The 128,434-nt window shown below is 35.4% G+C and overlaps 6 protein-coding genes and 1 pseudogene across 14 annotated transcripts; 5 read left to right on the forward strand and 2 right to left on the reverse strand.

The window, feature by feature from the left end:
- Positions 1-2,129, reverse strand: part of LOC114399100 — a 4,553-nt pseudogene extending 2,424 nt beyond the window's left edge.
- Positions 2,130-51,380: 49,251 nt separating this feature from the next.
- Positions 51,381-54,156, forward strand: LOC114399257 (ATPase family AAA domain-containing protein 1-A-like). 4 transcript variants are annotated; one of them, XR_003663693.1, is made up of 5 exons: positions 51,381-51,831; positions 52,025-52,112; positions 53,012-53,150; positions 53,269-53,337; positions 54,046-54,155. XR_003663693.1 is itself a non-coding variant. In XM_028361408.1 (4 exons), exons 2-4 carry the CDS (start codon positions 53,016-53,018, stop codon positions 54,074-54,076), a joined length of 243 nt encoding a protein of 80 aa, XP_028217209.1. In that variant the 5' UTR covers positions 51,384-52,112; positions 53,012-53,015; the 3' UTR covers positions 54,077-54,156. The 4 variants fall into 4 exon arrangements, 2 of the variants coding, with proteins under 2 accessions (XP_028217209.1, XP_028217211.1); XR_003663692.1 differs by having other exon boundaries at positions 51,382-51,831; positions 54,022-54,156; XM_028361408.1 differs by having other exon boundaries at positions 51,384-52,112; positions 54,038-54,156.
- Positions 54,157-55,775: 1,619 nt separating this feature from the next.
- On the forward strand, positions 55,776-64,719 carry LOC114399256. Of its 3 annotated transcripts, XR_003663690.1 has the most exons (9): positions 55,776-56,037; positions 56,192-56,381; positions 56,832-56,904; positions 58,124-58,288; positions 58,565-58,635; positions 60,054-60,181; positions 60,292-60,455; positions 61,953-62,776; positions 64,523-64,719. XR_003663690.1 is itself a non-coding variant. In XM_028361407.1 (4 exons), exons 1-4 carry the CDS (start codon positions 58,546-58,548, stop codon positions 60,687-60,689), a joined length of 405 nt encoding a protein of 134 aa, XP_028217208.1. In that variant the 5' UTR covers positions 58,297-58,545; the 3' UTR covers positions 60,690-60,857. The 3 variants fall into 3 exon arrangements, 1 of the variants encoding a protein (XP_028217208.1); XR_003663691.1 differs by lacking the exons at positions 55,776-56,037; positions 56,192-56,381; positions 56,832-56,904 and adding an exon at positions 56,911-57,666; XM_028361407.1 differs by lacking the exons at positions 55,776-56,037; positions 56,192-56,381; positions 56,832-56,904; ... (1 more) ...; positions 61,953-62,776; positions 64,523-64,719 and adding an exon at positions 60,667-60,857 and having other exon boundaries at positions 58,297-58,635.
- Positions 64,720-68,350: 3,631 nt separating this feature from the next.
- On the forward strand, positions 68,351-72,340 carry LOC114398008 (cystinosin homolog). 2 transcript variants are annotated; one of them, XM_028360113.1, is made up of 8 exons: positions 68,351-68,539; positions 68,642-68,774; positions 69,305-69,394; positions 69,502-69,626; positions 70,655-70,697; positions 71,021-71,138; positions 71,233-71,282; positions 71,915-72,340. In XM_028360113.1, exons 1-8 carry the CDS (start codon positions 68,421-68,423, stop codon positions 72,095-72,097), a joined length of 861 nt encoding a protein of 286 aa, XP_028215914.1. In that variant the 5' UTR covers positions 68,351-68,420; the 3' UTR covers positions 72,098-72,340. The 2 variants fall into 2 exon arrangements, with proteins under 2 accessions (XP_028215914.1, XP_028215915.1); XM_028360114.1 differs by having other exon boundaries at positions 68,351-68,491.
- A 3,301-nt stretch (positions 72,341-75,641) lies between these two features.
- LOC114398582 (cystinosin homolog) lies at positions 75,642-80,240 on the forward strand. Its single transcript, XM_028360762.1, has 8 exons — positions 75,642-75,664; positions 76,151-76,298; positions 77,069-77,158; positions 77,270-77,394; positions 78,429-78,471; positions 79,164-79,281; positions 79,376-79,424; positions 79,831-80,240. Exons 1-7 carry the CDS (start codon positions 75,642-75,644, stop codon positions 79,384-79,386), a joined length of 558 nt encoding a protein of 185 aa, XP_028216563.1. The 3' UTR covers positions 79,387-79,424; positions 79,831-80,240.
- Positions 80,241-85,463: 5,223 nt separating this feature from the next.
- On the forward strand, positions 85,464-87,230 carry LOC114398583. The gene has a single exon (XM_028360763.1). It carries the CDS (start codon positions 85,464-85,466, stop codon positions 87,228-87,230), a length of 1,767 nt encoding a protein of 588 aa, XP_028216564.1.
- Positions 87,231-97,819: 10,589 nt separating this feature from the next.
- LOC114398938 (mucin-17-like) lies at positions 97,820-102,849 on the reverse strand. 3 transcript variants are annotated; one of them, XM_028361023.1, is made up of 10 exons: positions 102,664-102,849; positions 101,317-101,931; positions 100,584-101,221; positions 100,271-100,484; positions 100,083-100,138; positions 99,894-99,971; positions 99,267-99,342; positions 99,093-99,155; positions 98,889-99,002; positions 97,820-98,346 (listed from the first exon to the last, which is right to left on the reverse strand). In XM_028361023.1, the coding sequence occupies exons 1-10, from the start codon at positions 102,733-102,735 to the stop codon at positions 98,098-98,100; spliced, it is 2,175 nt and encodes a 724-aa protein (XP_028216824.1). In that variant the 5' UTR covers positions 102,736-102,849; the 3' UTR covers positions 97,820-98,097. The 3 variants fall into 3 exon arrangements, with proteins under 3 accessions (XP_028216824.1, XP_028216823.1, XP_028216825.1); XM_028361022.1 differs by having other exon boundaries at positions 100,271-101,221; positions 102,664-102,847; XM_028361024.1 differs by having other exon boundaries at positions 100,271-101,221; positions 101,317-101,969; positions 102,664-102,765.
- Positions 102,850-128,434: the final 25,585 nt, after the last annotated feature.

Raw genomic sequence — 128,434 nt, forward strand, 5'->3', positions numbered from 1 at the left:
TCATGTAGTGTAATGTAGCCATCACTAATTTTTATAAGAGATTTTTCAAGCAACACTCTAATATGATGTTCCATGCAATGACCATAATGGGCACGAAGTATATCTTGGACCTCTTTCAAATCATATTCTTTTAAGCAACAAGAAATATCAAGAAAAACACTTTGCTCATCTTCTTCCAAAGCATCATAACTCACTTTAAGTATCTCTTGGATCTCTTTATTAGGGATTCTTTTGTATCGATCTAAAGTAGATCTCCATTGTTCTATATTTCTTCCTGATAAGTTGGAACCTATTACTTCTAAAGCCAACGGAAGGCCCGCAGAATAAGTTACTGCTCGATTCAAAACATCCTTGTAACATGGATTGACTTTCTCCAACTTGAAAGCTTTCCAACTTAGTAATTGAAGAGCATATTCTTCATTCAGTTCATTCACCTCATATGTTCTTTTAACACCGTGACATGCTAGCAATTGTTTGTCCCGAGTTGTGATGATGACTCTACTGCCAGGACAAAACAAATCAGGTCTTCCAACAAGCGCCTGTAGTTGTTCCCTTTTGTCAACATCATCTAGAATCAAAAGAACCTTCTTTTGTTGGAGCCTATGTTGTATTATCGAAATACCTTGTTTGACACCTATTAACTCATCCTCTCCAACTGTTTCAGAAAGAAGGTTTCTTTGGAGATACTGTAACCCATGTGTTTTTGAAGTTTCTCTCACGTTTTCAAGGAAACACAAAGCTTCAAAATGGTCAGCAATGGAATTATAAATTGCGGCAGCAAGTGTCGTTTTGCCTATTCCACCAAGCCCATGGATCCCCACCATGTGGACGACATCATCAGATCCAACATCCAGAAGCATTTTTACTTCTTGTATTCGTGACTCTAGTCCAACTGGATAATCCGCAACATGCAAAGGAGCACGATTAATCCTCTTAGAGACCAACTCAACAATCCTCTGAATAAATTGATATTCGTATTCTTCCCTATTCAATCAGAGAAATTTGTGAGAAGTCAAACAAAACATACAAAACATGTCATCTCCATATCTTGATATGTATGCATGTTGTTGAAGATAATAAAGTGTTTTCATCCCTTTAAATTTCGACATCATGCTTAATTATTATTCTTGTCTCTATATTTGTCTACAGTTTCCTGCTTTGACCCTATACTCAAGAAAATGTATGTGTTAGTTCCTAGACAAGCAATTTTAATACTCCCTCCAGTCCTTCTTATAAAAAGGACCGGATGATATATATTTTGGTCCCTGCCGGATAGTTGTTTTGGCCGCTGTAAAACTACTACAAAATTTTTCCGGCGGTGTAAAATAATCAGATTGCTGTGGCAGTCATCACAAGAATACTGTCAGCCACGCACGTTAGTTACTGTCTTAATCGCAATACCAAAATGCAAAAAATTTGCTCATTTAGAAACTAAAAGTTGCAATTTTGATGTATAGGGTCAAAACAGTAAAGTGCGGATAAGTATAGGAATCCAATTAATATTAAACCTAAACATAAAATACAATTAGACAAGTGAAAATTAATGAATAAGGATAAAATAAGTTAAAAGATTGGCAAGGAAGGGTACCCATGTTTGAAATGATGGTAACCAGATAAATTAGCCACTTGGTTCAGAGCCATCTTCCATGTTTCCAGCTTCTCCATGTTATTAGTACTTTTGAACTTCTTTTCATGATAAGCCAATGACTCTCCAAAACTACCTGTGTGGTTTCTCACATCAGAAGGATCAACCTTATAAAAAACTGGCAAAACCAATAGGCCCTTCCCCTTAATAAACTTAAGGATGTAATCAAGTTCGTTTAAGCAGAAGGAGGACCATGCATAGTTTTCAGAGAGCACGATGATGAATATTCTGGACTCTTCAATTGCCTTCTCAAGTGCTGACGTGATTTCGTCCCCTCTAGGGAGCTTCTTGTCATCGATGAAGGTGTTAATTCCTCTTTCAGAGAGTGCTTTATAGAGATTGCCGGTAAAACTGTGACGAGTATCTTTCCCTCGGAAGCTGAGGAACACATCGTTGGTGAATCTGTAACTAAAGGAAGATGAGGATGATTGCCTAGCCATGAGAACTAAGAAGAAAGGTTAATATGATTCTATGATTGTGAATGTTCATTGTGCTTACTTTTTTGACTCATGAAAAACTATAAATGTTGCTCTGCAAGTGTGAACGTGGAAAATGATGAAAGCTACTTTTAACGCACACCACTCCAAAACATCCACTCTTAAAATGAAATAAGGCAAAAAGAACAGTCAACTATAACAAGACATTATTTTTTTTTAATGAAGGAAGAGATTAATTTTTTAAGCGCTGTAAATCACATCTATTTTTTTGCCGACATTTTTTTTTTCTGAGTAATCATATATCTATTATTCTATCTTGATTTTTTTTGTCACTCTATTTTATTCGGTATTACGTTCCCACCTCTTTACATTTGTATATATTTTGATTTTTGATTTTTTTAATTAATATAAAGTTATTTAATGTAAAATAAGAGAAAAGAAAACAATATAAAATATCAAACTTTATTTTTTTAGTAAGAAATAATAAAAAGTATCTGTCTTTTTTTTCCCACCAGTATTTTATAACATTAAAACATTTTGCCCAACCACTCAAATGATGTCCGGTTGGACTGAGGTGGGAGTATTCCTGTTTTGGATACAATGGCAATTTTTTATTGGAGGAAATTTACAAAACAAATAACTTGTATGGTTTTATAAAATCTGGACAGTTATTTTAATCCCCCCAATTTTTCCAAACTACCCCACCCATGTGTTTGCTTGGTCCACCTCTCTAGTTTTGCAGAACTTGTTAATCAGGCTATTAAAGTGACAAACTAGACTCCAACCCTCTTTCCTCCATTATTTCGGTTGTTTGTCAATATAGGTAATTTTAATACTACTAAAAAATAAGGTTTTTACATTGGTTATTTAAGACTTTCAACATCAGTTATTAATTGATGTTGAAAGTACCGATGCTGAAAGTATTATCGTTAAGATCGGTTTTTTAAAAAATCGATATTGATATGTAGATATATAACTTTCTTTTTTGATAATTCTTATCATATAACATTTGTCATTTAAACAATCGATGTTGTTAGTGTCAGTTAACATCGGTTTTTTAAAAACCCAATGTTGTTAGTGTTAGTTAACATTGGTTTTTTAAAAAATCGATGTTATTTTTAGGATTTTTTTAATATGTTGTCTGTTTTTTCAATAAATCCAAAATTAACTTGCAAATTTTAAAACCAGACCACACAACATATAATTTTCATTCTGTTTTAAAACAACTTTTACCAAGAATTCTGTGAGAAATTTACTAATTACAATGAATTAAAAACATATTTAATGTTGAGACATGAATTGTAAAAAATGTAAAGTAAGTAAATATAAACTACAATTACAAAATTGCCTAAACATCCTAAGTTTCATTTTTAACTTTCAAATAGTACTTTGCCCACTAGATGTGAAGTGCCTTCAATCTCTCTGGTTCCAATGGTCTAGCATCAATGAAATATTGCATGATATAATAAAACATAAGTTAATAATGTAATAGCAATCATAACAAAATGAAATTTAGTGAATTAAAAATTACCATTTCCCAATTATTCTTAAAATTTCCTAAGATTATAGTTGACATCCAGTGCATGACATAATATCCACACTCAGTGCTTCCTTTTTATCTATTACACTAAATACATTATGAAGTTTGTATATTCAACGTTAAGTACAAATTAGTCTACACAGTACTAAAATATAAGTAGAAGCATTGTTTAAATGACTTACTTTAACAACAATCCACCTAATAGAAAGCTTGGATTTACTTTGTTGAGTATCGTTAAGTCCTTTCAAAGCACTGTTGAATACAAACATAGATACTTATTGTACAATTAAAATTTTGATGTACCTAGGTAATGCTAATGCAAATGTATTGAAAAACAACACTAACATGTTAATTATGCCTTTGAGGTAGTTGTCTAGCCTATTATGCAACGAACAAAACCAAATGACAACATTTTCCTTAGGCAAAATGGCGACCATTTTCCTATGTGCACTGCAGTGGAGACCAACATAGGTTATTATACTATTATACATTAATTAAATTCATTTGTTCAGTTTAACTTACCCATTCAGGTAGGCTCCTAGGTGCACATCCCATTTTGAATTTTGCATCCAGTTCTTAATGTAACTTTTCGATTCAAATTGTGATTGGCCAAATCTTTGGATGAACTGTGGCTCAAGGAATCCATACACATCGGTATTCCCCATTCGCATACTTGTCTCAGTCATATACCTATTGTTGTTAACACAAAGTAAATTATGTATGAAGGTAAAACAATAAGTTAGGTAATTAACAATAATCTAAATTGACTTACAGAATCCACAACTGTATAACAGAGATGCTGAGACATTGACCCCCGTGTGCTATTTCAAACAAATCTTCATGCTTTATGTATAAGGGGAAGTCTTCATTAAATAGGCCAAACAAGGTAGCATCCCACTTAACCTGCAATGGCTTCAGAAAAAGCTGTGGGATGATCAATGTCATTAGACATAGGGGATCATCGACCTCATGATCCGGCCTATCTACAGGTTTCACGAGTCCCACAGCTCCCTGTTTATCCAACATAGTTAATTAACATAATTTAATCACAGTGAACACTTTAATGGAAAAAAATAAGCATTTAATGATACTGGAATACCTATTCTGATAAACGCTTGACAAGATGTGTCGACCAAGCAAGGAAGGTGTTAAGTGTCTGTCCTACAACCTTAACCTCTTCAGTGGGTACAGGAATGGGAGTATCTGCATCTCTAACCTCCTCAACACCAACCTTGACTTGATCATGCAACAAAGGAATGTTGTAAACGATTGTGGATCCCTCATAAACTCTTCCTAGGGCAACCAGGCGGGGAGGGTTTTCTTTGATGTACAACCCGCATTTGCCTGAGTAACCCGTGTCTGGATTGTTCCCTGAAGGATCAACACAACTCTTCTTTGTGCTGACACGATCAACTGAAGGACCAACCTCAAGTTCAGAAGGCAATGCGAGTCCTTGTGACTGCATCTACGGCTGAAATTGGGACTGCATTAGGTTGAAGGATAACATTAGCTGTCGAGTCACTTTTTTTGTAATCGAGTCCTCCAGTTGGTCCCTGATTTGTTGCGTCAGGTGTTGTAGGTCTTCGGGAGCCATGGAGGAAGACGTGCAGGAGGTCCTTGGAGCCGATCCAAAGTATTGCTTGATGGTTATACCAGCTCCTGCAGCACGCACACGACCAGGGTGTTCTAGTCGCCCAATGACAGCATTCAGTACATCGTGATGTCCATGGGCGACAAAGGAACCCTGTGAGGCCTACTCCTCCAACGAATCCTGTGAAGAACATATTTATTGGTTTAATCAATCACACATTAAAAATAAATAATTACAATTATGAATTGAAAGTGACTTACAATCTTGTCAGCAATTTCCTTTGCTGCCTCAGACGCAATGTGGCCAGTTTTCTTGGTGCAGGCCAGCTTCCACTTCACGTGTTGTCTGATGAGAGATGGAGGATCAATGACGGTGTCAGTGCTTCCGAATTGAGCAGCTTCCTCTAGTTTTTTCTTTCTCTTCTCATCTATCAACTTCTTTTCTAAATATTCATAACCCCTACGAGACAATAGGCGAGGGGCAGTGTTTTGCTTCTAGATGGCTTGTGCTTTCTTTCGCACATCCTACAAAAATGCAACATGAATGAAACTCATGATTACAATGTATTATAATAAGTGAATTTAAAGTTGAAAAAATGAAAATCACAAATTAGTTACCTCCCATGAAGGGTCTCTGCAGCTCTGACAAAATTGGGCCTATTTCTCGTTGCTAATGTCATACTTTTCATATACAGTATCATCAACACTGTCCTTGCCGACTGCAAGTGCCCATTTCAATGTCAAATCAAACTTAAACTATCTCCACCACTCCCTCACAGTCTGAAGTATTTTCTTTTTTGTCCTTACATCAGATGGTTCAGGGATATCAAATTCAGTCTGACAAAGAGTAAATTAGGTTTTATTATTACTAAATTCAAATATTTGGCTAACAAACAATATGTAACATGAAATACTACATGATACCTGAATATCCTCCCGTATTAAATCCTTCTGAGCAGTAGGGACGTGCTTCCAATTCTCGTATGTGACATCCATCTTATCACGAGCGATGATCCCCTAATATGTTCTTAACTTCTTGATGTGGGGACTGTCCGCTTTGTCAGTAGCAAGATCCATATGGACCAAGGATCTCTTTTCCCCAATTGGTCTAGTTGCCAATGATCTTAGGCGTGAGGCCTTTCTAGTCTGCTTCAACATAGACGACGAATGCGATGCTGCACCAATAGGAGGAGGAGGCGAAGGAGAGCTGAGCAGTATAGCCATTTGGCTGTAAAAAAAAACATTAATTTAGGATGTTATCAACAAGAAATGCGTATCAATGTAATTCAATGGACAAAAATTAAGTACAAAATGAAAAATTACATTAGTAAATGTTAGTTAATTCTCCTTCATCATGATCATTACGATTAGCATGAATGTTGTCAGCTTCTTCTTCTCCGACGACATTAGGCGGCATTTGTGTGGACAAAGGACTAACATAAGTATTAATGTATGAATCATCATCTTCAACATTGACACCTATTGTTTTCCCATGTAGAACCACTAACCACCTTTGATCATAAGGGTCTTCGACATAAAATACCTATTTCGCTTGTTCTGCCATGATGAAAGGATCATTCTGGTAAGTGAGTTTGTTAAGATCCACCAACGTAAATCCTACATCATCGGTCCGCACGTCGGTATTACTGTCAACCCACTTACATTTGAAAACATAGACAGTGAATTTGACATAGTTAAGCTCCCAAATTTCTTGAATGAAACCAAAGTAAGGGATGAAAGCTACATGGGGATTGTCATCATGTACACTAGCGAAGTGTTGAGATTCAACCCTTAGGGTAACCCCACTCTTTTGCATTGTACTTTTTTGGTCTTGTGCGTTTGTATAGAAGGAATACTTGTTTATATCGTATCCTTGCCAAGTTATAACATTTCTTTTAGGCCCATCTGCTAGCTTTCTCAACATTTCAGAAGCATTATCATCAGCCAAGATTGTGTCTTTAAACCAATCTAGGAAAGTCTTGTTATGCTTTTTCAACACCCAGTTCTTTGACATTATTGGATTACTTTGTTTGACTAAACCTTCATGGCGAACTATGTATGGTAAAACTTCATTACTGTTATTCAACACATACAAATGAGCTTGTTGCAAATCTTCTACACTTGGAGTAATGACATGCAATCCTCTTGAATCCTTACCTCTCACTCTTTCATCATGCCGAGACTCGGGAAGCCCAACAGGTTTAGCTTTTTCAATGTACTCTGAACAAAATTCAATGGCTTCTTCTGCAATGTACCTTTCAACAATAGATGCTTCCGGACGATGCAAATTCTTGGTGTACCCTTTTAAGATCTTCATGTATCGCTCAATCGAGTACATCCACCGCAAATAAATAGGATCACAACATTTGATTTCTTTGACCAGATAAACAATTAAGTGAACCATGATGTCACAGAAAGCAGGCGGAAAATACATCTCCAACTCACACAATATAATAGCAGCCTCGTTTTCTAGCTCGTCTAACTTCACAGGATCGAGGACTTTCCTACATATGGCATTGAAGAAAAAGCACAACCAAGTTATGGCAAGCCTGACTTTGTTAAGCAAAATGTCTCGTATGGCCATGGATAACAATTGTTGTATTAAGACGTGACAATCGTGAGACTTTAAGCCTACCAACTTAAGATCCTTCAAGCGCACAAGGCTCTTAATATTTAAAGAGTATCCTTGTGGGACTTTGACCCGGCGTAGACACTAACAAAAATTGATCTTCTCCTTTTTGGGAAAAGTATGACAAGTTGGAGGCAAATATATATTTTTACCATCAGACCTTGGATGTAATGACGCTCGTATACCCACCTCAACTAGATCTTGACGAGTATTCAAACCATCTTTCGTCTTGCCTTGAATGTTAAGGAGCGTCCCAATGACACTACCACTTACATTTTTCTCCACATGCATAACATCAATACAATGTCTAACATCTAGATCAGTCCAATATGGAAGATCAAACAAAATTGACCTTTTCTTCCATATGCAAGTCTTACTTTTGTCCTTCTTTTGGGTCATTCCAAATATTGTATTCAGGTGTTGAACCCACTGGAAGACCTAGTCACCAGTCAACGATACTGGTGCATTTTCATGCTCTTGACTTCCATTAAATGCTTTTTTCAATCGTCGGTAAGGGTGATAAGATTTTAGAAATGTCGATGCCTAGTGTACACTGTTTTTCTACCATGTTTCAGTTGTATGTAGCTCGTGTCTTCTTCACAGATGGGGCATGCACGATGACCCTTAACATTGTAACCGCTCAAATTCCCATATTCCGGAAAATCATTAATGGTACAAAAAAGCATTGCACGCAAATGAAAAGTCTCATTTCGAAACCCATCAAACACTAAAACCCCCTCGTCCCACAACTTTGTCAAGTTTTCAATCAAGGGACTGAGATAAAAATCAATGTCATTTCCTGGCTGTCTTGGGCCCGTTATCATCATAGACAACATCAAGTATTTTCGTTTCATGCATAACCGAGGAGGCAAATTGTAAGTTACTAGCAAAACTGGCCACGAACTGTGTTGAGTGCTGAAACTACCATATGGATTCATTCCATCAGTGGCTAGTCCAAGCCTAAGATTTCTTGCCTCTTTGCCGAAATTCGGATACAAACGATCTATCTTCTTCCACTACGAGGAATCAGCCGGATGACGAAGCATTCCATTGCAGTTTCTCCCATTTGCATACCATGTAAGGTCTTTTGTTTCATCTCCATTAGCAAACAAACGCTTAAACCTTGGAATGATCGGAAGATAGCACAACATCTTCGCTGGGGGGCTCTTTTTTGAGTTTTCATCACTACTACACTCCTTATCATCCTTGACTTTGTACCGCGATACCCCACACCTAGGGCATTTCGACATTTCTTGAAATTGATGTCTGTACCATATGCAGTCATTTGGGCAAGCATGAATCTTCTGTTACTCCATACCCATCGGACACAGTATTTTCTTTGCCTGATAGTAACTTTTAGGCAACGTGTTTTCCTCTGGAAGCATATTGTGTACTACTTGAAGCAGCGAACTAAAACTTTTGTTACTCCACCCATATTTGACCTTCACATTAACCAGACTTAACACCACTGACAACAACGTCAAAGAATTCTTGCACCCCGGATACAAAAGTTTCTTTGAATCAGTTTACAATGTATCATACATAGGGGCATGTCCTTGTTGAAAAGACTCTTGTCCAAGGTCACGAATCATATCCTCCAAGCGATCTCCCATTTCTACATCAAACGGTTCAGATTGGGACCCACTCTGAATGCTTGTCAATTCACCATGTCATATCCACATCGTATAATTCTTCTTAATTCCATCACACAACAGATGCTCCCGTATGTCATCAACTTTTTGTTGTCTCACATTCAAACAATTTATGCATGGACAAAAAAATTTCCCATTTTCATTCGGTCGACTTCTTTCCGAAGCAAATTGTAAGAACTCTTCCACACCTTCCTCATACGCAGCACTCCCACAACTTTCATTCATCCAACTTTGATCCATCTAAATAATAACTAGGTCATACTCCGAAACTCATTGAATGCATGAAATCTCACTTTTTCATTTAAGGTGTGGCCCTATCCTATTCAAGAAGACATTTTTTATGGTAGATTCATGCGTCAAGATTAATCTTATTTTGTTAAATATGACGAAATTTTGTCAGCATTTCGCATTGGTCTCCAAGTACACGACATGAAATCAGTGACATTAATTCCCCGATAATCAAGTATGCACTCACAGAACAACTAGAAATGTATTGTACCGAAATTTCATCAAATTAAACAAAATAATGTTAATCTTAACGCATGGATCTACCATAAATATATGAGTCTCCTCAAACTGTCCAAACGAACAATTCAAGATTCAATACAATAATTAATGCAAACTGTCTGCAAGAATCTTTGTATTCAATCTCAAACGAGAATCTAAGGTTCACTCTTTATGAACAAAACTTGTATCTAATTAAAGAAAAATACATTAATGACATAAAACAACATACAAAAACAATCGTAACAAAATTAAGTATAAAAAGTTTGTGAAAAAGTTTGATACATATGATGATGACTAGAACAGCGTGCAGCAGCGAATGTCGTGATCATAATGCAAAAAACTAGATAAATAATGTCTACAAAAGGAGGTCCAGAGTTTTGAATGCCCTATATATTGATATCTTCTTACAAAAGATTGTAGTTAAAACATTGTTGTAGTTAAAGCATTGTTGAATAACCAATGCAATATACCTACAGTCAAGGGATTTAAGTTTCCTAGTAAAAATAGTAAATTAATATACGTTTATACAAGGAACTGTGATTGTCTTGTCTAATACAATAAAAGTAAAGAATTACTAAAATATTATCTTAGTATATTGAGGTCAATTTAATTTGCAATATCGATAATGAAATTTGACCTTTCAATTTATGTATTAATTGGTATACATAAAACAATTTTTTGGAAGTTTTTAATGTTTTTGGTAAAAAAAAATTATGCAGATTATTCACACACACACACACACATATATATATATATATATATTAACATAGAATTATTAGAAAGTGAATATTCTGAAATTAATAGTGGGCCTAGGTTTCGGCAATCTCAACTGAACGGGCTAGCCTGGTAATATTTCGGCAAATATTTCATTAATAATATACTTTTAAAATTTATTAATTTTAAATTAAAAAGGTTTGCGTTTATTTTATGAACGGGCTACCTAATTAACAGTACCATATTGACAATTTGGTGAGCAAAATTCAATTTTCTCGTACAATTCAATTTTCTGTGTCCATAAATATGGTGCTGTATGTCCTTTTCAATTTTCCATTCTTCCCTACTATTTTGCTTTCATTCTTAATTATATTTTTTAACTGATTCATATTATTTAAGAAAAAAAAAATAATTTAATTCATCACATTAAATTAATACATTATTTATATTAATAGTGGGCCTCGGTTTCGGCAATCTCAACTGAAGGGGCTAGCCTGGTAATATTTCAGCAAATATTTCATTAATAATATACTTTTAAAATTTATTAATTTTAAATTAAAAAAGTTTGCATTTTTTTTAGAGAAACTAGTATGAATATTTGGAGATCACGCAGCAGCCAGCAGATTTGGAGGATTAAATCTCAACCGAAAGGTATAGCTTCCTGATTGAATCATAGTTAAGTGATAAAATGTGTAATTACTAATTAAGAAAAAAAAGAAAATATTACTATGATGCAAAACTATACAACTCTAATTCTTTCTAAATATTTACTAGATGTAATTCCTACAACTTAGCCTATCAAATTTTTTTAACTAAACTAACGCAACTTATTAGAATTTCTCTATGTAAAATTATACAAAGCCATTTATATATAAATATTAATATAAAATAATTCATAAACCATTCAATAAGTAAACTCGAAAGAAGTAAAGAATGGGTCAACTAGTACAACAGAACTATTGTTCTGTGGGATGTTGGTTAACTTTTTCCAAATGTATATGTCTATAAAAGGCACAGAATAGTAGTAGTTCACTAATGCACTATATGGGACAGAATATATCAGCATCAATAGTGTTCACTAGACAACTTTAAGCTTTTTTCTGCTGTGGCAGTATCAGTATAGTTCCAGGCAAATGCACACTAACATGAGAACTTTTAAAACTTTAATCATGGATGTTGATGACACAATCACAAGGAGAATTTGAATATTCTTTATTGTAGCATTACAGTTGCTAGGGAAGTATAATATTTCTAGCAGCAGAAATGAGTTCAGAGAACAATTTCAAGGCAATACAATTATAAATAAGCAACTACTAGATCAAAGTTGTACACAACTACACAAAATAAAATAATCAAGGGACTTGTGTTCCTGAAACAGTGAAACTTGACCTCAATGCCATAACCAATTTATAAACATGTTGACCTAGTTTCTTTGATTCACTTGTGACTATTGCTTGTCCCTGTTATCCATGATTGGAAGAAAAATCATATTTATATACTTCACATTTTCCTTTTTTAGGAAAATGATGAATCTGATATATTATAAGAATGTAATGGTTGAGATTTGAGAAGAAAAGAAAATAAAGTAAGAAAACTCGAAAGGAACAGAACCAGCTTAACAACTGAATGGGAAAAAAATATGCAAGCTTCCTAGTGAATATGTTGCCTTATGAACATCTTTGATAGACATAATTATGACGCTAACTTTGCTTTGGACTCATCTAAATTCTAAACCAAAAAACACTAACTTCGCCAAAGCCTGAAATGGGTCTTACTCTACAACATCATGTCTACATTTGATTGTGAAAGTAATTAGAAAAACAAAACATAATGTGTGTGTGAGAGAGAGAGTTGAGGTTAAATTTATATATCCTATTCCTGTTTGAAAACAAACCAACTCTAGCTGTGATACCAGGCTTTGAGGCTAAGCCATCCATATTTATAAATCCTATTCTTGATTGGAACCACTGCAAATTTATCAGTGTCGCATCTACTACCGAACTGAAGGTTTAATCCATTTCAGATATATAATATTATAATCAGAATAGTATATAACATTTCATATCAAACAAATTGGGGGGAAGAGGAGATTAAAAAAAAGAGGTCACAATTTTGCTTCAGAGGTGATCTTATAAAGTAAACGAAGGGAGTTTTCTGAATTGGGTGGGGGGGTCACAATTGTGCTTCAAGGGTGATCTTATAACGTAAATTCAACTAATGGAAACAGAGAAAATATATTTTGGAGCAAGAAGCTTGATTTGATCTGTAAAACAAAAACATCATAGCAGTAATAAATATAGTAGTTTAGATCAATACAACAACAACAAAGCCTTATCCCACTAGGTGAGGTCGGCTATATAAATCACACGATGTCATTGATGATTAAATATTAAATATACACTAGTTGTCACCTGTCAAGCAAAATAAAAAGAAAAAGAGACAAAAAAAGGGTCCAAAAGAGGAAGCTCTTTACATAAGGGTCACTACTTGGGCTAATACAACAAGTAATTAGTGGTATATTAAAAGGTAAAAAAAAATAAAGATACATTTGCTGACCAAGTTCGTACCCCTCCCCCAACCACCACACTTAATTTTCCTTTCGAGTATTAAAAATTGAAAGAAAAGATCATTCGGATTCAAAATTGAAGCCTGCCATATAGTGTGTATGCATAGTCCCAACACAAATACTGCCTAATGAAGGGCAACCTGCATCCAATGCACCCTAACTTCATAGGCATGGTGAAGGAGGAAGGAAGAAATCACTCAAAACAGCATGTAAAGAAATGGTAGTCACTTATTATGCTAAAAATTAAGAAACGGTTATACTGTGGTTTCAATTAAGAAAATTGAAGTAATAAAACAGAAGCAACGGGAAGGAACTTTAGGAGCACATGGATTAAAATTTAAAACTAGAAACAAAATGTAACTAACTGCAGAAAATTTTACCCGATATCCAACAATAAAAAATTGATCGAGGTGATGAAACAAAAACATATATACAGTAGTAGCAGGACTATAGCTAATGCAATTGCAAGGAATATGAAAAATTGTAACATAATAAATGAATTAAAAAGGTGAATGAAAGTAATAGCGAATACTGGGAAAGCACCGAACTAAGGACCAACAAAAGCAAACAAGAACACGTTGTTCATGTCATAGAGATTAGAGACACAAACAAGGAAAGCACTGAACTAAGGATTTCAGTCTATACCAATAGTACATATATATATTTATAAATTGCAATCATCAATGAATCAGTCATTTAAACAAACACCTTGAGTGCATACAACTCTTACAACATCAATGAAGTTAATCGAAGCATACCAAAACTCTACCAGCCTCACATTGCATGTTATTTATTAAAGTGGGTAGAGATAATAGCAAATTAAATTACGTACCCTACTGAGCCTTTGTCTTCCGCGAGAGAGCAAGCAAGGTGGCACGACATTTTCCGACACTTTTTTTGCTTTTCCGGTCGTTTCCAGCTCACATGTGTACGCGTCTTCCGTTTCCTATACGGCAGCGCACGCGAACGATAGCGGCCCCTTTGTCTCCGGCGAGAGACCCACACAAGGTGCCCCTTTGTCTCCGGCGCACTTGTAGTTCAAGGGTAGAGAGAGAGTTGAGAAACAAAGAATGACTTTCATGGCCGAGAAAGGGTTTTTCGCGAGAAGTTATTTAAAAACATCAACATCGGTTATTTGAAAACCGATGTTGTAAGGGCTTAGACGACATCGGTTTTCAAATAACCGATGTTAAAATCACGCTAAATCGTGTTGTTAACATCGGTTATTTGAAAATCGATGTTGTCTAAGCACTTATAACATCGGTTTTCAAATAACCAATGTTAATAAAGATATTTTATTTTAAAAAATGCCACCACGTATTACGTAGCATCGGTTTTTATCATAACTGATGTTAATAGGATGATGTTAAAACTTATTTTTTTAGTATTGTATGTCACTCTCTTGGAGATTAGTGGTGGAGCAAAAATTATTTGGTTATTACTATTTTCATTAACACAAAAATGACAAGACAACCATTCAATTAGATGCAATCAGAGATATAATCACAAGGACGCGCACTGTCTCCTGAGCCTGAGGTTGGTGCTTTTGTTGCTCATGTCAACACAAATGAAAGTTGTGTCAATCCCTCGGGACAAGAACCAAACATGGGTGAATCAAAGAAATGTGGGTTGTATGTTGATGACAATCCTCCCTGCCTGGTTGCCTTGGAAGAGTTTATGAGGGGTCGACAATCGTCCACAGCGTCCCTTTGGGCAATGATCAAGTGAAGTTCTATGGTGAGGAAGTTCAAGATGGCAATCCTCATGTCCCTATACCGACTGAAGAGGTTCACTTAGTGGGACAAACCTTTAACACCTGCCTTGCTTGGTCGACACATATTGTACAACCTTTTTTAGAACATGTATTTCCTTTTGTTGTGTTTGTTATTATTAAAAAAAAGATTCGTTAAAAATAAAGTGTTGATTGCCATTGACTTATGTTTATTATCTATTTAGCATAAATAGGGAGTTGAGGGACCGACAAAACTTGATGATGATCCCCTATACCAAATGACATTGACGATCTCACAGCTTTTCCTCAAGCCTTTGTAAGTGTTGTGGGATGCAACTATGTTTAGGGTGTATAATGATAACTTCCCCTTGTACATAAAGCATGAAGATTTTTCTAAAATAGCACACGGTGATCAATGTCTCAGCATTTCAATTATACAAATATGGATTTTGTAAGTCACTTTACATTATTGTCCATCACCTAACTGATTGTTTTAAATTGATGCATAATTTACTTTACTTTAACAAAATAGGAATATGAATGAGACTAGTATGCGAGCGGGAAATGTCTCTATGTATGGATTCCTTGAGCCACAGTCTATACAAAGATCTAGGCAATTGCAATTTGAATCAGAGGATTATATTAAGAAATGAATGTAGAATTCACAAAGAGATGTCTACCTAGGAGGCCACTTGAATGGGTAAGTAAAATTGAACAAATCAATTTAAATAATGTATGTACTATAATAACTTAATGTTCTCCAATGCAATGCACATAGGCAAATGTTCGTTATATGTCCTTAGGACAATGTTGTCATCTGGTTATATTCATTGTACAATAATTGTTGGACAAGTGGCCTCAATAACTTAACAGGGAGGGTGAATTAAGTTTTAAAATTTTCCCACTAACAAATTTTAACTCCCTTTTAAAAGATATATGATAGACTCAGAATGTAGAAGAAGAAGAAGCAATCAATTTAATAATGTTCTTTTAAATGCGCAAACAAAGAAAACTGCAATAAAATAACTGAGATAAGGGAAGAGAGAAATGCAAACTCAATTTATACTGGTTCGGCCACTTCCTGTGGCTATGTCCAGTCCTCAAGCAACCCACTTGAGATTTTTCACTATCTTTGTAAATCCTTTACAGACTTTGAACACACCTTGGGATCCCTCACCTTTGTGTTCAATATTCACACAATCCAAGAGACAAATAATTTGTTGATTACAACTGAGTTTATGAGATGAATAGAAAGATTTCTCTCCTTTAGAGTAGATGATACAAATTGAAGATCCTAGAAGAATTCTCAATAGATTTACAAGTGTTTGACCAATAGTTGTTTAGAGAGCATTTTACAATTAAGTTCTCTTAGAACATCTCTCTCTTTCTTTTTGAAGTCAGACACACATATATAGGCCCATTGTGCCTTTTCAAAATGGTTTGAAAAGATGTGTCTTTCCAAAAAGCTTTTCTGAAGTTTTCTCACTGGTAATCGATTACACAGTTATATTTTGAAGGGTCATGAATTTACAAAGTGTTTTATTAAGTCTCGTTACTGGTAATCGATTACCGACATTTGGTAATCGTTTACAAGATTTAAAATTCAAATTCCAAAACCCTTTTAAAAAGCCCATTTGCAATCTTATCCCTGGTAATTGATTACAATGTCTGGTAATCGATTACCAGTACCTTAAGTTGTTGAAAATAATTTGTTTGAGGCCATAACTGATAATTCAGTGAGATTTTTTTAACAAATAAACTAAGGCCTTATCTTTTTCTTGATCTTGTTTGCTTGACCTTGAATTAATCTTGAAGCAATCTTTGTTTTCTTTACCTTGAATGTTTCTTGAAGCAATCTTGTTTGATTATACTTTGGCATCATCAAAAACATGTATTCATACATTCACATTCTCCCCCTTTTTGATGATGTCTACCATTATCAAGTAAATTCTTTTTTGGCATCATCAAAACTTGCATGAATCACATTCTGCCCTTTTGACTGTTGGATCAAGTGGCCTCAGAATAATTAAGAAGGGGGGTTGAATTAATTATTCCTAAACCTTTACTAATTAAAAATTTACTCTTCTAAAGATTTTACTATGTTGTTCAGTGAATAAAGGATAGAAAAGAAACTTAACCAAAAGTAAAAGCGGGAATTAAAGTGCACAACGGAAATTAAAAGAGTATGGAAGAAGAAGACAAACACACAAGAGTTTTTATACTGGTTCGGCAACAACCCGTGCCTACATCCAGTCCCCAAGCGACCTGCGGTCCTTGAGATTTCTTTTCAGCCTTATAAAATTCCTTTACAAGCAAAGATCCACAAGGGATGTACCCTCCCTTGTTCTCTTTGAACAACCTAGTGGATGTACCCTCCACTAGAACTAATCCACAAGAGATGTACCCTCTCTTGCTCTCAGTCAACAACCCAAGTAGATGTACCCTCTACTTGTACCACAAAGGATGTACCCTCCAATGTGTTAAGACAAAGTTCTCAAGCGGTTAGTCCTTCGAAACTTTGTGAAGGGGGAAACAAAAGAATTCTCAGGCGATTAGTCCTTTGAAATATTTTGTTTTAGGGAAAGGGAAGATTCAAAAGAATTCTCAGACTGTGTCATTTTGAATTCTTCGACAAGGGAGAAGGGAGACACAAAAGAATTCAGGCGGTTAGTCCTTTGTTCTTTTGGAAAAGGGAGAAGAGAGACACAAAAAGAATTCAGGTGGTTAGTCCTTGGTGAATTCTTTTTGGCAAAGGGAGAAGAGAATGAAAAGGATGAATAGCACAAGTTTTCAAGGTTTGGAAAAACAGAAAACTTTGGAAAGTTTTTGGCACAAGGAAGAAGAAGAAGAAGTTCAAAGAGACTCAGAAATCAATGTGGAAAAATTGCTTGTGTAAAGAATGAATTGGAAAGATAGATTGCAAAGATGGATTGAATGGTTGATTTGAAATGCAAAACAAAGCCTGGCTTTTATAGACTCTTCATGTCTGGTCAAGAGAACCATTAGAAGAGTTATGACTTTTAGAAAAACTTAAAACCAATTTGATAAAGTCAAAAACTATTTGAAGAGTTACATCTTTTGATTTGTTCAGAAACTATCACTGGTAATCGATTACCAAATCAGTGTAATCGATTACACAAATCTTTTTTGTGAAAGAATGTGACTCTTCACATTTGAATTTGAATTTCAACGTTCAAGCATACTGGTAATCGATTACCAAAACATTGTAATCGATTACAACTTTTTGAAATCAATTGGAATGTTGTAAATTCAGTTGAAAAGTTTTTCAAATCCATTTTGCTACTGGTAATCGATTACAACAATCTGGTAATCAATTACCAGAGAGTAAAAACTCTTTGGTAAACATGTTTTGAGAAAAATCCATGTGCTACTCAGTTTTTGAAAAACTTTTTCATACTTATCTTGATTAATTCTTCACTTGATTCTTGAATCTTGAGTCTTGCATCTTGATCTTGATTCTTTGAAGCTTGAACCTTGAATCTTGATTCTTGATTCTTGAAATTGAATTTCCTCTTGAACCTTGAAATGTTCTTGATTCAATCTTGAACATCTTGAACTCATTCTTTGATTCTTGAGATCATCATCTTTGTTATCATGAAGTTGTTCTTGATCTTTGAGCTTTTTGTCATCACCTTTGTTATCATCAAAACTTCTTTGAATCAATCTTGATTCATCATGAAGCTTGCTTCTACATTGACTTGATTCAATCCCTGCTCGTCAAGTAATCTTTTTGGCATCATCAAAACCTGCATGATATACATTCACATTCTCCCCATTTTTGATAATGAGAACCATCTATAGGTAATACTTTGGCATCATCAAAACCTGCATGATATACATTCACATTCTCCCCCTTTTTGATTATGACAATCATGTTTAGGTAAGGAGTAAAAAGAATATCTATTTGTGTCGTTCACCCCCCTTTTTGAAGATTGCATAGATTTCATATATAAAAACATATCTCAAAAAATAGATAATTCCCCTTACTGTCTTATATTTTATCTATCTCTCCCCTTTGTTAACATAAAAAACAAATCATAAGTAGAGAGAAAAAAAAATATTCAGCAATTTATAATGAATAAATATAGCAATACCATTTCTTGGCCTAAAAGAGTTAGTCTCATCAAAAGCAATTATGAGAATCAAATGATACCAAAAAGCCTTTATCACATAATTGACAAACACTTAATAAACTATGCTTAAGACCATCCACAAGTAAAACATTTTCTATGGAGGTAGAGGGATTCGTACCTATTTTTCCAACTACAAGAATTTTACCTTTGTTGTTGTGTCCATAGGTCACATGTTCACTATTTTTTAGAGAAATATGAATAAAATTTGATGCATCTCCCATCATGTGTTTGGAGAAACCGCTATCAATGTACCAACTTTACTTCAAGGAGTCCTTCATTCATATAATCATATTTTGATTTTGGTACCCAAATTTTCTTGGGTCCTTGAATGTTAGTTTTGACTAAGGATCCTTTTGGAACCCATACCATTTTTCAATGCTACTACCATTCTTTCTAATATAACATGTTGAAGCACTATGACCTTTCTTACCACAGTAAAAGCATGTTAAGAAGGGAGAACTAGTCTTTTGAGTGGATGCAAAGAAATTTTTATACATCTTTTGTTGATTTTTAGGATTATATCCTAATTCAATTTTATCAAAAACACATCTTTGTTTTCCTAATATAATATCTAAATTATTTTTACCAAGAGTAAATTTGGCAAGAGCAATTTTTAAATCTACAATTTCTTCTTTAAAAAATTTATCACAACATTCACATGAATGAAATGCTTTATTGGTTTCTTGTATTAAGCATTTTGTAGAAGATTGGGTTTTATCTACTAATTTTAATGTTTTAACTTCAGTTTTGAGATCTTCTAACTCTATATTTAATTTCAAAATTTCATTTTCTAAACTTGAAATGGTTTTCTTAGAAAATGAAACTAATTTGGAAAGTTTGACAAATTCTTTATGCAAATCATTGAATTCATCTTGGAGTTCATAAAAAGAAATAGATAAGTCATAGTTAGAAGACGTTACCTCTTCTCCACTTTCATAGTCTTTGGCCATGAGGCCTAGATTTATGATTTCATTTTCTGAATCACTTGATGAATCCATGACATTATCTTCCCAAGTGATGTATGTTTTCTTCTCTTTCTTATCTTTGAAATTTTTCTTGTCGAATTTTTGCATTCTGTTAGTGCTTAGCTTTACTGAGTTTTAAAAGATTGGCTAAAAATTTGTTAAAACATAAGCACTTAGACAATGAAGGAAAGCTGGAGTTGCTGCACATGATGTCCAACGTTATGTCAAGGAATCAGATTGGGCTGCACAATGCACAAGGCAAGATAAAATGTCAAATGAAGAATTGAAGCTGCAGGATCCACGATGTCGGATACGATGTCCAGGACATCCTGCCCGAAAATACTGGACACATAAATCTGTTATATCTTTAACAGATTAATGTGCAGTTAGCAACAGATTTGGCGATCTATCTTTAGGAACAAATTAAAAGATAATTAAAGTTCGAATTACAAACTTGAATAGTTCGTTCAGGGATTAAAGATTAAAGATAAAAACTAAAAGATCAAACTTTATCTTTTAGATCTTTAAGTGCAGATTTTTCAGGAGAATGATAGATCTTATCCAGCGCAAGTTGTTGCAGCCCAGATACGCACACTGCTATATAAACATGAAGGCTGCACGAGTTTTCTACCAAGTCCGAGATTGAAGAGTTATTTTGTGAGTTTTGGGACTTGAGTGTTTTGTGAGCCACCTTGATGTTACCCTAACATCAAGTGTTGGACCTGAGTGTGTAGAGTTGATCTCTATATTGTTCAGAGAGCAATCTCTGTTGTGTCTTTGATTTATTTGTAAACACGGGAGAGTGATTGAGAGGGAGTGAGAGGGGTTCTCATATCTAAGAGTGGCTCTTAGGTAGAGGTTGCATGGGTAGTGGTTAGGTGAGAAGGTTGTAAACAGTGGCTGTTAGATCTTCGAACTAACACTATTTTAGTGGATTTCCTCCCTGGCTTGGTAGCCCCCAGATGTAGGTGACGTTGCACCGAACTGGGTTAACAATTCTCTTGTGTTATTTACTTGTTTAATCTGTTCATACTGTCAAATATAATCTGCATGTTCTGAAGCGTGATGTCGTGACATCCGGTACGACATCTGTCATTGGTATCAGAATTTCAATTGGTATCAGAGCGGGCACTCTAAATCACTGAGTGAGATCTAGGGAGATAAATTCTGATGAACATGGAGAGAGAAGGAGGACCAGTGAACAGACCACCAATTCTGGATGGAACCAACTATGAATACTGGAAAGCAAGGATGGTGGCCTTCCTCAAATCACTGGATAGCAGAACCTGGAAAGCTGTCATCAAAGGCTGGGAACATCCCAAGATGCTGAACACAGAAGGAAAGCTCACTGATGAATTAAAGCCAGAAGAAGACTGGACAAAAGAAGAAGACGAATTGGCACTTGGAAACTCCAAAGCCTTGAATGCCCTATTCAATGGAGTTGACAAGAATATCTTCAGATTGATCAACACATGCACAGTTGCCAAGGATGCATGGGAGATTCTGAAAACCACTCATGAAGGAACCTCCAAAGTGAAGATGTCCAGATTGCAACTATTGGCTACAAAATTCGAAAATCTGAAGATGAAGGAGGAAGAATGCATTCATGACTTCCACATGAACATTCTTGAAATTGCCAATGCTTGCACTGCCTTGGGAGAAAGGATGACAGATGAAAAGCTGGTGAGAAAGATCCTCAGATCTTTGCCTAAGAGATTTGACATGAAAGTCACTGCAATAGAGGAGGCCCAAGACATTTGCAACATGAGAGTAGATGAACTCATTGGTTCCCTTCAAACCTTTGAGCTAGGACTCTCGGATAGGATTGAAAAGAAGAGCAAGAGCCTGGCGTTCGTGTCCAATGATGAAGGAGAAGAAGATGAGTATGACCTGGATACTGATGAAGGTCTGACTAGCGCAGTTGTGCTCCTTGGAAAACAGTTCAACAAAATGCTGAACAGAATGGACAGGAGGCAGAAACCACATGTCCGGAACATCCCTTTCGACATCAGGAAAGGTAGTGAATACCACAAAAAGTCAGATGAAAAGCCCAGTCACAGCAAAGGAATTCAATGCCATGGGTGTGAAGGCTATGGGCACATCAAAGCTGAATGTCCCACCCATCTCAAGAAGCAGAGGAAAGGACTTTCTGTATGTCGGTCTGATGATACAGAGAGTGAACAAGAAAGTGATTCTGACAGAGATGTGAATGCACTCACTGGGAGATTTGAATCTGATGAAGATTCAAGTGATATTGAAATCACTTTTGATGAGCTTGCTATATCCTATAGAAAACTATGCATCAAAAGTGAGAAGATTCTTCAGCAAGAAGCACAACTGAAGAAGGTCATTGCAAATCTGGAGGCTGAGAAGGAGGCACATGAAGAGGAGATCTCTGAGCTTAAAGGAGAAGTTGGTTTTCTGAACTCTAAACTGGAAAACATGACAAAATCAATAAAGATGCTGAATAAAGGCTCAGATATGCTTGATGAGGTGCTACAGCTTGGGAAGAATGTTGGAAACCAGAGAGGACTTGGGTTTAATCATAAATCTGCTGGCAGAATAACCATGACAGAATTTGTTCCTGCCAAAAACAGCACTGGAGCCACGATGTCACAACATCGGTCTCGACATCATGGAACGCAGCAGAAAAAGAGCAAAAGAAAGAAGTGGAGGTGTTACTACTGTGGCAAGTATGGTCACATAAAGCCCTTTTGTTATCATCTACATGGCCATCCACATCATGGAACTCAAAGTAGCAGCAGCGGAAGGAAGATGATGTGGGTTCCAAAACACAAGATTGTTAGTCTTGTTGTTCATACTTCACTTAGAGCATCAGCTAAGGAAGATTGGTACCTAGATAGCGGCTGTTCCAGACACATGACAGGAGTTAAAGAATTCCTGGTGAACATTGAACCTTGCTCCACTAGCTATGTGACATTTGGAGATGGCTCTAAAGGAAAGATCACTGGAATGGGAAAGCTAGTCCATGATGGACTTCCTAGTCTAAACAAAGTACTGCTGGTGAAGGGACTGACTGCGAACTTGATCAGCATCAGTCAGTTGTGTGATGAAGGATTCAATGTAAACTTCACAAAGTCAGAATGCTTGGTGACAAATGAGAAGAGTGAAGTTCTAATGAAGGGCAACAGATCAAAGGACAACTGTTACCTATGGACACCTCAAGAAACCAGTTACTCCTCCACATGTCTATTCTCCAAAGAAGATGAAGTCAAAATATGGCATCAAAGATTTGGACATCTGCACTTAAGAGGCATGAAGAAAATCATTGACAAAGGTGCTGTTAGAGGCATTCCCAATCTGAAAATAGAAGAAGGCAGAATCTGTGGTGAATGTCAGATTGGAAAGCAAGTCAAGATGTCCCACCAGAAGCTTCAACATCAGACCACTTCCAGGGTGCTGGAACTACTTCACATGGACTTGATGGGGCCTATGCAAGTTGAAAGCCTTGGAGGAAAGAGGTATGCCTATGTTGTTGTGGATGATTTCTCCAGATTTACCTGGGTCAACTTTATCAGAGAGAAATCAGACACCTTTGAAGTATTCAAGGAGTTGAGTCTAAGACTTCAAAGAGAAAAAGACTGTGTCATCAAGAGAATCAGGAGTGACCATGGCAGAGAGTTTGAAAACAGCAAGTTTACTGAATTCTGCACATCTGAAGGCATCACTCATGAGTTCTCTGCAGCCATTACACCACAACAAAATGGCATAGTTGAAAGGAAAAACAGGACTTTGCAAGAAGCTGCTAGGGTCATGCTTCATGCCAAAGAACTTCCCTATAATCTCTGGGCTGAAGCCATGAACACAGCGTGCTACATCCACAACAGAGTCACACTTAGAAGAGGGACTCCAACCACACTGTATGAAATCTGGAAAGGGAGGAAGCCAACTGTCAAGCACTTCCACATCTTTGGAAGTCCATGTTACATTTTGGCAGATAGAGAGCAAAGGAGAAAGATGGATCCCAAGAGTGATGCAGGAATATTCTTGGGATACTCTACAAACAGCAGAGCATATAGAGTATTCAATTCCAGAACCAGAACTGTGATGGAATCCATCAATGTGGTTGTTGATGATCTAACTCCAGCAAGAAAGAAGGATGTCGAAGAAGATGTCAGAACATCGGGAGACAATGTAGCAGATACAGCTAAAAGTGCAGAAAATGCAGAAAATGCAGAAAACTCTGATTCTGCTGCAGATGAACCAAACATCAAACAACCTGACAAGAGTCCCTCCATTAGAATCCAAAAGATGCACCCCAAGGAGCTGATTATAGGAGATCCAAACAGAGGAGTCACTACAAGATCAAGGGAGATTGAGATTGTCTCCAATTCATGCTTTGTCTCCAAAACTGAGCCAAAGAATGTGAAAGAGGCACTGACTGATGAGTTCTGGATCAATGCTATGCAAGAAGAATTGGGGCAATTCAAAAGGAATGAAGTTTGGGAGCTAGTTCCTAGACCCGAGGGAACTAATGTGATTGGCACCAAGTGGATCTTCAAGAACAAAACCAATGAAGAAGGTGTTATAACCAGAAACAAGGCCAGACTTGTTGCTCAAGGCTACACTCAGATTGAAGGTGTAGACTTTGATGAAACTTTCGCTCCTGTTGCTAGACTTGATTCCATCAGATTGTTACTTGGTGTAGCTTGCATCCTCAAATTCAAGCTGTACCAGATGGATGTGAAGAGCGCGTTTCTGAATGGATACTTGAATGAAGAAGTCTATGTGGAGCAGCCAAAGGGATTTGTAGATCCAACTCATCCAGATCATGTATACAGGCTCAAGAAGGCTCTCTATGGATTGAAGCAAGCTCCAAGAGCTTGGTATGAAAGGCTAACAGAGTTCCTTACTCAGCAAGGGTATAGGAAGGGAGGAATTGACAAGACTCTCTTTGTCAAACAAGATGCTGAAAACTTGATGATAGCACAGATATATGTTGATGACATTGTGTTTGGAGGGATGTCGAATGAGATGCTTCGACATTTTGTCCAACAGATGCAATCTGAATTTGAGATGAGTCTTGTTGGAGAGCTGACTTATTTTCTGGGACTCCAAGTGAAGCAGATGGAAGACTCCATATTCCTCTCACAAAGCAAGTTCGCAAAGAACATTGTCAAGAAGTTTGGGATGGAAAATGCCAGCCACAAAAGAACACCTGCACCTACTCACTTGAAGCTGTCAAAGGATGAAGCTGGCACCAGTGTTGATCAAAGTCTGTACAGAAGCATGATTGGAAGTTTACTATATTTAACAGCAAGCAGACCTGACATCACCTTTGCAGTAGGTGTTTGTGCAAGATATCAAGCCAATCCCAAGATAAGTCACTTGAATCAAGTAAAGAGAATTCTGAAATATGTAAATGGCACCAGTGACTATGGGATTATGTACTGTCATTGTTCAGATTCAATGCTGGTTGGATATTGTGATGCTGATTGGGCTGGAAGTGCAGATGACAGAAAAAGCACTTCTGGTGGATGTTTCTATTTGGGAAACAATCTTATTTCATGGTTCAGCAAGAAGCAGAACTGTGTGTCCCTATCTACTGCAGAAGCAGAGTATATTGCAGCAGGAAGCAGTTGTTCACAACTAGTTTGGATGAAGCAGATGCTTAAGGAGTACAATGTCGAACAAGATGTCATGACATTGTACTGTGACAACTTGAGTGCTATTAATATTTCTAAAAATCCTGTTCAACACAGCAGAACCAAGCACATTGACATTAGACATCACTATATTAGAGATCTTGTTGATGATAAAGTTATCACACTGGAGCATGTTGACACTGAGGAACAAATAGCAGATATTTTCACAAAGGCATTGGATGCAAATCAGTTTGAAAAACTGAGGGGCAAGCTGGGCATTTGTCTGCTAGAGGATTTATAGCAATTACTTTTATCTGAACGTGCTCAAACGTTAATAGCGCGTTCACTACTGGGCCAAAACAAATTCGACCGTTGCTTCACACGTCCCTCTACATTCCTCATTCAAACTCATATTTTCGTGGTAATCTCGTTTTCATCAGCATTCCCCAACACCTCTCAGAGATTCACGAAACCACTCCAAAGGCTCTGCTTCTCCATGGCTACCTCACCAAAAGAAACTTCATCTCCTGGTTCACCCTCTGTACCATCATCTCCATCATCCACCAAAGCACCATCAAACCAGGAACAACCTGAATTCAATATCCAACCCATACAAATGATTCCTGGTCAAGCCCCTGTTCCTGAGAAACTGGTCCCCAAAAGACAACAGGGAGTGAAGATTTCTGAAAACCCTAGCTTTGCAACAAGTCCTAGGGAAGTAGACACGGAGATGGATAAGAAGATCCGCAGTATTGTGAGTAGCATTCTGAAAAATGCTTCTGTCCCTGATGCTGATAAAGATGTTCCAACATCTTCCACCCCAAATGCTGAAGTCCTCTCTTCATCCAGTAAAGAGGAATCAACAGAGGAAGAGGATCAAGCCACAGAGGAGACCCCTGCACCAAGGGCACCAGAACCTGCTCCAGGTGACCTCATTGACCTAGAAGAAGTAGAATCTGATGAGGAACCCATTGCCAACAAGTTGGCACCTGGCATTGCAGAAAGATTACAAAGCAGAAAGGGAAAAACCCCCCATTACTAGGTCTGGACGAATCAAAACTATGGCACAGAAGAAGAGCACACCAATCACTCCTACCACATCCAGATGGAGCAAAGTTGCAATCCCTTCCAAGAAGAGGAAAGAAATTTCCTCATCTGATTCTGATGATGATGTCGAACTAGATGTTCCCGACATCAAGAGGGCCAAGAAATCAGGGAAAAAGGTGCCTGGAAATGTCCCTGATGCACCATTGGACAACATTTCATTCCACTCCATTGGCAATGTTGAAAGGTGGAAATTTGTATATCAACGCAGACTTGCCTTAGAAAGAGAACTGGGAAGAGATGCCTTGGATTGCAAGGAGATCATGGACCTCATCAAGGCTGCTGGACTGCTGAAAACTGTCACCAAGTTGGGAGATTGCTATGAAAGTCTAGTCAGGGAATTCATTGTCAACATTCCCTCTGACATAACAAACAGAAAGAGTGATGAGTATCAGAAAGTGTTTGTCAGAGGAAAATGTGTTAGATTCTCCCCTGCTGTAATCAACAAATACCTGGGCAGACCAACTGAAGGAGTGGTGGATATTGCTGTTTCTGAGCATCAAATTGCCAAGGAAATCACTGCCAAACAAGTCCAGCATTGGCCAAAGAAAGGGAAGCTTTCTGCAGGGAAGCTAAGTGTGAAGTATGCAATCCTGCATAGGATTGGCACTGCAAACTGGGTACCCACCAATCATACTTCCACTGTTGCCACAGGTTTGGGTAAATTTCTGTATGCTGTTGGAACCAAGTCCAAATTTAATTTTGGAAACTATATTTTTGATCAAACTGTTAAGCATTCAGAATCTTTTGCTGTCAAATTACCCATTGCCTTCCCAACTGTATTGTGTGGCATTATGTTGAGTCAACATCCCAATATTTTAAACAACATTGACTCTGTGAAGAAGAGAGAATCTGCTCTGTCCCTGCATTACAAACTGTTTGAGGGGACACATGTCCCAGACATTGTCTCGACATCAGGGAAAGCTGCTGCTTCAGGTGCTGTGTCCAAGGATGCTTTGATTGCTGAACTCAAGGACACATGCAAGGTGCTGGAAGCAACCATCAAAGCCACCACAGAGAAGAAAATGGAGCTGGAACGCCTGATCAAAAGACTCTCAGACAGTGGCATTGATGATGGAGAAGCAGCTGAGGAAGAAGAAGAAGCAGCTGAGGAAGAAGAAGATGCAGCAGAGGATACAGAATCAGATGATGATGATTCTGATGCCACCCCATGACCATCAGACCTTTATTTTTGCTTTTACTTTTACTAGTTATTGGTCTGTAATATTTGCACATTAATCTCATGCATTCTACTTTTGCCAAATTCTGTCTAAAAAGGGGGAGTAGTAGGATATTATGCATGATTTATGATTTTGAGGGGGAGTAGTATTTATATGATTTTGAGGGGGAGTAGTATTTATACTGCTGATGATGATTGTTGTAAGCTACTAAAACTAGTAGCTGATAGAAGATGCCGCAGTGAACTGCTTCACAGCAGTAGGAGCATGGAGACAGGGGGAGCAGAAAGCTGATGTCACGTGAGATGTCTTGACATCCTGGAAACGACTTGCAACTTGCAGAATTTTGCTGTTGTCACTACAGATACCGCTGTGCTTGATTACTCTGATAATGAAAGTTGCTGATCCCACTTGCATAACTGCTCGTACCTGCTCAGGAAGTGTCTAAGTATGTTTTAGACAAAATTTTCCAAAGGGGGAGATTGTTAGTGCTTAGCTTTACTGAGTTTTAAAAGATTGGCTAAAATTTTGTTAAAACATAAGCACTTAGACAATGAAGGAAAGCTGGAGTTGCTGCACATGATGTCCAACGTTATGTCAAGGAATCAGATTGGGCTGCACAATGCACAAGGCAAGATAAAATGTCAAATGAAGAATTGAAGCTGCAGGATCCACGATGTCGGATACGATGTCCAGGACATCCTGCCCGAAAATACTGGACACATAAATCTGTTATATCTTTAACAGATTAATGTGCAGTTAGCAACAGATTTGGCGATCTATCTTTAGGAACGAATTAAAAGATAATTAAAGTTCGAATTACAAACTTGAATAGTTCGTTCAGGGATTAAAGATTAAAGATAAAAACTAAAAGATCAAACTTTATCTTTTAGATCTTTAAGTGCAGATTTTTCAGGAGAATGATAGATCTTATCCAGCGCAAGTTGTTGCAGCCCAGATACGCACACTGCTATATAAACATGAAGGCTGCACGAGTTTTCTACCAAGTCCGAGATTGAAGAGTTATTTTGTGAGTTTTGGGACTTGAGTGTTTTGTGAGCCACCTTGATGTTACCCTAACATCAAGTGTTGGACCTGAGTGTGTAGAGTTGATCTCTATATTGTTCAGAGAGCAATCTCTGTTGTGTCTTTGATTTATTTGTAAACACGGGAGAGTGATTGAGAGGGAGTGAGAGGGGTTCTCATATCTAAGAGTGGCTCTTAGGTAGAGGTTGCATGGGTAGTGGTTAGGTGAGAAGGTTGTAAACAGTGGCTGTTAGATCTTCGAACTAACACTATTTTAGTGGATTTCCTCCCTGGCTTGGTAGCCCCCAGATGTAGGTGACGTTGCACCGAACTGGGTTAACAATTCTCTTGTGTTATTTACTTGTTTAATCTGTTCATACTGTCAAATATAATCTGCATGTTCTGAAGCGTGATGTCGTGACATCCGGTACGACATCTGTCATTGGTATCAGAATTTCACATTCATCTTTTAAAGACAGGACAATCAAATCTCAAGTGCTCAGGTTGATCGCATTCATAAAATTTTGGAACTAAGGAAGAATATTCTCCTTTCTTCTTTGGATTGAAGTTTGATCTCCTTTGATTTCCTTCGTTTCTCAAAAATTTATTGAATTTCTTCACAAAGAGACTGAAATCATCATCTTCTTCTAAGTTCTTTTCATTTGAGTCTTCTTTGTTATTTTCCTCATGAATACAAGAAGATGAGGCTTTGAGTGCAATTCCTTTCTTCTTTTTGTCATTCTCTTCATGTTGATAGAGTCTCATAAGTTCCATTTCATGTTCTTGAAGTTTCCCAAAGAGAGTGGCAAGAGACATGTTGGTGAGATCTTTTGATTATGCAATTGCTGTTACTTTTGGTTGATATTATCTGCTTAAACATCTCAACACTTTGTTAATGAGATTTTCATTAGGAAATATTTTCCCTAATGATACAAGATGATTAACTATATGTGTAAATCTCTTTTGCATATATTGTATGGTCTCATTTTGATTCATTCTAAATAGTTCATATTCATGTGTGAGAGTGTTTATTCTAGATCTCTTAACATCAATTGTGCCTTCATGTGTAACTTGTAATGTATCCCACATTTCTTTTGCATTTTTACAATTTGAAACTCTAAATTACTCATCCATGCCCAATGCAGAAGTAATTATATTCTTGGCTTTTAAATTATATTGAACCCTTCTTCTTTCATTTTCATCCCACTGTTCTCGAGGTTTTTCAATAGTTGCATTTCTCATTACCACTGTAGGAATGAAGGGACCAATTTCAATGGCTTCCTATATATTTAAATGTATGGCTTCTATAAAGATCTGCATTCGGGTTTTCCAATAGTGATCATGAGCATACATATTTATCCCCAACAACATCAAGTGCCATTTTACCTACTCCATCGATTCCATGGATCCCCACCAAGTGGACAACGTCATCAAATCCAACATCTAGAAGCAACTTTACTTTTAGCACTTCTGACTAAAGTCCGACTAGGTAACATATAAAAGAGCACAATTAATCTTGTTAGAGACCAACTCAACAATCTGAATAAACTCATATTCATATCCTTCCCTATTCAGAGAAACATGTAAGTCAAACCAAACTCTTCATATTCATGTCTTGAAATGTTTGAATGTTAATCAAAGTTAGTATGTATTTTCATGATGCACGGTGTCATACCCTAATTTCATCCGGGGATCATCTGTTTGTTGGGATGCGACCCTCACTTTACCACTTCGAGGTACTTGACGCCCATCGTTAGGCAATCCGTGAAGTTCCGCGACATGTCGGGAGTTGAAAGGAACTGTTAATGTGCAATCCGTAAAGTTCTGTAACATTCTGGAAGCCAAAGAAGGGATGATTGCATAATCCGTAAGGTTTCATGAAATTACGAAAAGAAAACAAGTATCGTTATGTAATTCGTAAAGTTCTGTAACGTTACGGAAAAAGAATCAGCAAAAAAGGGTAGAAAGGGTGTATTTAGTAAACAGGGGTGTACAAATAGCAATCAGGACCACTTGGGCCTTCCAGGATCTTCCAACAGAAGGTGGTGCCTTTTGGTGGAAGCAACCCAGCTCGCCTGGGCGAGCTGGGCGGCAACCACCTCCCTCTTTTCCCCTATAAATAGGGGGAGGAGGGCAGAACAAAAATGTTCAACCCTCCTGATATCTGAGAATCACTTAAAATTAGTGAGAAAAATTGTTTCCATGAAGAAAATCCAAGCTGAGGCACTTCCGTAACGCTTCCGTGGGCGATTTCGTGAAGATTTTCCACCGTTCTTCATCGTTCTTCGTTCGTTCTTCGTCGTTCTTCGGTCTTCAATTGGTAAGTTCCCGAAATCGAACCTTTCAATTCATTCTATGTACCCTTAGTGGTTCCCACTTGTTTCGCATGCTTTTACTTTTATTTCAATTACTTTTCGTACCCCCTTTTTGATGTGATTTAGTCATTTATTTAAGTCATTTTCTTGCCTAATCAAAAAATAAAATAAATTTCTGCCGATCATTTGAGTTGTAATATCTTTTAATTTCCGTTAGAATAAAATCCGACCGATCTTTCATGCCGTAACCACGTTTAAAACCAAAAAGAGGCAAAATAATAATATAATAATAAAAAAAATATCTTTTAATAAAATAATCAAAAAAATCAATCGGACGTTTTTTTTCTTTGGGATTTTCTTTCTTAATTGAATTGACTAATAACTAAAGTAAAACTAAGGCTAAAATCAATTCATAAACCATGTTTTTTTCATCACCTAAAAACCATTTTTAAAGGTCCAACGCCTTGAAATGGTCTTTTCCTCTTTTATTGGTTAGACGAGGATTTAAAAAGCCTAAAAGCAACACATAGCTTTGTCACCTCTTTCAAAAAAACAAGAGATCATTAATGGTCCAATGCCTTAATGTTTTCTCTCCTTTCAAAAGAATCGAAAGGTCGTTTAATGGTCCAACGCCTTAAATGACCCTTCCGTTCAAATAAAAATATATCTTGCAAAAAAATGATAAAAACAATTTAACCAACGTTTAGTTCTCAAAGAACTGCGTAGGTCTGATTTCCTTATTAGAATTGAGGAATACGTAGGAGCAAGGGAAACACCCTTGTCGACCACAAAAAGATAAAAATACAAAAAAACATAAAAAGACATAAGAACGTAAGAAAGGAAAGATAAAACAAATTGAAGTCATGTTTGCACACTTGATTAAAAAGGTTGTCGTCCCTTGTGACGGACGCATGGGGTACTAATACCTTCCCCGTGCGTAAATACAACTCCCGAACCTTTCACTTAAAGTTCGTAGACTACGTCTTTTCCGGTTTTTCCGACGTTTTCCTCAAATAAACGTTGGTGGCGACTCCGCGCATTTTCCTTTCTTGGAAGACGCACCCGTGAGTCTCGCGTCACCCTCCCTTCGAAGGGTAGGTTGCGACGGTTGGTGACTCCACTGGGGATAATTGTTAGAGAGTTAGGCCAATCAATCAGTGTGCTTTCCTTGCTATGACTTCCCTTTTGTTCTTTTTCTTTTTCTTTTTTTTTTTCTTTTTTCTTATTTTCTTGTCTATATAAACTCTTTTGATGCTTTTAGTGTGTTTTAAAATGTATGCATGAGGTAAATATTTATTCATTTGATGCACACAAACACCAACACTATTTGCACACACGGTGAGTTGAAATGGGGCCCTATACCCGGGTCCATGGGAACATAAGGAGTGAAGGTGAATCTGTGGTCATTCTAGGTCTCCGACTTGCTTGATTACAGTGAACCCTCATCTAGAGTTTTTCTCTTTGATAACATATTGTTGATAGTGGTCCCTACTGCCGCAATATGTTCTTCAAAGGGGATGATACCTCTAGAGACCATCAAGAGAGATATGACCACCTTGGGAATTATCACTAAAAGCCCTTTTAGCTCCCTCCTATGTAGGTCCCTAAAATAGGGGCACGGAGCAAACACGTTGCATGCCACTTTTTACACTACCATGCATGTAGTCCTAAGTGTCATGTACCCCTTTGCTTATATTTGTTTGTGGATATTGCCATACTTTGTACATCCACGTGTTGTGCCTTTCGCATATGCATCATGCGCAGGTCTTTGTCTTGATCCCCTCACTTTGGCAAACCAACGGAGGGTCCGTGTCACCTTCTTAAATACATACATCGGGCGCTGTGCCACCCCAAACGTTGTATCTAAGAAGGGGACAATTTTCCGGGCTCCCGTATTCATAAATTGCATCTGTGTCATGAGCATTTCTTCATGCATTCATCCATTCCACCCATGATAGATGTCGGAGTTTTGATTCGCATTGGGTTTGTTTCACTTTAGTAAAACATGGGAACAAATCAAACTGGAAAAAGGTTCTATCAAGTTAAGATTAAGGGCCTAGATGTCACCAGCCTTAAGGAGTTGGGGTGGTTGATGGGACCTCTCCAAATGCAAGCCTTCCGCAAGGCGTACGGAAAGATTTTAGATTTGACCATAACAGAGATATTCACGGAATTCGTTGTATCACTCACCCAATACTATGACCAGCCTTTGAGATGCTTCACGTTTGGAGACTTCCAAATAGTACCGACTATTGAAGAATTTGAGGAGATTCTAGGATGTCCTTTTGGGGGAAGAAAACCATATCTTTTCTCCGGGTTTCTTCCCTCCTTGAGCAAGATTGCAATTGTGGTCAGGGATTCAGCAAGAGAGTTGGATCGTGTAAAGCAAACTCAAAACGGCGTAGTGGGCCTACCACGGAAGTATTTAGAAGGCAAGGCAAGGGATATGGCGAATCAAGAGGAGTGGGTCCCGTTTATGGACGTATTAGCATTGCTAATCTTTGGGGTTGTCCTCTTTCCAAACATGGACGGTTTGGTGGACCTAGCCGCAATTGATGCTTTCCTTGTATATCACCATAGCAAAGAGAGCCCGGTGGTAGCTATCTTGGCGGACTTATTTGATACATTTGATCGAAGGTGCGAGAAGAGTAGTGCACGGATCATCTGCTGCTTACCCTCTCTTTGTGTATGGTTGGTTTTGCACCTATTCCAACAAGACATAAGACACCCATGTCCGCTCCGAAGCCATCGCTCGTGTGTCGAAAAGAGAAGAGTAGATTGGGACCAACACTTGGCTGGGATAGGAGGTAGAACAATTAGCTGGTTTCCTCGATGGAAGGAAGGAAAGGAGGGAGTTCACTTCTCATGTGGGGACTACCCAAACATCCCGTTGATAGGAACAAGGGGTTGCATTAACTACAATCCCGCACTTGCTATAAGACAGTTAGGGTACCCTATGAGGGGAGCACCGGCGAAAGAAAGCCTCTCTCCTTTCCTTGTGAGAGATTTCGGTGCGCAAAGTTTCAAGGTTATACAAAGAGTCCATAAGGCGTGGGAAAGCCCGTTGAGGAAAGATAAAGAACTTAGGGGCATCCGTAATGGCATCACCGGTGGTTATCATGAATGGCTGAAAGTTTGTACGCGAGGGTTAGATTGGCTTTCCAAGTTGAAAATTATCAACGAAGAGAACTTCGAAGCTCCGGAAGAGGATGAAGAAGTCCGAGCTCTAAAAACCGAACTAGGAAAAGCAAGACTTGCCAAAGAAAAATTCAAGTTAGTCGCTACAGACATCCGGAAAGAGTGTGCTGAGTTATGAGAAGAAAATGCGGCTACCGCAAGAGCCCTTGAACAAGAAACCAAGAGGGCTCGCAAGGAAGAACATGGCCGAGCAAATTCCGTGGAGCTTTGTGGGGCAGCAACAGTGAGCTCAAGCTTCGAAGGGAAGAGAGAGACCAATCACAAGCACATAGCATAGTCTTAAAGGAGGAGTTAGCTGCTTGCTCAAGGTCCAAGAGAAGCTTGTCTCAGCGTTTATGCGAGACAGAGACCAACATGTTAGCCATCGTCAGCAAGTACAAAGAAGAATTAAATCTAGCCACGGCCCACGAGCATAAAGTGGCAGACGAGTATGCCCGAGTGTATGCGGAAAAGGAGGCTAGAGGAAGGGTGATCGACTCGTTACATCAAGAGGCAACAATGTAGATGGACCGATTTGCTCTTACCTTGAACGGGAGTCAAGAACTTCCCCGATTGCTAGCCAAGGCCAAAACGATGGCGGACACCTACTCCGCCCCCGAGGAGATCCACGGACTTCTCAGCTATTGTCAGCATATGATAGACTTAATGGCCCATATAATTAGAAACCGCTAGGAAGTTTGTATTGTCACTCAGATTTTGACTAGTTATAACGTTCTGAATAAAATGAGTTTATCCCATGTTTTTACTCCCAAGATCAGTACGAATCAAATCACTCCCGCATTTTATCTCTAGCATGCATTCATTTTTCTTTACCTACTCCTCACATTTGGTTTTTAAGGAAAAACGCCATAACTAAACGCGCCCCAAGGCATCCCTATCGCACCAGACCCAAATCTAGGACGATGGGTGACCAAGAGGAGACACAGGAACAGATGAAAGCCGACATGTCGGCTTAGAAAGAGCAAATGGCTTCCATGATGGAGGCCATGTTAGGAATGAGACAACTCATGGAGAATAACGTGGCCACCGCTGCCGCTGTTAGTTCGGCTGCCAAAGTAGACCTAACTCTCCCAGCTATCGCACACCATCCTCTCCCAAACGCGGTAGGACGAGAAAGGAGCACACTGGGGCACACCAGCAACCCCCATTTGGGATACAACCGGGTGGCTTACCCTTATGGATTACCACCTAATTACATGCCACCAGTCATGCGTGATGACGCAGGTCATGTCCCTTCCCCCGTCCTTGAAGGGGAGCCTCCTCGACAGTCGGACGAGGTTCACGAGGATCATAGAGAGTATGCCCAAGGAGACGTCGATTTCTACCCCCGGTCCCCGTCGAGGGTTCGGTACCCAACATACTGCCTCAGCCCAACCTCCCAGCACAACCAATATTCTTGTCCACAAAAGGACCACCCCCAGCGGCGGAAGAAAGAAGCAAACTCGATCTCATCGAAGAGAGATTGAGAGCTGTTGAAGGCTTTGGCGACTATCCATTCACGGACATGGCAGATCTTTGCTTGGTATCGGACATTGTCGTCCCCCCAAAATTCAAGGTACCTGATTTCGACAAGTACAAAGGGACGACTTGTCCTAAGAACCATCTCAAGATGTATTGTCGCAAGATGGGGGCACATTCTTGGGATGAAAAGTTGTTGATGCCCTTTTTCCAAGATAGCTTGGCTAGAGCCGTGGTCATTTGGTACACTAATCTGGAAGCTTCCCGCATCCATACTTGGAAGGATCTGATTACTGCCTTCCTTAGGCAATATCAATACAATTTCGATATGGCTCCCGATCGCACTCAGTTGAAAAACATGGTTAAAAAGGAAAGTGAGACCTTTAAAGAGTACGCTCAGCAGTGGAGGGACCTGGCAGCACAAGTGGCCCCTCCCATGGTCGAAAGGGAGATGATTACCGTGATGGTAGACACCTTACCGGTGTTTTACCATGAGAAGTTAGTGGGCTACATGCCCTCCCGCTTCGCGGACTTGGTATTCACCGGGGAGAGAATCGAAGTTGGTTTGAAGAGAGGGAAGTTCGATTACGTCTCCTCCACAAGTACCAATGCTAGGAGGATCGGAGCAACTGGGGCAAAAAAGAAGGAAGGAGATACCCATAGCGTCACTTCAGCGCCCGCATGGGTCAAGCCACCATAGACCTCTCATGGTACCCATCAGTACGCACAACATCACCCGTGCTTCTCAGCTCGCGCCGGGGACTCTTCTAATTCAGCACCCGTACAGCCTAGAGCGCCCGCACCCATCCAGAGGGAGGCCCCCCAAGCTCCGGCTCCAACCCCGACTCGCCCGGCCGGCAACGCCCACTTTGGCGCCGGTTCCAACGCGATGAGGAACTTTCCCCCAAGGCCAACTCCAGAATTCACCCCGATCCCAATGACGTACGAAGACCTCTTGCCGTCCCTCATCGCCAACCAAATGGTTGTGATATCTCCCGGGAAGATCTACCAACCTCCTTTCCCAAAGTGGTATAACCCTGACGCAACTTGTGCATATCATGGGAAAACCCTGGGCCACTCCACCGAAAAATGCCTGGCCCTTAAATACAAGATCCAACATTTGATAGACGTTGGATGGCTGAGGTTTCAAGAGGATCGGCCCAACGTGAAAACAAACCCGCTCACCAATCATGGAGGGGGAGCAGTTAATGCCGTCGAGTCAGGTAGGCCGTGCAAGTCTAAGCCTTTGAAGGACCTAACGACCCCCAAGAGGTTTATCTACGAGGCCCTACAAGAGGGGGGCGTAATTCCCCACGGTGGGCACAGAGAGGATTCCTATTTGATGCATCCCGGTGAGCTACATAACATGGAAACATGTTTAGCCGTGGAGGACCTGTTGCAACAGATGATAGATCGAGGCCGACTGGAAGTCGGCGATGAGGGGAGTGAGGAGTTGCATATATGTATGCAGTCCGCAGATGAGAGAAGTTTTGGAAGGCCTAAGCCTTTGGTGGTATATTTCACCAGAGACGCAGCTCCCCAAACGCCCCGATACCCCTTGGAAATTAAACCTGTTTCGTTTCCATACCGAAACAGCCGCGCAGTTCCGTGGAGGTATGCGCCTCCAAGAAAAAGGAAGGAAGAAGCCACCGACATCATCTCGTTGTCGGCCAAGGTAACCAATATCACGGGGTTGAGCGGCGTGATCCGCAGCGATCGCGTGTTTGCACCCCCTAACCTGCCAACACAACCCACAAATGTTAAAGGGAAAGCGAAGATAGTGGAAGAACAAAATGACAAAACGATCCTCACTCCGAACGAGGATATTCCAGTGAAAGGTCTTCCGGAGAAAAGGGATGGTTGTGGCAAGAAAGAAGTATCACTAGAGAAGGTAGGCGAGTTCCTTTGCATTATTCAGCAAAGCGAGTTAAGGTCATTGAGCAGCTCAACAAAACCCCGCCCATAGTCTCTCTTTTGGAACTGCTCATGAGCTCTGAGCCTCATCGGGCTTTGCTAGTAAAGGTCTTGAATGAAGCTCATGTAGCCCAAGACATCTCCGTAGAAGGCTTTGGAGGACTCGTCAATAACATCACCGCCAATAACTATCTCGCCTTCGCTGAAGAAGAAATCCCTGCTGAGGGGAGAGGGCATAACAGGGCTTTACATGTGTCAGTCAAATGCATGGACCACGTCGTGGCCAAGATACTCATCGATAATGGTTCCAGTTTAAATGTAATGCCCAAAAGCACGTTGGAGAAATTGTCGTTTAATGCTTCCCATCTAAAACCAAGTTCCATGGTGGTTCGTGCCTTCGACGGCACCCGCCGAGAAGTGAGGGGAGAGATCGACCTCTTTGTACAGATAGGCCTCCATACTTGTCAGATTACCTTCCAAGTAATGGATATTAACCCGACTTACAGCTGTCTTTTAGGACACCCGTGGATCCACTCGGTGGGAGTCGTTCCCTCTACACTCCACCAAAAACTGAAATTCATAGTAGAGGGGCATTTGGTTATTGTATCGGGCGAGGAAGACATCTTGGTAAGTTGCTCGTCCTCTATGCCATATGTGGAAGCCGCGAAGGAGTCATTAGAAACGGCCTTCCAATCTTTTGAGGTAGTAAGCATTGCCTCCGTAGATTCCTTCTCCGGGCAACCTTGCCTGTCCGATACGGCAATGATGATGGCCCGGATGATGTTGGGGAATGGTTACGAGCCCGGAATGGGTTTAGGCAAGAACAACGGCGGCAGAACCAGCTTGATAAGCACCAGAGGAAATCATGGGAAGTTTGGTTTAGGCTATAAACCCACACAAGCAGACATAAGGAAAAGTGTTGCGGCAAGGAAGAACGGAAGTCAAGGCTTGCAATTGGGACGAAAAATCGAAGGGGGGCCTGCCCTGCCACATCAGTAGGAGGTTTATAAGCGCGGGTCTAGGGCACGATGGCCAAGTCATTGCGATATGCGAGGATGACTCTCCGAATGGGTCAGATCTGGTATAACCATGCCCTCCTGGTTTCCGACTAGGAAATTGACGAGTGAAGGAGCGCCCAGACATTTACGCGACAAGCATAATGTAACCCTTTGTGGCTCTTAAACTCTACGATTGGGCCTAGGCTTTAGAGATTCCTTTTGTTAAGGCTTTATGTCTTTTGTTCCTGAATGTATAATATAAAGATATTTCTTCATCTGTTCCTGCGTCTCTACCCATTCTCATTCATTTGCATGTTTATTTCTTAACGCTTAAAACGCCAGATCCGATGACGAGTCCCTCGAATGTACTAATACCTGGGACCCGACCATCGATTTCAAGCAAGAAACGGATCAGACGGAGAGTGAAGAGGATGAAGATGTGGGACTTCCCCTGGAGTTGGAGAAGATAGTCGCGCATGAGGACCAAGAGATAGGGTCTCATCAAGAAGAGACAGAACTAGTGGACTTAGGAACAGGCAGTGGGAAAAAGGAAGTAAAGATAGACACGGGTATGACCGCACCCATCCATGAAGAATTGATGGCCCTGCTAAAAAACTACCAAGACATCTTTGCTTGGTCATACCAAGATATGCCCGGTTTGAGTTCGGACATCATGCAACACAGATTAACTCTAAATCCTGAGTGTTCCCCGGTAAAACAAAAGTTGAGGAGGATGAAACCCGAGACATCCTTGAAAATAAAAGAAGAGGTAAAGAAACAATTTGACGCTGGTTTTTTGGCTATCGTTCGGTACCCAGAATGGGTTGCCAACATTGTACCAGTCCCTAAGAAGGATGGGAAGGTACGAATATCCGTAGATTATCGGGACCTGAATCGGGCCAGTCCCAAGGACAATTTTCCTTTGCCACACATCGATATCCTCGTGGACAATACGGCCAATTTTGCTTTGTTTTCCTTCATGGATGGGTTCTCCGGTTACAATCAGATAAAAATGGCACCGGAGGATATGGAAAAGACTACCTTCGTCACCCTGTGGGGGATGTTCTGTTATAAAGTGATGTCCTTTGGACTCAAGAACGTCGGGGCAACTTATCAACGGGCTATGGTGGCTTTGTTCCATGATATGATGCACCGAGAAATCGAGGTCTATGTGGACGACATAATTGCCAAGTCTAAGACCGAGGAGGAACACCTTGTCAACCTTCGGAAGTTGTTCGAAAGGCTAAGGAAATATCAATTGAGGTTAAACCCCGCTAAGTGCACCTTCGAGGTCAAGTCAGGGAAATTTCTAGGTTTCATCGTAAGCCAGAAAGGGATAGAGGTGGACCCTGAAAAGGTGAAAGCCATCCTTGAGATGCCAGAACCCCGTACCGAGAGGCAGGTCCAAGGTTTCCTGCGACGTTTGAATTACATTGCCAGATTCATATCACAGCTCACCGCTATCTGTGAGCCGTTGTTCAAACTCTTACACAAAAACCAATCCGTCCGCTGGAACAAGGATTGTCAAGAGGCATTTGGAAGGATCAAAAAGTGTCTCATGAACCCTCCCGTGCTTATGCCACTGGTACCCGAAAGGCCTCTCATCTTGTATATGACGATTTCGGAAGAGTCGATGGGATGTATGCTGGGACAACATGATGAGTTCGAGAAGAGAGAGCGTGTTGTCTACTACTTGAGTAAGAAGTTCACGGCTTATGAAATGAACTACTCCCTACTCGAAAGAGCATGTTGTGCTTTAGTTTGGACGTCCCACTGTCTAAGACAATACATGCTGAGCCTTACCACCTGGTTGATATCCAAGATGGACCCGGTTAAGTACATCTTTGAGAAGCCTGCTCTCACAGGGCGGATCGCCCGGTGGCAGGTTTTGCTATCCGAGTTCGATATAGTCTACGTCACCCAAAAGGCGATAAAAGAAAGCGCCTTGGCAGATTATTTGGCTCAGCAGCCTCTCAACGACTATTAACCCATGCATCCCGAATTCCCGTATGAGGACATCATGGCCTTGTTTGAGGAAAAGCTGGACGAGGACCGGGACAAGTGGATCGTGTGGTTTGATGAAGCGTTAAACGTTCTAGGCCATGGCGTTGGGGCAGTATTGGTTTCTCTAGACAATCAATGTATACCTTTCACAGCTAGGCTGGGGTTCGACTGAGTATGAAGCGTGTGCCCTGGCCGTCCAGGCGGGGATTGACTCCAATGTCAAGCTACTTAAGGTGTACGGGGACTCAGCACTGGTGATTCACCAGCTGAGAGAAGAATGGGAAACTAGAGACTCCAAGCTGATACACTACCAAGCCTATATCAAGGAATTGGCTGGTTCCTTTGATGAGATCTCCTTCCATCGTGTTCCTCGAGAGGAAAATCAAATGGCAGATGCGCTTGCCACTTTAGCGTCCATGTTCCAGCTAACACCGCACGGGGACCTGCCATACATTGAGTTCTGGTGTCATGGCAAACCCGCACATTGTTGTCAGGTGGAAGAGGAACGAGACGGTACGCCTTGGTATTTTGATATCAAGCGATACGTTGAAAGCAAAGAGTACCCACCGGAGGCTTCCAACAACGACAAATGGACATTGAGGAGATTGGCGGCCGGCTTCTTCATGAGCGGAAGCATACTGTACAAGAGAAACCATGACATGGTTCTGCTACGCTTCGTGAACACTAAAGAAGCAGAAAGCATGCTGGGGGAGGTCAATGAGGGCTCTTTTGGTACGCATGCTAATGGGCACGCCATGGCTAGAAAAATCTTAATGGCAAGTTACTATTGGCTCACCATGGAGAGCGATTGCTGTCTCCATGTGAGGAAATGTCACAAATGCCAGACATTCGCAGACAATGTCAACGCTCCGCCCCTGCCTCTAAATGTCTTGGCCGCGTCGTGGCCGTTTTCCATGTGGGGGATAGATGTGATTAGGGCCATAGAACCCAAAGCTGTAAATGGACATCGTTTCATCCTAGTGGCAATTGATTACTTCACTAAGTGGGTCGAAGCCGCGTCATACGCTAGCGTCACCAGGAGTGTGGTGGTCAGGTTCATTAAGAGGGAAATCATCTGCCGATATGGTTTGTCGAGGAAGATTATCACGGACAACGACACCAACTTGAATAACAAGATGATGGGGGAAATGTGCGAGGAGTTTAAAATCCAACATCACAATTCCACGCCCTACCAACCAAAGATGAACGGAGCCGTGGAAGCAGCCAATAAGAATATTAAGAAAATTATTCAGAAGAAGACAGTGTCGTACAAAGATTGGCATGAGATGTTGCCTTTTGCCCTGCATGGAACCTCGGTACGAACTTCTACTGGGGCAACACCGTACTCCTTGGTTTATGGGATGGAAGCGGTACTCCCGTTTGAGGTAGAGGTCTCTTCCCAGAGGATACTCGCGGAATCAGGCCTAGAAGAATCAGAGGGGGCTCAAACGCACTACGACCAACGCAACCTTATTGAAGGTAAGCGCTTGATGGCCATGAGCCATAGGCGCCTGTATCAACAAAGGATGAAGAACGCATTCGACAAGAAGGTGCGCTCGCGCAAGTTCCATTAAGGGAACCTTGTGCTAAAAAAGGTGTCCCACGCTGTTAAAGATAATCGAGGGAAATGGGCCCCGAACTACGAAGGGCCTTTCGTTGTAAAAAGGGCTTTTTCTGGAGGGTCTCTGGTGCTCACCAATATGGATGGTGAGGAGCTACCTTCACCCGTGAACTCCGATGTTGTCAAGCAATACTACGCTTAGGATCTAGGGCAATTGAGGAAGTCACTGCATGTTCTTTTATTTTTGTGCATGTCCTTCTTGGTTTCCTCCAGGGATTCCTGTCTGCTGTAATTTCTCATCACAGTCTTTTAAAAGAAAAGAATATGGAATTGAGGTTCCGGTCCTCACTTTGTGTTTCAAACTATGTCCAGAGTTTGATAACCTGAGCTTCTTTGCTCAGTCCATGGGATTCCCCAAGCGCTTAATTAAAATTGAGCCTGACCAGCTTTCGCTAAAAGGATTATTGCATTTGAAAACGCTTATGCATACGCATACGCATGCATATTTTGTTATCTTATGACAGGAGCAGAATCGTCTTAGTCAGTAGTCAAATGCCGGACCGGATCCAAAGGCAGAAACCAATCAAGGTAAAACGGTAACGCGGCCACAGTTTGCTGCGCCATGTCATTTCCTGCTTTCAGGTACTTAGGGATGGATGCAAGTAGAGGCTAGGATCACGATCGATAGATCAACGGCTCATGCCCAACTCTGGACAATTGGAAAGCGCAGCTGGGGGACAGCCTAGTATCCTTTAAATTCCCAATAATTATTATTGTTGTGTCTTTAAAGTAAATAATGGATGTCTAATCTACCCTAAAGGGGGTTCGAGTAAGCGAACACCGACCCGTAGAGAGCACATACTTGTGTCTTCCCAAAAAAAAAAAATACAGGTTAGCTCGCCTGGGCGAGCACCCTTGCACCTGGAAATATAAAAACGAGGGAGGGAGAGTTTCTCTCCACCCAAAACTCTCCTCCCTCATTCAAAAACGCAAACACCCACAGGATTTGCAATTTTTCACCCCTAGGCCACCATTTTTGCGCTTTTGCTTCCATTCTTAGTGTTTTTGGTCACTCCATACAAGTAAGTGCACTACCCTTTGGTTTCTAGCTTTCCATTGATGCCTTTTATGCTTTGAATGGTATATAATTTGGCCAATTCCGTGAGACAATTTGGGGCAAATTGGTGCTTTGTTTCTTTGAATTGAGGGGTTGTAGGGGATGGCCTTAGGCCTAGGTTGTGTTCTGAAATAATGGGGCAAGCCACATTGCTCCTATTCCCTTGTTATTGGCACCCAAAAGTGTGCCCACCAAGTGCTCGGTGAAATGCCTCAATGAAATTTGGGCATGGCTTTGTGAACTTTGGATTGTGGGGCTGATTTGTGTGTATTTGGACAGCATGTAGAGGTTAGAATAAATTCCCAAATTAAGGACTTAGACCTAGGAATCCAAGCCTTTGGTTTTAAGTGCAAGAAAGCATGAAAATGAAAGCATTGTGTTAGGGATTTCCCTTTAGGCCAGCGGCTGATTTTTGGGGCTGCACCATGATGTTTGCCTAGTTTTTTGAGAATGTTGTTCATCATGCACATATAGATATAGAGTAGGTGGCAGAATACCTCACAAGATATATGTATGTTGCATGTGGATAGCAAAAAGATACCTCACCAAAAACCTTGTTGAATTGAAATGTAATTTGAGTAGCAAGATACTTGAATACGCATGAAATGTAATTTTCTTTGGTAGCAAAAAATACTTCAAATATGCATGTGTACAAGTTTAGCAAAGACATGCGTGTATATGATCTTTGGGTAGCAAAAATACTTCAAGTATGCATGTGTATAAGTTTAGCAAAGAAATGCATGTATGTAATTTGGGTAGCAAAATGCTTTGAATGTACATAAGTATAGCTTTTAGATAGCGGAGCATCTTGCGTGCATGTATGATCATAAAAGTATGTATGTGAGTTTGCCCTAAATCTAAATTGATGTTTGTGTTGGAAGCAGTTGTATGCCATTTTTACTTGGTCAGCCTTTAAAATGACACTTCCTTGTAAATTGACTTTCCAAACGTTTGTCTTCGCAGGAAATGGCTCCGAAAAAGCTTTCCACGAAGAGGTCGAGAAGAGACACCGCAGCGGAAGGGTTTAGTGCTACCCCCGAGTTTGATAGCCACCGTTTCCGGAGCACCGAGCACCAGCAGTGCTTCGAGGCCATCATAGGATGGTCGTTCCACAAAGAGAGGAGCGTCCAGCTCAGGGAGGATGAGTATACAGATTTTCAGGAGGAGATAGCTCGCAGGCATTGGACGTCGCTGGTGACTCCCATGGCTAAGTTTGATCCTGAGATAGTCCTGGAGTTCTATGCTAATGCTTGGCCCACAGAGGAGGGAGTGCGAGACATGCGTTCATGGGTGAGGGGTCAGTGGATTCCCTTTGACACGGATGCTCTCAGCCAGTTCCTGGGTGACCCACTAGTTTTGGAGGAAGGCCAGCAATGTGAGTTCAGCCAGAGGAGGAACAGGGCCGACGGGTTCGACGAGGAGGCCATTGCCCAGCTGTTATGCACACCGGGACAGGATTTCACCCGGACCGTTGCAAGGAGGCGGGTGCGGATCATGCACACCAGCATGACCACTTTGACCCAGACGTGGATGACATTTCTGCTCAGCAATGTCTTGCCTAGCGATCATAATTCTGATCTCCCTCTATCAAAGTGCCAGTTAGTGTACGCCATCCTAACACAGATGAGCGTCCACGTGGCCCAGGTGATTGCTGACGCCATCTACTTGTTTGCAGGTATGCCACCCACCAGGCACCCTCTGGACCCGGATAAGTCTAACAGGGCCCTAGGGTTTCCGACGTTGATTACGGGCCTCTGCCAATCATTCGAGGTTCCCGTCACCCCCAGTAAGGTGTCCGACCGCCGATCACCCGGGCCTTCATCGAGAAGTACTGTACGCCTAGGCAGGCGCAGGGTGATGCACATCAGGCCACAGACGCTCAGCCACCACCTCATCAGGCCGATCCCGCTGGATCACTAGGCATGGAGCGTTATCTACAGCACTTGGTTCGCCAGCAGGCGGCCAACCACCGGGGGCAGATGCAGATACATGAGTGTCTCTACCGGTTTAGCCTCAGTCAGCTGGGGTAGGGTTTCGCTCCTTTTGCATGCCCTACTCCAGAGCAGTTTGGGGCTGAGGTCGCATAGCCCGGAGACTGGCCTGAGGCCCAGGCAGGGGAGGAGCCTGCAGGATCCCCCAGTGAGGCAGAGGAGGCCCGTATGGATGAAGAAATGATAGACTTGCTCGGTTTCTTGGGAGGAAGCAGAGCCACGTGACCGAGGTCACCGCACTTTTGTTATTGACATTACTGTTTTTCTGTTAGTTTGTTATTCACGTTTTCTTTTATTGTCTATATTGATATTGACATTTTCTGTTATTGTCTCTATGGTTACTAACGTTGTTGTTACTATTTTTTGTTGTTTTTGTTTGGCGTTATGGCTCTCAGTTATTTCGTCACCGTTTTTTTTGCGACTCACCATTTCGTGCGTTTTTTCGTTTACCTTGTGATTAGACGTAAGTAGGTAGTGTGCGCCCTCGTCCGCACGACCTTTCCAGAGAGAAAAAGTGAAAAAGAAAAAGGAGAGGAAATGAATAAATGGTAATAACTTAAAAAAAGAAAAAAAAGAAAGAAAAAAAGAAAAATAATAATAAGTGGTCTAGCTAAGAAAAACCCTACATGCTTTTGAAAAGAGATAATTTCCAGCTTTTCTTTGAAAAAATTCACTGATCATAACCAGTTTTTGAGAAAAAAATGTGTATACACCTGAAGGGTGAATGCTGTGGAAATTTTCCCGAACACCCAAGATAGACTTGGATGAATGCACAAATTGATAAAAGAACATATTTTGGAAACATTGGGTTGACTTAAATAGAGCAAATGAATCATGAGCCCTAGCATCACATGACCATAAAAACTTGATGCTTGAGTGTCCACATGGGTGCATGCATGACTAGTTTTGCATCAAATTTCCTAATCATCATTGTTGCATGTGCATCATGGAAATAATGTGGGACATCCCCTTTATCCCCGAACCGCTGGCCAAACCCTGACATATACCATGTCCAGCCGTTCCACAAGCCTAGAGCCAAAATCTCAACTTACCATAAACCTTGACCCAGGGTGAGAATGTCAATCCTTGCCCTCGGAAGAAAACAAAAAAAGGAAAATTCCCAATCAAAGAGTGGGAGAAAGAAAACAAAGAAGGAAAATTCCCAATCAAAGAGTGAGAGAAAGCAAAAAAGGAAAATTCCCAATCAAAAGAGTGGGAGAAAACAAAAAGAAAGAAAATTCCCGATCAAACATCGGAAGAAAAAGAAATGTGCAGAAAGGTCTTTGGACCAGACAATATCTGAATAATACAGAATTGTCACCAAGTAAACAAGAAAAGAAAGGAAACCACGATCTAAAGTGGTCCTCTCCCTTTCATTGCCAACCAAAATCTTATGCGTCGGTGGCTTGTTCACCTCACACTAAACAAAAACAGAAAAGGAAAAGGCCAAGAACACTCAAAGCCACATTCCCCACAAGAAACAAACCGTTCCCAAGAAAAAGTCCTATTGATCCATGATCACGCATGTAATCTTTGATTTGATAGGAAATGATTTGCAAAAACAAGTCATGACATATCTATGGTTCGGAATTAGGATGAAACACTTACCCGTGTGAGATTGATACACTTTGAGTGATTTTCTTCTATTTTTGTTGAACTCAGTGTTTCCTCTAAATGGTCATTTAGAAGCGAAATGCTAATGTCCAAAATCTCATTTATGGTTATGAGAAAATTTCATCAGCATACTCTCCTTCCCCGGTAGACACATTGTTTTTCATCCAAAAAGCATATGTTGCTCTGATCAGTTGGAAGTTTTGTCTCTTTACTAAAGCATGTTTGCATTTTAGTGAAGAAAACACCGAGACTATTTTAGTCTCACAAGTTATCCAGAACTATGTAGGTCTGAGTTCCTCATTAAGGATACGTAGGAGCAAGAGCCTCGCTTTTGTCGGCCGCCCCATAATCTCTGTCATACTAACCCTGAGGTCATGTAACATGCGGAGACAAATTATGGTCATTCCACACACCTTTTCGCCATTCAGAGACAATCGTTTCCGATGGCACGCAGAGACAAATTATGGTCATTCTGCGCCCTTTTGTCATCCAGAGGCGGTGAGCCCGATAACATGCGGAGACAAATTATGGTCATTCCGCACACCTTTATGCCATTCGGAGACAATTGTGTCCGATGGCACGCAGAGACAAATTATGGTCATTCTGCGCCCTTTTGTCATCCAGAGGCGGTGAGCCTGATGACATGCGGAGACGAATTATGGTCATTCCGCACACCTTTTCTCCATTCGGAGACAATCGTGTCTGATGGCACGCAGAGACAAATTATGGTCATTCTGCGCCCTTTTGTCATCCAGAGGCGGTGAGCCCGATGACATGCGGAGACAAATTATGGTCATTCCGCACACCTTTTCGCCATTCGGAGACAATCGTGTTCGATGGCACGCAGAGACAAATTATGTTCATTCTGTGCCCTTTTGTCATCCAGAGGCGGTGAGCCCGATGACATGCGGACACAAATTCTGGTCATTCCGCACACCTTTTGCCATCCAAATGCGATCGTGTCCGATGGCACGCAGAGACAAATTATGGTCATTCTGTGCCTTGTGTCAACCGAGAGGAACGCATTCGGCAGTATCAGGATGATGTTGGTCATTCGGTGCTGATCATTTTCAAAATTTTTGCAGGTTCCGCTGGCGGGGAGATTGACCGGCTGAATGGTGTTCCGCTCGAACGAAATTAGTGTCTTATCTTTACTTCCCTTTTATCTCCAATAAAAGACAAGTAAAGAGGGGCAACTGTCACACCCTAATTTCGTCCGGGGATCATCTGTTTGTTGGGATGCAACCCTCGCTTGACCACTTCGAGGTACTTGACACCCATCGTTAAGCAATCCGTGAAGTTCCGCGACATGTCGGGAGTTGAAAGGAAGAGTTAATGTGCAATCCATAAAGTTCTGTAACATTCCGAAAGCCAAAGAAGGGATGATTGCATAATCCGTAAGGTTTCATGACATTACGGAAAGAAAACAAGTATCATTGCGTAATTGGTAAAGTTCTGTAACGTTACGGAAAAAGATTCAGCAAAAAAGGGTAGAGAGGGTGTGTTTAGTAAACTGGGGTGTACAAATAGTAATCAGGCCCACTTGGGCCTTCTAGGATCTTCTAACAGAAGGTGGTGCCTTCTGGTGGAAGCAACCCAGCTCGCCTGGGTGGCAACCACCTCCCTCTTTTCCCTTATAAATAGGGGGAGAAGGGCAGAACAAAAATGTTCAACCCTCTTGGTATCTGAGAATCACTTAAAATTAGTGAGAAAAATTGTTTCCGTGAAGAAAATCCAAGCCGAGGCACTTCCGTAACGCTTCCGAGACGTTTCCGTGGGCAATTTCGCGAAGATTTTCCACCGTTCTTCATCGTTCTTCGTTCGTTCTTCATCGTTCTTCGGTCTTCAACCGGTAAGTTCCCGAAATCGAACCTTTCAATTCATTCTATGTACCCTTAGTGGTCCCCACTTGTTTCGCATGCTTTTACTTTTATTTCATTTACTTTCCATACCCCCTTTTTAATGTGCTTTAGTCATTTATTTAAGTCATTTTTTCGCCTAATCAAAAAATAAAATAAATTTCCACCGATCATTTGAGTTGTAATATCTTTTAATTTCCGTTAGAATAAAATGTGACCGATCTTTCATGCCGTAACCACGTTTAAAACCAAAAAGAGACAAAATAATAATATAATAATCTAAAAAATATCTTTTAATAAAATAATCAAAAAAATCAATCGGACGTTTTTTTTCTTTGGGATTTTCTTTCTTAATTGAATTGACTAATAATCAAAGTGAAACTAAGGCTAAAATCAATTCATAAACCAAGTTTTTTTCATCACCTAAAAACCATTTTTAAAGGTCCAACGCCTTGAAATGGTCTTTTCCGCTTTTATTGGTTAGACGAGGATTTAAAAAGCCTAAAAACAACACATAGCTTTGTCACCTCTTTCAAAAAAACAAGAGATCATTAATGGTCCAATGCCTTAATGTTTTCTCTCCTTTCAAAAGAATTGAAAGGTCATTTAATGGTCCAATGCCTTAAATGACCCTTCCGTTCAAATAAAAATATATCTTGCAAAAAAAAGGATAAAAACAATTTAACCAACGTTTAGTTCTCAAAGAACTACGTAGGTCTGATTTTCTTATCACTATTGAGGAATACGTAGGAGCAAGGGAAACCCCCTTGTCGACCACAAAAAGATAAAAATACAAAAAAGCATAAAAAGACATAAGAACGTAAGAAAGGAAAGATAAAACAAATTGAAGTCATGTTTGCACACTTGATTAAAAAGGTTGTCGTCCCTTGTGACGGACGCGTGGGGTGCTAATACCTTCCCCGTGCGTAAATACAACTCCCGAACCTTTCACTTAAAGTTCGTAGACTACGTATTTTCCGATTTTTCCGACGTTTTCCTCAAATAAACGTTGGTGGTGACTCCGCGCATTTTCTTTTCTTGGAAGACGCACCCGTGAGTCTCGCGTCGCCCTTCCTCCGAAGGGTAGGTTGCGACACACGGCAATAGAATTGTTCTAAAAATATAAAGAATATGATACATGTAAAATACAATCTATATCATATATGTATAAAAATTAATAGTACATAATGTAATTTCTGCAAATCCAAATGAACAACATACTTCTTAAACATTACTATACAAAAAAAATTATAAATTATTATCATCATAAATTACTTCTTAATGTTTACAAATAGAAGTACCATCAATCTGACTCTTTTCTTGAAAGCAACTATAAAGATTAAAGAGGACAATTTCTACTTTTTGTTCATCAAAAGACTGCCTATGCGATTCTATAATCATGCTACTACGTCTCATGCACCGTTTAGTAATGATGTCTTGTCAACGACAAAACCAAAACACATTAAATTGGCTCACTCAGTAACTAAAACTAAAAATTTTTACGTATAGGACAAAAACAAGTAAAAATTAGTAACTAAACCATAACATTAAAATATCATTAGACAAGTGAAAATTAATGAATTAAATTAAAACAAGATAAAAGATTGGCGAGGAAGGGTACCCATGTTTGAAATGGTAGCCAACAAGTTAGCCACTTGGTGCAGAGCCATCTTCCATGTCTCTAGCTTATCCATGTTAACGTTACACCTAAAAGTCTCCTCATTAGTGTTGAACTTCTTATCATGATTAGCCAATGCCTCTCCAAAACTACTTGTGTGGTGTCTCAAATCAGAAGGATCGACCATATAAAATGTTGGCAAAATCAACAGACCCTTTCCCTTGATAAACTTGAGGATATAATCAAGTTTAAGCAAAAGGAGGAAGATGAAAATTATGGACTCTTCGATTGCCTTCTCAAATGCAGAGGTGATATGGTGCCCTTTGCGGGGCTGTTGGTCATCGATGAAGGTGTGAATTCCTCTGTCACAAAGAGCTTTGTAGAGATTGTCGGTTCTACTATTAGAAATGAGAGTTTTTACGATAGTTATTTTACGATAGTTCTTTTGGAATCACCTTAGAAAATTAGAAAATAAGTCGATGGTATTTTTATAATTATTTTACTAAAAAAAAATTTCTACAATACACATTTTAAGACAATTATTAAAAATCGCCATAAAATATTTGTTGGTCATAAAAATTAGGACGGAGTTTATTAAAAAACTGTCTTTAATGTTGTGTTTTAATACATGTTTTTTGTAAAAGTTGAGGTTGTCTTTTTTTCTTTTTTTAATGTTAATGTGGCTCTCGGTACCTCGTTGTCGTGCTCTCTTCTTTCTCTCTCTCACAACAATAACTCATCTCTTCAGAGACCTCTGATTGGGCCACTCCAAGAGAGACTCCACGCCGCCACTGATAATGCCTCCCAAGCTCGCTGTCGTCATCGCCGACGACGACCTTCCCTCTTCGCTCGGCCAGCTTGCCGCCTCCCTCTGTGATTCTAACTTTGCACTAACCTCCTCCGGCAAGCCTCTCAGTTCCGTTGCCAACCACTCCTCCACCGTTGCCAGCAAGGTCAAGAAGGCCTTCGGCCTGGAATCGCCAGGTTTGGCCTCCAGAAAGAGACCTGAATCTGCTTCGAGCCAAGGAAAGCCGAAACTGCCTCTCATCGTCGGCAAACTCATGCGCAACCAGATGAAGGTTTCCGAAGCCATGGATTCGCACGTGCGACGCGTGCTGCTCAGGATTTCCGCTGGCCAGGTCGTTAACACTCTTCGCTTAAACCACTCCTCACATTTTTTCGCACGTGCCGCAATGCATGTTGCGAGGGATGCTTGATCTCGCTCTGCGAGCTTTTTTTCTTTCAGTTTTATAGTTCTACTGTTTCATATTTTGTTTTTATTGATGGCTTCATATCCTAATGTGGATTTAATTTCATTTTAATTCTTGTCAGGGAATACCATCTATTAGTAAAACACTGGAGGATTTTTTATTAATAGGTTACTACACTCTGTAAGAATCTGACTACTTGGTTGCCATGGGTAAGTCACTGAGATATTGCTTTCGAGTTTGCCTTTTTTTTTTCTCCCCATTGCTGATTGAATTACTTTCACTTGCTGGTTGGATCTGTGCTATAGTTTACCGAGGAGGAGATTCCACTTGTACCATCTAAAGGGTACTGAGATTATTGTTGTAAAAAGTTGCTTTTGCTCTTTGGATTTACATGTTTTATTTGGTTGTTATTGGAGATGATTAGTTAATTATTTTTCAACTTTTCTGTTTCAGATTATATTTTCACCTCTACAAATGCATGATATATCATATATATGATAAGTAGTAGTCTTGAGATTGCTGAATTTTTGTTCTGCTTGTTTTCATGGAAATTTTGCTTTACTTTTTACTCTTGGGGTGTGGCAACAGCCTTTTCAGAGCATTGGTTGCTGGCTTTCTTAAAACTGACTAGGAATTTCAGAGCAGAGGTGTGAACTTTAGCTTTTATTCTTGTGTTTTCTTGAGGATAGAATATTGGGAGGGTCAAAATACTGAAATGGAGGATCTGGATTTTTTTTTTCTCTTCTTATTACTAATTACAATGGTTATGCATCCTGTTAGGCCCTTGTTCAGGATAAAAATCTTACAATTTGTCATGGATTATAGCTATCAAAGGCTGGTGGAAGGCTTATAATTTAGTAGTTAACTAGTAATTATCAGTTTTATTAATAATTGTTTATAGTATTATGCTTAAGGAGTTTGAGAAGCGAATAAGGTCTGAGGTAATACCAGCAAATGAGATTGATGTCACATTCTCTGATATTGGTGCCTTAGATGAGACCAAAGAATCCCTTCAAGAACTAGTAATGCTTCCTCTTAGAAGACCAGATCTTTTCACTGGAGGCCTTCTAAAGTCTTGTCATTTAAATCTATTTTAATTTTAATGCAGGATTATGGTAGGACCACCATATGTGGAGAACATGGAAAAGATTTTGAGGACTCTTTTGGCAAAAGAAAAGGTGGACAACGAACTTGAGTTTAAGGAACTTGCAACTATGACAGAAGGATATACTGGAAGTGATCTAAAGGTTGCTACTATTCTTTTATATTGTTCACATTAGATATAACACTATCGTGTAACAAGTGCTTTTTGTTTTCTGTGCTTTTAATTATATCTTTTATTCATTCTCAACCTGTCCATTGTAGAACTTGTGCACAATTGCTGCTTATCGACCTGTTAGAGAGCTAATTCAGCAAGAGAGGCTAAAGAGTCTGGTAAGTGGCAATTGTATAATTTATTTTGAGTTTAATTGGTATGACTTAAAAAATTCTGCTCTTATATTTGTTAGATATCTTTCATAGGGGTATTGAAATTTTGAAATCATATTACTTAACAACATTTAGTTAGTTCCTGCCTACTTACTAAAATTCATTCATTTGTAATACATATTATTGAGAGTCATATGGTGATGGTCTCATAACTTTTCATTAGACACATAAGTATTACTAATGTTATGATGAGAATAGGGAAGTATTGATATTAGATTTTAGAAAGACAAAACTAGAAAAAAAAGTTTTATATTAATCAAAACCAAATCAAATTTACTGATATAAAACTAGAGAAAAACTCTTTCCTTGCTAATTCAATACTGCTAAATTTTAGCGGTGGATTTTTTAAAAAAATTACATTAGCAAAGAATATTTATTTTTATACTCTTAACGGGGGAAGGGATGTATAGTGTATACCTTACAAGAAATAGGAAATAAGAAGAAAAAAAGTTGAAAAACAAGAGATGTGATGATGAGAAGAAGAAAACTAGAGAAAAATATCGTGTGAAAATTTAGATATTAAATAAAACATTTTAAGTTTTATTTATTTATTTATGAAAATCAACACTGTAAGTTATACCATCAACTATAAAATAAAAAAGGCTACATGCACTCCTACAGTCACAATAGGATGTTTAAATGTTAGGTGTGTAGAAGCAAGTTTCATGATGATCAATCAAGTTGATTCAAGTAGTTTTGATGAAGACAAAGATGATGACAAAAAGTCCAAAGAATGATTTCAAGATTGAGTCAACAAGTTCAAGATCAAGATTAATTTCAAGTTTCAAGAATCAAGATTCACGAATAATCAAGATCAAGATTCAAGACTCAAGATTCAAGAATCAAGAAGAAGACTCAGTCAAGATAAGTATTAAAAAGTTTTTCAAAACATTGAGTAGCACAAGAAGTTTTCACAAAATCTTTTACCAAAGAGTTTTACTCTCTGGTAATCGATTACCAGAAGGTAGTAATCGATTACCAGAAGGTAGTAATCGATTACCAGTAGCCAGCATTGTTTTTCAAACTGATTTACAAAGCTGTAATCGATTACCATAATCATGCAATCAATTACCAGTGTTTTAAAACGTTAAGATTTTCAAAATTCAAAATGAAGAGTCACATCTGTTGATGTGTAATCGATTACACCTTAATGGTAATCGATTACCAGTGACTGCTTTGGAAAAATTCATTTTCAAAAGTCACAATTCTTCAAGTGACTTGTTTTTTAAGATTCTTTCAAAAGTCACAACTTTTCTAAGTGACTAGTTTTAAAAGAACTTGTCAAGAGTCACAAACTTTGACTTGAATCATCAAAAGATTATAAATATGTGACCATGGCATGAATTTAAAAATGATCCATCATCTCTTTCAATCATTTTATCTTTCAATCTATCTTTCAACATCTTCTTTCATTTCTTTCAGAACTTTTTGGTTTGATTTCTCTTCATCTTTCTAAAAGTTTTTGTTCAAAACTTTCTCTTCTAAGAAAAGTTCTTAGTTCAAAAACTTGTGTTATTCATCTTTTTCATTCTCTTCTCCCTTTGCCAAAAAGAATTCAACAAGGACTAATTGCCTAAATTCTTTTTGTGTCTCTCTTCTCCCTTTTCCAAAAGAACGAAGGACTAACCGCCTGAATTCTTTTGTGTCTCTCTTCTCCCTTTGCCAAAAAGAATTTGACAAGGACTAATCGCCTGAATTCCTTTTGTGTCTCTCTTCTCCCTTTTCCAAAAGAACAAAGGACTAGCCGCCTGAATTCTTTTGTGTCTCCCTTCTCCCTTTTCAAAGAATTCAAAATGACACAGTTTGAGAATTCTTTTGATTCTTCCATTTCCCTTAAACAAAAGATTTCAAAGGACTAACCGCCTGAGATATCTTTTGTTTCCCCTTCACTAAGTTTCAAAGGACTAACCGCCTAAGAACTTTGTCTTAACACATTGGAGTATACATCCTTTGTGGTACAAGTAGAGGGTACATCTACTTGGGTTGTTGTAACTGAGAACAAGAGAGGGTACATCTCTTGTGGATCAGTTCAAGTGTAGGGTACATCCACTTGGTTGTTCAAAGAGAACAAGGGAGGGTACATCCCTTGTGGATCTTTGCTTGTAAAGGCTTTTACAAGGTTGAAAAGAAATCTCAAGGACCACAGGTCGCTTGGGGACTGGATGTAGGCACGAGTTGTTGTCGAACCAGTATAAATTCTTGTGTTTGTCTTCTTTTTACCTATACTCTTTAATTTTCGCTGTGCACTTTAATTATCGCTTTTACTTTTGTTAAGTTTCTATTTCTGTTCTTTACTTTCTTAACTTTGTAGTAAAAGCCTAATTGAATCTAGTAACATTAAGAATGATAGATTTTTAATTAGTAAAGGTTCACTAATAATTAATTCACCCCCCCCCCCCCCCGCCCTTCTTAATTATTCCGAGGCCACTTGATCCAACAAGGTGGTCATCTAAGCACATTAATTTAATATTTTTCTTGTAATTTTGTCCTTGTAAATGCTAGAGCTATCATGTACAGATTGGGCATGCTTTTACTCAATCATTGCAGGCAATTTAGGAAATTTCTTAAGTTGTTTGGACACAACCTGAAGCAGTTTCTTCTCCTTAATGAACTTGCTACTCATGTTGCTAACTGGCTTCTATGGAGGTATATTTCTTAGATAGATGTGTATATGCATTGTCTCATTTTCCTCTCTTTTCTTGTGTGAGCGGAGAGTGTGGGTATTGAGGGCACGGGGCAGGGGATTACTTTGCTGAATTTTCCAACTTTCTCTTACATTCACCTTTGTCATTTTAATTAGGATGAAGGCAAAGAGGGCCTCTTGGAGTATCATGGGTTCTTGCTAAAAACATTTGAAGAACTATACAGGGTGAAGGAAGGCCCATTTCTCAATGCTAGCAAAATCCCCCATATAGGGTAGTGACACTTTTATTCACAATGATCATAACCTTATTGTTTGAGACAATGTTTTGGGATATTGTCTCCAAAAGGTACACACATGCAACCACTGTCCTTTATTCTTTGCATTGGAATTTTTTTCGATTTGTTTGGCCAGTCTTTAGAAAACTTTTCCTGAAAATACATTTTAGAATTCTTGGAAGAGTAATGATATTTCCTTGTGTATCTACTAATCCTCGCATTGTTTGAGACCAGTTGAATTGGCTCTTAAGATAGTTTCTTCAAACAGTGAACATGTTGCTTTGTCCCTTCTTTAAATCCCATGTGCTTTTGCATGAATGAATGTCTTGGATTGTAAATCTAAAACCATTTTTGAGTGTCTCTTGGTAACTATTTTTGACAAAAATAAAGAAAATATATCTCAAGCTATATTAAATATTAACTGAGTTTGTATTGAAGTAATAAGTATGGTGAGAAAATATTTGTTCTCTATAAAGTTGCTTCAATTTTCTGCTGAATTTGAAAACTTTGTTCGGTTTAAGGACATACAGATGGTCATATGGCACTGCTTCATGCAAATACTCATTCCTTGATAGTAGGTGATCATTGCGTGGGGTAAGATTCCATACAATGTCTTAGTTGGATTCTGGAGTTTTGTTTTGTAGATACTTGAAATTGTCGTAAACTATTTTATAGTTATGATGCCTTTTCTGAAGTGCATGGGGGCTGTTTATGCAGTATTTTGTTCTAATTACTAATTATGTCTATTTTTTGGTAAAAAAATAAAAATAGAATATTGTATATTAAACAAGTTAGTGAACTTTTTGAGTTTATGAGACTATTGAAATTAGCTTATTTGTTGTCTAGAAGTTGAAAAAGACTAGACACTACTAGAAAAATATGATATGATGACGCACATTCTACATCGGTGCTGAAGAACCCGTCGTAGTTGTCAACACGGTGGCAATTACGTAATTATATAAGTTTTTTATGTGGCGCGTTTGTTGTACAACGACGTTTGTCTAGAACCCCGTCGTTGTAGTTTTGATGGAAGTCATCAAAGATGGTGCTTGTAGGTACACCGTCCTAGAAATAGTCACATACAAAGTCGGTGTCACTAAACACCGTCGTAAATTTTGTACTTTATATAGTCTCGTGGTAAACACCCTCGTACCCTCCAAAAACCTAGCGCCCCCGCTATTGCCTGAACTACTTCATCCCGCCGTGAACTTCGTCCCGCTACCACCCTGACGTTTTGTTTCTCGTCGTGAAGTACTTGAAGCCGAAGTGGACCTGCTGCTCCCACCACCGGTACCGCCACGTAGCCGAAGTCGTGCCTTTTTGAGTGGCGTTGCCACCTTTTGAGTGTTCCTAAAGGTAAGGATGTGCGTGTGTTCTTATCTTTTCCTTGGACAAGGACTTTCAGTTTAATGCGCACCTTAGAAACAATTAATTAATAGTTCGGCAGCTCTTCATCAGTGGGCACTTTGATTTCTTGAGTTTCACTCATTAAATTAATCTAACGGTCACCGATTCACCATTATTGCTGAAAAGGACTACAAGTTCCAATTATAAACCATGGAAAATGTTCAGAGACAAAAAAGGGAGAGAACATAAAAAATGGGAAAGTTTAGTTGAAGTTACAGTACTTATGATTATGGGGTTGTACTTGCCTTTCTTCTGTTATCACATTTCTCTTTTGAACTTCGATTGTGTGACTCCATAGTGAAGTTCCTTCCTTGATTCCAGGGACCTCTTCCTTTTGTTCTTGAAATCGAGTCAACTACCAATAACATTTTAATTTGAGATAAAAATTTGCTTTTAACTCATACAGATGTGACATTTCTTGATCAAGTATGTGGGGGTTGGTGAATCAAAGGATGTGCAGGCCTTCTACTATTCAATTGAGTCAGAGAACAATCCCAAAGAGGATCCTCTCATGCTTTGGCTTATTGTGGCCCTGGTTACTCATGGTTTCCTCGCATTGTCCTTGAAATTGGTAATAGCATTACCATCTTTGTTTACTAATTTTTACTTTTGAGGATTGTTAGGAAAACAATTACTGATACAGTATTTTTTATTGATTAAACTTATTGAAAACTTGGAAATCAGAAGATTCATTAAATTTTATATGAGATCCAACTAATAAGAGTTAGAAGAGTGTATTTCGAACATTTTTCTTTACTTTTTTGCCATACTGTGTACCTATGTAGTAGGTAACAAGAGCTGACCCTTACATTTTTATGTTTACTCTATATGCGTGTTGCAAGTCGAGTTGCATTTAATCATGAGCAATATAATGGGAGCCTTCCCACTTTGATCTTGAGGCTACAATCACAGACAAAGGTAAGTGCATGCATCCACAGTTTCATTGTATTTGTTTCATCAGATCCTTTTGGATATATATATATATATATATATATATATATATATATATATATATATATTTGAATTTACATATATTTGAAAAAAAACAAGAAGGTATATCAAATAAGCTTTTTTCCATGAACTTGTTAGTTTACTTTTTCTTAAAGTTGATTTTAACTTGTGCGTAAACAAATTTTACCTTATGGAACAAACTTTTTTTTTTAGCTATTCATGGTAGGTTAGTAGCATTATATTTGTAGGCTTGCCTTTAGTTTGAAACTGGATGATTTGTATGTAACAATGATGGCTGTTGAGCTAATTTCACAGGCTGTTGTATGAAACTGGATGATTTGTATTGTGGATAATATTGAATCGGGAAAAGAAAATGCAGTTTAATTATGTTTATTTATCTCATATAGTTTATTTTTTATTTATTTAATTTATCTTGTTATGTGTTATTTATGTGTATAATGGTTGATGAAGATGCACAGGTGCTGAAAATTTGCTAATTTAATTATACTTTCTGCTTGAATGGTTTAACCCAAATTTTGTGAACAGAGGAACTTCTTCAACGACGTTCGTTAACACACCTATCTTTATAGATTTCTACAACGTGCCTTTATATGGTTGTCGTTGAAATGATCACCAACAACGACGGGTGTAACACCACCCCGACGTTGAAATTTTAAAAAACAACGACGGGTATAACGTCCACCCCGACGTTGAAATCTTCAAAAACAACGACGGGTGAACAGAAACATCGACGTTGAAATGATAAAATACAACAACGGCTGTTATGGGTACCCGACGTTGAAATGGATCCGAACAACGACGGGTTCTTCGATAAAGTGCGTCATCGAATCGTTTTATATAACGACTATTGTTAAATGCGCACTGACGTTGTCTTCTGACATTACAAAGACGGCTCTGGGGTGACCGATGTCGTTGTTGTCGACATACAACGACATCTGGAACAAAGACGGTGTTGGGCCCGACGTAGATAGCTTATTTCAACCGATGTAGAAGCTGCTTTTTGTAGTAGTGAGATTATCTACTTTCAAGCATTCCTCCTTTTCTTTATAGGTCAATGAATTTATTAAAGACATAAAGGTATAGGGAGAACACAGATATGATAGGATTATTATAGGAGGATCAAGCTGCTAGACTTACCTTCACTAAAATCTTCTTCTCAAGAATTAATGAGGGAATACATGATCTACCTAGTTTTGATTTAGAGAAAGAAATGATTTGGCATGCTGAATTTGTGTCATATTATCTATTGTTGAAGCTATCTGATTTCCTCTTTGCAATTCCAATAATTTTGAGGATCTACTTCATATTCAAGGTTTTTTGATAATTACTTCACTCTATTAAGTTGTTAATTTACTTTATTTCAGTCAGGGAAGTGCTACCTTGTCATATCCAAACCACGTACAAATTTTTGGGAGCTTTCACCACATGCTTTAACACCAATGCATGGGAGAGTTAATGTCTGGCCAAAGCAGATGCTGTGTGGATATCTAAAGTATTGACCTTCAATTACTTCCTACCTTTGACTGAACAAGTTAACTGTTGATATTTTATGTCAGAGTCAGCAACTGGGTGGATTTTTATTGTTATTTTCTGGAATCGTAGGAGTAGAGAAGCTAATATTGTGGAAGTAATTGAAGGTGGAGCAAAATCTTTGTTTGACATTATAGCATATGCATATTCTGATGTTGACCACCGTGTCTGGATTGCTATCATCAAATGTGAGGCTCCATGTGGATCATCTAGCCCAACAACACAATTTACCAAAGGTAATGACTATTTTGCTTTAAGCTTTAAAAACATTAATTTGAGAAATACTTAGTATCTGTTGGTGAAAAATCTGTTGTGCCTGCAAGGATTTCTGGCCCTGTGAGCTTAATTTGCTTAGTTGTTTGCATTTTTATATTCACCGCATGCTCTGCATCTCTCACTCTAGTCTCTCTTACCAGAGTTTTTTTTTTTTCTTTTTTACATTATCAGGGAGTATTACACTACTCATGTAAGACTGTGGGAAACTATGTAAAACTTAACCATTTTTATTCTTGCAACTTCACCCGGGGTGTCACATTATTTTGGGGTCTTCAACAGCTCTTTACAGACGAGGTTCTGGTTCATAACAAATGTTGATTTAATGAGACGTGGGAAACTATTTTTTTATTGTGTATAATTTTTTATTAAGAGTCTAGGAAAGTAAATAAAATAATAATAATTTATTTAAGTTAAAATTAGTTTATACATAAGTTAAAAATATTTTTTTAAGAAATTAATACAAGAGTGCCTACAAATTAATTTATGTAGAAGCTAATTTTAGTTTATGAAAAATAGAAAAAATATATTTTATTTTATTTTTTTCTTTTGCAAGTGTTTCTAGAAAAATTTACTTAAACATGCTCTAAAGGTGCTAAATCTATCATTTTATGATAATTCTGGCTAAAATAGAATCGATTCTTAGGGAGATATCCGTGCTAAAAAAGTATTTTCTTTGTTCATATAACATTTATTGGAGAATCTTCTCGAGTCAGCGGACGCCCATTGAACCCAACAAAGCTGAGGAGTGAGGACCCATAGTTTGATGGTTGCTGGTCAATGATGAATTATTAATTTAATTCTCTACATAATACAGATTCCCCAAATCTTTTTCTTTAATCTCTTTGATTGCTTTTATACAAAACACAGCTCATTACCATGAATATTGCTTATGGTGTACTTTTATGCTCTTGTTCCCTAGAAATTCTGTTACTTATTACACAGTATGAGATACTTGCCATAGGGACAAGCCCCGGTACTTATGAATTTTAGATTTGATATAATTGATAGATAAATATGTTATTAAGAGTTTATTTGATAAATTCATATCAGATAAACATTTAGTTTATAAATTTATTGTAATAAATTTACAAAATAATTTTTGTAAATCATATAAGAAATTAATAAAATAAATTAAAAAAACTTATGAGAACAATAAGCTGCTTCATAATTTTTTTTAAACACTACCTAAATAAAACATAAGCTTAAGCAAGGATTCTAATATCGAAAATAACGATATATATGCACATTTAGATTTTGAATTTGAATTTTGCATATAATTTTCTCTTGGTGAAGTTATTATCATTGTGTTGTAATTACTTCAATAAGCTTCTTTTTTTTGGTAAAGGATACATATATTGTTAAATAAAAAACTATTTAATTTCTTTATATTTTTACTAGTACTATATGATACAATCCTGGTTTGAATTTAACTTTACTATTATTACTTTGTTTTGTAGCAAAAGAAGATGCTTGTTAGCTTGTAAATGAAGTTGTATGAGAAGGGTATTTGGTGTGGTGGGTCTTCCTAATCCATTGAAGAGAAATTATTAAAATATGAAGTATGTTCTTATCTAAATCACCCTTATTTATCCAGATTAAGGCAGCCTTCAGTAGAATATAGGAAGGTGCAAAGTTCCCTCTTTTGGGGTAGAGTCAATTCATCAATTAGGAGTTGGTGAGAGAATGGAAGCCACAGAGCAGAACAATTCAAAGGTGATGTTGATTGATTCTTTGCAATCATGGGAGTTCCACGTCAACCAAGCCTATAATCAGAATACTCCTCTAAGACACTCATTTTAAGCCAAAGTTTGGATCTTTTAATTTTTTTCAACCCTGGTCTGGAAAGAGTGTGCAAAAAGGGCATTTAAGCTTCAAGTTATTTACAAAATTCATTTTTTACTTTGATTTTGTATTTTTGGTTTTCAATGCTTGTTTTAATTTGTCTTCTTGTTCTTCCTTGTGGATATAGTATATTAATTTATGGCTTATGTATTTTGTGGGATGGATCAATGTAGGTTGTTGTTGTAACAGTCGTAACTTTCCATAACTTTTAATAAGTAAATAAGAAATTAATAAATAAATAAATAAGTAAAAAAAATTATTAGGTCATAAATTCTTATTATATAAGCCAAATGTTAACCTAGAGCAGCAAAAACACATTCTGTTCCTTTCTTCTTTTCTGACGCACAAGAACCCTAACAGAGCAATCAGAGGAGGAGCTCTAGAGAGCACCAAAGATGCCACAATTGCTAACAGAGAACATTTAAGCGACTACATCGAGGTAAGGGATGAGTTACTCACGCTTGGGGATTAGAATGAACATGTGTAGGGATCCCGAGATGATCAATTTTTGGGTTATTTTGGGGTGTTTATGAAGTTTAATTATGTTTTCACGTTTAATCGCGGACTGAGTGTGTTTGATGAATCAATTGGTGTTCTGTTGCGAGTTTGTTGTAGAATTGATGTGTTCCTGTGTTAGGTGTGTACCTTAGGAATTAGAATTCTTTATAATTAGCATAAAAATTATGAGGTGGTGATTTTGTTTATACCATATATGTTGGTCTTTCAATCTTGTTCTTTTTTTTTCATTTTTCCACACCGCAGTGTATACGTGTACATATATATTGATACTCTTATTTCACAAACTTTATATTTTATTTCACGTGGGTGATTTTTCGTCATGAAATTCATATGTGTAGGGATTGTTGGATAATTGAATTGGCTAAAATCGTTTAAAGAAATTAACTAAAGCTGTATTCACATTATAATTAGGCATTTTCTTGATGTTGATAACTTAGTTGAAAAATGTTTAGAATATAGGTATACATGTTGTTCATATAAATCAATATGAGTATATATTTTATTGTTATATATAATTTGTATTTACTTAATGATATGTTTGATATTATTGTGATTATTTTATATTAATATATACTTAATACATTTGATATATATATATAGAGAGAGAGAGATAGATTAATAAGTTATTACGTTAATTACGTATACGTTAATATATATATATATATATATATATATATATATATATATATATATATATATATATATATATATATATATATATATATATATATATGTTTCACGTGTATTTTTATAGTTATTTATTTATAAGTCTTGAAGTTAAATATTGTATGTTATTAGTATTATGATACATTGTTATTTAATTGTTGAGTATATTTTGTAATTAGTTAAAGTGTGAAATGTTAAACTGTAGACATGAAATATGATTGTGAATGAGTGTGTGATTGATATTTGTAGTGATACTACTTGTCTTGTGAGTTATGAGTTATACAGTAACTCGACTAGTGTTTACCTTGAGAGAACTTTCATGCGCAGTGTTAAAGGAAATTGTAGGATTCCTAGTTAGGATCCTGAAGGGTTAAACTGTAGCGTAATTTGTTAAATATCTTTGAAATATAAGAGTGAGGTCGTGGGTATTATATAACTCATAAACTGCGTGCAAAAAAAAAAATTTAGGGGTTGGACCTGAATCAGGAAGGTGAGGCCCAAACGGATTCTTTGGAGTCTAGGCCTTGGGGGTAAAGATACTAGGTTTGAGTGCTCCTTTATGTCTATGTTGATCCCATGTGGTTGGGGCATTCTCGCAAAACAGAGTAACCCTGATTGGTCACCTTATGTTGTTACTTAGTGAGAGTGACCGAGTATACCCATTGTGTGGTGTGCTTTGTCATGTACTCCTAAGCGCCCAATGTTATTTTTCACTGAGATGGTACCACATTGCATATAGGCTTGAGTCTTAGTATAATTGTTGCATAACGCTTGTGTTTGAATTTCATTGAGTTAACAAATGTGGTTGATGTTATTTTATGGAGTATGCGAATTTGAATGGGTGTGAATAATGTGTGCGATGTTGTGCGGTAATGTTATTTATATAAGGTCAGCTTTAAGTATTATATGTTTCACATGCTCTAATATTTTATTATATACGAATGTAATAACTTACTTCCGGTGTGTGTTTGTGTTTGGACTGGTTGCCACTTTGTTTCAGGTGAGCCTTCATATGATGAGTCACATGCTAGAGATGGAGAGACTTAGTCTGTGATAGGAATATGCTCTGATAAGTGTGACATTGAGGCATAGGATTTTACTTCGCTTATTATGATTTTCGCATGTTATGATTTACTGAATGATATAATTGCGTTATACTTTTTCTATTTTAGTTTTTTTTATTATTTATTTAGAGGGGGCGGCCTTGTTTTGAGCCGGGATAATTTTATATTTTATCCAAAAAAAAATTTCTACTATGTTTTCACTAAGTGGATGTGAACCTTTTATCCTTTTGAATTGATTTAAATTAAATGTCTTTAAAAACTAAATTATTAATTAATTTTGCATGTTTTTTTCTCCTTCTTGTATTATTATGTGTTTATAAACTTAATAATAAATTTTATATGATTTATTTAGTTACTTATTTATATTTGTGAGGATAGAGGGTGTCACAGTTGTTCACTTCACTGCTTCATATTAGAATTTATCCTCTCTCCTGCCATGCATTCTTTATTCTTTTTCGCTCCCACATTATCTTCCCATTCTCTATATACAGTAATAATATTTTAGGTTCCTCATAAAAAAATTTGCATTGAGTCCCATATAAAATAATATTTTAGGTTCCTAATAAAAAAATTTTATAAATGATAAATTTAAAATAGAAAATTTTCATATCTAATATTCAACTAAGAACTTTTTTAAATCTTTTTGCATATTTTTTTGGATTAAATATGATTTTGGTCTTCCATATATTAACTCATATTAGTTTAGGCCAAAAATAATATGATGGCATTTAGTTCCTAAAATTGTAATGTTATTTTTTGTCCAAAGGTCTATAATAATGATTTTTATATGGGTTATGCATGTAACTAAGCAATGTAAAAAAATTATACCTATAGGTTTGGATATTCAGACCTTGATCTGAATAAAAAAAATGCACATTGCACATTATAATTTTATGAAAACAAAAAAAATGCATGAACTGACAACTATTTGAACCTATTTTTAAAAGACTAAAACCAACATAGGTTAATATTTGGAGAATCAAAATGATATTTAATCCTATTTTTTTAATCAACAAGTCTACAAATTTGTATAATAAAATTTTGTTTATTCAATATTTATCAAACTTAGACGAAGAATTTTCTTTATATATAAGCAGAATTTAATTGATATATATTTTCAAAAAGAAAATATTGTTGATATATAAGAATTTTACACTAACATTTTGCACGAGTTTATTCAAATTTTCACTACCATGTTTACATAGTGAATAGAAAGAAATTCTAAAAAAGAGATAATAATATATTTTAAGAAATTAAAGACTATAAAATCTGGAAAGAAAACAGAATGATATAGTACATCAAAAGAATTTGAAGAAAGGGATAATAGATCCCTAAGAAATTAGAGAGTATAATTTTCTTAAAATAAGAGAAGATGGATAAAATATATAGAATATAAAGAAAGAAGGAGATACAAACACAAAAATATATATATATATATATATATATATATATATATATATATATATATATATATATATATAATTTTAATGACATAAATCTCTTAAGAATTATGAATAAGTATAAAGTAAAATGAATGAAGTTTTAAATATAAGTATGAAAGATATTTTTGGTCTTGATCAATTAGCGAATTTTATTTTAGGTTTTTAATAAAAAAAATTGCATTGAGTCTCATATAAAATAATATTTTCTTATCTTTTGTATTTTCTGTTGATTTCTGATAAATTAGTGAATTTATTTTTAATATATTCCTAATAAATTTTGTTGATTTGCTATTAATTCATTTTCCAAGGGATTAGTATAACATGAACAAATAAGAGGATCTAACTTAGTTGATTGGTTAGACAAGATGTGTGAGTATTTAAATTTATTGATATTATGTTCAATTCTTACGGATAAAAAAAATATAAAATGAACAAAAAAATTTAAGGTTAAAAATAAAATTCACAAATTAGTAGGCACTAAAATAAAATCTGAAAGACAAAAAACTAATTTATTAATTTATTAGTGAGTCAACTCAAATAAAATAATTACTAATTACAAAAATAGTTGGGGGAAACAAGTGTGAGTAGTTACAGTTGTTGATAAGATAAATTTTCGGAAAAGTTGGAACCAGAGAAGCTCATAAGACACTGAAGTACACTATTTTATGAGGGGGAAATATTCAAATAAAAGTGAATAATTATAAGCTTTTATATATATATATATATATATATATATATAATTATTTGTTATCTTCAATTTAGTTTAAATTACTCCATCTCTAAACTATTAAAAATATTTAAATAGGTTCTTCAACTTTTTTTCCAGTTAGATTCTTAAACTAAAAAAAAAACTAAATTTGGAGGTTAGTTTATGACAATGAGAAATTAAATGATGAAAATTTTTGATTTTTTTTATGATATTGGTATGAAATATTTATCAGATTTTATTTATGAGTCTATCACTTAACTAATAACATGTTGGTCATTTATGCAAGTTTTAAAAACTCAAGTGTTCAATTAATTAAAAAATATAACATGATCAAGGATGTAATTAAAAAATTAATTTAGAAAGCTATGGAAAAATTCTCAAATAATTCAGAGATTAATAGAGTAATTTAACTTTTTATTGAGATTAGAGACTGAAGTAGTAATAATTAATAACGTGTTAAAATATTTATATCATCAGCGTGATTGTTGAGAGTATAATAAGATCAGCGCAAACTAAACAAATCTAACTCAATTGTTGAGAATATAAGTATTGTAAATTATTTTATAGTATTTAATACCTAAGAATTAACAAAAAAAATCAGCGTTAACGGATTACCTTTTTTCAAAATAGGAAGCAAGCAACGAAAATCGTTTGCTTATTTGGCACCAACTCAAGAAGGAATCGAGCTAGTTTCTTCGACCAAGTGCATGGAAACTTATAACTTATAAGCCCAAAAAAAAAAAATCTTATAAGCAATCAATATCTTTCTTTCAAATAATACAAGTGATCTCCAGCAACACGTTAGCACATGGACCCAGCAGTTGAAATAAGCCAGGGAAAAGTCCCACAAAACTATACAAGAAATTATAATTATATATATATATATATATATATATATATATATATATATATATATATATATATATATATAATTTGAGTTCAGTTATTTTATAAGATACACAATAATTCATGCATGTCACTTAATCAATTACACTAGACTAGTTTCTAGTTTGATATTAAAAGTTTTAGATGCTAATTGCACAAGGAAATACTAATAATATGTTATTTTAACATATTTTTCTATGGTTAGATTATCTTTTAGAAAGTTAATTAATACTTTAATTTTTTTTTATAAAATCACTAAATTAAATTTAAAAACAAATCAATAATAAAATTATATTAAAAATATGAGCGATGTTATTCTCACTTAAATTAAAAATTATTAATGATAAAAAAAATTATTAAACCACTTTCTCCAAAAGAATGAGAGATAGGAAAATAAAGAGAGCGAAATGTGAGATAAGATTAATGATTTGATGGAGATAAAATAAATATTATAAAAATATTCTGAAAATTTTAAGTGAAAATAATAAATTTTAAAATATTATAATAAAAGGAATATCTTAAAATATTGTGTAGAAATTAAACTGAAATTTTATTTATTTTATCTTTAACAAAATAATTAATGTGGTTTTAGTTTCTCGTTAGGAAATAGAAAGAGGTGTAATTAAAGAATAAAACTATATCATTTTATTAAATGCTAGAACTAACAATGAATAAAATAAAATAAAAAATATTTTCAATAACTAAAGATGGACGACATTAAGTCTAAGTTCATTCATACTTGGAGTTGGACGGTTCCAACATCCTTTGTTTACTCAAAAAACAGAGACACACAGAGAAATGGTTCCCTGGAACTCATTTCCATTAGAAGTGATCTACCAAGTATTGGGATGGTTAGCTTTCCTTTCATGGTCAGTTGCTGGCTATCCACAACTCATCTTGAATTTTCGTAGAAAAAGGTTGTTTTTTTTCATGTTCTATACTCATTTCTGTTTCTGTTTTTCATTTGCGGTGGATTCTAAAGTATTTTTGGTTGGTTTGGTAATCTAAATCTAACTCAGTGTTGTGGGATTAAGCTTGGATTATGAGATTCTGAACTTAACCAAGCACTTCTCATATCTGATATACAATGCTTCCCTCTTCTTTGTCCCTGCTGTTCAGAAGCAGTATTTTGAGAAGTATGGTCATGGCCAGGTATGTTATTTTCAACCAAGAGTTTAACTTTGATGAGATGGTGAATAAGTTTATACTATTACTATTTAATGATATAGTTTCATTATGCTAACAAGTTAATCCTAGAGTCACTGTAAAAAAAAAAAAAAAAAAAATATGCCATAAGCTAATCAGAAATCATTTCAGATGACAGATATGACCGAATTTTACTGGTGTAAAAAATTATTTTATGTTCTCAATCAATAAAAAATATCACATGTATAACTTTTAAAATAAACAATCAATGTTTTTTATCCGTTTTGTATCATATCATGTGTTATAGGACTTTGGATTTGTAAAAGAAATGAAAAACTTTAATCCTCTCTTTTCTTTGGTAGTTAGATTAGATTTTAACACAAATTAGCCTGTAAAGACTTTAAGAATTTCATTGGCAGGCATTGTGGCACTTAAACTTGCAGGAAGTATCTAATTGCCAATAAATATGTCTCTTAACCAAAATCATTAGATATTCACATTATCTAACTTTGCTTTATAATCTCTTGTTGCTGCAGATGATTCCTGTAGCTGCTAACGATGTTGCATTCTCCACTCATTCAGTCATAGTACATCTAATTATATTGTCCCAAATTGCAATGTTTGAAGTAAGTGTTATCAACAGTTCTTCACAAGAGATTATATTTACCTCACATGACCATATTGTTTAGCAGCTCTTGTTATTCAAAGATAGTAAATGATCTTTGATTTGCAGCGTGGAAGTCAGAAGTTCTCCAAGTATGCCATTGCAATAGTTGTTGTGGTGTGGTTTAGTGCTGCTATTTGTTTTTTCATAGCATTGCCTAGCCAATCTTGGCTTTGGCTAATCTCCATCTTCAAGTAAGCTCACTATTCCTTGTCAAATCTTTTTTACCTATCCACAAGGATTTGAGTGTTAAATAAGCTCTTTAGAGTATTTGTTTAAAGGTCTAATGATACAGAATTACAGATAAATAAAGAGCATCAATACATTCATTCTCAAGGAGTTTGATATTTCATATACTTCTTTGTGTTAGGAAATCTCTTATCACCTGCCTTAACTCTTGGGGTGAAGTTTATATATCTGTTAGACAACTTCACTTAGTGTTAATTGGTTTAAAGCTGAAATCTAACATGAAATCAGAGCCTATAGCCCATCTTATTCTCGCATATTCTAGTAGGCTCCCCTATTCTGGTAGGCATCCTGCCTCAATTCTTGGGGTGCAACTTATATATCTATTGGACAACTTCACTTAATGTGAATCGATTTGAAGCTGAAATCTAACAGTTTGGACATCATTTTTGTCTAATTCTGTTTTCAGTATGTGATTATTCAGCTTTTTCACTTTTTATGATTCACATTAGATGTATGAGTGTTGGGGTAAGCAAGATGACACCGGACTTAGAAAACTTAATTAATGGTCAAGCTCAAAGCCTCAAACTAGGCTTAAAGAGACTTTGCAGAACTATGAAGTTGAGGCTAGGGTTAACTATTATGCAGTCTCTTCACATATCTTTGACCAAGGATATCACTTAAAAGATGGGAAGCATACATTTCAATGTCTTGGTTCAGCCTTATTATGTCTAGTGTCTTTCTCTATGAATCACATATCATTGAGGTTTCTAACTTGTTCCAAAGGGTTAAGTTTGGGTTCCTTTTGGAAAAAAAAATCAGTCATTTCAATGTATTAGAGGGCAAAACATCAACCTGTTCAAGGACCTTTGAATGGAATGTTTATATTCTTCTGTCACTTCTTATTTCTTTATTTTAATATACTTATTTTTTATAAGAAAATATTTTAATATAATTGTTAAACTATAGGGTTCTTTTTTGCTGTGCTATGATTTGATTTCCTTCTAATAGTTTGTGAAAATTAATAATACTGCAGCATAATTCAAGTAGTTATGACCCTCATCAAATATTTTCCCCAGGTCAGAATGCCTTACCCTCCTCCATACTATGTTCTGTATGAAGCATAATTGACCTGATTTCTGGTTTTGCAATGAGTTTCCAAACACGCATATGATCTTGGAATTTGGCTGTTTTTTCTTACTTCACAATTTCATACTTCTGTTTCTTTGGTAAATAGGTTGACAAATTTAATTGGTGTTTTACATGTACTCATTAACTTCTACAAACTTTGAAGTTTAACAGGAAAACACTGACAAACAAAAATAACAAGAAAAACGATGTTTATTTAATTAGACATCAATATTTAGTTACTGAGTTATGGTTACTTTGTTGTGAAATCTAGGCATTCATGAACTTCTTGAGAAAGAGTACAGATGGATTTAGCATTGGCACTATTCTTCTTGATTTTTCTGGAGGGATCTTTAACTATTCACAAATGGTTGTGCAGTCCATAGATCAAGGTTTGTGATTTTTACAAGTAATTATGAATTAGACCCTGCCATCAGATTTTATCCTTGAATGTGTATAATTAATTTCAACTTTATTTAAATCTAGGTTCCTGGGTGAACTTCTATGGAAACATTGGGAAAGTGCTTATATCCTTGGTATGTAATCCTCTGCTACTCCATATACTTCTTTGAAAACGATTGATGTCTTGCTCTGAATCATGCATCAAGTATTACATGCCAATTCTTTTTTTATTATTATTATGAAACTCAATTCTGTTGTATGATAAAACTAAGGGTAAAATTCCTTAAAAAAACAAAAAACAAAGGATAAAATATAATTTTGGTTTTTTTTATAATCATTTGACGTTTTTAGCCACCAATAATGTTGAGTATGAATACATTACAGTATGTTTTGCGATGGGAGGGACTAAATGTACCTGCTTTTCAAAATTTGAGGACCAAAGTAGTCGATTTGAAAGAATGGGACTTAAACCCAAATTTTCTGAAATTATAGTAACCAAACACATATTTTAGTCTAAAATAAAAACTCATTGAACATATTATACTTCAAGAAGTACGCACTGAAGTAGGTCTCATACGAAAATTGACACAATGATAGCAATAATTAGTTTCTTTTTGGACTTGGAATATTATGAAGAAGGTACATGAGTTATGTAGAAAAGGGAAAAATGCCATTAACGCTTCTGAAACATTATGGCTTTACCTAGCTTACTAATATTGATAGATGAATTCTGATTTTTTTTGAAAAAAAATAAACACCCTTGCAGGTAACCATATTCTATGATTCTATTTTAATGTGCCAACATTATGTACTATACCCTGAGAACAAGAAAGGGCTAACTTCTAAAAATTCCGAAGAAATCAAGCAGCCACTAATCAGTGCAAGTCCAATAGATCAACAAATCAAAGGTTCACTTAAATCTTCACATCAGTCTCCGGCAGAATTATGAGGTGTATATAACTTGGATCATGTGGCGTGCAGATCCATGTAAAAAATAGTCATCAAAAATGGTTTTAATTGGATCTCAATGATTAATTCTTTAAAAAAATGTAATGTGCAATATCAAATATACCATGTCCTTAAATCACGCACTATAAATGTATCAATGGATGGCAATTTAGCAGCCTCGTCGTTACCACAACTATGTAAAATCGTAAATTAAGCAAGAATGTATAGTTTTAATTAAAAAGAATATTGTTTGTTTGATAAAATTTGTGGGAGTGACTATTTTATTGTTTATTGTCATTTCTTTTGAAATCTTTATCTTCATCTTCTTAAAATACACCCTTAATTGCACTCCTATACCCTAAATTTCTAATTAATACTTATACAAATTATATTGAATCTAGAAAATAGATTTTCAAGGATGCAAGGAAACAATGAAATTTTGCTTGTGTTCATGGGTTGGTCCATTTGGCTATGTAATCAGTGGCAGACCTACATGTTATACCCCTCACTTCGTGGAAACATAATGATATTATTTTTAGTGGTGTTAACTTTTTGTCCCCTCTAATTCTATAATTTGACCATTGCCTTTAATTTTTTTAATTTTCATCAATTTTTGTCTTTTATTGACTAGTTTCTTACTTTCTTTAATACGTTTTTTCCTTTTATGCTTATTTAGTTGGATATTTTATTATGCTTTACAGAACAAAATATATTTTTGGTCTCCTTAAAAAAAGTTGTTCGATTTTAGTTTTTTTAATTTTCTTGTCTATTTTTTGTCTCGTAAATTTGAAATATACCACTTTTGTTCCTTAAAATAGTTAAGATAATACTTTATAGAGGAAGAGAAATACTTTAGATGATATTTTGAGTACCAAAAGTGTTATAAAATATTATTATTTTCTCTTCATACATTAACTATTTAAGGATCATTTTAGAAAAATATTATAATTACTAGCAAATTTAATACTAATAATTAAACTAATTTTCTTGATAGCTGGGAATTATTTATAAACATCTTACATTTAAGAACAGAAGGAGTACTCCATTCGTCTCAAATATAAAAAATGATTCAAGTAATAAAATTAGTTAATCACATTTAATTGCATCAATCTCAATTTAAAATTATTTTTCCAACTTATTTTTTTACTAGAACTTGGTATAAAAAATAAAAGAGTCATTGAAACAAAAAGGCTAAAATATAGGAATAGTCCCTTATCTTAATTTTTTGTTCCAAATTGATCCTCTAACTTTTAAAAATTCTAAAACGATCATTTCACTTATTTAATTCATTACAAGTTATTCATTTCAAAAAATTGATCATTTTCAATTTTTTAGCACGATTTTGAATCTTTTTATGTATTTAAGACGTGAAACTTATTTCATTAGATTCACCTACATGAAAATTACAAGAATCAACTAATGTTCAAAACAAAAAAGGCCGTAAATATAGTAAAATATTGCATGAAAAATAAGTCTTATGAATCATAAGAAAAGAATGCAACATTAGATTTTTAGGTTTTCGGTTGATCACTACACTCACTTTTCATGCATTTTCACCATATTTATGTCTCTTTTTGGTCCAAACATTAGCTGATTTTTATAGTTTTCATGTGAATGAATCTAATAAGACAAATTCCAAATCTTGAATCAATAAAAAAAATGGTTCAAAATCATGTTCAAAAATTGAAAATTATCAATTTTTTGAAAGGACTAATTTGCCTTGAATTAAATAAGGGGAGCATTTTAGAACTTTTAAAAATTAAGGGACTAATTCATAACCAAAAAATAAGTTAAGGAGTCATTTGTATATTTTAGTTGCAAACAAAAATCTCAATATTTTAGATATAGTAACATTAAATAAGGTCAAATTATTGAGATTGGTTTATATTTGATACCAAAATAAAAGTTTTTTTTCTTATATTAATTTGAGATCATAAGAGTGTTGCAAAACAATTCAAATTTGTAATTTTAAATCTCTAGGGTATTGTTTAGATTTAAAAAGGATATTGTCTTATTCATAGGATGTTGTTTAGAATTAAATATATATTCTGTAAATTAGATATTTATTTCATCTTTTAAGATTATGATGTTAGGTCTATATATAGAGGTTCTTAAGACCAGAATAATTACTTAGTCTGAAAAGGGGTTCACCATCCTAAGTGAGGGACGGGAATCATGTGGAGGGAAGATTTGTAAGTTTGTTTATATTGTCACAAAAACTGGAGGAGATCCTGGACGTAAGGATGAGAGCCTGAATCATGTTACGAAAAATTTGAGATCACTAAATAAATGGTATGGATGTAGGGACGAGGGTCTGAACTATGTTAAGCAAATTTGTGATCTTTTTCTCTTTTGTTTATGATATCGTCTAGCTCTTGTTCTTGGTTGGGTGATTTTTTAGTAATAAAGATATGAGTGTGTTTTTCCCCCACAATGGTATCAGAGTTGAATGATCGATCGTGCGACCTGTAAAAAGAGAAGAGTATTGAAGAAGTTTGAGGAAGCTGATGGTGGATCTGTGTGAGGTCCTTGTGTCAAGAGTCTACTTGGTGAAACATACCAGATTTTGTGCAAAGTGGAAGCACATGACGAGCATCTAAGATTGAAAATGAAATAAAAAAATTTAATTGAGGGAAAGATTGTAGGGAAACAATTCAAATTTGTAATTTCAAATCTCTAGGATATTGTTTAAATTTAAAAAAGATATTGTCTTCTTTCTAGGATGTTGTTTAGAATTTAAGATATACTATGTAAATTAGATATTTGTTTCCTCTTTTAAGATTATGATGTTTTAAATCCATATAAATAGGTTCTCAAGATAATAAGGATTACTTAGTTTGAAAACGGGATCACCATCCTAAGTGAGAGAAGGAGGTCATGTGGATGAAAGGTTTATAAGTTTGTCCCAAAAACTTGTTATGAGGAGATCATGGATGTAAGGATAAGGGTCCAAATCACGTTAAGTAAATTCAAAGCCGTAGATGTAGGGATGAAGGAATGAGGGCCCGAATCCCATTAAAAAATTTATGCTCTTTTTCTATTTCGTCTATGGTGTTATCTTTGTTCTTAGTTGTGTAATTTTTTAGTAATAGAAATATGAATATGTTTTTCCCCGGTTGGAAGTATTATATATTTACATGTAATGTATTAAATGATTCCCACACATTCAATAATCTTCAATGGGCTAAATGATCATTTTAGTCTTTTATATTTTTTGTTGGCATAATTTAGTTCTTTATTTTTTAAAACTTCATTTTATCTTTTATCTTATTTATGTTGTTCAAAATAATCTTTTATCTTTTAAAATGTTAATTTTTATCCTTTATCTTATTTAAAATGTTTAAAATGATCATTCAACTATTAAAATATATTCAAAATAATATGTATCTGAATATTATTGAAAGATTAGTGGAATATATTTAAATAGTTGAAAGTCTATTTTAAACCTTTCAAATAAAATAACTATCAAAGTGAACTTTTAAAAGATAAATAATCATTTTAAACCTTTTAAATGAGATAAAGGAATCAAAGTAAACTTTAAAAAAATGATCATTGGGGGTGCTCGAGGGTTGGTTCGGACCGGTTTTGGTCAAATTTAAGACTTAACTCAATCAAATTTAATTGGTTTGATTCAGTTTGGTTTTTATAATTTTTTTTGAAACCAAACCAATTCATGAACGGTTTGGTTCGGTTTGAACCAATAGATTACTCATTTAAATTTGATTTTTTATTTTGTTTAGAACTATTATTTTATATCATGATTCATCCAAATATCTAATACAATTAATACAGTATTATCATATGTCTGAAAGTAGTAAGATTGATTCATTTAATATCATCAACATAATATTCAAAAATAGACTAATACAAATTAAAACAAAATATCTTTCAACGAGATTTATGATAATAGTCCGAATCACAATTATTTCCTACAAACTAATCTCTTGCAATAAGCTTTGCAAGCAACCAGATTTGTTACAACCAGAATTATTGCAACCAGATTTGTTGAAACAAATGAACAAAATATGATCCATTAATATTATAAACATGGTAGAAAAAATAAATATGAGATTCTGAGATTAAGCTTGGATTATGAGATTCTGAACTTCACCAAGCAGTGGTCATATCTGATATACAATGCTTCCCTCTTCTTTAGTCCTGCAATTCAGAAGCAGTATTTTGAGAAGTATGGTTATGGACAGGTAAGTATGTTCTTTTCAACTAAGAAATAGAATTTAGTTTTGAATTTTGATGCAATGGTGCATAAGTTTATATTATCAAGTGTTTAATGGCTATATATTGTGAGTGTAAATACTTTTTACTTCCTTAACTTATAAAATTGTTTTACACTATCAACTATCTATCAGTACATAACCTATTCTTTTCATTATTTAATGATATAGTATGATCGTGAGAACAAGTTAAGTAAAAGTACACTACTTATATTCTAAACTAATCAGAATCTCAGGTGTATAACTGAGTTTTATGTGTAAAACATTTATACTTTGAACTAATAATGCTAATATAAAAATTGTTAATATAAGAATCAACAAAATCATCAACTAACTGATAATTACAATTGTCGCCTGATAATTTATAAACTAACTGATAAAAATCAAGAAATTTATCTACTTAACTGATAATTACTTCTATAACATACCATGTGTTAGGACTTTGCATTGGGGAAAAAATCGATAACTTAACTCTTCTCACTAGATTCTTAGCAAGACTTAAACACAAAAATAGATTCTTAACACCCTAGCCTTGGTCAACTGATAAAGACATACTCTAAGAATTTCTATGGCAAGCAATGTGGGACTTGAATTTTTCAAATGGCTAGCAAAATAATACAACACGAGTCACCAATGTACTGCCAACAAATATCAAAATCAACTTTGTCTTTGTGCAAAATCATTAGATATTCACGTTATCTAGTTTAGCTTTATGATCTCTTGTTATTATTGCATTGCAGATGATTCCTGTAGCCGCTAATGATGTTGCTTTCTCCATTCATTCAGTCATATTAAATTTAATTATACTGTCCCAAATTTCAATGTTTGAAGTAAGTTTTATCAAAAGTTTTTCATAAGAGTTATATTTGCCTATCATGACCGTAATTTTCAGATCTTGGTCTTGCTAATTCAAAGTCAGTAAATGATCTGCTTGTTTGCAGCGAGGAAATCAGAAGTTCTCCAACTATGCCATTGCAATAGTTGTTGTAGTGTGGTTTAGTGTTGCTGTTTGTTTTTTCATAGCATTGCATAGCCAATCTTGGCTTTGGCTAATCTCCATCTTCAAGTAAGTTTCACTCTTCTTATGACTTCAATTTTTTGACCTATCAACAAGGATTTGAATATTAAATAAGCTCTTCAGAGTATTTGCTTAAAGTTCTAATGATACAGATAAATAAAGGGCATCAATATATTCATTCTCAAGCAGTTTCATATTGCATATACTTGTTTAGACATCATTTTGTCTAATTCTGTTTTCAGTACGTCCGTATGTGATTAGAAAACTTAATTGATTACTTTCTATGATTCACATTGAATGTATATATGACTGTTGGGGTAAGCAGGATGCCACTGAACTTAGAAAACTTGACTTATGGTAAAGAGCAAACTGACATTTCTAACAAAACTAACAAATTAACATTTGCTGATAATAAAAAATAAAAAAAGGCTTAAAGAAACTTTGCAGAACTATGAGGTTGAGGCTATGGTTAAACATTATGCAGTCTCTTCACATATCTATGACCAGTGAATTCTCAGATGAATTGGTTTGTGGAGAAATGCAAGTAACACCAATAGATTATGGCCATACATCATAGAGTTCAAAGTAGAGGAGAAGGGTGCCATAGAAGATCATTTTGATTTGATTGAATAAAAGATGCAATCACAGTACCTAAGTGCTATATTTATAAAGCTAATTCCTAATAAAATAATTTTTCTCTTAACACTAATATTTCTAATTCGATATTCTTAACACAGTGATATCACTTTAATCTTTGTAAGTATACATTTTAATGTCTTGGTTCAGCCTTATCTCTATAGTGTCTTTCTCTATGAATCGCATGTCATTGAGGTTTCCTAACTTATTCCAAAGGGATGAGATGGTATTGTAAATTGAGTTTAGTATAATGTTTTCAGTTATTTCAGTGTATTACAGTGCAAAACATCAACCTCTTCAAGGACCTTTGAATGGAATATTGATATTCTTCTGTCTCCTCTCATTTCTATATTTTAATATAATTGTTAATATTATAGAGTTCTTTTTTTTGCTGTTCTATGATTTAATTTCCATCTAATAATGTGTGGTAAACAATTATACTGCAGCACAATTCAAGCAGTTATGATCCTCATCAAATATTTTCCGCAGGTCAGAATGCTTTACCCTCCTCCATATTATGTTCTGCATGTAGCATGTTTGGTACGGTGTCCTAGACATGCTTTTTCACGTTTACTCGTAAGCAAGTAGTTATAGCTTACAGATTTTGTAGCATAATCGACGTGATTTCTGGTTTTGTAATGACTTTCCACACAATTTTAGTGGTATTTTCTTATTTCACAATTTCATACTTTTGCTTCATCAGTAATAGCTGGCTTAATTACTGCTTTTAGACTCTAAATTTGGGGAATATGTTTTTAGACTCATAATTACTGTTTTTTGACAAATTGTTCTTTTTAGTCCTCGCATAATCAATTGGCACTTTATTTTAGTTTTCATAAATTGATTTTTATTTTTTAGTCATTTTTATTTTTTAGCCGTGAGTAGTCGTTAGAATTTACAGTTTAAAATCGTCACAAAATGTTAAAAATTAACATCAAAAAGTCAATTTATTAAGTGAAAGACTAAAAAAAGTAATTTGTTAAATTCAGACTAAAAAAGTAATTAAATCGTGATAGATTAACAAATTTTATTGGTGTTTTCCATGTCCTCGTAAACTTCTACGGTCTTTGGAGTTTAAAAGAAAAACACTGACAAACAAAATTAACAAGAAAAATTATATTTATTTGATTAGAAATCAATATTTAGTTACTGAGTTATTGCTACTTTGTTGTGAAATCTAGGCATTCATGAACTTTTTGAGAAAGAGCACAGATGGATTTAGCATTGGCTCTGTTCTCCTTGATTTTTCTGGAGGGGTCTTTAATTATTCACAAATGCTTGTGCAGTCCAAAGATCAAGGTTTGTGAAGTAATTATGAGTTAGAATCTGCCATCAGATTTTATCCTTGATTTCAACTTTAATGATGAATTTCAACTTAATTATCTAAATCTAGGTTCCTGGTGAACTTCTATGGAAACATTGGGAAAGTTTTTATATCCTTGGTATGTAATCCCTCTCTCCTTAATTATTATATTTTTTCATAAATTTATTTTTTATAAGATTTTTTTAAAATTTTTAGATGTATTAATTATTTTTTTTCTGTATATCCTTATTTAATTCGTCACTCTCTAAACATAAGCAATTTGTAGATGGATAAATAAGAATAAGATAATTTTAAAATAATAATATAAATAATTAGCATATTTAATTTAATTGACTAAATTAATTATTATTCCTGTAAATTAATTGAAATCATATGAAAGAGATTTGTTACATGAGCTATGTAGTAAACCGTAAAGCCGTTAACGTTTGTGAATTTCTTTTTATGACTATACCTAGCTCACTAAATTTAATAAATGAATTCTGATTTGTTTCCTTTTTTTTTTGGAAAAACTAAAACCATTGCAGGTATCCATATTCTATGATTCTATTTTAATGTGTCAACATTATGTAATGTACCCTGACAACAAGAAAGGGCTTACTTCTAAAAATTCCGAAGAAATCAACCGACCACTAGTCTGTGAAAGTCCAATAGATCAACAAACCAAAGGTTCGGTTAAATGTTCATATCAGTCTCCTGCAGAAGTATAAGGAACATATAACTTGGGTCACGTAGTGTACAAACTCTTGTGTATAGAAAAATATTTTTTAGGATAGGTCAAATATCCTTCAACTAATTATAATATGTTGAAGAATTAGTACTTATTTTCAATTAAGAGATACATTGAATTAAGAGAAAAAAAATGTAATGTACAACACCCATATACCATTTCTTTAAATCACGCATTATAAATGTATCAAAATTCAAAGGATGATAATTTAGCTGCCTCGCCATTACCACATCTACGTAAATTGTGTAAAAAAATTACATATCAGTGAGAGTAACTATTTTATTGCTTATTGCCACTTCATTTCTACTCTTTATATCTTTATCTTTTTAAAACACCCTTTATTAAAATGGTTTCGTTATAGACTTATAGTCTATTGCCACTCCTATACACTAAATTTCTAACTAATAGTTATGCAAATTAATATAAAAATGTAAAAATTAGAATCAATTTAATTTATGCATTTTATATTTTTTAGATAAAAATAAGATTCGCTTATTTTATTTTATATATAATTATGATTCTTTCTTACTAGTTATTTAACATTTAATGTATTAAATGTAGCTTTTAATATAAGGAGTAATATTTTTTATGCAAAAATCAAACATTTTTAAATCAAGTTAACGTAAACTTTTATTTTAATACGTGCAATGCATATAATAAATGTTTATTTTAATAAATACTTTTGAACATATAAATTATATTATAGTTAAAACTTATAATAAATAATTATTTTTCAAGATATAAATTATTTTTTATATTTTGATAAACAATTTATATTATGATGCAATGTTATTTTCAACTATTAATATTTTTAAAAATTATTGAAATTCAATTTAGAAAAGAAAATGATAGATCAAGATATAAGAAATTAAGAAAAATATTTAAAAATGTTCTTGTTAAAAAAATCTTAAAAAAGCTTTCATTAAAAAATAATTCTTAAAATATTTTCATTCAATATAATTATAGTAATCCGTATAGAGAAGATAATCTTTTAGTTTGAAGATGTTTTTTCTGTATTAGTTTAATGAAAATTGATAATGTGCTAAAGATGTAGATATTTCATGCTTAAATTTAAACATTTAATTCATCATTAGTAACCGGTTTTTTTATGGTTTAACTATTACAAGGGTCTCCAAAGGGAAGGGAAAAGGCTTAAATATATTTTTTTATATTTATAATATAATGTATTTTGATTTTACTATTCAAATTTGACTTTTTTTTATTTTAGTATCTAAATTTTTTTATAATTGATTTTTGTATCTTCCGTAAGTTAGAATTCATTGAGCAATCATATGACAGACTAATATAGTGTTACACCATCGGTTAAATAATGATATGATAGACTATCAAATTGTCACATCATCACTTAATAGATCTCTGACTGACGACAAGTACTAAAATAAAACAAAAAAATTCTAGATTGTAAAATAATTAAAGTTTAGATAGAAAAATCAAAATGAATCATATTACAGCCACATGTATGAAAACATATTTAAGTCAAGGCTAAAATACATTTTTAGTCTTTTATGTTTTAGATCATGTTTAGTTTAGTCTTTTATGTTTTAAAAAGATCAATTTGTACTTCATATTTTTAAAGTGATTCAAAATTATCACTCCGAAATAATGATTTTTTATTTATTTTTGGACATAATTTTGAACCATTTTTTTTAACTAATTTGAGATGTAAAACTTATCCTATTAGTTTCAATTACATGAAAATTATGAAATTCAACTAATGTTCAAAAGGCAATATATAAAGTCAACCCAACAAAGAGACAAAAAAATTGAAAAGTCCAGTATTAAATTCTTTTTCAGTTACTTGTGAAACCCACACACACAGCGTGATGAGAGGAATTCCACTAACTACACGAGGAGAGGAGTGTGAGTGCACCAGAATTAAGGATTTAGCCATTAGGTTTGCCTGTTTAGGGGTTTTTGTTTTGCTAAAACACCTCATGTTTGCTAAACCACACCTCATTTTTTTAATAGAGATTAAAATATCCTTGGGACCCGAGGATAAATCCCATTTAACCCATGGATTATACGAGATGGGCTAAAAAGTCTATTTTTAAAATAAGTGAATCTAATAAGATAAGTTACATAGTTTTTAATAAGATAAGTTACATAGTTTTCAAGTAAGTGAATCATGTTTCACTCAATTTTTATCATGTTTGGTCCTTTTTTTATTCAAACATTATTTATATTTCATAATTTTTAAGTAAGTGAATTTAATGAGATAAGTTTAACATCTTGAACTAGTCAAAAAGCATTCAAAATCGCCTCCCAAAATGAAAAAAAAAATCATTGTTTTAGAAGGATCATTTTAATTCACTTTAAAAAACATAAAGGACTAAATTAAACTTTTTGAAACACAGAATCACATTGGATATAATCCAAAACATAAAGGACTAAAAGTATATTTAAAACAATTTTTATTAGATTCTTAAACTTTTTTTTGTTTCAATTGAATCCCTGAACATATATTTATTTTTAATCAGGTCCTTCCATAAACATGTATTAATTTTTTAATTAAGTCCAACAAGGACTCAATTGAAAAAAAAAATAGTTCAGAGATCTATTTAAAAATGACAAATACTTAAGAGACCTAATTAAAAAAATGTCACCCTCTACTAGCCAAGATCTTATCAGCATGTGCTAAACTCATTATTCTTAGATTCTTCAACCAATATCGAACTTACAATGGTGAGAATACTAGCATGTAGAGAATCACAGTTTTTTTGTTAATTATGTTCTTGAACTATTTGTTATTTTTAAATAGGTTCATAAATCTTTTTCTATTTCAATTAAGTTTTTAAAATTATATTAGATTAAAAAATAAATGCAAAATTAAGGATCAAATCAAAACAAAAAAATAGAGATCTAATTAAAAAATTATTGAAGTTAAGGAATCCGTAGAATAATTTTTTTTTTATTTGAAAAGAACAAGGATTTTTTTTTCTTAAAATTTCTAAAAATTTAAGATTTAAATATCAAATAAAAAATTGGTTATTTTAGTTTGCAAATTTAAATATCAAATTTCTAAAAATTTAAGATTTAAATACCAAATGTAATGGAGTTTAATGACTATACATCAATTATTATGTAAAATAGTTTTACAACTATTAGTCAATCTTAAAATATTATTTATATAATTTTTAAGATATTTATTATAAAAAATCAATAAATTTATTAGTTGACGATTACATGACTACATAAAACTGTTACATGATCTTACCCTTTTTTCTCAATGTATTGAGTTAGCCTAAACAAGTTTCCCCAAGAGGCAAATATTCTGAAGTCTCGATATACAGACCCCTAGACCACTTTTTGACAATGCTATTCCACTTCAACAGATGAACCTTTCTAGTATCATCCCCACTCCAAATGAATTTCTGCCTCCAACATATCAATGCGTTTACACACTGCATGCATATATATTCAGACTCTTTACAATGTATGATTGCTCAAATTCAAACCATTGCTATGATTTATACTGCCATGATCACTCTTAACACTCCACTTTCATGACAATAAACATTGTTTCTATCACTTATGTTATAAATGATAGTCTCTGTACCAAATTCAAAGTCACTTTTTTTATAGTCTCAATTTCCATTATTTTTTTTCCAATCAAATCAATATTGAAACTCTCCTTATGAGTCAATGTTATGAAAACTATAAACCTGTCTGTATTAGAAAAAAAAAATAATAAAAGTAATTAAATGTCATTAAGAAATTATACACTTTTTTTTATTTGAAGAAAAAAAACTTAATTATAAAATTCGTTCTCGTATTTTATGAAAGGGTTCACAACAATCAATATATTCACGATGTAAGTATGCAATCAAAATATTAGCCAGCTCTTTGTCAATATACTATTAAAATAGGTAGATACTAACAATGCAAAACAAAGAGAACCATTCCCCCTAAGGCATATTACACACCAATCTGGAATTAAGTGATCCCTTTTAGCACCATCTGAAAAGTTGTAAGCCTTTTTAACTGGGAAAGAACACAAAATTGTAATAACTATTGAAACAGTCATTGCAAACATAAATATAGTTGAGCCATAACAATTTATCTTCATTTTTTAGTCTCAACAACTACAAGAACCCTGAGAAAATATTGTTCAAACTGATTTTTTTAATTTTTAGATGACTGTTATTTAACACCCAACTTCTTAAAATGCAGTTGCTCAAGCAAAACCCCAAAAATTAATGAAACAAATATCCATTATAGTAAGATTAATATGACGAAATTAAAAGTGAATTCAAAGAGAAGGCTAGTTGAAAAAAAAACAGAAAAGAAGGGGAAAGAAAATGGTATATACAAAATTTTACCATTGAGCCAAAAAAAATGGTATTATGCACAGAAGAAAGACCATTTAGCAAGAGAAAAAGAAATAGAAAGAGAGGTTGAGAAGAGTGATTAAAAGGATTTAATAGCAAGGAGCAAAAAATATAACATGAAGTTCATTTTTCACGTAGGTTCCTCAACAGGAAACCCTTTCTTTTTTTTTTTTCGTGTGTAGGCTCAAATTTCCTTTTCAAATTCTTAAAGAAATCAAAGTGAAAACCCTACATTCAACCTTTCACATGCTTCAATGAGTCAGGACAAAAACTCACAGAAAAAAAAATCTTTTGATTCAAATACAGAAAAAGTGAAATCAAAATAAAAATGTTCTCTAAAAAATGCATTAATATCGAGATTCCATTCTCCGACCAAGATATGAGGATGGTTGTTGGTGAAGCTGCTCACGCTGCTGAAGTTGCTAGTGAAGTTAGTCGATGTTGGTTCGGGGAAGATCCATGTTGTCATTTCTTCAGACCTAAAACTGTTGCGTGTGTATAGTGTATGAGCTTCAAAAATGGAAGGAAAAATTTAGATGTCCTGTGATGTTTACTGATATGCAACTGCACACTGTATAGGGATACGAAGAGCCAAAATCGCGACATTGCATAATGGACGACTTCTTCCCTTCTCCCCTGATTGTGTTGCTCTGTAAATGTTAGCACTCAGGCTGCCTCTGATGATTCCCACAAAGAAGAAGATGCTCCCACTGCGTCCACGAGACCCGCACGTGCTGTAACCAAGCCTAGATACTTACAGGATTACGTTAGTTAGTTACTCGTTCATTCATTCACGAGTTTCATATGTAATGCATGCATGCTTCGTGCCACTCATTAAACACGTGCTGATAAGCCGTTAAGAGTTTGTTAGATCCCCGATTCCGTTACGACGGTTACACGCTTGTATCTCAGCAATATATAAGTTGCTGAGTATCTCATAAAGGAATAAGAACAAGCATTTTAGAATTTAGTTTCAGGAGGACCCTACCTCGAATAAGGGAACCCTATCTCTCTTTTTCCCCTCCCTCTAGCTCTGTCGTGAACCTAACAAGTGGTCCGACCTGTCGTCGCTGCCATTGCCATGGCTGACCACGAGACCAGGAAGACAACCACGGATCGCTTAGAAGACGCGATTGCGCGCCTCACCAATAGCCAAGCCAACCTCAATGAACGATACACCAACCTCTTCGATAAGGTAGATTCCATTCTGGATCACCTCCGTTTACGTGATGAACACCAGAACCAACCCTCTGTCAGCAACACGAACAGCCACCGCAACACAGTTAAACTCGATATCCCTCGTTTTGACGGCCGTGATCCCCTAGGGTGGATATTCAAAATGAATCAGCTCTTCCAGTACCAGAACACACCGGAAGAGGAGCGGATCACCGTGGCTTCCCTGTACCTTGACGGCGCTGCCCTCAGTTGGTATCAGTGGATGTTTACCAATGGTTTCATCACCTCATGGCAAGGCTTCATCCAAGCGTTAGAGTCACGATTTGCTCCAACGTTTTATGATGATTCGAAAGGCGCACTATTCAAATTGGTTCAATGTGGATCTGTGAATGACTACTTAACGGAATTTGAACGTTTGGCTAATCGCGTGGTAGGCCTCCCTCCACCTTTCCTATTGAGTTGCTTTATTTCAGGTTTAATCCCGGAGCTCCGACGAGAGGTGTTAGCTCTCCAACCTATCTCCCTCCTTCAAGCAACAACACTCGCGAAATTACAGGAAGACAGACTACGAGATAGAAAACCTCCATCGCAGCGTCTCTATCAATCATCGCCGTCAACCTCCTCGTCTAACCTGAGCACGAAACCGAAGCCTCCTTACGTGCAGTGGACACCGGAAGACATGGCGTTTCACCGAGAAAAGGGCCTATGCTATAATTGCGATGACAAGTGGAGCTCTAACCACCGTTGCAAGGGACGCATCTTACTCTTCGTAGCTGACAATCCAACTCAGGATTCCGGCGAACCAGGCTCCACAGCTCCTAGTCTCGCCTCGGAAGAAAATTTAGGTGATCCTGATTGTGTGACAGATCCATCTCCTCCCCATATAAGCCTTCATGCCATGTCCGACTTACCTTCATCGGAAACTTTTTGCGTGTATGGCACCATCCGAAACGTGCGCATCACCGTGCTCATAGATAGTGGGAGTACCCATAATTTCCTCCAACCGAGGGTTGCACACTTCCTCCATCTGCCCATCGAGAACACCCAGCCTCTCCGCGTCCTCGTCGGAAATGGGTCCACGTTGGACTATGACAAGCGTTGCCCCGACACCTCACTAAACATTCAAGGACACTCGTTTCCGATCACCTTCCACCTCTTTCAGATCAGTGGAGCTGATGCAGTGCTCGGCATCGAGTGGTTGAAGCAATTCGGCCCAGTCACGACGGACTATACCTCCTTCATTATGAGGTTCAATCACTTGGGCCAGGAGGTTTCCTTACGAGCTGATGTCGCTACTGGTCCAGAACCCGCTTCGACAGCCCAAGTCAAACGCATGATTCACACAGGTTCAACTTCAGCTTTGTTTCATTTATGCATTTTATCCGCTAACCCCGCAGAAGAAGCCACTACTCACCTTCCTCACTTACTCGAACCTATTACGAAGCTCATCCTCCGTTATGATCAGCTGTTCCAACCCCCCAAAAGCTTGCCTCCATCGCGCGAGGTGAATCATCGTATCACCCTCTTGCCATCCACAGCTCCGGTGAACGTACGTCCATACCGGTACCCTCATTTTCAGAAGGCTAAAATCGAAAAAAAATTGCAGAATTGCTCTCCGCGGGCTTCATACGGCCAAGCACGAGTCCATACTCGTCTCTGGTCCTTTTGGTGAAGAAGAAGGATGGAACCTGGCACCTATGTGTCGATTACAGGTCCCTCAACGCCGTTACAGTCTGAGATAGGTTCCCGATACCCACTATCGACGAACTATTGGACGAGCTGGGTCACGCTTCTTGGTTCACTAAGCTCAATCTCAGGCAAGGATTTCACCAAATCCTCATGAATGATGCTGATGTAGAGAAAATGGCGTTTCGAACACACCATGGGCACTACGAATACCTCATTATGCCCTTTGGGTTGTGTAATGCGCCCTCCACATTCCAGGCAGCAATGAATCGCCTCCTTGCTCTGTTCTTACGACGTTTTGCAGCTGTGTTCTTTGACGATATACTCGTCTACAGCAACTCCCTTTCATCTCATGTTCAACATCTTGACCTGATCTTTCTAGCCTTGTTATGCAGTGAGTTCTACTTGAAACGAACTAAGTGTTTATTTGCCCAGAGAGAATTAGAGTATCTCGGTCACGTTGTTTCTATTAAGGGAGTCACCCCGGAACCCTCCAAGATCAAAGCTATCGCGCAATGGCCCACCCCGGCCACAGCTAAAGAACTTCGAGCGTTCCTTGGGTTAACTGGGTTCTATAGGAAATTCATGTGCCAATATGCAACTATCGCGTCTCCATTAATGAGCCTACTATGCAAGAATGTGTTTGAATGGTCCCTCGAGTCACAAGAAGCTTTCGATAAGCTTAAATTTGCCATGATCAACACCCCAATTCTGGCCCTCCCCAACTTCCATGAACCATTCCTCATTGAAATGGATGCTTCAGGTACTGCCATGGGGGTTGTGCTCTCGCAGCAAGGGCACCCATTAGCGTTCTTCAGCAAGAACTTCAACCCTCGCCTACTTAACGCCTCCACCTACGTGAGGGAACTCCACGCTATCACATCCACAGTGCGTTAATGGAGGCAATATCTCCTCGGCAGCTCTTTTACGATCCTCACCGATCATAAGAGTCTCCGGGAGCTTATGACACAGGTGATTCAAACACCTGAACAACATTATTATCTTTCCAAGTTACTTAGCTTTGATTATACGATTCAATATAAAACGGGCGCTACCAATATTGTGGCGGATGCACTCTCTTGCAGACCACCGGAACCAGGCCAGTTGCTTGTGTTGTTAGTGCCTCAATTCGACTTCCTGCGCGACATCCAACAAGCACTTGTCAGTGATCCTGACTTTCAGGCATTACTGACCCATGTTCAAGAGAACCCTTCAGCCTATCCTCAATATCGGGTCCATAACGGGTTCCTGCTATTCAATAATCGCATATGGTTGAATAAAACCAACCCGTACATCACGTCCCTTTTGTCGAAATTTCACGCTACACCGTTAGGGGGCCATTTCGAGGTAGCTAAGACTTTGCACCGCATTGAAGCAAGCTTCTTCTGGCAAGGGCTGAAGCAAGATGTTCAGAAGTATCTCCGAGAGTGCAAGGTTTGCCAACAGAACAAGACGAGCACCCGACGTCCGGCGGGCCTGCTGCAACCACTGCCAGCTCCGGTAGGGGTGTGGGAGGACATCTCTATGGACTTCATCACTCATTTACCACCATCAAACAGCTTCACGGTTATCATGGTTGTCGTCGATAGATATTCCAAAGGGGTGCATCTCGGAGCCCTACCTATAGGATTTTCAGCCTTCAAGGTCGCCATGCTCTTCGTGGAAATCGTCTGCAAACACCATGGATTTTCGAAGAGTATTGTCTCCGACAGGGACCCCGTGTTCTTAAGCGCTTTTTGGAGAGAATTATTCAGGCTCAGTGGCACCCACCTCCGGTTAAGCACGACGTATCATCCACAGACGGATGGCCAAACCGAGGTGGTGAACCGCGTCCTTGAGCAGTATCTCCGGTGTTTCGTCAACTCACAACCTTCATCGTGGTTCCAATATCTGTCACTCACTGAGTGGTGCTACAACACCTCGCTGCATTCAAGTTTCGGTATGACCCCGTTCGAGGTTATCTATGGGAAACCCCCACCCACGATACCTCAGTATATCCCAGGCTTGACAAGGAATGAAGTTGTTGAGACTCTAGTCCAGTCACGGCAAGACATACACACCCAACTACAAAAGCGGCTGAAGAAAGTTCAAGACTCCATGAAGAAATATGCTGATGCTGGACGTGACGATGTTACCTTTATCGTGGACCAATGGGTCTATGTGAAACTTTGACCCACTCGCCAATGCTCCGCAACGGGACCACATCAACCAAAGTTATCAAAACGGTACTTCGGGCCCTTCAGGATCCTTGCGAAGGTAGGAGAAGTTGCATATCGGCTAGACCTCTCAGCTGAGGCACGCATCCACCCTGTCTTCCACTTCTCACTGTTGCGCCATCATCATGGACCTCCACCCTCTTCCACTGAACTGTGGACCTTAGAGATCATTGGTCAGAAACCCATGCAACGCCCCCTTTGCATTTTGGATACGAAGCTTGACACTTCCACTTCCCCTCCAACGCAACTCGTTCTGGTCCAATGGGTTGGCCAACCTCCCGAGGACACTTCCTGGGAACCATGGCTAGAGTTACGAGATGCTTACCACCTTGAGGACAAGGTGGTTTTCGAGGACAGAGGTATTGTTAGCACTCAGGCCGCCTCTTGTAACATCCCATTTTTTTTTCGTATATAAAATTTTAGAGAATAATGATGTTTTATAATTAAATAAATAAAGAAAAATAGTTATAATAAAACAATGTTTTGAGAGAAAATAAGAAGAGTATTTTATTATTCATTTGATGGAGAATAAAATAGAGTTTCTTTTTTTATAAAATAATAAAAATAAATAAATAAAGTAAATAATAGGTCGTGAATACCCCTAGTTATAAATAGTGACATGTTATGTCAGTTTTTAGACTGACTTCTCAGCCTCCTCTGCCTACCAATTTCGTTTTTTCTCTCTTCCTTTCCCAAAGCCCTCTCTTTTTCCCGCAGGCCATCAAATCTGTCTCAGAAAAATCACGATCTCGGACTCATTCACCGTTGGATCGTTGTGAAATTTAAACAGCATGTTCGCAACCTATTTCCGAAAATTCTCACCGTTGGGAATTTCGATATCACGTCTAAGCTAATAGAAATACCCCTTTCATTGTAGCATTTTTCTTTCCCGTAGAAATCCAGAGCTGTCTTGGTAAAACTACGATCCCTGTTTCTTTAACCGCTGGATTGTCGTAAGATTTGGATATGTTGTTCGAAACTCAGTTTCACACGCTTTGACCGTTGGGATTTGTGAGATAATATTCGTGGCGGGAGAAAAAGAAATCGCATGAAGATAGTCCAAATGAAGGCTTTAATCCTTTCTCTGTTTCTCTGACGTTTGGGAACTCTATCGGAGCAGTCGGAGGAAAAATTGGAGGAATCTTAGTGGGAAGACACGTGAGTCCGCTTAGAGGTAAGGGATGAGTTATTCACGGTTGGGGATTAGTGAGAACATGTGTAGGGATCCTTAGAGGATTAAATTGGAGTTTTATTTTGGAATGTTTGTTAAATTGCAATTTTTCCTTTATGATTATAAATAAAATATTGATGTCCCAATGAAAATTGCTTGATAAATTGTGCTCTTGATATTTGTATATTTCGACCTATGATTTTGATATAATTGTGTAATATTATTTGAGGGGTTTTAGTCCTCATGTTGTGATAGTCTTTTATATAAATTGTTATATTGAGGTTATGAAATGATGATTCAAACTGTGAGTATGTGATAAATTGAACATGTGACGGTTGATGAAACACATGTGTATTGAGATGAGATGTGTGTATTGAGTTGTGAACTATGAACTGTGCAATCACACAATTGTAAGACCCTTTAAGGGCGACAAATATTGTGATGAGATCCACTGTGGGAACCCGACGAGTTAAAATGATTTTGAAAACAATTGAGTAAATGTGTGTATTGCATAGTTCATAGATAAAGTGTATATGATTCATGAGGTGTGATAACATGTTAAATTGAGATTATACCATTGTGATTGGGATTAAGTGTATGTGATAAATTGAGTATGTATATGATTGAGATATATATGTGCATTGAAGTGTTGTGTGCATTGATTTGTGAACTATGAATTGTACAATCACACGATCATAAGTCCCTTCAAGGGCGACGAGTTAATGCTAAGTCCCTTTTAGGGCGACGAGTTGATGCTAAGTCCCTTTTAGGGCGACGAGTTGATGTTAAGTCCCTTTAAGGGCGACGAGTTAATGATAAGACCCTTAAAGGACGACGAGTTTAAATTATTTTGAGAACAATTGAGGAGTTGTGTGTTTTGTACAGTTCATAAATAGAGTCTGTGTGCTAAAATGTTTTCTGGGTTGGACCTGAATCAGGAGGGAGAGGCCCTGACGGACTCTTCGGAGTGTAGGTCTTAGGGGTCACACGGTTTGAGTGCTCCTTTAAGCCTATGTTGATCCCATATGGTTGGAGCATTCTCACAAAACACTGTGACCCTGACTGGTCTCCCTATGATATTACCTAGTGAGAGTGACTTGACTTATTATTGTGTGGTTTGTCTTGTCATGTACTCCTAGGCGCCCGACGAGGTTTTTCACTGACATGGTACCACATTGCATATAGGCTTGAGTCTTAGCATAACTGTTGCATACGCTTGCTAATTATTTATTATGAAATTGATGTGTTATTATGTCTTGATCGGAGTGTGTGATTCCTGTGTATAGTGATTGCTGATTGAAAGGTGTGATTGATGGATGAAAAGTGTGATTGATGAATGACAAAGTGATGAAATAATGTGAGATATGCTAAGTAAATTGTATTTGGCTATTATATGTTGTGTTGTTTCTCTCTAGTAGTTAGAAATGTGATAACTCACTCCCGGTTTGCTGTTTGTGTTTGGATCCTGTGATGATCTTGAACTTTGTGTTCGGGGGAGCAGATGAATAGGTGGATGACTATGAAGAACCTCATGCTAGAGGACACAGGAACACCACGCTCTGATAGGATGTGACATTAGGATATAGGTTCTATATTAATTGTATGAGACTTAGATGACCTTCTTTGAGTCGAGATGACTTTATTATTTATTTGGACAAGTTTGAATATGATGTAGAAGAAAGTGAATGTGAGCCTTTTACCCATTTGAAAAGCTTGTATTTAAAAATGTTTTAAAAATACTTTTAATTAATATTTGAATTTTTATTCCTTTATTAATATATATGTGAGGGGTAGAGGGTGTCACACCTCTGATGATGCCCACGAAGAAGAAGATGCTCCCACTGCGTCCACGAGACCCGCACGTGCTGTAACCAAGCCTAGATACTTACAGGATTACGTTAGTTAGTTACTCGTTCATTCATTCACGAGTTTCACATGTAATGCATGCATGCTTCTTGCCACTCATTAAACACGTGCTGATAAGCCGTTAAGAGTTTGTTAGATCCCCGATTTCGTTACGACGGTTACACGCTTGTATCTCAACAATATATAAGTTGCTGAGTATCTCATAAAGGAATAAGAACAAGCATTTCAAAATTTAGTTTCAGGAGGACCCTACCTCAAATAAGGGAACCCTATCTCTCTCTCATCATCTCTCTCTTTCCCCTCCCTCTAGCTCTGCCGTGAACCTAACAGTAACCTCTTCACTTAATATGAATATATATCTTTGGCATTGAAGAACACAATTTCCTTCCACTGATTGTCTTCACGGTGCTATTAATAATTTCCTTCGATCCATTAACTATCTTCACAGTGCTATTAATATTATTGGCATTGAAGAACACAATTTCCTTCCCTTGGTTTTCCTTCAGGGTGCTATTAATATTGTTGGAGTATAGCCCAACATGCATAGGAAATGTTGAGATTCCAAGTTGCATAGGAAACATGGAGACTCATTTACAAAACTTTGGAGATGTAAAACCATTGTTGTTGGAGAATTTTCTCGATTTGAGTATAATTTTAAGCGGAAAAAATTGTCTACGACTTAACTCGAACTCCATCTTCCTTCTAAAGATGCTTCCAAAAACATCTTTGTTAAAGATAAGAGAATTCTCTTTGACACGCTCTAAACAATTTAAGACATTGTTACTCCCATGACCCCAAGCATTATGAACTACCAAACTATAGTCCTCATGGGTGCACCAATGATTTTATACCAATGAATTTAGCAACATTCCAAAGATTAAAATAAATTTCAAAAGCATGTTTGCTAGGATAATATTGAATTAATAACTGTAGTATATCAATATAAATAAAATAATAACTATAAAATGATTACAGCATAGATAAAAATGAAATTTGAATAATTTAGAAACAATTCTAAAAAAGTTATCTAATTGTTGATAAATTTAATATAATTTATTAAATTATTTATTTTTTAAATTTTTATAAATTAATTAATTGAATCTTATAAAATCTTAAATATATATATATATATATATATATATATATATATATATATATATATATATATATTAGTAAAATAGAAAATGCAAGCAAGCCTAATACAGTAATACTCGTGACGTCCTTTGTAAATAACAAACTGCAGAGACGAGAATTGACCACTTTCTCCGTCGTTTCATGTGTGTAACAGAACGAACAGCTCCGAATTATTTAAAGCTCTATTAAAAATTAAAAATTAAAAATTCCTACAGTTCTTCCGATTCTCCTCAGCTTCCAAGTTCCCATCTCTTTCACACTCACTATGCTTCATTTTTATAGCACTTCTTAATTTTCTGCACCAAGCACTCATTTATTAATTAACTCAGAAACAAATGCAATTTATTATAACAATTTGATTTAACCTCATTTAGTGCCAATTTGATGCTTCCCTTTATTTTCTGTTCTCTAATTCACTCTTTTTCTTCCTGTTATTTTTATCATTTGTCAAATTCCTTGACTGATTACTGATTCTGCTCATTGCTTTCTGTATATATATGCATTTGGTAACCCTGACCCTAAGACTTTGTTCTCTCACTTCTGCTCACATTTGGTACATATATATGCATTAATTGATTGATCCAAGTCCTCTGCAAATTTTTTTGGGGTGTGTTTATGATGTGGCTAATTGTTTGTGGAATGAACTTAACTGAGTTTTGAGAGAAAGTGAGTAATGCAAGTTTTCAACACTGCCATTGTGTAACTCTTGTTTCCCCACGGTTTTGGTTTAATTTCCGGAATTAGAGTAAGTTTATATCATGGTCTTTTCAGGGTGGAGATATAAGGTTGGTTGGGTGGTAAAGGGTGAAGCGGGGGAGGGATGGGTTGTGGATTCGAATTTCCCGCTAACAAACAACATTTGCCGATAAAAAAAAATGGTGTTTTAGGGGTTGGCTGCTACTCACTGCTATCCAGGATTGATAACTATGATTTACAATTTTAAAGCATTTTATTTCCTTCATAATCTATAGCAGAGACATGGTATATCATGTTTTGTTTTGACTTTTGATATAATTAGAAATTGCTGTGTTTTGTTTTTTTATCAACTTTACTTATGGTGTATTTGGATACCTTCAAAATCACGGGGGATATCCCAAAACCACGTAAAAAAAACCTGATTTTCCAAAGTAACTATGTGTTGCATCCCATTCACAGTAAAATTGAAATTGATTTTGGCTCACCTGACTGCCACCCCAAGCATGCTATTTATGTGTATATAATGCAGATTGTCTTCTGTTGTTACTGCATGCTTCCCCCCTTGTTTTCCTTTTGTATTTTGAACACAGGTCGATGGAGGATGCAGAAAATGAATGTCCAATATCCCCTGAGGTGGTGATTGATATGGGGCAGGAGAGTCAGACTCAGAAGTCAGAACCCCAGTGATTCCTGTCGCAGACACTAACAAGGTCATTGACACTGAGAATGAGATTACAGGTCCAAATGTTTGTTGTGTTGACGATAATCAAAAGGAAATTAATGATGAAATGCCAGACATCAAATATTTTCCATAATGACAAACTTCATACTAATGTCAGTAGTGGACAGTTGTGTGAGAACCCCTGTGCTACCATTGTTGCAATGACTAGTACTGATGTAAAAAATTAGGAGGAAATATATGTGGCGCCAAAGATTGGCATGGAGTTTGAATCAGATGGCAATGCTTACAAATGTTATAGCAACTATGCTGTCCTGAAAGGTTTCAGCATAAGAAAGGATTTGTTAATAAAAGTAGGATAAATGGTGCAGTAGTGTCCAGAAGATACACCTGCCATAGACAAGGTTATCATCCTAACAAAAATGGTACATACTTGAGGAAATTGAAGCAGGAAACAAGAACTGGTTGTTTGGCACACATGACTATTTCCCGTCAGCCGAATGGAAAGTTTTGTGTCATTAATTTTGAAACTGAGCACAATCACGAGTTAGTAACACCCTGTACTATTCATATGTTACCATCACAGAAAAGATTGACTTTTGCTCAAGCTGTTGAAGCAAACTTAACAGAGTCAGGGTTTAGTGGGGTACCAAAACTGGGAATGCGATTTGACTTCGAGGAGCATGCATATGAATTTTATAATGCATATGCTGGACATGTAGGTTTCAGTGTAAGAAAAGATTATGTAAATAGGAGTAAAGTTGATGGTACTGTGGCATCTAGACCATTTACTTGCTTCAGAGAAGGTTTCCGGCATAAAGACAAACAGGATATGAATGTAAAGAGACCTCAAAAGGATACTAGAATTGGATGTTTAGCACAACTAGTAATTTCTCGACGACCTGATGGTAGATATAATGTTTCTAACTTTGAAGAAAAGCATCATCATGAGCTTGTTGCTGCATGTAGAGTGCACATGCTAAGATCACAAAAGAGGTTAGCAACAACTCAAGTTGAAAAGAACGCTGTAGATGGATCTAATTTGCTGCCTACGTCAACCTCTGAATCCAATTGCAAGGCTATTGAATTGAAGGCTTTTGTTAATCTGGACTGTGATCCCATGGGACATGAATGTAAACTACCTTTCAAATGTACAAGCAAAATAAAAGAGGGAGAAATTAAAAAGATTGAGCATCACTTACAAATCAAGCATTCAAAGAATCCTTCTTTCTTTTATGCTTTACAGCTTGATGCTGATGATCAAATAACTAATATATTTTGGGCTGATACAAAGATGAAGGTAGACTACGGTGATTTTGGTGATGTTGTTTGTTTTGATAGCAGTTATAAATATTATAAAGACTCCTGACCCTTTGTTCCGTTCCTTGGTATAAATAATCACCAGAAAATGATTATCTTTGGGGCTGCACTTCTTTATAATGAATCTGTAGAATCTTTGAAGTGGCTGTTTCGAGTTTTCATTGAGGCAATGTCTGGACGCAAGCCAAAGACAATCCTTACAGATCTAGACGTAATAACAGCTGAGGCAATCAATAACATATTACCTCAAACAAATCATCAAATTTCCGTATGGCATGTCTATCAAGATTCCGTCAAGCAGCTGAGTCATGTTTCTGTTGGATTTGTTTCTTTTGTAAATGATTTGAGAAGCTGCTTTTTTGATCATGAGGAGGAGTATTATGTTGTTAATGCATGGAATGCTCTGCTTGACAAGTATGATCTGCAGCAAAATGAATGGTTGCAACAAATATATGGAAGCAGAGATTGATGGGCCATGGCATACAGAAGACAAGTTTTTTGCGCTGATATTGTAAGCATGCTACTGAGAGAAAATCTTACTCGCTACCTGAAAAAGTACCTAAAGCACGACTCAGACATTCTTCCACTTTTCAATTATCCTGTTAAGATTGCTACTGATTCTCACTACAAGGAATTAGAAGCCAATTATGTCATGAGCCAGCGTATGCCACTGCTGATGCGAGATATCATTACGTTAAAACAAGCAAGAGCTCCATATACACCAAAGATATTTGAGTTATTTCAGAAAGAATATGAAGCATGTGTAAATCTAGTGATAAAGCATTGCACTGAGAGTGGATCATCATATAATTATAAAGTTAGCATATAAGAACAGGTACGAGAGTATTCTGTTACTTTTGATTCTTCTAATGAGACAATCAGTTGCAGCTGTATGAAATTTGAGTATGTGGGAATCTTATGCTTCCATGCATTAAAACTTCTTGACTATAGGAACATAAGGATAGTTCCATCCCAGTACATCTTAGAGATGGACAAAAGATGCTAGAGTTTGACCTCTCAATTTTCAGAGGCAAATTTGAAGTAGTCAATTGAAGGCTTTTTAGATTAACCTAGGCTGTCATTTTGTAACCATGACAGATACAAGGAAGCATTTCATTTTCTGCAAAACTTTTAATTTAACAGAGGCAGCCTATGTAATGTATTAATCTTATATGAAATTGTACATCTTCCTGAAATGTTACTTGCATTTGTATGTTACAGATCAAAATTAAGAAATACATGATAATGCAGATTTCTTGACAAATTTGTTACAACTAATTTGCTACACAAAATATTATAAGAAAAAACTTAAATTACTTCAAAACAACACATTCTTGCTTTTGTCCATTTTGTTGCTGAGAATTGCCATTTCTCTGCATATCTAGCTTTGGTGTTTACTGATTATAAATCAATTATACAAGTCTTATTTGTTATTTTCGTTTCTAGGCACATTTTCACTTAGAAGTTATATTTTGCTACAATTTGAGCATGACTTCTACAAAAATTCTAATTCATTTAAATAACGAATAGCTCAACCAATGGTTATACATGGGAAAGATATTTGAACAAAAATAGAGATGGTGAGGGTGGAAATAGAAAAAGGAATAACATGTCAGAAGGGCCACTCTGACCAATGTTGCTATATACCTAGAATACAACAAGGGTCATACTTATGAACATTGGGTCTAACTAGTGTGATACAATACAACCCCATCTCCATGAAGCTACATCATTTACAAGTTTGTCAAGTGATGCTTTGCTCTCAACATGGTTAATATTTTAAGTTTCTACCAGTCTGGTATCCATTCTGAATATTTGGTGATGTATTCTCATGAGTTGGAATAATCATGGAAGTTGAAGTTAGAGGGTGAGACAAGGTGCGACCACTCTTTCCTAGGAAGTGCTTGGTGCCACTGTTTTTCAGTACAGGTCTGTTGGGAGGAAAAGAAGTCTTGCTCTCTGCCATACTTGGGGTGGATTTCCTTCCATCTTTCGGTGTTCCAAAATGTGTCAGTGGATCCTGGAAGGAAGCAATTGAACTTTTAGCTATTAGGAAAGTATTCTTAGTAAACATTGGATGCTCTGATGGAAATGAATTTCAGTGCTTCAGGAGTTGTACTCATTAAAATCATGACACCCAACATGTATAGACCTTTTTCCCATTTTAATTTGTTTAGACTCTAGATAGAAAAAATAAGAGAAAACTATTAAAGGAGCAGGTAAGAGTACTGAAAATTTGCTCATTCTCATGGAAGGAGTAGATAAGAGAAAATTTGCTGACAATATTGCTCACTTTCATGGTTTGAAAAACTTTTTTTTTATTCACTTTTAATTATGAAAATGACATTATTTTCACTTTCTTGTTTTCAAAAGTTTATATAGGAAAAAAGTTTGTGCAGGAGTTGCAAAAACAATTTTCACTGTTTCTTATACAAACTTCTGAAAATAGAAAACAAAATATTGTCTCAAATAAAAATGACCCCTATAAAATCTCTACATTTTCCAATCTTGAAGTGCAAATGGTCAAGCTCATTGTAATTGTTAACAATTTAAGAAAGATACCTTTTTTGTCTCATTCGTTGACGTTTTCCTTTCCTTGTAAAAATCAGGTAGTGGCCTGGCTTTGAAGCAAAAGCTTTGGCGTAGTTTTCTAATAATCTCAGTCTCTGTTTTCTCCTGCAAATAAGAGGATTGGATGTTATTGATTAAACTTAACTCTAAGGAACAAAGATAGTTCTCACAACGACATTTTACTTGGTCACCCACCTTGAGTTTCGTATGCAGCTGCTCTTTTTGCGCTTCATTAGCATTGAACTTTTCTTCGAGTTTCTAAAATTGATAAAGAATTAAAGATCAACAGACAGGTACTTTTAATAACACTGTTAAGTAAACTCTTATAATCAACTAAATATAAAAGAAAAATAAGGATTTTAGTTTTGCCTTCTTTCTTCTTGTAGCCCTTTCTTCTGTCCTCAAGCTGAAAGGGGATGATATAAGTGGGGATCTCATTCTATTTCTGCATGAAAACAATATATTGGTAATACAGGTCTAAAAACAATAACAAGGAAAAGAAAAGCCCCTTTAAAGACCTATAGACCATATTGGTAAAAGTACTTGAAAAGTGCAAGCCTTCCAAACAGTTACTTGCAAAGTTGCACCAACTCTTTTAATGAATTGGCTGAGAAAGTTCTTTGGTCTAACATGTACTGGCCGTATATTATATAGGGCTAAAGCTGAAGTTTGAAGATGAGTATGAGTATGTATCTCCTACACCTGAAATCTATTGAAGGGAGATGATAAAGATGAGTAATTATTTATTTCTAGTCAATTTTATCTCAAGGAAGATGGCTTTAATCTGCTACTTATTAGACACCTGGATTTGTGCTCTTAGTGAGGCCTTCTTTCCAGCCTCAATGCTAACATGCTTCAATTCATTTCCATGGTAAAAAAACAAAAAAAGGTAATGAGAACCAAGATAAATTGTTCAATTATTATTTACTTAAAAATTTTGGATTTTCAGGTACTGACAATTTTAGTGCTCGTGTAATCTAAGTGCAAATAACTTACTCTCCAGAAAGCAAGCGCCATTTAGAACCACCCGTATGGTTCCCTGGTGCTGATGACAAATCAAGAGGTGTTTTGTTCCTGAAATTTTACAAAATTTACATGCACCATATCAGGATGAGAAACAGCTAGACAAAACTTGGAAGCAAACAGTTTCACATTGCAACTAACAAAATTTTAGAAATCAGGTACCTTTTCTTTTCAGTTAATGGGGTCAATGAAGATTGCTTTTGCATCTCCTTGGAAGCCTGCAGTCGGAAAATGACTCACTTTAGCATCCTGGACAGTAAATGCCACATGGAAGATCATGGAAAAATGGACGCTGAAGGACTTTAAGTAGGGTGAAAAATTGAAAAGACAAAGCAGAAAAGCTGAAATACCATAGTTGGAGTTCTTAGTGTAGTCGAGTTATCCTTTGAAGCCTTGGAAGAACCAGCACCAGCTCTTGTACTTTCAAATTTCCTCATGACTGAAGCAGTCAATCTGTTAAGTTCTCTAATGGGTGTAAAATTAACTGATCTAGGAGTAGATCTCTTTTTATCTGCAGTGCTTAATGTAGCAGGCTTATTGCTCATTGGTGTAACAATATTATTCCTTTTGAAAGAAATAGCAGCTGTGGACTTAACAGGTGTAGTGGTGAACTTGGAGGTTCCATTAGCAGGTTTATTGCTCATTGGTGTAACAATATTATCCCTTTTGAAAGAAATAGCAGCTGTGGACTTAACAGGTGTAGTGGTGAACTTGGAGGTTCCATTAGCAGGTTTATTACTCATTGGTGTAACAATATTATCCCTTTTGAAAGAAATAGCAGCTGTGGACTTAACAGGTGTAGTGGTGAACTTGGAGGTTCCATTAGCAGGTTTATTGCTCATTGGTGTAACAATATTATCCCTTTTGAAAGAAATAGCAGCTGTGGACTTAACAGGTGTAGTGGTGAACTTGGAGGTTCCATTAGCAGGTTTATTGCTCATTGGTGTAACAATATTATCCCTTTTGAAAGTAATAGCAGCTGTGGACTTAACAGGTGTAGTGGTGAACACGGAGGTTCCATTAGCAGGGGTATTGCTCATTGGTGTAACAATATTATCCCTTTTGAAAGAAATAGCAGCTGTGGACTTAACAGGTGTAGTAGTGAACTTGGAGGTTTCATTAGCAGGTTTATTGCTCATTGGTGTAGCAATGTTATCTCTTTTGAAAGAAATAGCAGCAGTGGACTTAACAGGTGTAGAGGTTAAGTAGGAGGTTCCATTAGCCTTTGACAACTTAAAGGAAGAAACTGGTGGTTTCTTCTTGCCCACACTAGCCAAAACTTCCTGATCAGATTTGGAGACCTGTTGCAATAACTAGTCAATGCTACTATGACCTCAAAATATCAAAACCAAAAAAAGAAAAAGAAAAACTTGTGGAAATAAAGTAACTTAATAACCTTCACTATTGGTGTCAAAATTGGAGGTGTTACAATTGCACTAAGCTTTTCACTTTCCTCCTTCTGTGCACCAACATCTTCAAGGTGGCTTTGCAATTCAACCTTCATTGAACTTCCCACAACTGCTACTTCTTCCATTACTGCCTCAGCTCCCTCTACCTTGTTACTTTCAGGTGTAACACTTGCCTCTACACGTGAGTTTGAATCATGCTCACTGGCTGTGAGTCTGACCAAGACATCATGCTCATCAGAGGTAACACTCAATACCTTTGCATCTTGTTCTTCCTTGACAACCATTTCAGAATTTGGACTTATTTGTAAATTATGAGTGTCATTGTCATTGTCAATCACTCCCTCATCTTCTTGTCCAGTGGAATTGTTTTGTGCCTCATTGTTTGCTTGTTCAAGCAATGCAGCTGCCTTCTGAGCAGCAAGTTTCTTGTAGTGAGCTTCAAAGAAAGCCTTCTTCTGTGCCACTGAACCAGGTCTTGAGTACCTCTCTGCCTCTTCGACATAGCGGTTGTGGGAGAAGCTGGACCACTTCTCCCATGCCAGGGACTCTGACATGAATCTCCCAAACGAAATTGACTGCTCAAGTGCATGAATTGGGTTGTTCTGAAACGCACAAGTTTCACAGTTTTTTCAAGGTGAACCTTCATTGCAAATAGAAAGAAAAATCTCTTCTAGATTAATTGCAACCAAACATATGAAGGAAAAACAAAGCTTTAATGAATTATGTTATGGTAACACCACTCAAAATCCATCAAACATCAATTAATGTATTTGGATTATAGTTTGCAAACCATGTTTTGGCCCCACCAAAAGCAACATTTGTTCACTTCTACTTACTCAAAATATGATCTGAGACCCAAAATCATGTTCATATTTGCTTATCATGTTATTTGAGGATGAAACATAGATTGTACTCTCCAAACTAAGATTCGTCACTTTGTCTCATTCATAACCATCTCGATCAAAAAAGACTCGAAATTGATAAATATCTCTCTCTAAACAAACGATAAGGAAACAGAAAACAAAAGTTTGGGGTATACCATTACAAACAAACTATAATCTAAGTTCATGTAAAATCATTACAAGGGGTTGCATGCAATTCACCAGTGAAAGCAGGAATGGACACCCTTCTGAAAATGCGATTATTTTTTTTCTTTCATTCCATTGTTTCATACACTACATGCATGACCAAGTAAAAGAGTAAGAAAAACATTACAAAGAAAAAGGAAAAGAAACCAAATTAAAGTTACTTCAGGTGGTTCAGTTCAAGAATCCAATAATTCAAATTCTGGAAGAAAAAAAAAAAAAAAGGAAGTGACTGCTGAATGAACTGACCTCACTGGCTTCATTGGAAATCCCTGAAGCATAACAGAATGGTTGTTGCATGAGACAAGTTGAGTCCCCCATGTTTCACTGCAACGAGGAAACCCCAAAAGATCCAAACTTTATCACAATTATTATTATGATTTATCCTTGTTAGTATTACCATTACTATTAGAAATATTATATTTTACTTTGTTTTATGTATGTGGCCGTTTGTTTGTGGGCGCCTACACTATACATTCAAATTTGAAATTCAAAATCTGAAGCATGTTGATGTTGGTTGTGTTGTGTGTGGATGATGTGGAAAAGCAGACAACTTTAACAGATTATAAAAAAGTGAAGTGTCGTGCAATCTTCAACCTTTCTTTAAGTTTCCAGATAGTGGGGTCCACTAACAAAGTGTTTGGAGGAGGAGCCTCTTTTTTTCACACCACGAGTATGAGTTGTACTTTTTTTAACAGTAAAAATAATAGTACTACATGCCCGGATATACTTTAGATCAATAATAAATTATTATCTAAAGCAAGCTTGTTAATATTCACGATAATTATTTTAGTACTATCAATAATTTTTTATTCTTTAAAAAATACTAATAATTATTTGTGATTGATTGATAATATATGTCTTTTACACTAACCATGCATAAAAATTAAACTCTTTTTTCAATAATTGTTTTACTACTATAGTTAAAATTTATTAAAAATGGCATAATTATGAGTGCAGTTCATTAAATGCATGTTTAGATTCATATTGAATCATACAAAATCAAGTTGAAATATCAATTTATGTGATTTTAGATAAATGTTCATATGTTTGATGCTCTATTTGAGAATTAATTGAATCTAAAATTAATTTTGAGTTGAATAATTCTAAGTAATTTTTGGGTTTATAAAAAATGTTATAACAAGCTTTGTTGATAACTTGATTTTAGAATAAAAAAACATTCAGACACAAAACACTTCAAAATTAAATTTAACTAAAATCAAATATACAAAATTAATTTCATGTTAAATTATTGTTTTCTGCAAATTCAAAATTAACTTTGTAAATACTCACTCAAACACATTAAATAAAAAATATGATTGACAATGTTTTCTTGTAATTTCTAATATATTTTATTCAACAAACAAGAGTGTATTAAAAAATGTGTTACTAATCTTTCTTTTTTTCACCTTGGTTTGGGCCCAGGTTGTGGAACAGGATGGAAATCTCAAACCCTTGTTAATCTGTTATTGTTGGGCTAGCTTGTTTGAATTTGGTGAAGCTTCAATTCAAATTAATGTTTGTTCTGTTTAACCAAAGAAGCTAATTCTTTGATATGCATGTTGGTAGCAATGGGAACAAACAAGAATCAATGAGGGATGGTGAAGAGATGTAACAGGTTGAACTACCAGTGGTTGCAACATTACCCAGGCAAAATGACAAGGATGTGGACTATGTGTGTGTCCAAGGTAAACGATATTATTATTGGACGTATTTGAATAAAAGGAAAGAAAATAAAGAAAGTGGAATTGTGTTTTTATTTTTTGATTGGGGAAAGAATGTACAACTTGGATGCGTATGTCTGATGATTTAGGATTTTAAAAAAAAATCATTTTAAGTAAAAAAAATTGCATTTTTAAAATAAGATTTTTAAAAAAAAGAAATAGATAAGATTTACTTCTTAAACAAACAGAAAACTACTTATTTTGAGTAAAAATAATTTAGAGAAACAATCAAAAATTAAAAAATTACTTATTTTATTAAAAAATGTTTTTAAAATAAATTTAAACAAATTGGTCTTTAATCAATGTCAACATTATTTTTTGTTCCTGAATTATATCATACAGTTTTTTTCAATGAGAACTTGCCATAATAATTTCAATGAATTTGATATACCAATTATAAGCGGAACTTTATGAGATATTCAACGTAAAATGCTTTTATAAATAGCTTTACGCATTCATTTCCCCATTTATTTTGATACATTTCCTTGAGAAGCATTGTTGACACTACTACAAAAAGATGATTTAACATCGTCAAATCTACATCGGTTATTAAAAAACCGATGTAGTAAATATCACAGTGGCATTTTTGAAATTTACATGAACTTTTTCACATGTTAACAACGGTTATCGTAAAACCGCATTTGTTTCTAAGAAAACTACATCGATTTTCTATATACCACTGTCTTTGAATTGTTAATATTTTAAATGATTTTTTAATTTTCTTAAAATTACTACTACTCGCGCATAAACCCTAAAGTTCTAATGTCAACAGCGTCGGCGTCGTCTCGTTCACAGAGGGAGGTAGCTGAATCCCTCTCCCTTTCCCTCCCCGCCTGTAATGGATAACCCCTCCTTAACCACCTTTCCCTCTCTCTCTTTCTCAATCCAAGCTTTTCATCTTTAATTTTTTTTTCTTGTGTAGAAGAAATGGGGAAGAAGCAGAACGAGATCCAGAAAACGGGGTTAGGTCGAGTCCTGCTGTCTCGCTTCTACAGGAAGAAGTTCCTTGAATCCTTCACCGAAGTCTCCGACATCGACGCCGTCGTCGAGCAATCCCTAGAACCCCTCCCCAAACTCGCCGCTGCCGCTTCAACCACTCTTATCAGCCTGTGAGTATTCTTTCTCTTCGTTCCGCATTCACGCGCCCACTTTCTTCTTTCTGCAATTTCTTTGTGACATTTGTTTCTGTTGTTGTTATGTGAGAGTAGTGAACCAGGTTCCGTGCCTAATGAAACGACAACACCAGAAGAAGCGAGGAAGCAGCAGAAGCAAGAGGAGGCGCTCCACGCCAGCAACCTCCGCGTTCCTCGCCACCCACTGTGGACTCCCAACATGTCCGCTGATGAGCTGAACACCAGTGAAACGCAAGTTTTCTTGACCTGGCGCCGCAGCTTGGCGAGGTGAGTTCTCTGGTAATTATGTTATGCTTGATTGAGTTTGATTAGTTCTCTGGCATTCCTCTTTCTTTTTTAGTTTCTATTCCTTCCTGCAGACTGGTCTTTTGTTCACTTTTCTGTATCTTGTTCTGAGAATTAGTTATGTTCTTTCCTGTTTTTTTTTTGTTATTATGTCTTGGAAAGGAGAAGAACTTCTCTGTTTAATCTTTGCAATTTTCGTACTCCCCAAAGCTATCCTGACTCCCAAGAGAATTTTTTTTCTAGATAAGGATATTATGATCATTTTCAGTAACTCTCCATATCTGTTCATGTCTTTTTCTTAGTTGTTCATGGCTTGAGACTTTCATGTAGCAATGATTTGTAACTAACTTACCCTTTGCAAAGCCAATTTCGTTCTTGAGAGTTGAGACTATACTTTAAAGCTTCTTCTCGTGATGAAATGATGGCAAGTACATCCTATAGCTTTTGTGTAGTTGCTTTTACTTTTAGATCGAACCCTGTCATCAAATCTGCTTCTGCGGACTTTTGGTTAATTATACTTGAGGAATCTCACGCTAGTTGTTGTGTTGTCAACGTTAACTGATTTCTTTTTTCAATTTTGTGCATTGTAGGTAGCTAGTGCACTTGCTTATTATATCACTATCTTAACATTGTCTTCCTTCAAAGTATACACTAAATATACGCCATGACCCATGCTTTATTCTTATGATCCTATATATAGAACTGGATGCAACTCTTCCGTGTTTTCATTGAGTAATGATTGGGGCATAAGTGACTCAAAAGAGTGTACATTCTGTTATGATGAAATGACAAGGCAAATTTTGTTTTAATTTATGGGTGTACATAGATGAATATGGTTGATCTATCTGGATCGGAAGTCTAATTTAAGGCATTCAAGTTGTAATTGATTGGTAATATATAGTCCAATCAAAGATGTGTTTAAAGTTCTGCCCTTCTCACTTTGCAAAGTAGTCTGCCAGATCAAAATTATGTAGTTTGACATGTAGGTTAGGTGGCTAGTGTAAAGTCACAAGTGGAGGAACAAAACTTTTTTGTTGAAAACGTGAAGTACAATTTGGCAGCTTGTTCCTATAAAATATTAATTTCACAAAATCAAGCAGAATCAGCTAAGTGGTTATGTCTTGTCTTTGAGCAAGTTAGCAGAGTTTTTGGCGGTTAAGATGGATGTGGGCTTTGGTTGAAGTGTTGGACCAATGGAGCAGGAGAAATATTTGATTCACATTTCCTTATATTTATATTCATATTAGAGAACTTGCTTCGGATTGAAGTTAATATGAATCTTTTTTTTTATAGAGTAGATCTAGTTGTAGATTGTTATTACTTGTGAATTATATTAGTCAATTCTAACCCATAGAGGTCTGAAACTACAAATGAAAAAAAAATTACTGATTTGTGGTGAATTAAAAAGAGGAAAATAAAATTAAGGGAACAATTTTGTTGTATCATATACTAACAGTGTGATATAGTCAACATGTTTAATTAGGCTATCACTGCTAGAGAATTTCATTTTTTATGCAGTTTATGAAAGTTCCACCTGTTTTATAACCTTTAATTATATTATATAGTAGCATGTTTAGGCTACCATTGCTAGAATCAGTCTAACATGGGATATCTTCTTGATACAGAAAATGTTAGCAATTAAGTTCTCATATGCATGTAAGCTACAGTTTCAATGCCATAATATCATAATTATATATGTTGGCCACTCTTAAGCCTAGCTTGATCCAATCACTTTAATCATGCAGATTTTATATACTGCAGGTAAGTTTTATTGCAATCACTTTTTTGATGTGACACCCATTTCTCGAATTCTTGCATTTAGAATTAAAAAATACATGCACCTATAAAACTAAATTTAGAACTCGCTAGTCTTGCTAGACTTTTGAGTGCTTTCCTTTATCAAGTTAACTGGACTATGTCTACAAGTGATGTTGATCATTAATGATCACGTTTTATTATGTTTTACATTATATTCGTTCTAAGTTATTAGAACTTGACTTTTGGGTTGTATTAATGGAACTTCTATTTTGATACAACTTAAATATGCTTATGTTCAAGTTATTATATATAGAATTGCATTGGACAAATTTCAAATGGATAAATTCAGTGATATTTGATTAGTATTTATAAATTGCTGGTAAATATCTATTTTATAATTATATTATGCTTACCATAACATTGTTGCAAAACAACATATTTCAAAAATAACAGGGACGAAATAGTATTTACCAAGGTCAGTTTGTTTCTGTTCTGCATATCTTAAGATACTTCTTTTACAAATTTTATGAAGTTCTTGCTTTTAGAACTTGAACATATTGGCCTCTTGTGTAATTTATGGATTTCCACTTTTATATGCTTGCATGAAGTTTCTGGAAGTACATATCTGGACTTTGGTTCTTGTCTTTCGATTTGACTTCAATATCTCTTTGCATAATTTGTTCTTCTAAGCTGTAACTGTAGGCAAAAGTTTATTTTTCTATGCCCTTGTGATTGGATATGCTCATTATTAATAATTGTATATGTTCTGTTTCCTTATTTTTTGTTCTTGCAGCTGTTTATTATGTCTACCTGATAGGTTTTCAATTAAATTTGTTGACACTGATATCATTATCTAATTTTTATTTTTGCATAAATTAACTTTTCCTCCTGTTTCCTTTCTCATACCTGTACCAAACGTATTGAAAAAGCTTGATATATATACATGCACATTATGTTCTTTTCTTCTTACATAATGGTATCTGTAGGCCCATCAATACATAAGAGTTTGACTTCCTAAAGGTTAAGCTTAGTTTTTTTTTTGGAGGATAAAGAACTCGGGCTTTTTTTTATGGTAAAGAACCCGGGCATTTTTTACAACTTCATTTTCTCATTCATTCTTTAGAATTCATAAATACAAATGGAAAAACAACACTACTTTGTTATTGTCTACCTATTGAGTAAATCTATTGATATTGTATTGTGATCTGATAGTGTTTGCTTTATATGGGACCTTGAAGGCTATTGCTGGAGAAGCTGGTGTTCCATTTTTCTATCGGGCAGGATCAGAATTTGAGGAGATGTAAGTCTTCCTTTTGCATTTTATAACTTAATTTTTCTGTGTTTAGAATACATTATATATTGTCTTAATTTTTGAAACAGGATATTAGGATCTATTTTTCTAGAATGTAATAACTAGTAAGGATACATTATATATTGTCCTAGAAAGTTTGTTAACGAGGGTACATTAATGTCCTCTGTAATACATGTATTATGTTTCTTTATCTTTTCTAATATTGATTACTGGGTCTTCTTTATTGTAGAAAGAGAGAGAGAAAGAGAGACACATGAGTAAACTGTAATGGGATAAACAATAATGTGCAGCGACCCTCATATTTACTTTACTAGGTTATGTACATAAAAGCATGTAGGCTGAGCCCATATACATACAGTAGTGCTAAATCCCTTTATATATATAGTAGTTAAATACTAATACAATTTAAGTTAGTAATTAGCTCTAGTAAGTTAAATTAGCATGTCGTTTGTGATTTTTTTATTACTGGCTCAAGTATGTGTATTTTTACATTTAGTAAACCACAATCATGCACTTTAACATCACATCAATATTTGAAGGGGAAATTATAAATTTCGCACAAATAATAAAAAAAAATTCATTATTCTACATCGGTTAAGTGATAAACGATGTAGAAACCTTTCAAATTCTACATCGATTGACTTATAACCGATGTAGAAACATTGCCATTCCTACCCATTCTACATCGGTTCAGTAATAAACGATGTAGAAATCCTTCAAATTCTACATCGGTTGACTTATAACCGATGTAGAAACCTTGTCATTATTACCCATTCTACATCGGTTATCAGTCAACCGATGTAGAAACGCTACCATTCAACATTGGTTTCAACCTTAGAACCGATGTAGAAAGCTCACATTCTACATCGGTTGAGCTATACAACCGATGTAGAAAGGTCGCTCTTCAAAGACGGTCCTCCAACCGATGTTGGTATTCAACGACACTGTGTTACTACCACGCGTCATAACCGATGTAAAAAGGCCATTAGAACCGATGTAGAAGGCCTTTTTTTTAGTAGTGTGAATTATTTAGAAGCATAAATAAATCAGATTAATGATAGCCATCTTCAACTTCAAGTCTAACAAAATCATTACTATTACACACTAAGGGAGAATATCCAACATTAAATATAAGCCACATCAAATTAAATATGCTCTTTTTTTTGTTATTACTCCATTATACACTAAAAGATTCAGCTACCCGAAAAAGAAAAAACCACGGCACCGATAATTTACAAACAAAAAAATCAAAGGACCGTTTCATAAAGCAAGAAAGGAAAGAATCAAATGGGTGTAATGAGAGAAAAATAATTAAAAGAAAATGAAAGGAAATAATTTGTGTTATGTTATTTAGTTTTAGTTTGAGAAGGGGGAAAATGTTAAATTTCACTCTCTTATTTGTTTGGAAAGAAAATTTAAAAAGAAGAAAATGATATTATATACAAAAAATAGTATTGTCCTGTAGTAAGTTACGAAAAGGATGAAAAAAAAGGGGACACTCTTTAATAAAGTTTTTCATCCATTTATTCAAGACTCAAACCATATGTTTATAAAAACTTGTTTCAAATGATTTTAAGATAAGATATTTTGTTTTAGTTTGTAACTAGTTGGTAACTCGTGCATAGGTGGTGTTGGTTGTGTGCATACATGTTTAAAAATAATTGTGTAAAAATAATTGATTTAAAAGTAAATAATAGATTACATGAGAAAAAATGAATCATTTATAGCATAACAAAATAATATAAAAAAACATTGAAAAATGCTAAGATCAATTTAGAATCAATTTAGAAGATCTGGATCAATCTAATTACTCCTAATCTATGCTTAATAAAATTCTCAAGCCTTTCAGTTAATATGGAGATGGTGATTGATGAAGATTATATCCCAAACTTCTTAGTTGTAAGGACAAAAGTAGTTACTAAATACACAGTTATATCGATGGACATGAGTGACTACTATACTTGTAAGTCCCCTACATGAATTTTGTTTAATGGAAATAACTGTGTACAAAAACTAAAAAATAAAGTTAAAATATCCTCAAAATGATATTTCGAACATTATTTTGAAATTGAAATTACTTGTTGACATGTATGCTATGAAGATCACGAATGACTATTCCAAACGTGAATGCATCAACGACAACAATGTCTATGCTTAATAAAATTCTCAAGTCTTTCAGTTAATGTGGAGGTGGTGATTGATGAAGATTATATCCAAAACTTCTTAGTTGTAAGGACAAAAGTAGTTACTAAATACACAGTTATATCGATGGACATGAGTGCTACTATACTCGTAAATCCCCTACATGAATTTTGTTTAATGGAAATAACTGTGAACAAAAACTAAAAACAAAGTTAAAAATATCCTCAAAATGATATTTCAAACATTATTTTGAAATTGAAATTACTTGTTGACATGTATGCTATGAAGATCACGAATGACTATTCCAAATGTGAATGCATCAAGGACAACAATTTTAAACTTTCTTTATTTCCTTCAAAATCAAATGTTGTGTTTGCAATCTGTCAATAACAACTTTGATCCCTAGGTAACGAAAAAAGACTTAAGTCTTAAGATAACATTGTAGGTAATATATAGTTGTACATTGTATCCAAATTATAAGATGATATGGCCCTTGGTTTTTAGCTATATAGCATATATAAATTTGACAATCAATTGTTGTTGGCATATTGAAGCTAAGTTCAAATCTCTACAACAGAATAAAATATTAACTACTAATTTAGAATAGCAACAAAATTAACCTCAATTTCCACTTTTGTATGTATAATATAGGATAGATAGTAAATGATATTATGAACAGAAAATATTTCCAAATCAGATAGACATAGATTGGAACTCTTCTATCTTCCTCCAAAGAAACGCTAACTAATCTAGCATGTTAATCATTTTCACAAGAATAACTATTGAGAACAACTACTAAAAAATGTTGATTTGTTTGATAAAGGAATGGATTTATATATATGCATTTTTCCCTACGGTGTACTACTTTCAAAGGTCCAAATCTTAAGAGCAAAGTTGTATGAATCAAGATAACTATGGTCTTAAACCTTGCAGGAATCAGATTCTCTAACAAAACATTGTAACAACAAAATGGTCTCATTCCCGATCAGACCTGTTAAAATAAGTGGTATTATATCTTAGTTGCTTTGATTTAAGCACACATGTGGTGCAATCTGTTTTGAATTGAAGAAACACGACAAATGCAGCTACACACAATCTTTGCATGGTGTAAGAGAATTGTCTTGGTATTCACAGTAACATAGGAAGCTAGGCTTGCAATTAGATACTTTTAGAAACAACAATAGTAATTAGTACTTAGTAATTGATTACTAACTTATATAAATTTGTCAATGAAAATTAGTCAAATATTGCATTTAATTGAAGAATACATAATGTTCTTTGAGTGAGTTGTTCTACCTCCAAGCAATAGTAAAGATGTGATTCCTCTTGATGCAACTGACAATACAAATTGTCGTTGAGAGCACAATGTGAAGCTAAAGTTTTCCACATGAAAATTTTCTCTATCCCACTATAACCATATGAGAAAAATATGTCACCTTGCTAATTTTCAACTGCTTGCATTATTTGCTGAAAAATGCCTCTTTGTTCATTGCAATAGTTGAGAAATAAAATGATAATTAGTTAATGCATCAAATATAGTATGTAGCGAAAGTATTATTTTGTTGGTGTCAAATTCTATTACCAATAAGAGAAGCAAATAAATTTTATAATTGATTTACATCATAATCCATCTCAGCATGTATGAGTTTGTTTCCTACTTGGTTTCTAACAAAACCAATTGGATATGAGATTGATGGAAAGTCCTTTAGGCTCTTTCTATTAGCTTGTAACAACTATTCGATATCCAACAAAGTTAGATTCTTTAACTCTTCATTAGTAAGTTGCAAGTCTATGAATCAAGAATTAGATTTAGTTAGTATGATAAACCTATGATTGTGTAGAAGATTTTATACTTAAAAATAAATTTAAAAAATAAGTAAATGAAGAACTGAATAGTATTTTACCTCAGATATTTGACAATCTTCTTTGTTCAAAGAGGATTTCATTTAAAAGCTATTGTTATATTTCATTCCACAAAACCTCAGACTTATTTATGCTACTTGATAATAAGATCATGATAAACAACTTTCTCAAGTAGTAACCTGAACCCCAATCTTTGGCCTTTTTTTATAGCTTCTATATATTCTTTATCATCCTCAAGAAATCTCATTACAAAGCATGCTTCTTTGAATGTAGTATGTTGGATATTGTCATAGTTTTAATATCTTCGTAGCTACATGGTCCTTTTGAGACAGTTGACATTATTCTCAAATAGAACAACTCACTAATACTTGGAGAAACCCAAATGAAGTGTCCAATTGTGCGACCTTTTTTCATAGTTTCCAATATCTATCTTTCTTAACATAGACAAATCTTGACACAAATTAAGCATATGTTAGATTTTTTCCTTCTTATAGATTGTATTTGCATAGATCCAAGAGGCAAACATTGATTCAGTGACACTTGCCTTGGAAAACACATCATCAATGTGTTCATGATCTTGATAATATACAACTTGTTCTCTAGGAAGGTGGAGAACAATCTTTCGATTGCTGGTTTCCTACCATGTATTGGGAAGAAAAAAATTCTCCAACATGCTTCACATGGAGGAATGTACTTGATATGAAGCATTTTAGATGACAATTGTTAGTTACCTTAACTTGGAATTAGGATAAAACAATAACAACCTTTAAAAGAAAAAAAATAAAATTTGTCCTATTTAGCAAGAATGAGTTTCAAGGGATAAATATACCTTTACTCAAGATATTCTTTAATCTCATCAGTTGGCTGAGTATTACGTACTCCTTGTTGGTCATTTGGAACAATCGCAGTTGTAATTGTATCATATCCTCTGTGAATGTACTTGAATAGGTATTTTATAGAAGTACTTTGGTTACTTTATTCAATATTAATCTATGCATGTACTTCTTCAATAACATCGAATTGTATGAGACTACACTGTAATTATCAATAGTGACACCATTATTAACAATGATATAACCACTATCTCTCCTCGTATAGATAGGATATCAATCTTGATCAACAATTGTACAATTTTGGAACTTTTTGATAATACCTAGAACACTTTTCATTTTTCATGCATGGTAAGGATGTATTAGTTGCAGCGCATTGACCATGGATTATGTGAGTTTGTACTAAATTGTACAAATCATTGTCTTCATCTTGACTAGGTATTTATGTTGAAATTATCTTGTCAATCTCATCCGAGGAAGGGTATTTATTTGATGGATGCAAAAAAAGCAATAAGTGTGCATGTGGCTATCTTAATTTTTGGAATTCAATTATGTACATATATGAAAAGAAAACCACAAATATTAATGTTAGTAAGGTAGTATGGTTAAGAATTTTAATCACAATCCAAATTTTTTTGGCAACATGCAAAAGGACTTACATGCGACAACCTTCCCAAACATGTGTCTCTTTGTCACATTAGATAAAAATTGTTCAAATTTAATTTTAAAGATCCTTGAAACTATAGCAGGACAACCAAGAACTTTCAAATGCATTAGCTCAAGCAATCTTTGTATTTCTGACCAACATGGATTACATGTGAAAGTCACAAACAAATCAAGAAAACTAACATTACCACAAATCACCATCCCGTCAAAGTACAATTGTTCCATATATCTACGACCTCCAACAAACGTGGAAGGTAATATGACTTTTTTTCTGTTCTTTGAACCTTGGCTTTAAGCATTGTTAGTTGATTGATGCAGATTGCAGTATTTGTCAATTGGTAGCTTTGATTGATTGTTCCTAATAAAACAAAGTCTTTCTGACTCTAGCATAGTATAACCATCAACCACAAATTGTTTGAAAAGTCTTCTTGAGCGTAATATGGTTTGGGCTTCGTCTGGTCTTGATTGTATCCTAAAACAAAGTCATTCTTTGATAATAAGACAATCTCTTTTGCGGCTTCTTTAAGTATATGTAGCTCAATGTAGGACATCCTTACTATACCCATCCTCACCATATGGAAATAAAAATGGGTACTAAAGTTCCAAATAACTTGCATGCAACTCATCTATCCTTTGGAGTTGTTCATTTTGTGATTATAGGATTATGTCTCTTTTTTATGTTGTGTCCACATCACTCTCAATGAGTGCAACTAATTCAGACACTTGAGGCATGTTATATATTCTACCATCCTTAACTTTATCCAAGATCAAATTCAATTTAAGATCATGCACAAATCCATCTTTAAATCTATCTCTAGCCATCCGAAAACATTTCACATGTGTTATGCTCATCTAGCATGCTTTTCAACTTGGATACAATTTCAAAATCAATTTGTCTTTGGTTATTACAATTGAATAAGCCATAAATAGTTATAGAAATGGAAAAAATCTAAACCAATTGAGATTATATTTATATTGAAGATAACAATGAATTGCATTCACTTGATTGTTTCAATCTGGTTTTGTATTTCATTTTCAATGTAAAAGATGTAAAATTGCGCAAATTTTGATAAATGATCAGGCATAGGCAACAAAATTCCAATTCTGTGAATGGTTGACCTTGTATCTTATTAGTAGGTGGACCTCATCCATCGTTAATCGACCTGTCAAGCATTGTTCCTAGTGCTGTGAATGCAAACATCATGTAACACCCTAATATGTTGCTAATAATTTTTGCTATCAGTGGATTTGTCATCGCATAAAAGATGTTCAAGCAGTGAAGGTGGTTTTTGTAAAAGGGGTAATGGAACTTTTCCATCACCACAACAAAGATAATACTTGGGGCTCTGAGTGTGTCTATGTTTATGCATTTTCTCTTAGTACCACATATTTGTTTTACGATGTTGGCATTGAATCAGAAGATCACCAATGTCAAAATATCCTAGCCAAATCAAAATATCCTAGCAGGAGTTAATTAAAATTTTCAAATAGTATACAATATAATTTTCAAATATTTCTGGAAGGAACCAAACATTACCTTCAATATCATTAGTATCGAGGTCTTCCTCCTCAAAATTTGAATTGTTATCTGAACTAGTATCTATTTGAATAAAATTCAAGTTAGATGTAGTCAATTTGAAGATATGATATATATTAGATTAAAAGAGGTAATGCTATTTCAATATTGGTCTTGAGTACCTTCAGCTGCCTCAAAATATTTAGGATCGCTAATGCCTGTATTGTTTTGAGAGGATAGGCATGCATTCAAATTGAGGTTATTACAAGACAAGCTTACATTTCCATGTGGATTGCATTCGTTAAATCTATTCATTAAATTAATCATAACTTGTTGCATATTCATTGTAGTCCTTTTGGTCTGTATTAGAATTTGGCTAGAACTTGGTTGGGTATTGATCAAATTGGCTATGTTGAAATTGGTAGAAGTTATATTAGTCGGGGGTATCCTAATTCTTGATCTTTGACGAGGAACATTTTTATTGATACTTTTTTCTTGCATGATGTTCTTTCTTTTCAATATTGCATTTGTTGTTAGATCCTTTCTTGAATTTGGGTCATTATCCTTGATCCTGCAACCAAACAAATAACAAATGAATCCATAAGATACATAATTTTTTAAATCAAGTTCAATGTGAAACAATCCAATTCATCTTAGTTATTGGAAACATATATTTATATACCATGGAAACTTATTAAAAACAACAATTTATGAATTTTTCTAACCTAATTAAGGAAGTAAATTGCAGGTAGATTTCTTCAGGAAAGTCTTATAGTGAAGTATAAAAGAGACATTTCAAATGTCTTTCCAAAAAGTGTTATAGTCAACTTTTGCTATCCATACACATACTAAATAAATCATGAAAAACTTTCATTATATATAGCACTCAATCACAATATGTTTTACACTACTTTAGGGTTTATTTAGAATTTTAAGAACTATAAAATGAAAATTGATATCTAATTTATTTATTATTCTAAGAACCATGAAGTGAATTTATATACTTTAATGTCTATCATACCTCAAATATTGTGTGTGCGTGTGTGTGTGCGCGTGCATGTAGAGGAAGAGTTGATTTTCCTTTGAGACATTTCCACCAATGTAATGATGGTGCTACATTAACAACACTAAAAAAGAATAAATAGTTAGAATAGAAATTGATATTTTTATTATTAAAAAAATGAAATTCAGAATTAGAAAACTCAAGAATAACCAATTTGTATGTTTTTTTTTTCAATTATAGATGAAGAGGAGAACAATAAAGCAAAAGGCAATAGTTTCTGAACTTTTAATTTTGGTGTTTATGGCTTTAGAAAATCCCCATCAATTGTTTTTAAATTTTCATAGCTCAATCTGCATTGCACACGTTTTGAAGCTTAGCTTACTTGACTTGACATCTATGAGAGTAATCTACTTATTAAACTTTGATTTGACCATATATAATAAATCAATTATTATTATAATACAAAAAGTAAATTTTTTCTATGAATCTATGATGACATATATATCTATAATTAGTTTATGCTACCTGTTTTTAGGTAATTATTACATTTATTTATTAGACATGTTTAAATTACGTTCATTAATATATATATATATATATATATATATATATATATATATATATATATATGTTTACTTTCTTTTAATAGATAGATTATTAACAAAAGTGGTATGTCAATAATTTTGTTTCTCTAATAAACACAATCTATCATATTTTAATATATTACAAAAATTTGTTTGCCATTGATTTTTTTGTACTATACATATAATGATAAAAAAAAACCACAAAATATAAGAGAAAAAGAAATTTAGGGTATGCAACCAAACAACTATTTTGTATTATAAAGTTTAGGTAATAGCTAGTGTAAAGTGGTATGAGGCATAAGAGAAAAAGAAAACTTCACATGATATATAAAAAGTGTTCACAATTTATCCATTTGTTAGTACTTTTAATCTCCTATCACTATATATATAAAGGAAATATCACTCGCAAAGCAATTTATTATCAGTTCCTTGTAACTATGATAGATACAAAGTTATTAATCTTCCATATGGCTGATGCAATATTAACATAGGCCATGTAATATATATGGAATGAAACTCAGTTGAATAAGATCTTCAATTTGGATCCATTGAGGAACTTCACACTAAATAAGTTTAACATTGATCAAAGAAACATTTTTTTATTCTAGATCATCCATACATTTACAAAACACCGAATCACTTTCAAGTTCTTAGCACACACATGTATATAATATACATTGTCTAAGGGTTGAAATAAGAACAAAGTTTTCAAGTTCATTTTTTTGGTCACTAAATTGACCAATTACAAAAAGCATTATAGTAACACTAAAATTCTATTTACACCAAAAAAACACAATTGATTGAAATTCCTCTGAAAAGAGATAATTCATTCAATTTTTATTTGTTTGCTCATCTGTGTAGAAGATAGCTGGCTAGATGCAAGATCCTGAGACAAAGTATTTTCATAGTGCATGTCAGATGGTAATCTTTTAGCTTGAGTCTGAATGGTAGTCATATCCAGGTCATGATATGTCATAACAGATAAAGACTATTGTCATAATTAAAAGACTCAAATCAACATTATTATAAGATTAATAACTTTATATGTAAGCTTTCGACACAATTTTATAATCTTTTTTAATTTCAAACTAGTTGTTAATCATCCAACATTGCAAGAATCATTGTCAATCTCAATTCATGAAAGAAAAATTGATAAAAATAGATCATAGCCAATAACAATCTCAATTCATAAAATTCATTTTCTATTACACTATTGGTTTATGCTTTAATCTAGTTAAGCTAGTTAATAGAAACACAAAACTATACTCCACCTAAATATATGCTTTGAGAAGTAAACATTTTCTATTGCATTATGCTTTAACCTATACTTTATTTTTTAATCAATAAAAGTTTCAACTCACCTAAATACAACTTATAGAAATCAAAAAAAAGTCTTGGATAACAATTTCAAGTCATCTAAGAAACATCAAGTCACCAATTTCAATTTGACAGTAGCAACCATAGGCAATATATACCAAATCAGAAAAACAAAAACCTTAAAGAGTACCAATTTCAATTTGGCAAGAGCAACCATGGCCAGTATCAACATTGAATAAAACTTCAAAAATAATAGTCCATGGGCACTATTGTATTATACTTTAAGCTTAGCATTTATTCTTTGAGAAGTTAATAGAAACACAATTTCAGGATAAGAAAAACTTTATGGAGTACCAATTCCAATTTAGCATTAATAAAAAAAATCAACAACAAATTTGGTCAAAGAAAGAGAAATAAAAAATAAAGTATTCATCAAATTGAATTGGCCTCTGCAGTCAAACATCTAGTGATGGAGAAATATATTTTGAAGGGTTAAAGCTAAGTAAAGATAAGTGAAACTAGTTGTATCCCGCTATAGCGTTTTTCAGAGGTGGTCACTCCGCTATCCAATATTAACTACTATGCTTAATATATCTTAGGCTTAAATATGTTTTTATCCCTAATAAATGCCCAATTTTTGTGTTTGTTTCCTAATAAATTAACAAATTGTTTTAGTATGTATTAATAACAAATGAAAAATATTTATCATGGAGAAAACACAAAATTTGCTAATTTATTAGGGGTTAAAAATAAGTGTTAAGGACTAAAAACAAAATTGTTTTTTTATCGGAGACTCATCATAAAACAAAATTTTATTAGGGAGTAAATACAAAATTGGATAATTATTAGGGATCAAAAACATATTTAAGCCTAAGATATCACCTCTTCTTTTTGCGCTAGCTGAGTTTCGAACCCATGACTTACAAGATACTAGAATACACGCAAGCCACCAGATTGTTACATGTTTTTTTTTATATATATATTTGTTTTTCATATGTTATATCCTTCTTCTATTTATCTTTACAAGTTATGGAGTTTTGATTTATTTTATGCATGAATACATTTTGGAGAAAAAAATTGATTTTGTGCATATACATATGAAACCAAATGCATAATATTATGTTTCAATTATGAAATTATATATGAGAATTTTAATCATCATTGTATTATATCTTGATCTTGAAATGCATAATATGATTTATTCTCATATGATTAAGTTTTATGTCTAAGTGATCTTTATAATTTTGATTAATTATGAATTAGCCACAACATCTATAATTTGATTAAAATTATATATTAAGTTGCTTAAAGATCATATAAGGAATTAGGCTTAATATTATGATTAATTGTACTTTATATAATCAATTTTATCCCACAGGAATTTTTACTATATTTGTATAATTAATTGGGATAAAATAACATATTATTTTTATGATTTACCCACAGGGATCATGAGGTATGTATAATTTGTCAATTTTATCATAAAATAAATATTTGTGATAGAAAATTAAATTATTTTCACGTAGTACCTGTAAAGCATAAATTTGAGTATTTAATTTGATTATTCTATCATAAAGTTTAATTATTTCTTATTGAATTAAAAATTTAGCCCACGGGCAATTTTTTTGTCACAAGATTCAATTTTATGGTATGTTTACATTGGTAAAATATACAATTAAGATTAATATGCCTCAAATTTTGACATAAGCCTTTGGATTTTGCAACTTCTCAAACTGTTAGTTTTTCTGATATTCAATGTGATGTTCCCGAACTCAAAGGAGATAACTACAAGATATGCAAGGAGAAAATTTTTCTGCAATTGGGGTGGATGGACATACACTATGCTATAAAGAAAGATGAACCACCTGTATTCACTGATGAAAATAGCCCAGTTGATGTTGCGCTATATGGGCGGTGGGAGCGATCCAACCGGCTCAACGTGATGTTCATTAAGACCCAAATGTCGGCCGAGATACGTGGTTTTGTCAACCGGCATGAAAAGGTCCAAGACTTGCTTAAGGTCATTGATGATAAGTTCATAACTTCATATAAGGCTTTAGCAAGCACCCTGATCATGAAGTTCCCCTCTCTTCGACTCACCAATGTGAAAGGTGTGCATGAGTACATAATGCAAATGCGAGATATTTCAGCTCAACTTAATAAACTGGAGGTTGATATGTTTGAGTCCTTCCTGGTGCACTTCATTTTGAACACCCTTCCACAAGAATATGAGTCGTTTAAGATTTCATACAACACATAAGGATAAATGGTCTATCAATGAATTAATGACCATGTGTGTTTAGGAAGAATAAAGGCTTGTAATGGGGATGGGTGAGAGTGCATTGTTGATAACTGCTTGTGGGAAGAACAAAACATCTAAGTCTCAACCTAATAAGAAGGGGAATGGTAAAATACCACCTCAAGATTATATTAAGAAGGTGACAAAGTGTTTTTTTTGTAAGAAGAAGGGACACATGAAGAACAATTGCCCTAGATTCTAGAAATGGCTTGAGAGAAAGGTAAATCAATCTCATTAGTATGTTATGAATATAATATGGCTAGTGTTAATATTAACACTTGGTGGATTGATTCTGGATCTACTATCCATATTGCAAATTCTTTATAGGGTATGAAAAACCTAAGGAAACCAGTGAGAAGTAAGCAAAGAATTTTATCAGGCAATAAGCTAGGCTCACCTATGGAGGCTATTGAAACTTGCATTTTAACTTTAAGTAGTGATTTATTTTGAAATTAGAAAGGACCTTTTATGTACCAATTTTTTCTCAAAACTTTATTTATGTTTCCAGACTCATACCATTTGGATATTCCTTTAATTTTAAAGACACATCGTTTGAGTTATTTTAGAATTCTGAATGTGTTGGGAATGATATCTTGTCTGATGATCTTTATCTTCTTGGTTTACAAAATTATGTCACTTATAGTTCAATGCATGTTCAAACTGGTATTAAAAGGTGTGATATTAATGAGAATTCCTCTATGTAATGACACCAGAGATTAGCACATATCTCCATTGAGAGGATTAAAAGGTTAGTAAAAGATGGGGTACTCAATACTCTAGATTTTGCTGACTTTAAGACTTGTGTGGACTGCATTAAGGGTAAGCAGACCAGCATGTCTAAGAAAGGTGCTAATAGGAGTTTAAGCATATTAGAAATAATTAATACTAATATTTGTTGTCCAGATATGGATGCACGTTGTCAGAAATATTTTATCATCTTTATAGATGATTATTCACGATATATGAATGTTTATTTGCTTTATAACAAAAATGAAGCATTGGATGCCTTCAAAGTCTTTAAGACTGAAGTTAAGAACCAATGTGGCAAGCAAATAAAAATAGTGAGATCAGATAGAGGTGGAGAATATTATGGCAGATATACTAAGAATGGACAAACACCTCTGGTCCTTCTCCAAAGTTTCTCAAGAACATGAGATTGTTGCCCATTACACTATGTGTGGTTCTCCAAATCAGAATAGTGTGGCAGAAAGAAGGAACCGAACATTATTGGACATGGTACGGAGTATGCTTAGCAACTCCAATCTTCTTAAATCCTTGTGGGCTGAAGCACTAAAGACGAAAGTGTATATATTAAACCATGTTCCAACCATGGCTGTCCCAAAGACACCTTTTGAGTTGTTTAAAGGTTGGAAACTAAGTTTGAAACATATGCGCGTTTAGAGTTGTCCGTCTGAGGTGAGAATATATAACCCACAAGAGAAGAAACTTGACCCGAGGACTATTAGTGGGTATTTCATTGGATATGCCAAAAGGTCTAAAGGTTATAGGTTTTACTGTCCATATCATATTACTAGGATTGTGGAATCAAGAAATGTCAAGTTTCTTAAAAATGACAAGATCAGTAGGAGTGATCAATTGAGGGACTTAGGTTCTGAAATTGATTATATAGAGTCTCAACCTTCCATATCAAGTGAAAGATTGGTTGTAATTCATACCCCTCAAGTTCAAAGGGATGATGAACAACACATGATTGACATTCCACAACTTGTTGTTGATAATCCAGTAGATCAAGTTGATCATTAAATTCCTGAAAATGATGAACAATTAGCTAAACAACATGATCCCCAAGAAAATGTTGATGCAGCATTAAGGAGGTTTACTAGAGTAAGAAAATCAGATATTCCTAGTGATCAAGCCATGAGTTGTAAAGAGTCAAATTTATGGTATGATGCCATGAAGGATGAGAAGAATTCCATGTAGAGTAACGAAATTTGGAACCTTGTAGAGTTGCCTAATGGGGCAAAGGTCATTGGCTGTAAATGGGTCTTTAATGTGACATCATCTACCCCATACATATATGTACTACTAATAAAAGGAAAAGAAATTATAATTAATTAAAAGTTCTTAAAACATATTTAAATAAAATCCTTTCAAAAGAGTAAAAGACTCACATTCATTTTTTTCTCATCATAATAAAACCTGTCCAATAAATAATAAAATCATCTCGGCTCAAACAAGACCGTCCAAGACTTCATGCAATTAATATACAAACCTATATCCCAATGTCACATCCTATTAGATCATTGTGTTCTTGCGTCCTCTAGCATGAGGTTCTCCATAGCCATTCACCTAACCATCTGCTCCAACGAACACAAAGTTCGAGATCATCACAAGATCCAAACATAAATAGCACACGGGGAGTGAGTTATCACATTCCTAACTAAAAGAGAGAAATGAGACAACTAGATATACATGTCATGTAAATGAGATACAACTTACTTAAACATAACTCACTTAATTCCACCACTTTGTCGCATAACATCACAACACAACACGTCTCATTCATTTTCACATCATTCACGTATTCAAAGATCAAAACATAATATCACTAAATCAATCAATATCAATAAATACACAAGCACTATGTAGCAAATACACTAAGACTCAAGCTTATATGCAATGTGGTACCATGTCAGTGAAAAACCACCCCGGGGGCGCTTAGGAGTATATAACAAGTCATACCACACAATGGGTATGTCAGGTCACTCTCACTAAGTAAAATCATAAGGTGACCAGTCAGGGTAACTCCATTTTGCGAGAATGCTCCAACCATATGGGATCAACATAGACTTAAAGGAGCACTGAAATGGAGTGTTTTTACCCACAAGGCCTAGACTCGGAAGAATCCGTTAGGGCCTCACCTTCCTGATTCAGGTCCAACCCCTAAAATAATTTCTGCACGTAGACACTGCTAATGAATTATACAATACCCATAACCTCACACTCGTGTTTCAAACACGTTTAACACATTGAGCTACAATTTAACATTGGTTCCTAACTAGGAAACCTATACTTTTCCTTTAACACTCACATAAACACTTTTCTCAAGGTAAACACTGATCATATTATTGTATAATTCACAACTCACAACACAAGTACTATCACATCCAAGTGTTAAACACACACTTATTCACAACCAAATCTCATGACCACAATTTCACATCTCATAATATCACAATCCACCATCACATGTTCATATGTATTTCACAAATTAACACATATCTAACTTTACACTTATACTTGATCTCAACAACAATATTATAATCTCATTATAATAATTTATCACGTCTCATAACTCATATACACATCACACAGTAATAATAATTGCATGACACAAAACATTATATATATATATATATATATATATATATATATATATATATATATATAGTAAATCAAACTACATTATTTTCAATCAAAAAGAGTTTCTATAACAATTAATTTAAGATTACATCAAAAGAAATTCTCGACACAAGAACACATCAATTTCACAGCAATTTCTCATTGGAACATCAATAGGTTCATCAAACATATATAATTCATAGTTATAATTGTAAAGATAGAATCAAAATTTGCAAAACAACCCAAAAACCCATTTCAATTGATACTCTAAGGATTCCTACACATGTTCTCACTACTCTCCAATTGTGAATAACTCATCTCTTACCTCTAAGCAAACTCATGTGTGTATTCTGACAGCGATAGCGACATCTCTAACAGTTTTCTAAGATTCCTCAAGTTTTTTCTCTAGCTTCTCTGATAAGGATTCCAAACGTTAGAGAGAAAGAGAAGAGACTAAAGCCTTTATTCCACTGTCTGCATGCAATGAGTGTTTATCCCTCTCCGGACATCATTTTGCAAATCCCAATGCTGAAGATATGTGGAAATGAATTGCAAACATGGTGTCAAAATTTCACAACGATCCAGCGGTTAACGAATCCAAGGTCATAGTTTTACCAAGACATCTTTAACAATTTTTTGAGATTCCTCAAGCTTTTTCTCTAGTTGCTCTAATAAGGATTCCAAACGTTAGAGAGAAGGAGAAGAGATTGAGGCCTTCATTCCACTGTCTACGTGCAATGAGTGTTTCTCCCTCCCTAGAAATCATTTTGTAAATCCCAATGGTGAAGATATGCAGAAATGAATTTCAAATCTGGTGTCCAAATTTCACAACAATCCAACGGTTAACGAGTCAAGAATCGTAGTTTATCGGGATAGGTTTTGGGTCTCTACAGGAAAAAAGAAAGCTACAATACAAAGAGAGTTTCTCTCATCTCTGACATTGTTTCGCAAATTCCAACAAGTGGGAATGTTGGTAAATGAGTTCTGAACCTGGTGCTCAAATTTCACGACAATCCAATGGTTAACGAGTCTGAGATCGTCATTTTACTAAGATAGGTTTGAGTGTTTGCGGGAAAAAGAGAGGATTTTGGGAGGAGGAGAAGGGAAAACGAAACTGAGAGGAAGAGAAACCGTAGTTAGTCTAAAAAATGACCTGGCATGTCTCTATTTATAACTAGGTACTCTTAGTCTATTATTTACTCTATTTTTTATTATTTTATAAACAAATACTCTATTTTATTTTCTATCAAATGAATAAATCAAATATCATTTTTATTTTCCTTCAAACCATTATTTTAATAATGTTATTTCTTCTTATTTATTTAATTACAAAAGCCTCATCATTTTTTTTTCTAAAACTCTAAAACCTTTTTAATTTAATTCACGAAAAATGGGATGTTACATTTAAGACTAAAAGGGATTCATTAGGCAACATTGAGAGATACAAGGAAAGACTCGTTGCTAAGGGATTTACTCAAAAAAAAAGGAATCGACTACACAGAGACTTTTTCTCCTATATTTAAGAAAGATTCTCTTTGTATTATCTTAGCATTAGTTGCTCATTTTGACCTTGAGTTGCAACAAATGGATGTGAAAACAACCTTTCTTAATGGTGATTTAGAGGAAGAGGTTTATATGAAACAACCTGAAGGCTTCTCCTTTAGTAATGGTGAGCATTTGGTTTGCAAGCTTAATAAATCTATATATGGTTTAAAACAAGCCTCCCGTCAGTGGTACCTTAAGTTTCATGGGATAATTTCTTCATTTGGTTTTGATGAAAACCCTATGGATCAATGCATATATCACAAGGTCAATGGGAGTAAAATATGTTTTCTTGTTTTATATGTAGATGAATTTTACTTGCAGCCAATGATTGGGGTTTGCTACATGAGGTGAAATAATTTCTCTCTAAGAATTTTGACATGAAGGATATGTGTGATGCATCTTATGTCATCAGCATTAAGATTAATAGAGATAGACCTCGGGGTATTTTAGGTCTATCACAGGAAACCTATATTAACAAAATTTTAGAGAGATTTCGGATGAAAGATTGTTCACTAGGTGTTGCTCCCATTGTGAAGGGTGATGAGTTTAATTTGAACCAATGCCCAAAGAATGACTTTGAGAGGGAACAGATGAAAAACATTCCTTATGCTTCAGTTGTTGGAAGCCTTATGTATGCTCAAGTGTACACAAGGCCTGACATTGTTTTGCAGTTGGAATGTTAGGAAGATATCAAAGTAATCCAGGTATTGACCACTGGAGAGCTGCAAAGAAAGTGATGAGGTACCTTTAGGGTACCAAAGATTACATGCTTATGTATAGACAGACAGACAATCTAGATGTGATTGGTTATTCAGACTCAGACTTTGCTGGTTGTATTGATTCTCGCAAATCAACATCTGGGTACATTTTCATGATGGCTGGTGGAGCTATTTCATATAAGAGTTTTACGCAGACTTTGTCTGCTACTTCTACCATGGAAGCTGAGTTTATCTCTTGTTTTGAGGCCACATCACATGGTGTATGACTTAAGAGTTTTATTTTTGGGTTGAAGATAGTTGATACTATTTCAAGGCCTTTGAGAATTTTCTGCGATAACTCAGTTGTTGTCTTTATGACTAAGAATAACAAAAGTGGAAGTCAAAATAAGCACATTAACATTAAGTACTTAGCCATCATAGAAAGAGTAAAAGACAAGAAAGTGATCATTGAGCATATAAGCACTGAGTTGATGATCGCTGATCCTTTGACTAAGGGCATGCCACCGTTTAAATTCAAGCATCATGTACAAAGAATGGGACTTGGTTCCACTTCATGATTGTATACATACAAGTTAGAGTTGAAACTTTTATATTGTGATATTTTCTCATATTCAGGTGCACATTTATTTATTTGAGAAAATTTTTATTTTGGACCAAGAATAAACATTGGGTTTATTCATTAAGTTTTATTACCACTTTGAGTATACTACTTGGGAAATTGAGCATACTGTAATACGTGGATCATATTACTCGTTATAAGAGGAACTATCACTATGATTCTTATATTCATTTCTTAAGAAGATTAAGCATTGACTTATTTTAATCAATGAGTCAAAACATTTGGACCAAGTAGGAGAATGTAATAATTTGGTCGGTACGTTCTAGAAAATAAAATGCTCCATCAGTTTTGGAATTGAGAAGCCAAATATTGAATGGCTACTAATGGGTGGTAATGACTACTAATGAGTGATAATGACTACTAAATGCATTATTGATGATAGAATGTTTATATATAGCACATGTATTTGATCCCTGAGCTCACATTTTGTCTAATACACCATCTACTGAGAGAGAGAACCAAAACAAGACAGTTCTTTTATGGCAATGGCTGAAGGTACATTTTGATTTTTGTTTTTCCGTATTTTGTTAATGACCTGTGTTTTGTTTTGTAGTTTGTAACATCACAGGTTAAAAAATTTAGTCTAACATTACCCACAATCCAAATAACTTTTCCAGCATTACTTCCTAAATGTAAAATGTTTTTATTTATACCCCAAAAGATACGTTCATAGAGATGGCCTGAGCTTTAATTTTTTGTGCCGCCAAAGAAAGGAAGAACAAAAAATTCAATCCGTGAATTCTGTGAGGTTTAACTCCAAGGTTGACCAACCATGGTTTCTCATTTACCAAGAAATGAAAGATGTCGTGACATTTAAAATTGTTGTCTTTTACCAAATAATAATAATAAACGTTTCTTGTTCTTTTCTGTGTTAATATATTATTTCTTCTTTTTCTACCATGGACAAATTTTATATGAAGAGAGAAAATATATTATTAATATTCTTAAACTCAATAGTCACCAATAATCATAAAATACCATCATTGTAAGACAAATTGGATTTTGAAATTTTTGTCTTGATATCTAACTTAATCTTGGAAAAAATTTGGCAAAAATAACAATTAACCATCAAAGTTAGAAAAAAAAAAGAGAAATTTGAGAGAGAGAAAAGCATGATGAAAGAAAGACCAACTCACCATCCCCATTAAAAAAAATTCTTGTCATGGTGGCTAAACACGGAGAAGAAGATCCAACAATGCTCAAAGTAGAGGAGAAGAAATTGGGTAGGAGGGAGAAGAAGAAGAACACAAATTATGAAAACTAATTCTTAAAACCCTCAAATAGAAACCCTAAAATGAAGAATCACCATCCCCGTTAAAGAAATCATAAGCACATGGAAGTC

Source organism: Glycine soja, chromosome 19 (assembly GCF_004193775.1).
Source record: "Glycine soja cultivar W05 chromosome 19, ASM419377v2, whole genome shotgun sequence".
Lineage (NCBI taxonomy): Eukaryota > Viridiplantae > Streptophyta > Magnoliopsida > Fabales > Fabaceae > Glycine > Glycine soja.

What these genes read in the sequence shown, in the direction of transcription:
- LOC114399257 (XM_028361408.1), top strand. Translation starts at nt 53,016, where the DNA reads ATGGTAGGACCACCATATGTGGAGAACATGGAAAAGATTTTGAGGACT. An exon ending in ATACTGGAAGTGATCTAAAG is followed by an intron (nt 53,151 to 53,268) that starts GTTGCTACTATT and finishes TGTCCATTGTAG; the next exon opens with AACTTGTGCACAATTGCTGC. An exon ending in AAGAGAGGCTAAAGAGTCTG is followed by an intron (nt 53,338 to 54,037) that starts GTAAGTGGCAAT and finishes TTTAAATGTTAG; the next exon opens with GTGTGTAGAAGCAAGTTTCA.
- LOC114399256 (XM_028361407.1), top strand. Translation starts at nt 58,546, where the DNA reads ATGCGTGTTGCAAGTCGAGTTGCATTTAATCATGAGCAATATAATGGG. An exon ending in GGCTACAATCACAGACAAAG is followed by an intron (nt 58,636 to 60,053) that starts GTAAGTGCATGC and finishes ACTTTATTTCAG; the next exon opens with TCAGGGAAGTGCTACCTTGT. An exon ending in ATGCTGTGTGGATATCTAAA is followed by an intron (nt 60,182 to 60,291) that starts GTATTGACCTTC and finishes CTGGAATCGTAG; the next exon opens with GAGTAGAGAAGCTAATATTG.
- LOC114398008 (XM_028360113.1), top strand. Translation starts at nt 68,421, where the DNA reads ATGGTTCCCTGGAACTCATTTCCATTAGAAGTGATCTACCAAGTATTG. An exon ending in AGAAGTATGGTCATGGCCAG is followed by an intron (nt 68,775 to 69,304) that starts GTATGTTATTTT and finishes TTGTTGCTGCAG; the next exon opens with ATGATTCCTGTAGCTGCTAA. An exon ending in TCATCAAATATTTTCCCCAG is followed by an intron (nt 70,698 to 71,020) that starts GTCAGAATGCCT and finishes TGTGAAATCTAG; the next exon opens with GCATTCATGAACTTCTTGAG.
- LOC114398582 (XM_028360762.1), top strand. Translation starts at nt 75,642, where the DNA reads ATGATCATTGGGGGTGCTCGAGG. An exon ending in ATCATTGGGGGTGCTCGAGG is followed by an intron (nt 75,665 to 76,150) that starts GTTGGTTCGGAC and finishes TAAACATGGTAG; the next exon opens with AAAAAATAAATATGAGATTC. An exon ending in TCATCAAATATTTTCCGCAG is followed by an intron (nt 78,472 to 79,163) that starts GTCAGAATGCTT and finishes TGTGAAATCTAG; the next exon opens with GCATTCATGAACTTTTTGAG.
- LOC114398583 (XM_028360763.1), top strand. Translation starts at nt 85,464, where the DNA reads ATGGCTGACCACGAGACCAGGAAGACAACCACGGATCGCTTAGAAGAC.
- LOC114398938 (XM_028361022.1), bottom strand. Translation starts at nt 102,735, where the DNA reads ATGGGGGACTCAACTTGTCTCATGCAACAACCATTCTGTTATGCTTCA. An exon ending in TTTCCAATGAAGCCAGTGAG is followed by an intron (nt 101,932 to 102,663) that starts GTCAGTTCATTC and finishes TGTGCGTTTCAG; the next exon opens with AACAACCCAATTCATGCACT. An exon ending in CACTAAGAACTCCAACTATG is followed by an intron (nt 100,139 to 100,270) that starts GTATTTCAGCTT and finishes TTCCGACTGCAG; the next exon opens with GCTTCCAAGGAGATGCAAAA.